At 43.3% G+C, this 144179-nt stretch overlaps 2 protein-coding genes across 3 annotated transcripts in view; both read right to left on the reverse strand.

Moving 5' to 3' along the window:
• Positions 1-46212: 46212 nt before the first annotated feature.
• On the reverse strand, positions 46213-107475 carry LOC148540782 (flavin-containing monooxygenase 5-like). 2 transcript variants are annotated; one of them, XM_088481757.1, is made up of 9 exons: positions 107408-107475; positions 91629-91766; positions 78818-79006; positions 75988-76150; positions 72958-73100; positions 68365-68564; positions 58549-58898; positions 56996-57068; positions 46213-48701 (listed from the first exon to the last, which is right to left on the reverse strand). In XM_088481757.1, exons 2-9 carry the CDS (start codon positions 91758-91760, stop codon positions 48365-48367), a joined length of 1587 nt encoding a protein of 528 aa, XP_088337883.1. In that variant the 5' UTR covers positions 91761-91766; positions 107408-107475; the 3' UTR covers positions 46213-48364. The 2 variants fall into 2 exon arrangements, with proteins under 2 accessions (XP_088337883.1, XP_088337874.1); XM_088481748.1 differs by lacking the exon at positions 107408-107475 and adding an exon at positions 100681-100768.
• Positions 107476-135226: 27751 nt separating this feature from the next.
• LOC148540783 (flavin-containing monooxygenase 5-like) overlaps positions 135227-144179 on the reverse strand; it is a 23280-nt gene continuing 14327 nt past the window's right edge. The window contains exons 5-8 of the mRNA XM_088481770.1: positions 136863-137059; positions 136208-136563; positions 136024-136096; positions 135227-135584 (exon numbers count right to left, since the gene is read on the reverse strand). Of these exons, the coding sequence (XP_088337896.1) occupies positions 135239-135584; positions 136024-136096; positions 136208-136563; positions 136863-137059 (972 nt within the window). The 3' untranslated portion in view covers positions 135227-135238. The remainder of the gene's footprint in view (positions 135585-136023; positions 136097-136207; positions 136564-136862; positions 137060-144179) is intronic.

Here is a 144179-nt window from a genome sequence, read left to right on the forward strand (position 1 = left end):
TGCAAAAGCCTCGTCTGCAACGAAAACGTAATTTAGGCCGTGTTTTGTCTGGTCCAGTGAGGGCAAGTTGAGGGTTTTGTTGGCGAGTCTCTGGTAGAAAGCCGTCTTTTTGAAGGACCCGCCATCCGAAACACGGCCATTCTTGCCGACATCCACAAACAGAAATTCGTAGTTGGCATTCACCACTGCCATGAGAACGATGCTGAAGAATCCTTTGTAGTTGTAGTAGTATGATCCGGTGTTGACAGGTGGGTTGATGCGGATGTGTTTCCCATCGATGGCTCCTTCGCAGTTAGGGAAATTCCAACGTTGTTCAAAATCTTCCGCGATGCTGGTCCACTCCTCCACGGTGTTAGGAAACTGTAAAAATAGTAAAAAAGGGGTTAAAACATGACTATAATTTTTTTTATATCTTTTTTCCCTATATAGACTCCCACCAAAGACCCTGTTTTAGCATCCACACCGGACCTCAGTCTGCTCGGTGGTGACAGTGATCCGGAGAATAGCACACAAGTGGAAACTCCACTTCCACCTGGACCCTCATCTTCTCAACAACCCCCCAAAAAAAAAAAAAAACAAGGGAGAAAGGAGAATCTTACTGAACGTGAGGACCATTTTTTACAAAATGCAGAATGGCTGCTGCAGAAACCACCAGATGCAATAGATGATTTCACAGCTCATGTGAACAGCACATTGAGAAATCTGAATACAGATATCCAAAGAAATTTTTTAAGGTTAACCCAAGACCTGTTGAGTCGCTGTATGAGCAAAAATCTAACAAATTCTACATACATTGCAGATCCAATTTTATTTTCCCCTGCCCCAAATAGGTATGTCCGTCCCCCCCGCCCAGTTAGATATTACTCCCCCACCAAGCACCCCAAGCACCAGCACAACCTTGTATAATGCTCTGCTGGATGCAGCAGATGAGTCGCCCCAATATACAGAGATGTAAATTTTTTCTTGCTTTTAATATCAACAAATTTTATGATTTCTAATAGGTGCTTGCTGCATTGGATAGGGTGGTGATGATGCCATTTGGACAAGGTCACTACGCACATGGCACAAGTACACATTGCTGGAAGCCGGGGCCACAAGGTATACTTGTGCCATATGTGTATTGGCCTGTTCAAACTGGCGTCTGACCCACACTATCACATACAGCCAGCTACCTATTGGGATTCATAAGATTTGGTGATATGTAATTTGGTTGTTTTTTTGTCTTGCTTTTAATGTCACCAAATTTTATGATTTCTAATAGGTGCTTGCTGCATGGGATAGGGTGGTGATGACGCCATTTGGACAAGGTCACTACGCACATGGCACAAGTACACATTGCTGGAAGCCGGGGCCACAATGTATACTTGTGCAATATGTGTATTGGCCTGTTCAAACTGGTGTCTGACCCACCCTATCACATACAGCCGGCTACCTATTGGGATTCATAGAATTTGGTGATAATGTTCTTTTGTAAAATTGTTATAAAAAAAGTATATTGCACACAGTTTAGTGCACACTTTCAGTTGCCTGTACTAAATGAAGGCTATTTTTTGCTTTATGTTGAGTAAAAAATAAAAAAATGTTTTTCTTTAAACAAGAAAACAATGGGCCTGATTCAGACCCACTCGCGAGCGGCTGTCCGCTCGCAAGTGGGTCGATATTATGGACTGAGCATGCGCACGACGGAGGGAGCTCCGTCATGCGCATGCGCCAGACGCGACGAGCGAAGGAAAGTCCTTCGCTCGTTGTGTCCGATCAAAGGGGGCGTGCTGTCAATGTTGATTGACAGCACGCCCCCTTTGGTGGGCGTGCCTCCCTGACGGGGGCGTTCCCACAGGAACGCCTCCCGTCAAAAGCCGGCCCACTGACATCACTAGTGATGTCAGTGGGAGTGATTTTGGCTCTGATAGAGCCAAAATCACTCCGGAGCTTGCGGTTGAAAACCTCAACCGCAGGCTCCGGCTCGCAAATTCGATGGTCGCGATGGTCTCGACCATCGCGATCATCACAATGCACGCTCGTATAGCCTGTGGGTGGTGACCCACAGCTATACGAGCGTCCAGGAGGACGCTCCATGAAAATGGAGTCCGGCCCTCATTCAGGGCGTGCGCTCTGCTCAGAGCGTACGGCTCTGAATGAGGGCCAATGTGTGGTAATTTTTTTTAACTTACCTTGCAATAATGGTACTGTAGCACTTTTACGATGGCTTTGCAGGTCTCCGGAATGATGACGCCCAAGGACTGAGGTGAAATGAGTGTCCCAAACTTTAGGTCTTCCAGTGACCTTCCTGTAGCCAGGTACCTTAGGGTAGCCACCAGTCTGTCTTCAGCAGGGATTGCCCTCCGCCACCTTGTGTCCTGTCTCTGGATGTGGGGGGTCACCAGATGCAGCAATTCTTGGAAGCTGGCGTCATCCATGTGCAGGTAGTTCCGATAGTCATCCGGGTTGTTCTCCTTGATCTCCATCAGCAGGGACATGTGAGAGCGGGTATCCCTTTGTAGCAGCCACTCCTTGGTCCAGCATGCTCTCGTCCTTCTTCGCTGGGCCCTCTTCCTAATCTCCCGGACCCCAGCTTCAGTGACCAACACTGATAGGGACGCATCAGTACAGAATTCAGGAACAGGATTATACAATACAAAGAGCACAGTAGCAATTTACAGGATTCAGCAGGAATACACCTAGCCTCATCTAGTAGCAGAGCAGAATGTACACAGAGTTTAAAGGGTGCCTGCTTTTTATACTCCCTAGATAGCCCCTCCCATTGTTATGGCTATTTAAATTTACCACCAATAGTCAAGAGCCTGTTTTCTTTTTTTTTAAAACTCACGATTTGTTATGGCTAACCTCACGATGCGTACGATCCGATAGATCGTGAGATCGTAAGACATATTGGGTGTCTTTTTTCCAAAATCATGATCACGACGGCAAGGGAGCTCCCGTGAAAGTTCATGAGGAAATTGGCCATAAAATCGTATCGTGAGGACATCGGTATGTGTGTGGGCACCTTTACAACACTCCTTGTGCTTAACAGTCAGCAGTTACAAAATCTGTGGACCCTCCAAATCCTGGCACCCTAATGCTAACCACCACCCTTGGCCTATCGCCTGGCCAGTTTGTTCTGCATCAGGAGCAAGGAGCATCAGGTGTGTGATAGTTTTAAACCCTTCCTGTGCTCCAGTGATTACTCCAGCTGGGTCTGTGTAAACATGAAAACCTGGAATTCTACACCTCCACTGCTAATGCAGAACACACAGGTTTCCCTCCAGCCTCCCTTGGACGGAGCTGATTCCACAAGAAAGTGGGCAATTCAGGTGAGAGACTACCCCTCTCACCACAAATATATATAACGGGTAATAAATTTTTTCACCCTAGGTCAGGCAAATAAGTTTTTGATTAAATATCCATTGACATGCTCCAGTAGATATGTTGTATACTTTATCAGATGCCCATGTGGCAAGTTTTATGTCGGCAAAACTTCCAGACAAATTAAGGAGCGAATGGCTTTACATCGCTCCAACATTAGAGCAGCCATAGAAGATAAAGGTTCGGACCAACCAGTAGCCACACATTTCACAGACCATCATCACAATGTATCCACAATCAAATATAAAATGATTGTTTGGGTTCCTCCCAATCACAGAGGTGGAGACAGAGTCTGAGTTTTACTACAGAAGGAATCCTTTTGGATCTATACTCTACAAACTGTACATCCTCGGGGTTTGAATGAAATGTTGTCCCTAAATTGTTTTTAATGATCCTCATATGACATTGCCTTTTCAGGATGCTTTCCAGCACCTGGCATTCAGTACTTAGATGTCCTGCCCTGTTCGTATCTATATGATCTATTTTTTGTCTTTCTTTTTCAGGTTATTTTGGGATCAGATCCCCACTAGTGACCCTCTATATTTGTTATTTGTTAGCGAGTTAGCGGCTTGTCCTATATCTGCATTATGTGTTGATTATATATCCCGATTTTTGAATGCGGTTGGAGCATATATTGCTCTAGATGTACGCAGTGATTTATGTACAGTTAGACTGCTAATCTTATTTTACGTCATTGTATTTATCTGGGAACGCACATATTGACCTCTTGTGAACTCTATCCCATGTTTTGCTGATTATGCCCAGTCGTTAAATATTTTTACAGTGCTTGATGTATCTCTATGTGTCTCACACAGTTACTATGGTGATGGTTCACACTAGCTACACACCCCCTAGTGAGTCACTGAGTGCCGGCGTGATGCACGCCCATGACATTATTGGGACTCCGGAGGTTCAGAGTTAGACGTGCATGGAGGTGTATGGTCACAGGCATGTATATATGTATGTTTATTCCATTGTATTTCTTTGTATTGTCTTGATAAAAGAGCCTCAGAGCTCTGAAATGTTCACTTATATCGGACACAGTCTGCCTGTAGTCATTTTCAAGCCCCGGAGTGCCATCAATTATCGTTGTACTATATATATATATATATATATATATATATATATATATAATATTATATATATATATTATATATATATATATATATATATAATATTATATATATATATATTATATATATATATATTATATATATATATATATATATATATATATATATATTAGGGGTGTGCACCGGCCACTTTTCGTGTTTTGGTTTTGGATCTGGATCTTTCTTCGTGTTTTGGATCTGGATTGGTTTTGCCAAAACCACCCTTCCGTGTTTTGGGTTCTGGGTTTTGTGTTTTGGATCTGTATTTTTTTGAAAAAAGCATAAAAACAGCTAAAATCACAGAATTTGTGGGTTTTTCTGCTCCTATGCTATTATTAACCTCAATAACCTTAATTTCCACTCATTTCCAGTCTATTCTGAACACCTCACACCTCAAAATAGTGTTTTTATGTCCAAAAGGTTGCACCGAGGTAGCTGGATGACTATGCTAAGCGACACGAGTGGGCGGCACAAACACGTGGCCCATCTAGGAGTGATACTGCAGTGGCAGACAGGATAGTTTGAAAAACTAGGCCCCAAACAGTACATAATGCAAAGAAAAAAAGAGGTGCAAGATGGAATTGTCCTTGGGCCCTCCCATCCACCCTTATGTTGTATAAACAGGACATGCACACTTTAACAAAGCAATCATTTCAGCGCCAGGGTCTGCCACACGACTGTGGCTGAAATGATTGGTTTGTTTGGGCCCCCACAAAACAAGGTGGCAATTAATCTGTCCCTGCACAAACTGGCTCTACGGAGGCAAGATGTCGTCCTCATCCTCCTCATCCACCGATTCCTCACCCTCTTCAGTGTTGTGTACATCCTCATCCTCACAGAGTATTAATTCGTCCCCGCTGGAATCCACCACCACAGGTCCCTCTGTACGTTCTGGAGGCTGGTCTCCCTGGAAGAGTTGATAATTCATTTTAATGAACATCATCTTCTCCACATTTTGTGGAAGCAACCTCCTACACCTTTCGCTGACAAGGTTCCCGACTGCACTAAACACTCTTTCGGAGTACACACTGGAGGGGGGGCAACCCAGGTAAAATAGAGCCAGTTTGTACAGGGGCCTCGAAATTGCCTCTTTTTCCTACCAGTACAGGTACGGACTGTCTGACATGCCTACTTGGATGCTGTCACCGATGTAATCCTCCACCATTCTGTCAATGGTGACAGTGTCATATGCAGTGACAGTAGACATGTCAGAAATGGTTGCCAGGTCCTTCAGTCCGGACCAGATTTTCAAACTTGGTCCTGCCTGCCCTGCATCACCACCTTAGGATACCTAAGTTTTTTCCTGGCAGCCCCAGTTGCAGGAGAAAATGAAGAAGGAGCTGTTGACGTGTCACGTTCTGCTTCAGCTGACAGTGTTTTCACCAGCAGGTCTTTGCACCTCTGCAGGTTTGTGTCAGCCGGAAAGAGAGACACCACATAGGCTTTAAACCTAGAATAGAGCACGGTGGCCAAAATGTAGTGGTCTGATTTCAACAGAATGACCACCCTGGAATCCTGGCAAAGCAAATGAAGGGCTTCATCCACAAGTCACACATGCCAAGCGGAATCGCTCCGCTGTAGCTCATCCTTCACTTTCTCCAGCTGCTTCTGCAAAAGCCTGATGAGGGGAATGACCTGACTGAAGCTGGCAGTGTCTGAACTGACTTCACGTGTGGAAAGTTCGAAGGGCTGGAGAACCTTGCACAACACGGAAATCATTCTCCACTGCGCTTGACTCAGATGCATACCCCCTCCTTTGCCTATGTCATAGGTGGATGTATAGGCTTGAATGGCCTTTTACTGCTCCTCCATTCTCTGAAGCATATAGAGGGTTGAGTTCCACCGCGTCACAACCTCTTGCTTCAGGTGATGGCGGGGCAGGTTCAAGAGTGTTTGCTGGCGCTCCAGTCTTCGGCACGCAGTCGCTGAATGGCGAAAGTGGTCAGAAATTTTTCGGGCCACCCAAATCATCTCCTACACACCCCTGTCGCTTTTCAGAAAATTCTGCACCAAGTTTATTGTGTGAGCAAAACATAGGATGTGCTGGAATTTGCCCAGATGTAATGCCCGCACAATATTGGTGGCATTGTCAGATATCACACATCCCCAGGAGAGTCTAAGTGGGGACAGCTACTAGGCGATGATTTCCCTCAGTTTCTCTAAGAGGTTGTCGGCAGTGTGCCTCTTACTGAAACCGGTGATACACAGTGTAGCCTGCCTTGGAACGAGCTGGCGTTTCTGAGATGCTGCTACTGGTGACGCTGCTGTTGTTGCTGCGTAAGGTGATACATCTACCCAGTGGGCTGTCACAGTCATATAGTCCTTAGTTTGCCCTGTTCCACTTGTCCACATGTCCGTGGTTAAGTGGATATTGGGTACAACCGCATATTTCAGGACAATGAGGATACTTTTTCTGACGTTTCTGTACAGTCTCGGTATCGCCTGCCTAGTGAAGTGGAATCTAGATGGGATTTGGAACCGGGGACACACTACCTCCATCAATTGTCTAAATCCCACTGCACTAATGGCGGATACCGGATGTACATCTAACACCAACACAGCAGTCAAGGCCTCAGTTATACTTTTGCTTCAGGATGACTGCTGTCGTACTTTATCCTTCTGCTAAGGACTGTTGGAGGGTCAATTGTTTAGTAAAAGTAGTGGTGTTCCTACTTCCTCTCTGGGATGATGAACGACTCCCAGCAACAACAGCAGCAGTGGCAGCAGTAGGCGTAGCAATGCAGGATCCTCCGGAGGAATCCTGGATAGGAGAGTCAGTCATGCCAGTGACATCCGATCCTGACGAAGGAGGAAATGGACGAGGAGGGAGTTGACAGTGTGGTTTGCAGGCGCTTGGATAAAACAGGTCAATGGGATTTAGGTGTCCCTGGACTGCTTACGGTCTTAGCCAAAGTTTCTGAACTTGACAGTAACTTTTTATGAACGCGCTGCAGGTGCCGTATAAGGGAGGATGTTCCTAGGTGGTTAACATCCCTACTCCTACTTATTTCACCTTTACATATGGTACATATGGCAAGACAGTTGTTGTCCGGATTTGGATAGAAATATTGCCAGACCAAAGAGGTGGAATGTTTGGTCTTCTGCCTCTAATTGAATATGGGCCTAAGGCGGAAGAGCTAATTTTTAGGGATAATGTCCACTACGAAATTGCAAATAGTTTCTTACTCCTACAGGTTTCATATAGATGGATGCTACAACTACAACATGTTTATCGATGGAGAAGGTAACATCCAAAAAGTCTATGTGCACCAAATCAAAAGTATGAGTGATTTTTAAATGATTAGTATTAGTGTTTAAATAGTTAACAAATTCAAGTGCTAAATCAGGGGCCCCTTTTGACATAATGAATAAATCATCTATATAACGGCCATAGAGGACCAGGTTATCTCCATACGGGCTGCTCCAGATGTGATCTTTTTTGAAGCGACCCACATAGGAGATTTGCATAATTTAGCGTAAACCTGGTCCCCATGGCAATCCCCAGTGCTTTTAAATAATAAGTGGACTCAAAAAGAAAATTATTATCTGTCATCCAGGGTTATAAATTCCCACCCTGGAGTCTTTAATATGATTTAAGATTGGAGACATGGCATTGTAGGTGTATATCCACAAAATGTGACACATTAGAAGTAAGTGACCCAACACAAGAAATAATTGGTCTCCCAGGAGGTGCTATCGGTGACTTGTGAATTTTTAAGAAGGTTATAAAATATAGGTGTAACAGGGTATAAAAGAAATAAAATTGTGCTTTATCTTTCGGTATGCTACCCTACTCCATGGCCGCATCCAGTAAACTCTGAAGTTATGGCTGAAACTTGGGGATGGGATTGCTGTCCAGAGTTATATAAAAATCTTCATCTCTCAGTTGCCTCTAGGCCTCTGTATAATAGTCTTTTCGATTCTGCACTACAATCCCACCCTCCTTGTCAGTAGATTTGATCACAACCGACACATCATCCTTGAGGTTTTTGTGGACACTCCGTTCCCATTTAGTCAGATTATTTCCTTTCTACTTGGTATTTTTAGTCTGGCATAGTGTTTTAAAATCTTCAAGAGTTTTATTATAAAAGATAGTAATGGCAGCACTCGTGTTCTAATGGAAAGAATTGTGTCTTTATTTTAAAGATGTTTTTCTCATTGAAGGCTAGATTATTCTGAACATCATAAATGGGCTCTTCTTTCCTGTGGGTAGTTGTAGACTCTGATTGCAATTCCTCCAGGATTAATAATCTGTCTCCAAAATCAGCATGTAAAAGGATGGGATGATTAGTTACTGTTAGATTTCTGAGAGATTTATTTGCAAAGTAGCATTTTCTACATAGTGTCTTCGTATACTTATTGAGATGCAAAAATAAATCAAATAAATTGGGTTCCTGAATAGGTGCATACTGTAATTTAAACCTTTTTTTAACACTTCAATTTTTAATTTTGTGTGTTTTTTCTTAGATAAATTAAACACACCTGTCGTTATATCTAATTTCTTCTCCTTCTTTGTTTGCCCTTTTTCTATTCTCCCTCTAGGTCTATTTGTCTTTTTGGTGTGTAAGTTTTTAGGGGGGCGAACAGATTTAGATGCTGATGATGTCTTAATCTCTCATCCCTGGATAAAAAAATCCCTTGATCCTGTGGAAGGTGAGCCACTATTGGACCTCCTCCTATGATAAGGTGCTGATATATTATCATGATTGTTGGATTTTAATCTTGGTCTAACTTGATTTCTTTTATAATGAGGTGCACATGTTTTCTGAACTTCTAATAAATATTTATTTTTACCCCTTTACGTCTAGAGTGGAATATAGGGTTCTTCTGAATTTTTGTTGTTGTATGTCCTCACTCATTTTCGTAATCATTGAGATCTCTAGATAATTTGTGGTATTTCATATTTAACAAATCTTTCTCAAATTTAATTACTTTATCATTGGTTAGTGAACATTCATTAAACTTTACTTTGTCTTTAAATTTTATTAGTTCTTCCTTTGTTCGATCCATTTCTTTAAAGATTTACTTTACTTTATTTTCCCTATATTCATTTAATAACTTCATAAGGGACACTGAGGGAAACTGAGCAGGAGTCCAACACTGCATTCCACCACCTACTTAGTTTAGGGTTGTCCGTAATTAGTATATGAAGTATGCATTGCCGGGTCCCAACCGGGTGAAAGTATCACGCACATGTGCAGACTAGCCATTGTGAATGCGCGTGACACAGCGGTAGGCTGCCAGCAGAGTATGCCACAGAGGAGTGTGAAGTTACTGGACATCCTGGAGAGGTAAGTATCGTTAAATACCAGTGAAATATTCATCACTGTGATACTAAAGAAAATATGCCGCTAGTAATATGACTTGTTCTTAAATGGGCCCTTAGAATAAGAGGTCTGTAGAGAGAAAATGGATCAAGCTAGGCAGTGTTAAAATTGTCTTGGAAATATGTGGTAAGTAATAAAATTGGTTTAAGTTTAGACAATGTTTATCTAAAATAATCTTATTTGTTATATACATACTTTTATACATACACAATACATGATTTTATATTTAAGTAAGCATTTTCTAGCTGACATTTCACTTTAGCTACAGTAGACTCTGGGGCATATTTAATTCCAGGTGAAAAGTCCTGTGCTTTTCGCATGCCGGACTTTTCGCCAACATCGCTGGTTTTCAATGCAAAAAAGTATTGCATGCATGCCCCCTTTTCCCCGTATTCAAATAGAAATCGACGAAAACGGGACCCCAGTGAAACTCTATAATGCGAAAAGCACTGTCAGATTTGGGGAAATCAGCCTGACACCCCCCAAAAGATGCACTGATATTGGGGATCACTATAGATACCCCCGAATAGGCCTGCTGAAGGTATTTGGGGTCTTAAATGTTCTCAATAGCTGCTATTTTGTGTCTTTGCATAAGTGGTGAAGAATAGCATTTAGCAGTTTTTTTTGTGAAAATAAGTAGTCCCAGCAATGGGGTACATGAAAATGGGTGCTAGCGTATTATTAAATTGCTAAAGTGAAGTTCTAAAAATCATAAAAAAAACACCTGCCGCAAGCACCTGCAAACTTAAAAACACCTGGGGCATACTTGGGGACTCCCCTGGAGTCTATTTCGTTAGTTTTTACATTTGTCCCCCAACTTTGGACTTTTTTGCCCCCAAAATGAAAGTACTTTTTTGGTGTAATCTAAAGAATTATTTTTACTTTTTTTGACGCAGTTTCCCTTTGGGGGACTCTCCCAAGGGTGCAGGTGGGTTCCCGCAGCTTTACACCCCAAAACCCCAATTCTGCACTTTTTTCTGACACCTATTAATAAGCGAAAGTTTTTAGCAGGTACCATTGCATTGAGTTTCCGCACCAGCGAAAAGTCTTCGGAATTGAATACGGGGGAAACTTTTCGCATGGCAAAGTGACATCACTCGACATTTCCGCTGAAATGGTCTTTTCGCACCTAATTGAATACGGCCCTCTGTTTTAAAGACCTTTATTTTCAGAAAAATATTTTTGCTACAGTACATATCTACATATTTGTCATATTAAAAAGTCTCACTCTATATTACATAACAGTCATAGTTCACCATTGCACTCATCGCCTTATGAATAAACAAAAATGTGCTTTTTGTGTCCCAGTTTCACATTGTAAATGAACAACTCTAGTACAGAAAGGGTTGGGTACGGGATGCCAACGCTAGGGATCCCGGTGGTCAGAATCCCGATGCTGGCATCCCAACAGAGTTAAGACAGGAATGTAGTGTGGATCTACGTGCCCGGCACAAGTACTATCTACGGTGACCCCCACACAGACATACTGACACACATTCACACACTGAACCACTTTTTACTGAGCACATTTAACCCCCCTACTGGGAAAACTTATTTCTCACTCCTAGTGGGCACACTTACCATCACCCCCCACAACTGGACGCACCCGCCCATTACGGTGTAAAGGCACACTTACACCCAGGAGCGTAAAGAGCCGTGACGAGTCTGGGGGTAGGGGGCATTGTCTAATTGGGTGAGACGTGGCCACACCCCCTTACGATAAAAAATTATTGTAAAAAATAATTGGGCGCTGTGAACCCCTTATCCCGGCGCAAAGCAGTGTGATCGCTCCCCCCTCCACAAGCATAAAAGACTGCTGCGGCTGCTGCTCAGCAACCACGAGCAGTCTTCCACTGCAGCCCAGCAAACAGCAGAGTGTGCTGGTCTGCTGTGAGGCAAGAGCCACTGCCTTCTACACGCAATGCAGTAAACCCAGCGGGTTACATCAGGTCAGAGACCTGGCTAGCAGGGGGAGGTGGAAATCAGCAGAAGAGAGGAGGGATCGAGGCGGAGTGGACCAGTAGGTGGAGGGATTGAAGCAGGGGAAGATGGAGTGGACCAGAAGAAGGAAGAACAGAGCCAGGGGGAAGGGGGAGCAGACCAGAAGGAGGAGGGACGGAACCAGGAGGAATGTGAAACAGACTAGAAGGAAGAGGGACAGAGCCAGGGAGAAATTGTCAATGACAGTCAATGTGGGGGAAAAAAATCGGACCCAAATGGCGCCCCTGGTCAGAACAGGCGCAAGGAGCACAAGCTCAGCAGAGCTGTAACTAGACTTTTGGTGCCCTGGGCCAGAAGGCAAGTGGCACATGTTGCACCACCCTAGTTACGGCCCTGTCGCTATGCCCCTGGGTTAGGATACTGATACCTGTCAGTCGGTATCCTAACCCTCCCCCTCTCCCTAAGCCTAACACTCCCCGTTGCCTAAACCTAACCTCCCCCTCCCCGCACCCTAAACCTAACCCTCCTCCTATTGCCTAACCTTAACCCTAACCTTCCCCCTAACCCCTTTGGGATGCCAGCACAGGATTCTTACAGGTGTCGGGATTCCGGCACAGGTATTCTAAGCACTGGTATCCCATGTGTCAGGATATTGACTGTGGGGGTCATTCAGACCCGCTCGCGAGCAAAGGACACTCGCAAGCGGGTCAATGTTGCCCCACTGCGCACGACGGAGGGAGCTCCGTCGTGCGCATGCGCGAGACCCGGATAGCGATGGGCTCTCCGTCGCTCCGGGTCTCGCACCAAAGGGGGCGTGCTGTCGATGTTGAGGCTACCAGTATATGCTGTATGTAGTATATTGTTAATTGTTCAAAACTTGTTAATCGTTGTCAAATCAGTATCTTCTACAGACTTGTGGATTGCACTAGGAAGAACATGCAATAACTTAATACTGAAGCTAAAACAATTGAGTATAAAAAGCCAATTAAATATTTATTTGATATTGTAAGAGAAAACTACTTATCATATTTTTCACAACAAACCATTCCAACATTGGACTTATCAGCTTCAGAATTATTTTTCTGCCATTGTATTACCAGAATGTGAAAACAATGCAGTGTTTTAAAAAGAATGACCACTACCATGTTACTGGAAACTTTGGTAAGTCACCACAATAACTCTCCACTGTCATATTGTAGTTTGAGTCTCTTCTACTATATGGGAACCTGTTACCTGTTACTGTGCTACTGTAGGTGATACATTGCTTGGTTCAAAGCTTCAGGTCTAAAGCTAGTCTGAATACCTGACACATAGGGGTTAATTTACTAATGTGGGAGTTTTTAGAAGTAGAGATGTTGCCCATACCAACCAATAAAATTCTAGCTATAATCTTCTAAAAAGTGCTAGACAAATGTTATGTAGAATCTGATTGGTTGCTATGGGCAACAACTCTAAAAACTCTCACTTTAGTAAACATACCCCATAAAATCTGTTTAATTTACATTCCATCTTACAATTGTCCTGTTTTATTATATCTATAACCTTACATTGAACTTCGCTTTCACTGAGTGTCCCCTAGTGTAACCCACTTTTGTTTCATTTTACATAACTAGGGAGATAATTATCTTTTTGTGTGAGTATATATGTGGCAGTCATAATATCAACGCATGATTGGATTTGCAGTGGAGCAAATATTCCGAACTCCTTCCAAAACAAATACTGTATACTCAGTTTCCACACACTGTTCTCATTATCAAAGTTATTGAGCAATTCCTGTTAGTCTGGACTTGATTGCCCCTCTCTCTTGTGACCAAAACATTATGTTGCTTTACTTAGAACTTTATCAGGAAAATAAAAACAAAATAATGGAGAAGTTTTAAATGGTCAAAACTAGTCAAGCCAGTTCGCAAATGGCACTTCAAGTCTGTAGTCTTTATAACTGCTACATGTAAAAAATACTGTTATTTTTCCCTTTGAGAACGTTAACTTATTATTGCAATGTAATACACTTATTGATTTTACAAACTGCTCGATAGTTAATAAACTCAGCTCAGAGATGGTACACTAAATTAGCTTAATACATCATGCCTGTTGTTTTTACAATATCTGTAGCATTTAACATATGTTTGTTTTTTTGCTTTAAATTATGTTAATGTAACCATTGTAATACTCACATTCTTAGATCTACTGTCAAAATAACAATCTATTGGAAAAAAAGCACCCAGACGTGTAAATATTGGAGTCGTCGGGAAATGGTTTTGCTCACGAGAACTATAGGCAAAGACAGTACGTATTGGGGTAATTTTTCACATACATTCCTTCAAATTAAGCCACTGCCATGTCTTGGCACCACAGACACTTGAGGGCATGGGCACAGCTATAGTGGGTGCAAGGGGTGCCATTGTAATGGGACCCAAAGGCTTAGGGGGCCCCCGGACCCAGCTCATTTAGTTGACTACCAGATTCCCAAATTGCCTACTAATAAATTGGGTCTGACCCTTTGCCCGGTCATAAAAACGGGGACTAATCAGTGGCGATCTCTGTTTCTCCTTCTCAGAAAAGCTCCACACTGATATATTTCCCATACTGTACTCCTGTTTCACATTCACAGACACAGCTGAGCTACAGATGTGTCCCCATACATCTATAGCCTGGATACGCCACGTGGCGCGAGATGCCTAGCGAGAGTGAGATAGATCTGCTAGTGCTGGGCGTCTTTTTTCCATCTTTTTTGCTGAAAATGTGTCAGCTGCAATGTGATGTACTAGGATGCTCCAGGAGTCTGTACTTAATTTGATATGTGACAAGTATATCTGTGTGAGTGACCGGCGGTACTGTAAGTGTGGCATACATCTTGTATGTGATTCTTATTTACAAATCTTTTAAGGATATAAAATTAGGTAGTGAAGGAATTAAATTTCCTGGTTATAACTTTGGGAGTGTATATTAAGTAACTCTTCATTATAATTAGTTATTAAATAGATTATTATAAATGTTTCAATAATACATAAAAATGGAATCAGCATGTAATGCTGGCTGTCAGGATGCCTCCTGTCAAAATACAGACAGAGGCATCCCCATGGTTGGTATCCCGACAGGGGTTGGGTAAGTGTACTTACCCTCCCTTCTTCTCCCCCTAACCCTCCCTTCTTGTAGCCTAACCCTCCTCACCCCACACCCTAACCCTCCTCATTAGAGCCTAAACCTAAGTCTCCCCCCTTCGTCATTAACCTAACCCTCCCCATTTAGTGCCTAACCCTAATCTCCCCCAGTGGTTAACCCTAACCCACCTAGGGGTGCCTAACCCTAACCTCCCCCCCAAAACCTAATGCTAACCCCAGTATGGTACCTAAACTTAACTCTCCTCCCCGCAGCTAACAGCTAAGACGCCGTGGACTTACCTGGTTCAGGCTGGCATCTGTCTGTACACTAGCATATATGCTCAGCACATCATTACATTGCAGTTAAATATACTCACCTCCTAGATACAGAGAGACACATTTATACAGATGATGGGCTGCAGGCTTAAATGCTTTGATCAAATCATGACAAAATCCCCTTTGTTTTATTTGCTGCACACACATAGATTTGCAGTATATTATTATTAGCACCGATAGCAAAAGTTTTTCTGTTTTGTATACATTTATGGCATTAATATTGCCACGCTGCTGGTACCATGTATGATATGGGTAAAACCGAGCGCGGGCATATTTCTTTTCTGTTTTGATTCAAAATGTTGCCTTGTGTTATCATGGCAGCTTTCAATAAAGGCTATAAAAGGCCTAGTTGGGTGTGGCTAACAGCCATCCCCTGTATAGATGTGTCCCTCTGTTTCTGGGAGGTGAGTACATTTAACTGCAATGTAATGATGTGCTAGGCATATATGCTAGTGTAGGGGCCTGTAGAAAAATGGGGTCCCTTGATGCTGAGCTACAGGCTTAAATGTTTTGTTCAAATCATGACAAAATCCCCTTTGTTTTATTTGCTGCACACACATAGATTTGCAGTATATTATTGTTAGCGCCGATAGCAAAAGTTTTTCTGTTTTGGCATCTGTGTGTGTTCTGGCATCGGGATTAAGATATGCCAGATGCCAGCCTGAACCAAGTAAGACCGGGGCGTCTTAGCTGTTAGCTGGAAGGGGGGGGGAGTTAAGTCTAGGACCATATTAAAAAGAATCTGTTAAAACTTAATAACAAATTTTAGAAAGGGAATTTTGAACGTGGATGAATTCAGATTTGCCAGTAGAGAAAATTTAGCCATCCTTCTGTTATGTATTCTTCCAATAATGTATGAAGATTTTAAGAATCCACCAGGAGGCCCATTGTGGCTGAGATATTGCAAACTTGATCATTTCCACCCTGTTTCAGATTATAGACTAAAAAGATACCTCAGACATCTTATGAATGCTTTAAAACATAGAATTCAAAAATGGAGGTTTTATACAAACAGCTAAAGTCAGCTCTCTCCTCACAAGTATTATCACAAGAAAGTTATGTTTTATAAGTTGAATAGAAAGAAGGAGGAAGAAAATTGAAGAGATCTAATAGGACGGCGTCAAATTCACCCTCACTAACAACTATTTCCATTTTGATAGCTACTTTTTACTTACAAGCAGCAAATACAGTGATGGGCACTAATGCTTTTTGAGACACCTTGTGACCTATGATTGGTGTTTGATGATTGGAGGAAAATGAAAAAACCTCCAAACATTTTGACACACACTCGTATTCATTGTATTGCTCTTGAACCCCAAATATATTATTCTTTTTATCATATTAATTATTACTGTTCCTTATTGGGGGTGCTGCCTCTTGACAACTTTAAAGCCCAATAGAAAATAGAGAAAAATAAAAATAGTTGTCTTAAGATGGTGCACTATGTTAACGTAATTTTTACCAATAAATTATAATGCATCAATAAGAACTAGCAAAATACTAAAAACAGAAATATATACTATAGATGTATCCTAAGGATAATGTGTTTAAAAACAAAAGAATGTCCCGCTGTGTGATCCCTCTAAGGGGGAGTTGCGAATAGAGGCCCATAGGCTTTTATCTTTAGATGGCGTTACCCATTCATTCATCACTGCTCATCTATGCAGAGCAGCAGTGTTAGAGTGCCCTCCCCAACTTCCTCCCACCCGCAGGACACTGTGGTCCACGGGTGGGTCAGAAGGACAGTGCCTGTAAAATTAGACAGTTCCGCTGAAATCAGGACAGTTGGGAGGTATGAGGTAGGGGAACATGGAGACATACACACTGCTGGTGGGGAAAGGGGGACATGGAGACATACACACAAACTGGGAGAGACAGGCAGATAATGGAAGTACACAGAACAGGACAAGGACAGAGGTGCAGAGACTGGAAGCATAGAGGGGAGGAGGAGGAGCACCGGTTACTCACTGTAGTGTGTGGCCAGATGGGGTTCTTAATTGGAAGGGCCATCATCTTCCACTGTCACTCCATGCCGGGGGTGGTGGCCATAGGTGATGGATACAATGAATCACTGCACCCGCCCAAACAAAGAACAGCATGAACTGAAACCAACACCTGGCAGCTGTCGAATCAATGCACTGACAGCCTAATGGGGCCCTCCAGTATACAGCCCTGTCAGCAGGCCTCCTGGAACTCGCCAGGCCCTAGACAACTGCTTGTGTTGCCTAGCTGTAAATCTGTTACTGTACCGGTCCCACATCATTTACACCCCTACATACACGTCCCACATCATTTACACCTCTACATACGCGTCCCACATCATTTACACCTCTATATACGCGTCCCACATCATTTAACCCATTATTGAGCTTTTTAGAGACATTCACCTGGAAACTGACCTGTCTTTATTTGCTAAATTATGCTAATTACCAATCCAAGTGCAAGACTAATCATTGGAAAGGGTGTACGAGAGGTTCTGCAGTGTTTCCCAAATTTTTACCTTAAAATAATAATACTAAAATAAAGATTTTCCCTACCTTTTCAGCTGCTTAGGGATGTGTGCACAAAATAAATGCAAATTTCCTCTGAAAAATAAATGTGAGTTTGGAATTGGCTTGCAAATGGAATTTGCAGTGTTAATTCGCCATGAAAACAACTTGCAGGATCATACTAGCACCTTGTATGATTGAGACTAGTGTATTCATCCTACTATTCCCTGTATATACACACACAGCACTACAAATATTCTGAAGTTATAAAAGAAGAAAAAATTCAAAGATGAAAAAAAATATATATATATATATAAAATGCCGCAAATTTTGGGCCATTTAGCGGCCCTATGTACAGACATAAACACGCATGTATAGTGACTATAATGCCATAGTCCACCCAAATATAGACATAGGGACTCCCAATCCCTCCAATACAGTAACAACTAATAATGCAAGTTTAGCACAATAGGTGAAGTTCACATTGCATTCATGCCACACATGGGAATTATCATCAGACACCACTACACACACTATGCTGGGCTGGTTACACCACATGCTCAAACTTCACATTATAATGACCAAAAACCAACAATAAAAAATGTTCTTATAGAAAAAAACGGTACTTGTCTACTTTACGGACTCATTGCAGAGAGTACCCAATTAATTTTTTAAATGGTACTTGTGTACTTTACGTATACAAGTACCGAAAGTTATCCCCGCCTAAAGAAGAAAGTTGTCCCCTCACGGACTCACTGTGCTCGCCATGCTTCGGACTCGGTGGCTCGCTACAAGGTTATGTTCCCCCTCTATGCCCACTTGGATGGTAGGGAATGACGCTGGACAGTGGCTGATGATGCCAGGGTCCTCTCCATTATTATCTAATGTCTAAATCCCCTTCATGGAGAGGACCCTGATGCCATCAGCCAGTGTCCAGCATCTTTCCCTACCATCCAAGTGGGCATAGAGGGGGAATATAACCTTGCCCGAAGCACGGCGAGGCTGCAAGGGTACAACTTAGATGGGGACAACTTTCGGTACTTGTGTACATAAAGTACATAAGTACCATTTAAAACATTCATTGGGTTCTCTCTGCAATGAGTCCGTAAAGTACACAAGTACCGAAAAAATTTCATAATTCAGTAGTATGTAAATAGCTCCACATTTAAGTTGGTTTTGTTTAGTCCTAATACTATAATAGGTGTCAATAGTACATATTGTGAGTTTCCAAATATAGTCATAAATAAACTAATTTTCCCTAAAATGTATCCTCGAATAAGTCACACGTTACATACAGCTCTACATGTGTATTCAACAAAGTAAATACCTCATTGCTTCTGTTCATTAAGGGGGGCTCCTTTGTTCCTCAGCATTCAGAAAATGTTACACAGGTCCTGTAGGCACTGCCTCACTCTGATGAATCCCTCCCATGAGGCTGCTACTGATCTTCTCCATGGGTCAGAAAGCATGTGATGGGCTCCACCAATCAGAGCTCAGCACATGCCTCTCTGACCTTTTGTGCTAAATCTCATGAGACTAACTTTGCCAGTAATGCACTGCACTTGTGCAGTGTACTCAGTGTTCCCCGATTAATTGATAGGCACCTCCCTGAAATGTTGGAGGGGGGGTAAGCCGCCCCCCACCCCTAGTTCCAGCACTTATGCATGATTATGACCTTGAGAATCAGTACCTTATTCAAGCAGATAACATAGCTCCACCCTACTTCCACCCAAGATCAAATATAAACATGCACAATAAAACCCAGGTTGAAGCATTTTGAATTTTGGACAGACATGGGTTTCTAATGAATTGTTCTTTCTGGTAAGCAACCAGCACTATGAGAAAAGGAAGCAAATATTAAAAAACTGAAAACGAGATGAACAAGTTAGTTTTCAGTTTTGAATTTTAATTAATTTATAGTAATGCTCCGAATAGCAGGTGCTATCTACTCACGGAGAGCTATCGGTTGGATTAGATGAAGAAATGGATGACTCTATTGCTTGCTTTCCTAATATTAATTGGACCACTCTGTTGTGTTGACCAACCTTTTTTTCCACACAGCAAAGAGGCAGGTGGTTCCCCAACACAGAGTAAAAGTCACATAAATTTTATTAAACAGGAAGTTTTCAACAGAGTGGGTTAATTTTTTTATCTTTACCTGAATGTATCGAGAAATAACACTTCATATGTTACAACTGTTATGATCCGCGACAGAGGATCATCTTGGTGGCAGGTCCCAGCTGTATTAGGTGACTGGGACACTGCATCATGCCTTAAATCCAGTTTCAGCTCTAGCAGGTAGCTGGAACTCTGTGTCTGTGTGCAGCATAATGCTGCATTCCTGCCTGTCAGTTTGTGTTTAGAGCTCAGCTGCATACTATCCTATCATTAGGGAGGATTTCTGCAGGGATTGTGCTGATTGGTTCCTGCTTCTGATAAATTATAGCCAGCCCTACACTTCCTGCCAGTGATATCATCTGACTTCCAGAGAATGTGTTTGTCCTGTGCTCAGAAGCCTGATTTCTAGCCGGTCTCACCTTGTTTTTCAGTTCGAGCGTGCTGAGAGTCTGCCAGATCAGGAGTCGAGTCATCTGCTGTGGTTCCATCCAGTGGCATCCCTCCCTGCATTGTCACCTGGTGCGGAGAGGGATGCTGACCACCAAGAAGGGATGTTACCTTGCGGGAAGGGGATGTGGCCTCATGGGAAAGGGGCGTGGCATCTCTGCCCGAACCCCGTAATCTCATGCTTTTTACCGGGGGTCCGAGCAAAGGGTGCAGGAGATGCGGACTGCCCTGTCTTGTGTGCAGTGCTGGCTCCCTCACAGTGTCAGGAGCTGAGTGCTGCACTTAATAATACAGTGCAGCACCTGGCTCCTGTCACAAAGGGGAGTCTGCACCCTCGGTGGGTGACACCTGGGTGCGGCCTGCACCCCCCTTGTGACGCCACTGGTTTGATCTGCTCATGTCCTTGCTGCTCACGTCCTTGCTGGTGGAACTTCCCAGAGTAGTGACTTCTGCAGCCTTTGTCTACCTCTCCGTAGTCTGTGGTATTTCCATACCGCAGTCCAGCCTAGCAGCGTCAGTCTGTGACCAGCCGATTCAAGCCAGCAGTGTTCTCTACCTTGATGCCTCCAGCCTGTGTTTCAGACACACCTGTGTTCACCTGTCTGCTCCATCAGTGGCTTGACTTACCTCAGCCCACAGGGCCGCACCTCGGCCTTCAAGGCCGCATCGTGCTGTTTCTGTCACGCCTCGGCCCTCAAAGCTGCACCTCAGCCCTCAAGGCCGCACTGTAATCTTCCTGTTGCACCTCGGCCCTCAAGGTCACACCTTGTTGTTCCTGTCGCACCTCGGCCCTAAAGGATGCACCATTTTGTTCTTGTTGCACCTCGGCCCACAAGGCCGCACCTTGAACCTAGTCTGTTACTTCAGCCAGTGGCCCAGCCCCATTACAGTGCATTTCTTGTCTGTCCTGTCATTGACTTTACTGCGGCCTGTCGCATCTGTTATCTTGCCTTTCTAATCCTTGTCTGTAAATCCTTCAGTATCACTGTCCAGGTCACTCCTGCTCTGCAGCTTGTATTCATTGTGTAGCCACTTCTTGTCTGATGACCTAGCTGCACCATAGTACCAAGACATACCTGAGACCTTCATCATCTGCTGCTGCTAGTGAACCTTGTCCTTTACATCTGTACAAGTAACCATCTGCCTGCAGCCTCATTCCAGCTAGTTCCATTAGTGGAAGGACAGCAACTTCTCAGCTCTGCCTTGTTTCCAGTCAGCAGTCCTGCGGTCTCTTGTCGGTTGTGTAAGCCACTACTGCTGGAGGCTTAAATCCAGGCGGCCACCTAAGTACCGGTGTGAGTATAAATCACTAAGGGAACAGCGGGTGGCTGTTATTGATGGAAGATCCTCTCCTTGGCTCTAGAGGTGTATCATAACCATGTGAGAACCATAACATTATCACCGACCAAACAGACACTACTGGAGTACTTTCAATATGGTCTCAGTCCTGTCTAATCCTGTCTAGGTCTTGTCAGTCAGACCTCAGTTATGAATCCAGATCTGGGACTAGAAAATAAATACTTAACCTTGAGAGTATGCAAATGCTTCTGCTACAGATTGTCATCACATGTGGATGTGCTGCAGCAGCAGATAATTCAAGCCTCCCAGGATTTGTTGCACACAGCTACTCATAGCAACAGTCCCCTCTGGGATAAAAAATTTGATGGCACCCCAACTGTAAACTGTTCAAAAACCCCTTCAATTTTTTTAAATGACTCGTCCTGAGTTGCTGCAGGAATTTCATCGGGAGACCGAACAATTGCAGAAATTGTTGAATAGTACTAATTTGTTAGTACACACATTTTTGGAGAGATTACAAGACTTTGAAAATACTCCATCCTTCCCAGTAGAAACTAAAAAGGTGACAGACTCCATTCCCCCTACTTCTGCAATGCCATCCTCTGTGCAGAAGAAAGGAGGACATCAGGATTACTTACGATCCAGGTTCTCTGAACCCGAGCGGCAGCTGTGTAGGGAAAATCACCTCTGTTTATACTGTGGGAGTGCTGATCATTATATTGGAGACTGTTCCTTATGCAAGTCTAGGAAAGATGACCAGCTTCAAAGTCCTAGGCCTCAGATCAGCAACTCGCCTAGTAAGCTTCATAATGTCTCAGACTCCGTTACTCCCTTAGATGCCGAGGTTCCCCAAAAGGAGACAGTTATTTATAATTCGGGTCCCGTTACTATAGGACCCAATCTCAAATTGTGGAATCAGGTTAGTAAAATCTCTCTTCATACCAGCAAGGGATCAGTTTTTTCTATTGCAGGAAAAACCTCAGATATTGAAATCGATTTCTTGACCTTGACTGTGGTTTCAGTAAGTATGACCAATGTCCAAACCCCAGCAGGGGTTGCTGATGTCTCAGTCATCCAAACTCTGACCAATACCCGGGTCCCAAAAGGGATTCCCGATGTCCAAAGTCTTCCAGACCCCAGGAGGCATATCAGATGTATCAATCTCTGGAGAGATGTCCAATGTACCAACCCCTGAAGGGATTCCTGATGTCCAAATCATCCAGACCTCAGGAGGGGCATCTGATGTACCAATCTCTGGAGAGGTTTCCAAAGTGCCAATTACCGAAGGAGTTCCCGATGTCCAAGTGGTCCAGACCCTAGGAAGGGAATTTGGTGGACCAACCTCAGAAAAGGTGTCTGAAGTACCAACTTACCCCCCAGGCCACACTGTGTTGTTCTTGTCGCACCTTGGCCCTCAAGGCTGCACCTCCACCCTCAAGGCAGCACCATGTTGTTCCTGTTGCACCTTGGCCATCAAGGCCACACCTCAGCACTCAAGGCCACACCGTTTTGTTCTTGTTGCAACTCGACCCATAAGGTCGCACCTTGAACCTAGTCTGTTACTGCAGCCAGTGGCCCAGGCACATTATAGTGCATTTCTTGTCTGTCCTGTCCTGTCATTGTGGATGATCCTCTCCTTGGCACTAGAGGTCTTACACAACTGAGCAAGAATCGTAACAACAACATTGGATTGCAACAAATAGAATATACATGTGTCACCTATTCACTTCTCAGAAGTTGTTTTCACAAATTACTATTTAAGTGGCTATTCTAACTAATGTGATTAGACTTTAAATGAGAGTGCAATGCTCACAGATGAACATGTGTGTTCTAAGGAACAGTAACTGTTTTCCTATATCCTATTCTCTTACATTCCCTTTATATATCACTAGTGTTAACACCACAAAAATCTAACAATATTATTACTTGTGCAGTGTTTAAAACTTTCAATTGTCCACAAAAAATAACCAATAAGTGACAGGCAGTTACTTATTGGCAGGAACCTGGCATGCAATCTGTTACATTAGAGTGCAGAATTGTTCAAAATCCCAGCCAAAGTAGATGGACAGGTGGGCATCAGCCAAACACTCTGAAGGTAGAGTGAATGCTAGAAACTCTGGAGTCTGGATGGTGAACAGACTCACTGAAGACTGAGGAGATGACAGACACATGGGAGGCTGGACAGGAATATCAGATGACCCCGGCTGGGTCTCAATCTTTGATGGCCCTGACTGGCCCGGAGATGCAGATGGCCCCTCTTGGACCTGGACCATGCTGGAAGCTCTGGGTTACTGGGCAGCAAGATGGAACCAATAAGGCAGCACTCAGACTAGCAACCAACATGGCAGCACTCTCCTCATGCCCGTAAGCAAGGGCAGCATTGTGAGGCAATTTAGACCCAGCAATAGTGAAGGGATGGCTTCCTTTCAGATACTGGCAGGCTGGAGTCCTCGATTGGGACTGGCATACAGGAGTCTCCAACTGTGCTTGGCAGACAGGAGTCCTTGACTGGTACTGGCAGACAAGAGTCCATGACTGTGACTGGAAGATAGGAGTCCCTGACTGGGGTAGACAGACAGGAGTTCTTGACAGAGTCTGAAGCACTAGAAACCCTTCCTGGAGCTGGGTCAGTAAGGGACTTCCTGGGGCTGTGGCACTAGAGACCCCTCCTGGGATTGTGGCACTTGAAACCCTGGGGCTGTGGCATCACTGTGAGGTAAGTCAGGCTGGGCAGCAGACTTAGAACCCCTTCCTGGGGTAGCAGACTCAGAACCCATTTCCTGGGGTGGCAGACTCACAACTCCTTGCTGGGGCAGTAGACTCAGAACCCCTTCCTGGGGCAGCAGACTCAGAACCCCTTAATGGGGAAGAACAGTCATAGTCCCTCCTTGGGGCTGGAAAACTAGATCCCCTTCTTTGGACAAAAAACTTGGAGCCCCCTCCTGGAGCTGAAGATACAAGAACTAGAGATTGTGCCTCAACATTTGAGATGTGGAATGCTCACTGGCACTAGGAACTTAGGGTTGCCCCCTGGCACCATTCCTAGGTTTAAAGAAACACCAAGATGAAATTTAATTTGCATTCCAAATTATCTTTAGTATAGATGGCGAAACAAAGTTTCAGCTAACATTGGAAAACTACCTACAATTGTTAAAGTTGGTAATAAAAAGAACCACAAGACTTCTTGAAGCAGTTTACACTGTATTGAGTGACAACTACCTTGATATTCTAAAGAACACCTCCATTTATGATCCATTAACTAACTCAGAAAGAGGATTCTATATGTTATAATTATAGCAAAATTGTCTCTTTGCAAAGTTGAAGCAAGAAGCATATATGACTTGAATACAAAAGTCAAATGGTCAGTGGAGACAGGTCAACTTCAATTTAGAGCTCAATTTTACTGATTAGACATGGAAACAAAACAATGGAAAACAGTGACCAATATCCCAGAGGAAACCTGTCTTACAGGGTGTAGCATTTGCACTGTATACAACTACCTATTCATTGCAGTAGTCATCTAAAAGACTAATGGAGGCTTAGTATGCACCAACAAGCTGATATGTTAGAATCCTCTTACTGGAATCTGGACCCAACTGCCATCAATAAAACAAGTAAGGAACCAGCTGAAGCTCCTACTACTTAATGTCTGCCTTCATGCCACAGGAGGAAAGGGGATGAATATAATGGAATAATATAATCCAAGTTAAAATACAAACCCAGGCATTGTCTTTGAAATGACAGTTAGAAGCTGGTTGGTCGCTTTGGGAAGCTTTCCACTTTATCTCGCTCCAAGACTTGATCTATCACACCCTCACGGTGTAATGCGGCCCTGGCAGCCCATGTGCACAGAAAAAGGGGCATCATAATGGGTCACAGGGTCGTGCCATGACATGTGGGCATGGCCCTGCGGCACACTCTGTGTTAGCATGCCAGGAGAGCAGAGTGCTGGGAAGCAGAACTGCTCAGCCACGCAATCAAGATGGTCCCATCAGGCCATCATTCCTTATGGCATTTGGTAGAAGTGCCATGTGGCCAGTCCAGCCGTGCCTGTAAATTAATATAAAAATATATATAAATATATAGTTTTTCAAAGCATCAAATATTTTATTTTCTTCCAATAAGAGAATAAAGATGAGATGAGTCACTTAAAAGTCATTACTAGGTAAAATCAATTAGCAAAAATGCCACAGAGGTTTAGTGGAAGGCCACAAATTGTCTATGAAAAGCACTATTCTACTATTCTATCAAGGTGTAAGGGTGAAATTAAATGTTATAGAAGAAGCATATTAATTAAAAACATGTTTCCAATATACTTTATAATACCATACCTTCCAACTGTCCCGCATTCAGCGGGACATTCCCATTTTTTTGGGACTGTCCCGCTCTCCCACCCGCGGGCCGCAGTCTCCCGCGGTGGGCGGGGGAGTTGGGAGAAGCATACACCACTGCTCTGCATAGCAGAGCAGAATGTATGCAGAGCGAGAATACGGGACAATGCAATGAATGATGCTGTGCTATTACATTGAGCATGTAACAACACATTGTGCTTTCATACACCGGATCATGCAGGGTATCATTACACACCATTGCACCGACGCTGGATACACACATGGTATAGTGTGTACATATTGAGTATAAGGGGTTTATGTACCAAACAGTGAAAAGCGTGGAGAAGTGGACTAGTGGAAAAGTTGCCCACAGCAACCAATCAGCATGGAAGTAACATTTATCAAGTACAGTCTATAGAATAATAGGTAGCAGCTGATTGGTTGATATGGGCAACTTCTCCACTGGTCAACTTCTACATGCTTTTCACTGCTTGATGCATAAACCCCAATATTCCTTCATATGATGTTTCAATGTTTTTACCAATTGTATTCCAAAATGTGAATTTTTTGTATTGTTTGGCCTACCACTATAAATTAATGGTAATGTCTAAATCCATGGAGCGGACCCTGACGTCATCAGCCAGTGTCCAGCGTCATTCCCTACCATCCAAGTGGGAATAGAGGGGGAATATAACCTTGTGGCGAGCGTAGCGAGCCACCGAGCCTGAAATGTGGCGAGCGCAGCGAGCACACAAGGGGCCAACTTTCTTCATTAAGTGGGGACAACTTACTTCTTTATCTGGTCTTAATGGGCATGAATTGCATGTCCTCCCTCTACTAAAGTCTCTTCCAGGTCCCTAGCATGAACGGGAAATAAGCTCTACCATAAATTAATGCCAGGGAACATAATGCCTTATATAATAAGTAAAACTTGATTTTTTTTCAATCAAAACAAATCAATCTTATCTGATTTAGACACAGTAATACATCCCTTTACTGGTCTACAAAATAAACATCCATGTTGTTTTAGCTCCAGTTTTACATTGTGCAGCTGTTTCCCATGAACTCTCTCTGTTGGCAATTACAGACATTTCTGGAGCCAGATGTTATCCTAGTGAGATCTTTGAAAGCTGGTACAAGATGAAAAAGATGTTTCATATAATATTACAAACAATGATCCTTAATTAGTGTTTCCCGCACACAGGAAGATGAGAAAAACATGTTTGTTCTGTGTTTATGTAGAAAGTACAGACCATACTAAATGTCAGGGAACGCAATTGTACAAAGGTAAAAAATCTCAATTTTCTATCTATAGTCCACTACCTCTGAACACCACAATGCCATGAAATCTGGGTCTAAGGGATAAAATATCTCTCTGCTAAAAAATAATGGTGAGGGACACACTTAACATGTGCGCATCTGATGTGGGATACCACTGTAGGAGCTTCTCAAGTAACCAACTCACTCTCTCACTCACTTATCTATAGGCTATTGTGGAAAGATAATGATAAGGGTGCCATCTCCTGGGATAGACAGGTGTACTTTCACACAACAGTCAATTAGCAGCACACATGTCCAGGGATTTGGTACAAGTATCCACAGCTAGTTTTATCTTGCAAATACATAAAAAAGACCCAGAACTTGAGCATTAACACAATCCCCAACTCAATCTAGCTGGGATAGTCAGTCCCAATGGTGAAAAAGTCAATATGTAAGTAGCACCTAAAGATATGGTGAAAGAAACAAGCAACTTAAGTTCACTAAAGCTTTCATTATACAATTTTAATCATTATGGGAGCTTTGTATTAAAGCTGGGAGAGAGATACAATTGTAACAAATAAATTAGCAACCAATCGGCTACTAACTATAATTTTTTTAAACACAGTGTCACAGCACAGCTGAACCCGGGTGTCTCTTACCGGGTCCAGCGACGCTGGGGTCCAGACGGGCGAAGAACAGTGGATGGGAGATCCCCGGCGCCCGCTGTCAGCTGTTGTCTCTCCTCCGGCGGCTCTGTGTGCAGACAGACGCAGCTCCGATAGGGATTTAAAGAGACAGTTGGTGCTGATTGGGGCTGCTTGAACTCTGACCTATATAAGGAAGTTCCTGAGATTACTCCAGTGCCAGAGTATAGGCTCCATTACCATACTCCAGTGTTCCTCTGCATATCCTGATTATTGGTTCTGACCTTGGCTTGTTTGTGACTCCGATTCTATATGACCCCTGGCACTGTGTTTGATATCTGGTTCTGACCTCGGCTACTCCCTGTAACCCATTTATGCCTGCCTGCTCCCTTGTACCATCTCTTATGTTTGGTTTCGACCTGGCCTGTTGACTACGCTTAAGTCTTTTGCACTCCAACCAAAGTTCACCAGCAGCTGTATAGGGGAACCTAACCTGAGGGCCGCGACCTGTGTGTCGGACGCAGCCTAGTCCATACCTTCTTGCGAGGGTCCCTGGTGAATAGACCCTAGACTCCGCACCTCAGGTGTTGGTTGAGTCAAATCCCTGAATATGGGTCGCTTCCACAATCCGTCTGAAGTTGTGACAGAATACTCTGGCCCAAAAAATGGATGATGCTGGTAATCCCTCGCCACGCGACTTATTGGAGAATTTACTCGGTCAAGTGGAAAAGCAAGAACGAGATCAGGCCCAAATCATGCAGTGCCCGCAAACATTAATGCAACAAGTGGGCAGTCTGCATCATCCTCAAGTACAGTTGGCATCACCGTCTACGGTGTATGTTTCAGCAGCTGGGGCATTCGCACCATTGCAAATTCCAGATCCTTCCAAATATGACGGTGAACTCAAAACTTGCTAGGTTTCTTGAATCAGTGTTTCGATCCAATTCGAAATTCAAGCGGCAAATTTTTCCACCGAGAGAACCAAGGTGTCCTACGTAATTCCTTTGCTGTCTGGGCAGGTTCTGGCCTGGGCTTCACTGTGGGAGAGGAATGATCCCGTGGTCAATGACAGCTCTAAATTTTTAGAAACCTTCAGAAAAGTATTTGATGAGCCCGGCAGTGTATCGTCAGTTTCATCAGCTATCCTGCAATTAAAACAAGGAAGCCAGACTGCAGGTCAGTACGCAGTACAATTCTGAACCCTTGCTTCCGAATTAGGATGGAACAATGAAGCTCTCGTCGCGGCTTTTATGCAAGGACTTTTCGAGCAAATTAAAGATGTCTTAGCATCCAGAGAGTTGCCTACATCCTTGGAGGAATTAATCTCTTTATGCATCAGCATTGACCGTCGTCACAGGGAGAGAACTCGAGAGCGGGAGTAAATTCTGCAGTTCAGTTTCAAACTTGCACCTCGTTTTACTGCCCCAGGTGACTCTTCTGAAGAGCCTATGCAGATTGGAAAATCTCATTTGCCAGTTTTGGAGAGAGAAAGGAGATTTAAAAATAAACTGTGCTTGTACTGCGGAGATCCAGATGATCGTGTCATTCAGTGTCCTAATGTCCGGGAAACGACAAGGCCTAACTGATCGAGGGGTGGTCAGCTTAGGTGCGTTCCAGTACACCCCAACCAAGAAAATATTACCACAGTTTGTGATCGATGTGATCCTGATGCTAGAAACACCCACCAAGACACTTAAGGCCTTCCTGGATTCGGGAGCCGACAGTAAATTTATCACTGCTAAAAAGGTCCAGGAGTTAGGAATCCACAGTGTTCCTTTACAAAGTCCACTCTGTGTCAATGAGGTAGACAGGAATAAACTTCATATGGCCACCATCAGATCCAGGACTCCAGAGGTTACCATGCAAGTAACTCTTCACAAACAGTTAATTTCTTTCTACATAATTCTATCATCTGATAGTCCGATTATTCTAGGTCTTTCATGGTTACAAACAAAAAGTATGGTGGCCACTCATATCAGCTTAATGACATAGCACAGGTGCTTGTAAAGGGCAGAGTTTACACTGAACCACAGAAAAAATAGTTTCCCTCCAGCTCACTGCAGTAATATCAACAAAAAATACTTAAATCCTACATGATAATAGAGATTCAGAGGTATTGGTTACATACATTTGCAAATATATGAATAATCGTCAGGTCATCATCAAGGCTCCTCTATACTGGCGTCCCTAACATTAAGGGGTTCACGTCCGAGAAGCAAGGTACCCCAAAAAATTCCAGCCAAGGACCATTCCCAGGGCATCACACGAAAAGAGGAAAAAAGGTGATAGTGAAGTGTAAAGAATAGATGTGTAAAGATAAATCAATAAGTGTTAATGAAATGAGAAAGAATTAAAATGACATAAATAATAAACAAACAATTAGAAAAGTGATAAAAAATATCTACTTTATGTGAATTAAGTGGTGATGCCCTGAAAAAGGTCCAGCCAGAACAACTTCGGGGGCCCCACTCCCAAATGCTCACCCCAAAATAATTATTGCTACATAATAGTAGCACCCACTTTGGGTCATATAATTACAAATTAGTGTACTGCATAATAACAGCACATGTATAAGCTGAGAGCTGACTCACCTTGGAGGTACCCCAAAAACCTCCACATGGCACTAAAAGGACCAGCACATCCTCCCAATGCTGGCTCCCTTCATGCCTCTCAAGACTGCAAACAAAAAGTATGGTGGTCGCTCATATCAGCTTAATGACATAGCACAGGTGCTTGTAAAGGGCGGAGTTTACACTGAACCACAGAAAGAAAAAAATTCCCTCCAGCTCACTGCAGCAATATCAACAAAAATACTTAAATCCTACATGATAATAGACATTCAGAGGTATTAGTTACATACATTTACAAACAGTACATACATTTTTTTTCTGTCTTCTATGGTTACGCAAGCATGCTCCTACATTAGACTGGAATGAGCCCCACATTTTGTCATGGGGATCCCAGTGTTATCGGAAATGTTTACCCTTAATCCGACTACCACATCGAGTCATCCGGAGTATGGACATTGTCCCAGAAGATTCTCTACCCACAGCATACCAGTCCTTTAGGGACGTATTCAGTAAAAATGCTGCTCCCTATGGGAGTGGGACTGTGCTATAGAGTTATTGCCAGGGAAGATGCCGCCCCGCAGTAAAATGTTTACCCTGTCACTTCCAGTGAACCCAAGCAGTAACTGATTATGTCAAGGAGAATCTTGAACGCAGGTTTATCCAAGAATCCAAGTCCCCAGCAGGTGCCAGTCTTTTCTTTGTCAAGAAGAAAGATGGAGGCTTGAGAGTGTGCATTGACTACTGGGGGTTGAACACCATTACTATCAAAGATCAGTATCCTTTACCTCTAATATTTGAACTCTTTGATCGAATAAAAGGTGCAAAGATCTTTACCAAACTAGATCTTCGTGGGGCATACAATTTGATTAGAATCCAAGCAGGAGATGAGTGGAAAACTGCCTTTAACACTCAAGATGGGCACTACGAGTATTTGGTCATGCCTTTTGGATTAAATAATGCACCAGCAGTTTTACAGAAATTCATGAATCACATCTTTCGAGATCAAATGTACCAATATGCAGTGGTGTACCTCGATGATATCTTGATATTCTCCAAAGATTTGGCAAGTCATCGCAAGCATGTCTGTGAAGTTTTATCCCGACTTTGTGCTAATCAGCTCTACTGTAAATTGGAAAAATGCTCCATTGACCAAATAGAGTTAAAGTTTTGGGGGTATATAATTTTGGGATCAAGTCTCCAGATGGATCCAGAGAAAATTATCACCATCGTCAGTTGGCCTCGTCCATCAGGACTAAAGGCGATACAATGTTTCCTTGGTTTCTGCAATTTCTACCGACAATTTAACAGAAGCTATTCATCTATTGCAGCTCCTATGACTGCACTCGCCAAAGGCCAGGATACCAGGGTTTGGTAACAGGACACAGAGGAAGCGTTTGTCAAATTAAAGCAGTGTTTCACTTTGGCCCCCATTCTGAGACAATCCAATTGTGAGTAACCATTCTTCCTAGAAGTGGATGCCAATATAGTTGGTGTTAGGGTGGTCTTGTCCCAAAAAGGTGAAGGTGGTAAATGGTACTCTTGTGGTTTCTTCTCCCATAAATTCTCAGCACCAGAGAAGAACTATGCAGTTGGGGATAAGGAGTTGTTAGCCATTAAACTGACTTTGCAAGAGTGGAGATATCTGCTGGAGGGGGCAAAATTACCGGTCACGGTTTTTACTAATTACAAGAATCTCACTTATCTCAAAACTGCTCATTGCCTCAATTATCGCCAGTCTAGATGGCAACTGTTTTTTGATAATTTTAATCTGATTATCACCTATCATCCAGGTTGTAAGAACATGAAAGCTGATGCTCTGCCTTGAGCATTTAGTTCTGTCAAGGAGACTGAAGTACGGGAGGACAAGCCAATTCTGAACCCTGCATGTTTTGTTGAAGTTACCAAAATCAAGATTCCTCCAGGGAAGACGTTTATAGCACCTGAACGCCGAACTAAGGCCCTGATTCAGAGCCGGACGCTCTGACCAGAGCACTCACTCTGAATCAGGGCCGTCCTAGTTAAATTTGGAGTGGCCTTTTGGATGCTCGCATAGCTGTGGGTTACCACCCACAGCTTATGCGAGCGTCCATGATGATGATCGGGCTTGCGACAAGACCCTGCAGTAGGGTCTCGCTGCCGGAAGCCCTGGAGTGATTTTGGCTCTATCAGAGCCAAAATCACTCCCACTGACATCACTAGTGATGTCAGTGGGGCCGGACCCAGACGGTAGGCGTTCCCATGGGAACGCCTCTGTCTGGCAGCCATGCCCCAGCACGCCCACCAAAGGGGGCGTGCTGTCACTCACCATCGACAGCACGCCCCCTTTGGTGCGAGACCCGGAGCGACAGCTTGGCTATCGCTATCTGGGTCTCGCGCATTCGCATGATGGAGTTCCCTCCGTTGTGCGCATGCGCATTTGGGTACCATCGACCCGCTTGTGAGCGTCCTGCTCTTGCAAGCGGGTCTGAATGAGACCCTAAGTTAGTTCAATGGGCTCATTATTCACGCTTCTCTGGTCATGCAGGTGTGGGAAAAACTTTGGAGTTGATCCTCAGGAAGTACTGGCGGCCGACTGTACTTCGCAATGTCAAAGATTGTGGCAGGCTGTATCACCTGTGCTCAACACAAGGTGCCTCCTCAACTTCCCTTGGGTTCTTTATGTCTACTTTCTGTACCTGATCATCCTTGGTCTCATAACGGATCTACCTTCCTGTAAGGATTTCAATACAATTTGGGTAGTGGTGGACAGATTCTCCAAAGTTGCTCACTTTGTCCCATTAAAAGGGTTACCATCAGCTCCAAAATTGGCTGATATATTTATAAAATAAATTTTCAAGCTACATGGATTTCCCAAAGACATTGTCTCAGACCTTGGGGTGCAATTTACTTCTAGGTTCTGGAGGTCCTTATGCAAGTGCTTTGATATCAATCTGAGTTTTTCTTCTGCATACCATCCTCAAAGTAATTGTCAAATGGAACATTTGGAAAGAGGTGAAGAGAAAATTGTGAAAAACTTCTGCCAGGTATAAACAGGTGGCGGACAAGAAGAGTAGGAAGGGTCAGTATTGTTCCCTGGTGATAAAGTCTGGTTATCTACTAAATATTTTCCATTGAAAGTTCCCACCATGAAGTTTGCTCCCAGATTCATTGGTCCTTTTCAGATTCTTCAGGTAATCAATCCAGTAGCTGTTCGTTTAAAACTTCCTGGTACCCTCAAGATTCCCAACGTATTTCATATCTCTATTCTCAAACCTCTGGTGCTCAAATTATATTTGAGACATGGCAATTCTCCATCTGCGATTTCAGTAGATCACCAAGAGGAGTATGAAGTTGAACAGATTTTGGACTCCAGAATGTCCCGGGGTACAGTTCAATTTCTGGTGGATTGGAAGGGATATGGTCTGGAAGAACATTGTTGGGTTAAGGCTTCAGATATTCATGCACCTCAACTCCTTAGAAAGTTTCACCAAAAGTTTCCTGGCAACCCATGTGTGGGGTGTTCAGTGCCCACCCCTAGAAGGGGGGGTAATGTCACAGTGCTGCCGAACCCGGGTGTCTGTTACCGGATCCGGTGCAGCTGGGGTCCAGACGGGTAAAGGACAGCAGGCGGGATGTCCCCGACGCTTGTTGTCAGCTGTTGTCTCTCCTTCGGTGGCTCTGTGTGCAGACGGACGCAGCTCCCATAGGGACGCACACGCCGCTCTGTTCTGGATTTAAAGAGACAGGTGCAGGAAGTAGGTGGTGCTGACTGGGAAGTTCCTGAGATTACTTCAGTGCCAGAGTATAGGCTCCATTACCATACTCCAGCATTCCTGTGCATATCCTGATTAGTAGTTCTGACCTTAGTTTGTTTGTGACTCCAATCCATCTGACCCCTGGCACTGATGATATCTGGTTCTGACATTGGTTACTTCCTGTGACTTGTTTACATCTGCTCCCTGGTACCATCTCATCTGGTTTGACCTGGCCTGTCGACTAGGCTTAAGTCTTCTGCACTCCAACCAAAGTTCACCAGCACCTGTATAGGGGAACCTAATTTGAGGGCCGCGACCTGTGTGTCAGACGCAGCCAAGTCCATATCTTCTTGCGAGGGTCCCTGGTGAATAGCACCGGCTAATTAGACTCCGCGCCTCAGGTATTGGTCAAGTCAACTCCCTGAATATGGGTCACATCCACAATCCGTCCAAAGTTGTGACACACAGCCTGCAAAATGTAAATTCGAAGCTGATTGGGTAGTACTTTATCTCTCACAATTTTATCTCTCTCCCAGCTTTGATACATACAGTAAGACTCTTACTCACAAAGCACAGGAAATACAATTGATAAAAACACACAAATTGTGACATTAAGCAAATTGAATAAAATGAAGCCCAATAGCTGTTTATAATGAGCTCAAATAGCATTAAATGTAGTCTATGTTATTAAGAGTTTCCCCTCCGCTGATGCCCCGTATTGATGTAAACAGCAGGTGATATCCACCCAGTACCTGTTAGGTGAAATCCTTTTTTGGATGTGATAATGATAAGCAGCACACACTGAATAACCAGATCCTGCAGATGGTTAACGTCTCTGCTCTACCTATGGTGGGGAGCTTACTAAAAGTTACAGAGACACTGCCTGATGACTCCAGGATGGCCGGTGCTGTTATTGCTGAAAACACTCTCCGATATAGGGGAGAGTGAACAGGATTGCGGAAGGTGGTAAGGAGGGAGACACAATCAGAGCTGATGATATAGCGAGCAGACTGGAGACTCCTTCTGGTTTTCCTGAGCATTGACAGTCCAGAACCCCGGATACAGCAATGTTGATTTAGCAGAGTAGTGGTACAGAATTCTCTTAATTCTCTGCAGCGCTGACAGCCAGGTCTGTTGTGTAAATAAGATCCAAGTAACTACACATTTTTTCAGTGCTTCACTGGCGTCTTTGTCAAGGTGACTTATTTTTCCTATATACTATGATCGGTTTTTCAGCTCAGATATCTATCAAGACTGTATCATGTTTTAAAATATGGTAATTCCTTTCAATTACACATTTATAGCAAAAGAAGAGCTATTATAGGTGGAAATAAAAGCCATATTACCTTCTATATTTTTAGTTTTTAAAGATGGATTTTTAGGTTTCAAAAGATCATCCCTTTCCATATTTTGGACTTCAATATACCCATTTTCCACAAGGAGTTTAGGATAACCCCTTTCTCGGAAATTTTTACATAGTGTCTTAGCTTGTATTTGGAAAGTCTCCAAATCCAAACAATTCTGCCTCAAATGCATTAATTGTCCCTTAGGGATGTTTATTTTCCATAGTAAGTGGTGAGAACTTTTATAATGCAAATAGTTATTTGAATTAACTTCTTTACAATAATAGAAGTGATTATCTGATTTTCTTTAATTATTAATGTCAAATCCAGGAAATGTATCAGATCCTTACTGTAAGTGTATGTGAAACTGAGATTGTTTCTTTCCCCATATCTTTAGTTTTATTTTGCAGCATAAAAATAAGTAAAACATAAAAGAGAAGCCTAGCCTGTCCGGTTCTAACTAAAAAATGAATCTCTAACTAAACAAAACGTCCCTCTCACAAAACAACAGTATTATCATAATACTAACAGCCAGAAATCACAGTGGGCTTTATTTACTACAATCCGCATACTGAATGCAGATTGTAGTGTGATACTATCGATTGAATTCACATTGCGAATTCAGGCAATATCACAAGGATTTACTACAAATCCCTTGCAGGGACAGAGCTTGCGATAAAGCTCTGTCCCTGCGAATCCCCTCCGCACACTAGTCACTGTATTTTCGCAAAAAATACCGTGACAAAGTGTCCGCGCATGCGCTGTCCGGCCGCCACTGCTAGCCCCCCGGCGCTAAGCCCCGGCCCCCGCGATCGTGGACCCCTCGCGACCCCCCTCCCTTAATAGCACTTACCTGCATGATTCAGGCCTCCGGTGATGTCCTCCATCTGTCCAGTCAGGTGATATCCCATACTGCACTGGGACCCAATCACCTGATGACTGGGCCGCAGTGCACTATGGGAGACCAGCTGCCCGGAGGGGAGACATCACTGGAGGCCCGATCACCGGACCCTGGAGTCAGGTAAGTACAAATTTTTTTGGACAATTTTTTTTTCTTTTTTTTTTACAGTAATCAGTTTGCGGTCTGTTTAGACCACACAGCTGATTACTGGGACTGACTCCCGGCTCTGTTCTGCCCGTTAGAGCAGAGTAGGAGGCCGGTAATCGGGGGAGACATTGGATAACGCCACCTGGGTTATTATCACAGGGCTTTCCCCGGTATTATTTCACAATTTATTTTTAGTAACTTTGGTCGGATCACATTTCCCATTACAATTATTGGAAATGCGATCTGCTTACTAAAAATAAGTGATACTTAGGGGTAGGCGTAGAATTTTACGAATTCTACTCCAATTGCCCTGTAATAACTATAGGTGATACTAAAATAATGTGAAAAGGGTGTGAAAACACCCTTTTTCACTTTATTTTAGTAAAAATAATGTTAATAAATAGAGCCCAGTGTCTCTCAACAATCTGCTGCCTGTTCCCCAGGTAGTGAGAGACTGAAACCAGCAACTGACACGCCTTTTATCGACCTTTCACAAGTGCTCTGACAATCAATGTTGCCGTTTAGCTTCAGTCCACCATACATAGCTCCCATTTACCACTTTTCCATGGCTTTTATCACACTATAGATAGCTAATTTACTCCACAAAATAGTTTTCATGTTATAGGACGTAAAGCATCAGTGACTTTCTTGCTATATATGCTTAGTTCAAATCGGAAAGTTATAAACATCTATATGGCTTAATTGAAATTACTGTATCCTTCAATTACTATTTTAAACTTAATGTGGTGAAAATATTCTCTAAATTTGGAAAATTCAATTAAATATTTTTTCCTATTTGGTGTGTTAGCGTGGAATGCTTAATTAGATTATTAAATGCTCTATCTATGTGTATGTCGCTTTAAGAGTGATTTTAAGAGTTACATAAGTTTGAAGTTTCAGAAAAACATGTTGTTCACCATACAGTCTGGAGTAGAGGAGATAAAGTACTATCAGGGGTGAAGACCCTTGGACAGTCTGAAGATAACAAGATAGAAGATGTTGACGAAGATGGCAGGCGAGGAACACGACAAGAATATGCATCATAATGTCATATGTTTATCTTATCTATATGTCCAGCCAGCATTGGGGGGCACAAACAAGTTGTTTGTGCACATGCATAAAGCTGATTCATGGTGACTAACCTTTTCAGACCCCTATAAATAAAGATGCACAAGGGTCCATTCTTCAGAATGGTCTACTCAGTGCCACGTTGAACTTCATCGTTGTGTCTGAGTGGTCTGTTCTCCGATATATCGTAAATGTCTGTCTGTCAGTCTGTTTAATGTTCTGAAGTCTCCAGTGTTCCTGACGACATTGAATGAAGAGTTCTTGTCACAGGCTCAAACATTTGTTAACTTGTTAACCAAGTTCAGTGCAGTAACAGGGAGGCAGCGATAGACCGCATGATGCATCTAGAGCACGCTCCAGGAGGCACTGCCGCAGCTATAGTGGCTGCAACATGGTGCCATTCTAGGCACCCTGCTAGCCAGAAGCAAGGGCCATGGGGCGTGGGATGGTGCTGCCCACAGAGACCCGTGCTTTGTGCAGTGGCACCACTCGCACACCCACAGTTGCGGCACTGATCAAATTACACATAAAGTTGTAAGTAGTTGACATTTCAACAAGGAAACTAGGGCCTGATTCAGAGCTGGACGCTCTTTGAGAGCACTCGCTCTGAATCAGGGCGTCCCTGTTTTTTTTTTTTTAAAGACGGCCTCCTGGCTACTCGCTAGGCTGTGGGTGACCATCGCGACCATCGGGGCGTGTGACGAGACCCTTGTGGTAGGGTCTCGTTCCCGCAAGCCCCAGTGAGCTTTTGGCTCTAATAGAGCCAGAAGCTCGCCCACTGACATCACTCGTGATGTCAGTGGGGCCGCCCCCAAACGGCAGGCGTTCCTTCGGAAACGCCTCCGTTTGGCCAGCCACCCCCCCGCCAGCCTCCAAAAAGCAAGAAAGTCTCAATCACAATCGACCACTGCCCCACTTTGGTGCGAGACCCATAGCGACGGAGCGTCCGTTGCTGGCCGGGTCTCACGCATGCGCATGCCGGAACCATTTCCGGCATGCGCAGTGAGGGACCATCGACCCGCTTGCGAGCGCTGTGCGCTCGCGAGTGGGTCTGAATCAGGCCCCTAGTCAGCAGAATAGGAAAAATGCTGTAAAGGAAGAACTAGTCTAGAAAAAATAGTCTAGATTAGAAGACAAAAGTTTGTCAAACAAATTTATAATACCCAACTTTCTGAGTAAAAAGTGGTGGGTTGTGTTACTAATTAGGAATTATAGTGTTGTAATCGGAGCATGTTAGTAAAAATAATGTATGCAAAGTTGCACTGAACTACAGATTGTCAGCACTTAAGGATCAAGGTCAAAACACATTGGAAGCAAGGCTGCTGTTCTTGTAACAGAGGGCCTGATTCAGAGCCGGACGCTCTGACAGAGCACTCGCTCTGAATCAGGGCCGGCCCTCTGGTTTTGCAGAACGGCCTCCTGGCCGCTCGCATAGCTGTGGGTGACCACCCACAGCTATAGCGAGCGGCCATTATGATGGTCGCGATGGTCAATACCATCACGACCATCGGGCTTGCGACGAGACCCTTGTGGTAGGGTCTCGTTGCTGAAAGCCCAAGAGTGCTTTCGGCTCAAACAGAGCCGAAAGCACTCCCACTGACATCACTTGTGATGTCAGTGGGGCTGCCCCAAACGGTAGGCATTCCCATGGGAACGCCTCCATCTGGGCAGCCATGCCCCCGGCCCGCCCACCAAAGGGGGCGTGCTGTCACTCAACATCGACAGCACGCCCCCTTTGGTACGAGACTCGGAGCGACAGTTTGCCCGTCGCTATCCGGGTCTCGCGCATACGAACGACGGAGCCGGCTCCATCGTGTGCATGCGCACTGAGCCACCATCGACCCACTTGCGAGCGCACAGCGCTCGCAAGCAGGTCTGAATCAGGACCTGAATACAGGTATTAAACTCCTTGTATCCACTGAAACAAGTCCTGTCTAAAGTTATACCTGGCTTTACCATCTGTAATAGCAGACTGTTGAAGGCTTGACAGTGTTTTCTGGTAGGAACTGATTTTGGATTTTAGGATACCACATTATTATTATTATTATTATCCTTTATTTATATGGCGCCACAAGGGTTCCGCAGCACCTTACAAAGTACATAAACAAATGAGCACACAAGAAATAGTTATTAACAGTACAAACTATGCGGGACAAATACATGATTTATAAACATTGCTGCATAACACTTAATTAAGCAGCATGGTGTCAGCAACCAAGTGTTAGGTGCTGTTGTAAATTAAAGTAAATGTAAGGGAAGGAAAAGCACGTGAGGGAAGAGGGCCCTGCTCGTGAGAGCTTACACTCTAAAGGGGAGGGGGCAGACAAACAGGGGTGACACAGATGGGCTGGATTGTGAGGAAGGAACATGGAGTAGTGGGTTAGGAAGAGCGCTGGAAAGCTTTGAGGAAGAAAGGGGTCTTGAGAGCCCATTTGAAGATTAGGAGCCAAGAAGCAAAATTACCAGGGAATTTTGAGCTAAGTCCAGGGGGACGAAGAAAGGCAGCTACTCGAGGGAGTTGGAAGAGGTGAATATCATGAGCATTGAATGGAAAGAATAAAATGGAGAGTTTAGAAGGTAAGAGTTGGTGGGATTGACCAGACGATAGAAGTACCCCAACACCAAGACTGTGTTAACCTCAAGGCCAGGGAGCGTGAAAGAATGTGAGCTCCCCAAAGGAGATCGCTACAGGAAAAGTGGTGTCAGATGGGTAAATCCATGATTTGGTGATGGCTGGGAGATTCAAAGATTTGGAGATGAAGCTGTCATGGATGAGGACCAGTTGATTATAGCCAGAACCGGCTTTCCAGAGGAGACAGGAGAGAGAAACTGAGTTGGGAGGAGGAGGAGATTGTTAGGGTTGCTGTATTGTGGGGTTGAGATTGATTTAGTGCAGGGTGATAAGGAGAGTGTAAGTATGTGGTGGGTTTCTGAATGAGGAAGGGTGACAGCAGGTGGTGGGCAAGGTGGATGTTTAGTGTGGTGTGGGTTGAGAAGAAGAGGTGTAACTTGGAGAAAAGGAAGGGAGCAGTGCTTAGGACTTATGGGAGAGTACTAGATGGGATAAAAAGAGACAGAGGAGAGGAAGGAGGGAGAGGAGACTATAGAGGGAGGAAAAAGATGGGAACTGGTGGTAGAGGAAAGAATTATGTAGTTTCTGAGTGATGGGGGAGCAGAAGAAGAGAGAAACATAGTGTAGATGAGGGAATTGGGATAGAAACAGCAGTAGTAGTGATGAGAGTGAGATACAGGAACAGTAAAGTTAAGATGTCAAAAAATCAGATAAAAGGAAGAAGAGTGTTGGTAGATGTAAAAGCACAACTACAATAGTATATAATAAACAAAATGAGTTTGGAGCTGTTAAAGTTGCTGGACTTTAGATTAAGGATAACGTATTCTTAAAGATGTACAGGTGTTAAACAGTGGTGTATACTACAGTAGTATTGACATAAATTGACAGTGGTACAGGAATGATATAAATAATGTAAAGTTGAAAAACATACATTTAAAAATGTAAATGCAGCAAACTAACTGGTAGTTGCTTGCAATGCTGAAGCAGGGTGTTGGCAAAAGGTGTGTCCAGGTTATATTGAGAGCTGGTGGCTGAGTTGCAGGGTATCCAGAAGCTCAAAATATCCTTTTCAATTGTTTCCAAGTTGTAAAGAGTTCTTATTAAATGTTGTCCACCTGTGTTCCTCCTGTTTATCTCCTGTCTAACTCTTTAAATTCTGCTGTGTATATTATACCACTTCGAAAAAAACATTTTGAAATAAAAACCTATGCAGCCTTGTAACAGGCCTGCAGCCTGTAACGTACTAAGTATATAGTGAAGCATACACGTGCAGTCACTTATTGCACCCCACCCCCCTAATAATAACCTCACCCACACCAGATGCAGGTCATAAAATTCTAATACAAACAAACAGACCCAAAACAGCATCCCATGTATCTAGGAGTTAATATATAGTTAGCCAGACCTAATGTATGTTTATGTCTGATGTATGGATCAGATGTTTAAATGCAATGGTTCTTCCTTTTTGGGTATCACTCGATGGGCATGAAAGAACCAGAACATGGTAAAAACCCAAAAAGATAATTGAGATATGCGTTATAAGCACACTTCTTGTAAGTGTTGTAAAACCAAAGGCAGCTGACATGGTAAAGGTTAATCTCCCTCACATTGGGGGAGATTTACTAAGCCTTGGAGAGAAAGTGGACGGAGATAAAGTACCAATCAACCAGCTCCTAACTGCCATTTTCACACACAGCCTGTAAAGTACCAGTTATGAGCTGACTGGTTGGTACTTTATCTTCATCCACTTTATCACTCTCCAAGGCTTAGTACATCTCACCCTTTGGGACATGCACACCCATATAGTTCTTCATGAGTAGGGAGAGACATATTCCACAATGTACTGACATACTACACCAAATTGTTCATATTTATGTTTATATCCTGATACATATTCCTGGATAAATCTCTTAATGGAAGCACACCTCGATCTATATGGAAGTTCTCACCCCCCCCACACACACACACACACACTGCTGCTGCGTCTTTTATCTAAGTAGGTGGGAGCTAGAGACATGTTGGCTCCTCAGACAGGGATATTGTTTTTTAACTGTGACATCATAGCTAAGCTCCATACTCCCAGCGCAGCTCAAACATGGAGGAGCAGCAGCCAGCAGTTCACATGTAAGAAGCTTTGTCTTTATTACCTTCGTGTCAGCACCAAGCATCGCATGTGGAAGTTCCAAAAGGGGATTAAAGTAATTGGATGAGGAACATTATTTCACTGATTCATTAATGTTTTATGCACTCCCTAACCATTGGGGTCCTAGGCAAAAGCTTAGCTCTGGCAGTAATTACATTATCAGATCACTAAAGCTGGGTACACACTGACAGATATATTGGCTGATCAATTGATCGGCCAATATATCTGCTGCCCGTCGGCCAGTGTGTACCAGCAATGTATCTGAACGACGTCATTCACAGACATATCACATTGGCTGTGCTGCACAGCCAATGGACAGATATATCTGCAGACATATCTGTCCATCAGCAAGCGTGTACGGGCGGTCTGCAGACTGCCGTACACATGCAGCATCAGCCGCTGGGAGGGGGTGGACCAACCCCTGACCCATCCCCCAGCGAGCGGGACCCACCCCCTCCTACACACTGAACACAGATGGTTGTTCAGTGTGTATGAACAACTATCATCTGCAGATATATCTGTTTAGTGTGTACTTAGCCTAAGATTAAAATAAAGCTCATTTTGAAGGCCATGGGGTAAATGTAATAGGATGCAAGTTTGGTGTGAGATTGTGCTCACCTAGGCTCGCTGTGCGTTTGGTGCAGGAATGCATAGCAGCGCTCTGGAGGTATTAGCCTGTGAGTTACAAGGTACCTTCATATCTCAAATTTTTGAAAATGGAAGCACTAAATAAGTTACTTAAAATGATGAAACCAAACTAAACTGTGCTCTGTAATCAAAGTAAACTGGACAGAGACAAACACACATACATACATACATATACGTTTATATCCCCTGTATGAATCTAGTTTGTAAGGGAAATCTCACAACAAATGACATGAGGAATGTAGGCACTACAACTCTCCCTTCCTTTCTCTATTGGCAGCTGCCAGGATCAAATTTGTGTGATATTCTTCTTTAGATTCCCCTTGATGACTCAGTGGGGACTGAAGAGGTGAAGATTGACACAGATCACCTGTGATGCTGGCAGTGACCAGATGCAGCCACAGCCGGTCTCCTAAATTTTCTGTTCTGCAGCGTCTCAGTATAGACCACATGCAGCGTGACGTCAGTGTTACAGAAATGTCAGTCCACGTGCAGGTTTTACCAATGCGTTTTGTCACTCAGTTACTTTGACAAAGCAACCTGATTGGAGTTTTAGGAAATCTTTTAACCCCATGGGGTAAATTTACTGAGGGTCGATTTTCAGTTCCATTCTATTTTGTGGTGATTTTGAGGTGAATTGGTGATTTTGACGATCTTATATTTAATAAAGGCAAAACCAACGCAAAATCCCCTCAAAATCATCGGAAATTCAACTTCACACACAAATAGAACTTCAAATAGACCTTCCCCTTAGTAAATAAGCTTTTTCTATTTGAAAATAGACCAAAAATCGACCCAAAATCACCATTTTCAATAGAACCATCAGAAACAGTTCTATTTGATTTTAAATCATGTAGAATTGTCTGAAAACTTAAAATGATGGAAATAACATGGATGAGAAGCATGTGTGGCACTCTGGTTGTATAAATCAGACATTTAAAGACATAGCAATGACTTAAAAAATCGTGGATATGTAAATTAGCACTGTAATGAAGGTGTTTGTGGGCAATACAGTGCATGTGACATGTTTTGTCCAATAGGAATGCTTTTGTATACTTTTGTGTCGATTTTGGGTTCTATTGAGGGTGAATAGAACACATTTAGAACTTCAAACAGAACTTCAAATAGAAACCAATGCACCATTGAAATCAGAATGGAACCCGAAATGGACTGTTAGTAAATTATCTATTTTGAATAGAAACACTGTGGTCGATTTTGGATGTTGGTTCTATTTTGGTAAATTTTAAATGGAACCAAAATAGACTTTTAGTAAGTTTACCCCCATGTCTCTGTTATGATTGGTTCTACAAGCAAACACCCACAATTATTTTCAGCACTGAATCGCATCAATAGCTCAGTCCCAAAGTGCACTTTAATCAGATTATAATTCTCTCACATATTAGTCTGTCAGCATTCAGATCTGTAGCTCAGTCTATTGTAACTTTTAGGATTACTCAGTAGTTTCAATATTTTCAATGTACTTTCAATAGGCTTTCCTTTATACGTTCAATAGACTTTCAACATGTTCTCAATATGCTCTCCCTTTAACAGCTTTAACTCACGTAGCCTCCACGGATCTCTGCTGCAGTTCCCAGCACTGTTATACCCCTTTTCCACCTATATTCCGGGTCTGACCCGGAGTTGGAACAAAGGCCCTGATTCAGACCCACTCGCAAGCGGCTGTCCGCTCGCAAGTGGGTCGATGGTCTGCACTGAGCATGCGCACGACGGAGGGAGCTCCGTCGTGCGCATGCGCCAGATGCAACGAGCGAAGGAAAGTCCTTCGCTCGTTGTTTCTGATCAAAGGGGGCGTGCTGTCGATGTTGATTGACAGCACGCCCCCTTTGGTGGGCGTGCCTCCCTGACGGGGGCGTTCCCAAGGGAACGCCTCCCGTCAGAAGCCGGCCCACTGACATCACTAGTGATGTCAGTGGGAGTGATTTGGGCTCTGATAGAGCCAAAATCACTCCGGGCCTTGCGGTTGAAAACCTCAACCGCAGGCTCTGGCTCGCAGTTTCGATGGTCGCGATGGTCACGACCATCGCGGCCATCAAACTGCACGCTCGTATAGGCTGTGGGTGGTGACCCACAGCTACACGAGCGTCCAGGAGGACGCTCCATTTTTATGGAGGGCGGCCCTCATTCAGAGCGTGCGCTCTGCTCAGAGCGTACGGCTCTGAATGAGGGCCAAAGTTCCTATCCGGATCAGACCCGGAATTTTGCCGGCGCTGACTTGGGAATATCCGCAGTTGGGTCTGCGGAGTGAAAGTGGTCGCTTGGAGATGACGTCATCTCCAAGCGCCACAGAAGCCGGACCAATCGGCCGGCTAGCAGCGCACTCCAGGTCATCGTGACCTGGAGTGCGCTGTTCTCACAGCAGGGTTTCACGGGCTACTCCCGTGTTAAACCCTGCTAGTTACCTGGGTTGGATTGCCGGGTCACTCGACCTGGCGATCCAACTCCCTCCCCTTTTACACCAGGGAGCTGCCCGGGTTAACCCTTCAAAAACCCGGGTTTTACCTCCGGTGTAAAAGGGGTATTATACTGTCTTCAGATCTCAGACTCACTCTAATGGCGATTCTGCAGTTGTCAGCAGTGCACCATCAGGGGTATTCAGTGGCCCATGGCACTTGGTGCCATGTCAGCATCAGCACTTGCCGAGTCTCTCTCCATATAAAGGAGAGAAATCATCTACCACACCAGGAGTTTCTTTATTAATGTATTGAAATAAGCCCCTATATACTGTGATTTGATCAGGTCAATTGTTTGTTCAAAAATAGGGGGTACTACCCCAGACGAGAGGAATTATTTAAAACATACAAAAATAAAAAGTTTCTGTAAATGGCACACTAGTAAATACAATATAACTTTTAATAACAGATAATTAAAATAATCATTTTTTTTGTACTAGCTATCTTTAAAAACAAGAGGTGAAAATGTTGTTTTCAAAAGTAATAGAAAGTGTGCATAAAGAAATTGGTGATAATAAAAAATGTTTTTCAAGTGATGTTGGCATCACTTGGTTATGCACTGCCAATTTCTTGTTCCCTACTGGTCTCAGAAGCATTTCATACTGTGGATTGTACTGCTGACAGGCAAGATAGTATTTTTATACTTTAAAAAAACTTTACTCTTCCTTTGGAAGAGTGCCAAGCTCATGTTCCAATACTAGATAACTTAAAAGATTAATTATTTAAAAAATAAGTGTACAAAATGACTTATAATATAATAAATATAACTAAAATAGAAATAATAGAAACAATACTTTTTGAATTAAGAATTTTATTGCGCCACAGAATAAGCAAATTAATAAAAGACTGAAGAGCTTTTCGCATGAATCATAAAAATATTTTTTTCCCAAAAAAAAAAAAAAAAAAATCAGAAAATATTTTCACAGTTATATTGTAAAGAAAAAAAAAAAAAGGTTAATGTGGAGTTAAGCACTGTGGTAATTCAGTACAAATTTAGTAATCAGAGTAAGTTACACTACAAATAATTATGAACATTATGGTACAGTGTATTGAAGAAATTCTAGCCAAGAACCTCCTCCAAATATACAAAATCAGTTAACATATTACACATCTGTGACTTAATTATCTTACATTCAATAATACATTCAATCATATTTTATGTCTAAGCTACAGTTCAAGTTATTGTATATGTAGAACACATGAAGTAAGGTATTTAGAGTGACACTGTACAAAACTTGGACTATAATTGAGAAGCTATGATGCACTTTTTTTAGATTCCTACCATCACTACCAAGATATTCATCAAGCTCACACATACTGAACCCAAATAGAATACCTACTGTAGGTAATCAGAGGAACATGTGAGTAGCAAGTAAAGAAGCAGGTAATCAAGGGAAGGTGACACACCATTAAGTTATCATTTACAACTTGCAAAGGAGTTTTGTAAAGCTAAATCTGTGTAATGAGAGCTCATACTAATACATTGGTGGGGATCCACTATTTCTGTAGTAGGAATAGGAAATGACCATTCTGTAGAGGCAAGAATCCTGAGATGAGTTAGAATAAAAGTATTCATTGAATCAAATGAGGAAGTAAAACCATTATTGAGTATTTAGAGAACCACTAATCTCTTACATTGTAATTTTCCAATTTGAACAATGAAGGAAACATATTGCTCAGAGGAAACCTGATATCCCACTACAGGTGTGTAAAGAGTAATGTATTACTTATACACTGATTTACATACAACCAATGCCCCTACCACACTATTGGGAGAGTCCCCCAACTGGATATGAAACATGTCAAAAGGTAAGAATGCAGTAATGTGTGTCACTATGACAATACTGATCCTGTCATTGTGTATGAAGTATCTAAGAGAAAGCAAAGCCAGAAATCTGTCAGTCACTTATGTCTGTTCCAGTTATTTAATATAAATATATTAATGTCAAAAACTACTGTAGCTTTACTTCCTTTTAAAAAGAAACAAAGTGGTCCCTTTAGTTATAGATACACTTAATATTGAACTTACGGTGTACTTAAAATGTATTCAAGTTATGCTGTATAGGGGGTGGGCGGTAATGCAGAGGTGGGCACTGTAATGCCTAGGTGGGCACTGGGAATCTCTTAGCACACATCTTCCGCCCATAAAATGATAGGATGATGAGAAAAGTGAAGCACATTCTACAATAGAAGTTAAAGAAGTCGGTAGTCCATAGGAAGTATGTATGCTTAGTTTTGTACAGTACACAGGTACATGTCACTTTAAACAATGTTAGATTTGTTCCTTTGGGTATGCAGCAATAATGTGGGCATTACAGTTGTGTTAAGCATTATTACGAGTAAAAAGGCTTTTGATTCTGTACATTTAAAATTGACCCGGATGGTCAATTAATTTGAAGTTATAATGATACACTGTACCAACCATTACTTTACTTTTAGACAGTGGGGTGCAGTGAAATGATTCATTATCATTTAGGGTCTGCTGGAGTAGAAAGTTACATTCTATAGGACTGATTCAGAGATGTACACAATGCCGATATTTACACAGTTGAGCAATTATCAGTAAAGCACACATGCGCCTAATTCGCACTGTGCAGGCGTAAAGGTACATTACAGTACTCCTTCGCAGCGACTTTTTACACAGTGTGATTGATAGTCAGGGAGTGTTTGGGGGAAGTAATGTGGAGTGGCGGCAAAAAACGCAGACATGTCGCGACCATTTTTGGGTCTGTGTTCCCGAATGCAATAAAAAGGTCTCTGGGGTCCCAGTGCTCATGGCCATTATGAGTAGCCATAAGGTTACTAAGAACTGCAAAAAACGAATGATCATAGACCGAAGCTGCATCTTTGTACTCAGATGCTCGGATTTGCAAAGCCGCAGGTGGGCGTCACAATACAATCCTCAGTGTCTGATATTTGCATATTACGCACAGCCGCAGAGTACGGGATGACAGCTGCGAAGGCATTAGTGTACATCTCTGAATCAGGTCCTATATTACTAATCAATAGTAAAAAAATATTGCAGACAGAAGGACTATTATCCCTAGGGCAAAGTATACAAGAGAATTGCCTGATTTTCGCTCTACATAGCGAGTTTTCAACGGTTCCAGAGTTCGGTCCCATTGAGTAAGTATGGCTGTCCTGGCTTTGGCCCACTTTCCAGGCCCGGTTAGTCGATACTGATAAGGTGTACAAGGCCCAAAACAGATATTCCAGGCAAGTTTAGGATCAGAGAGAAAGAGATTCAACAAGTTGGGCTTTACACCTAACAATTCAGCAAGTTCATCCATGAACTCCATGTAATCCACTTGTATAGTGTGACGCTGACTGCACACATAGCTGGAATAAAGGCAGATGATAGATTAGTGGAAGCACATTTTTTGAGGTAGAGAATTTATTCATTTCTTTAGCATATAGTCAGTTCTATTACTTATCAGAATACCACATTTTATTTGCAAGCTCTTATGTTGCTGGACAATTATTATTATTTTGTGAGCAGTGTATTTTTTTTTTCTTCAAATTTCAACCCCATTGTACAGTTAAAAAGGAAATTTAGTTTTATAATTTTCAAATGATATTTTGATCACAGTACTCCCTTATAAAATAAAACCCAAATTAAAAAAATATTCAGGCAATGTCCTGTAGCATTTAGACACTTAAAGGCATATTCAATTGGGTGCAGGACTTTGGCTGCAGAAAAGTTTGCGCGCCTTGCTCCCAAATTTGAATCACCGCAGGTATTGCACTCCCGATACCCGCAGTATTACATTTTTAAAACATGGTTGCAAAGTATTTTGTGTCCAAAATCCCACAAGGAAGAAAAAAGTGTCCTGTCAGCCTACTGCCCAGGATTAACGACTACACAGCTCTGCTCCCTGACACCCATCACCTCTCCTCACCTCCCGCAGACTTGTACTCACACGTACCAGCAGCACACCACACACAACACATGGACACCGGCGGCCCCCTCATACGCACCAGCGACTCCCCACACACACACAGACACCAGCACCCCCCAACTCCAGAAGCACACATACCAGAGAGCCGCTGACCGTTCATACATTGCCCTGCACATCAGCGTTGCTATCTTGTAGACAGCAGCACCGATAATGACGAGCACATAGCGTCCTATAACACTGGACCCCTCAATAATACATGGGGGAGAAGTAGTATCAGCGCTGATACCACTCCTCCCCCCATATCGCTAGTTAATACATTTCCCCCCATGTGTGGAGATGATCCTGGAAAATGTCTCTCAATAATTGCAACAGCAGAGGGTTAAGCAGTCTCAGTTTCATAGATGGAAGGACACAGTGGGGAAATAAATAGGGAAATAAAGAATACCAATAAATAGAGTGATTGTATTAACGGGGAAAGTGATAAAGAAGATGATGCACTTCTGATCATCTAGCTATCGGTGTGGTGGAGAAGTAACTTGGAATTGCTCTGCATGTGTTTAGAAGGGGATCGGTATGAAATACCGCCGGACGCATGTCCGGTGGTTCAAATCCCGACGCCGGAAGATCAACAGTGAAGATCCCAACAGGTAAGTATTTAAACTATTACAAACACAAGAAGAGAAAGTACAAGTGCATGGCCATGATTATGCTAAAACCTCTATGTATTGCAAAATTCTATTGCATAATGAATGTATTATATATAATAAGTAATGTTGGAGTTGTGCACTTGTACTTTCTCTTCTTGTGTTTGCAACAATGGGGGGAGATGTATTAACGTCAAAATGCGGTAAAACCCCCGAAAATTCAGTTTTCGGGGGTTTTACCGCATTCCCTGTATGTATTAAGCAGCAGAATGCGCTGCATTCTGCTGCTTCGCGTCGCTAGGTAACGCCACCTTCAGGTGGCGTTACCCAATAGAAGCCTATGGGCTTCTTAGCGCGACGCTCGGGGCTGGGAGGGATCCGATCGGATCCCTCCCATGAGCCCCCGCGGCCCACGTCCTTCTGCGCATGCGCAGAAGGACTTCTGGGTGTTCAACCCGGAAGTCCCTCTGCCCGGCAGCATCACAAAGGACAGCTCTCATCGAGAGAGCTATCCTCTGCAAAATCCTTGGTACATACCGCGGTAATGAACCGCGGTATGTACGCGAAGTCGGGGGGGATGTACCGCAACGGCGATGTCGCCATTAATACATCTCCCCCATAGTCTCCACAGGTAGTACCTCCCATTATATATATTCAGAGTGTGCAGTCTAGGGCCCCCTTTTCTATATACTCTATTTAGTGTGCTCCATGCACAACTGAAGGTTAGAGACACCTTCAGCCTAGATTAGCACCCCTCCCGCATTGGTTTTAAACAGGGATTCTGGCATTTTGACTGCACCTTAGTACAAGGCACAATCCTAGGTAAGTCCTAAAAATGTTTATACTGCAGTGCAGCTATGGGTTGATTTTTGGGGCATGGGTCCCCTGGATTGCTTTGTTTGGGCTGCTTCAGGGCATCACATTATGAACACATTTTCCTTTTTGCACTTTTAGCACCTTTATTGTTTGTTTAATATATATGTATTATTTTTAAACCTCTATTTTTCACCTTCTTATATATGCAGCAGTAGCTGCTCTTATCTATCTTACACTTTCTTACACTTCACCTTCTCTCATTAGTGATGCCCTGAGGTGGCTCAGCTGGGCCTGTTTGGGGGTGTCCTGTGCTCTGGATTTCAACCCTAGTAGGTTAGGGACCTACCCTCAGAGGTTACCTGGGCGCGGTGGGAAGGCCCATAACCATGGCCATGATTATGCTAAAATCTCTATGTATTGCAAAATTCTATTGCATAATGAATGTATTATATATAATTAGTAATGTTGGAGTTGTGCACTTGTACTTTCTCTTCTTGTGTTTGCAACAATAGTCTTCACAGATAGCACCTTCCATTATATATATATTCAGGGTGTGCAGTCTAGGGCCCCCTTTTCTATATTTAAACTATTACTAACCTAACCCCCCCTCCTAACGCTAACCCTCCCTTATGGGTGCTTAACCCTAACCTCCCCCCAAGTGCCTAACCCCCCTGTAAGTGCCTAAACCTAACCCTCCCTTCCCCGCAGCCTAAACTTAAGTCTCCCGGGGGTGTGCCTAACCCTAACCTCCCCACGGGGGTGCCTAACCCTAACCCCCCGTTACCCTAGCCCAGCCCTAACCCTGCCTGGGGGGTGCCTAACACTAAGTCCCCCCTGGGAGCTCCTAACCCCCCCCCCCCACACCAGCTGTATGCGCCCAGCTTACCTTCGATGGGTATGCCGGTCGGGATTTCGACATCTGTCATTAGACCCCTACCGGGATTAGACAGTCGGGAAGCCAGTGGTCGGCATCTCGACCGTCGGCTTCCTGACTGCATCCCATTTAGAAGATATATTACAACTTTACTTTACATCGCTTTGTCCCATTAAAAAAAACAAAAAGGATCACGCAATCTATTGGAAGTTTTTATATTTCCTTCTTTCTCCAGTGTCCTTCATCCACAAATCATTTTTTTAACTTCAAGTCTGATTCAGAGTTCTACGCTAATGCCATAGCTGCTGCAAATCTGTATGCAGATGCTATGCGAATATATGCAAATGTTGTAGCCGTTGGGAGATGTACTGAGCTGTCCACCAGCAGCTTTGCAAAGCCAAGCATCTGCATAATACAGTATCGATCGCAGATCATTCGATTGTCGAAGTCCTGATTAATATCAAAATGGTCGCAACACGCTTACATTCTTTGCCGCCACTCCCTGTTATGCCACAGTATATTCAGTCATAGGGGAAGATGTAACAATTGTTGGAGAGAGATAAAGTGGAGAAGTTGCCAAAAGCAACCAACCAGCTTCTTACTGTCATTTATCTGGCACATTCTTTGAAATTACAGTTAGTAGCTGATTGGTTGCTTTGTGTAACTTCCCCACTTTATCTCTCTCCAAGGCTTGATACATCTCCCCATAAGCTTTTTTTTTTTCAAATAAATGTTATTGTGTGAAGCACCATAAGCATCAACGATACGTAATTCAGTATGCAATACCTGGGGGGGGGGGGGGGTAGGGGCTCGCAGGACAACAAGACCCAACCTCCAGAGTTGTATAATAAAGGGAAAATCTCCCAAAGTCGCCGTTGCCCATACCACATGGTATTTTTCAAAGCCTTCTCGATTCTATGTTGAAGTTCCCCAGGCAAAGTGGAGATGTAGCTTTCCCATCGTGCGGTTAAGCGTTCCTTATTCAATGAGGCTTTCATACAGTCCATATTAAACATATGGAATAACTTATTCTGAAAATTCCACAACGAAGGAGAAGATGAACTCCAATTTTGCTAAATATTTTTTATGGCAGCAGCACTGATTGCTACAAGCAGCTTCTTACATCCCCATGCAGTCCTTTGTGTGGTGGACACCATCCCAAATATAGCCCATTCTGCTGTGAATGGGATATAATTTACTAAATTATCTAAGGAGAAGATCCTGACTGCGAGCCAGAACTGACGTAGTAATGGGCAGGACCAGAAACAATGGAGGAAATCCACTTGTGGAGTCTGACATTGCAAACAGTTATGTGATTCCTGCTAAATATTGCCTATGGAGGTGTGAAGTAAGACCTATGAAAGATATTTAAAAACATTTCTTGATACTGTGCTGTAGGTAATAACTTACATGAGCTACAGATGTAACCACGCTCATCATTGCTGCTATCACGCCATACAGGCAGCCTAGTCGCGCCATAAAAATAGCGCAGGATGGCAAGTTAAGGCACAAGAGAATCCACAGCATGCAATTACATAGCTTCACCGCTGGGTGGTGATTGCTCCATTAATGGAAACTAGTGGTATCGTCGATGATTGCCATACCCTTCCCCAAGGGTTCGGTTCCCACTAAGGTTGCTTTTGTGTACAGTTGTTATATACCATGCAGAATTCTGCTCTGTTACTCATTATACACCTACTGTAGCTGCATTTTACGCTAAAGCGCTATGTAGTAGACATTGTATTGTACACATTACAGGGCCGTCTCTGTGTGTATGGCCACCCAAGTCCCTTCACCACCTCCCCCCACTGTCACGAATTACTAATTAACCACACTAACTCACCACCTTCCCCCATCAACATTTGTTTTGTTTTTTTTAAATAAATAAATAAATTGTCAGGTCTCAAATCCGGGACACCCACTCTGCAAGGCAGAAGGTGGTGAAGGGACTTGGGTGGCCATACACACAGAGACGGCCCTGTAATGTGTACAATACAATGTCTACTTCATAGAGGTAGCGTAAAATGTAGCTACAGGTGGCATACAGTAGCATAGAAATGCCAGGTGGTGGGAAGTTGAGGGCAATGTATTCAGGGCCTGATTCAGAGCCGGACGCTATTTGTGGACGCTCGTTCAGAAAAAGGGGCTGGCTATTTAAATTGCGTGCTCGCTCTTTGCGGTCTGTTGACGCCTCTATGTCTGAGCGAGCGAACGAAACATGCGCTCGCTATTTTGTAAACACGCCACTTGGCCGCTCGCATCATACGTCATCTCCGCTATTTATTAGATTAATCGAGTACATCGAAAGGCGTATGAACTGCACGCTATTCTTGTGGTAGCATTTTCCTACCGCAATCATGCGAGCAGAGACAACCAAGTGACGTGGTCAATGACGCTGCTTTGTTAATTATGCACACCCTTAAAACGCCCGTTTTGACCGTTTGGCACGCCTGCGTTTGGATCTCCACTCCCCGTTTTCAAGCACCTTCCCCTGTTACCACCCACAAACGCCTCATCCTGTCACTCAAATTAGCAGGCATTCGCTATTTTACGAGCACACGATTTCCGACCGCACTGACTGTTTGGCGCATGCGCATTACGACCCATACGCATGCGCAGATGTGCGAACATCGCTCGGAGCGAACGAGCGGCCGATTATGAGCGGCTCTGAAACAGGCCCTCAGTTCAGTAGCCTTGGATAAAAATACTGAAATTGAATTGCTCGGTCTTTATGCAATGCTGGGTGTGCGTCTTCTGGTCAACACAGATACTGTCCCTGTACATGTACTATTTGTATAAATGACACAAGTGTCACACACCAAGTGATTTATTTTCAATCCTGTAGTGAATATTTAAAAAAAAAAAAGTCAAAAATAAATTGTCAGGTCTCGAACCCAGGAGGCTCACTCTGCAAAGCACTCACTAAACCACTGGCCCACACACGCCACCCTTGTCGAGAACCGCACCTGTCGTGTATGTAATGTGACGTGTGGGAATTACAGCAGGATTTTTGTGTACAATGTCAATAGCGGGCTCAGCATGCGGCGGCATTGAATAGAAGAGAATGTTGTTGAGTGATGGTGGTGAGCCATACTGTACAATTAGCTAGTAATCATTAGTAAATCATACTGTAGCGCACAGTGCAGTATAGCTGTAGTGTACAGTATTTCTATGTAGAACTTACGCATGTGCAGTTGTGATTTTCAAAAGCGACATCTGGTAGACGAACACTAGTATTACACTCGCCAGCAACTACATACGCCCCACTACACCTCAAAGTGCCACCTCGCACCACCCCAGGCCAGAATATGCCTCCCTGCGACCAGGCGCAGTGCATCTAGGTCAGTGTTGGCTAACCTTGACACTCCAGCTGTTGTGGAACTATATATCCCAGCATGCCCTGCCACAGTTTTAGCATGCCCTAATAGCAAAACTGTAGCAGTGCATGCTGGGTTATGTAGTTCCATAACAGCTGGAGTGTCAAGGTTAGCCAACACTGGACTAGGTTATCACACTATATGCCATAACGAGGATAGATGAGTGTGGCTACATCTGTACGTAGATTGTCAAGCAAAGCTTCACACGTTGGTAAAGGGAAAGAAGGACCGCCATTGGCTGACCCCTGAGCTAACCTGCTCATGATCTATCTGCTTTCTCAGAATAGTATAATGCAATGATATAGCCCTTCTAGCGGGTGGAGGAGACCAAGGCCGTAGCTAGGGTAGTGCGGCCTGTGCCATCGCACAGGGCACCACAGGTCAGGGGGCGCTGTTTGGGCCTGTCAAATTTCTGTTTATTATCATTCTTGCTTGTACCTTCCTCTTATTTCATCCCCAGCATCTCCTGGCCTCTCCTATCTCTTTCCTGGTCCTTCCCTATGAGGCCCTATTTTGGGTGCATTATGTCCCTTTGAAAAATGAGGAGGGCGCCAATGCTCTTTCTGGCACAGGGCACCAAAAAGTCTAGTTACGGCTCTGGAGGAGACTACAGCATACCATCAATGACATTCCGCCAATCCAAATCAGAAAAACCCTGATTACAGAGCTTGCATAGTGTGTTGTGCCTCAAAGAATGCTAAAGAGAATCTTTTGTGTATCGGGTATTTTTCTCTGGCCTGCTCAACAGTTAGTAGATGTTTATTAAAGATATCTACAACATTACTAACATCTTTCACTTCTTCACTCCTCCATAGTGTGAAAAGAAAGGATGCAAGTCCATTTTGAAAATCAGGATTGGTCAAAAAAAGGCAGAAATAAGGATTTGTGTGCATTTAAATTGTACTAGTGGCATTATATGGCAGTGTATGCCACAATCTCCCCGTGGACCACAACAGGGGGTTTTCCCGTACTTCCTGACTAATTTTTGCCTCATGTTGGTGTAAGAAGCTAATTAAATTGCCATCTGGCAAAAATTGTTTGTCAATGATTGAGTCTGTATATACATAATTACTATTGTGTATCAGATCCCGCATGTAGCGCAAAATAGATGCATGATTGTAATAAGTTAAATGCGGAAAATAGATACTTCCATTGTTAATCATCTGCTGTAGGTTTAAGAGGGCTATTCTAGGGCGTTACCCTTCCAAAGGTATTTCCTAAATAAAGCATTAATCTTTAAGGTGTCCCTATGCGTTAGTAGGAGTGGCAGTGACTGCAATAAATAAAGTAAACATGGGAAAGTCACCATTTTTATTAGGCTTGTCCTGCTTAAATAGGACAACAGAAGATGGCGCCACCCCTCCAGCTCCGCTGCAATGGCCTTGGCGATATTTATCCGAGAAAGAGTAGATGGCGACCTCGGCAATTGGATACCCAGCTATGTAATGTGAGATTTAACCCAAGACAAAGGAATGTGTCTACTCCATAATGGTTGGACCACTCCTGGCGTTAATCATAGATCCACAGATTTAGACATATTTACTTCAAAACCAGAGACCTTCCCAAAATTGCTCAGAATATTTAAAACCGCGGATAGGGAATCCTTAGGATTAGATATATATAATAAGATGTCATCAGCGAATGCCATGATTCAAACCTCTGTTTTACCTATCGGATTCCCTTAAAGAGAGGTGAGGAGTGTAGGATCCCAAGGAGTGAGTCAATTGCTAAATTAAATAATAAGGGCGAAAGGGGGCACCCTTGCCGTGTTCCTTTGTGCATAGTTATTGGAGAGCTAAGTGAACCATTAACGATTCAAGTTGTGGTAGTAAAGGAATAAAAATAGTGGACAAGGTGCATAAATGAAGGGGTCAAAGTCGCGTTTCCCCCATAAGCTTTTAAAATTACCCTTTAAAAAAAATGTCCAAGAGGTAACTATAGTAGCTAATATTGTTAGATGCATTTTTGTTCGAATCAAAGTTTCTTATTTCACATACTTGTTAAAAGAGTAAGAAAAATTTACCGATTTTGCATCTCTTCTTTCTTTTTTAGAATATTCTCTTTCATGGCACTGGCAGAGGGCAGCACGGTATTTCCTAAAACACAGGATATTTTAATCAAGTTTAAATCCTTTCATTCTCAGATTACACAATCAAAATCATTTAGCAAATACCTGTACACTACATAATCAAAGCCATGGGGGTAAATGTAATAGGGTCCAAGTTTGTAAACTGTGTGAGTATATAGCTATACTCGCACATTTTTACAACTCACCCTATGTAATAGGTGCCAGAACACCCGCATGTTTCTCACTCCCCCGCAACTTGCAATGGGCAAAACACGCATCCAGATGTTGGGCCAGTGTTTGCATACATCGGGCAATGTAGTAGGGTGCAAGTATTTAACTCGCACACTATTACTGCCTGAAAACTTGGAAAAAAACAGAACTGCTTGAGGCTAGCATGTCTAGCCCGAGCAGGTCCGAGTTGCACAGAAACATGCACAGATCCATGAGGTCTGTACATGTTTCTGTGTGTTAAAAAAAGTTAACAGTAAAAAAATAAAATGTAATAAAAGACAATCATCAAAAATAGTATGTATCCCATGTCTTTTGGAAACCAGCACCAGGCTCTGTTGAGCATGTCCTGGTTCTTAAGATACAGGGGCAAAATGTGTAGGGTTCACCTGTATTTTAAGAACCAGCACAAGGCTTTGTTGAGCCGGTCCTGGTTGTGGAAATACAGGGGACAAAATGAGTAGGGGTCACCTGTATTTTCCATAACCATCACCGGACTCTTTCTAGCGGGGGTGTAATGCCACAGCCAGGGAACCCGTTCATCGGACAAGTGGACCTGAATGGCTACAGGGATTATAGGAGAGTGTGCATGAGTGTGAATGTGAGTGTGCATGTATGCTTTAATAAAATTTTACTTTCACTGTGCTTGTTTTGTGGTTAATTTAATATTTATTTTGCAGGTGAACTACAGCGGGCCCTTAATGTCACACATGCTGGTACTTGTGGTTCTCCAAGTACCAGCATGTGGGGGAGGCTTGCTGGGACCTCTAGTTCTCCATAAAAAGACAATATTAATAATTCAGTTTTTTACACAAACATTTACACAATGAAACTTGTACCCACCGGCCAGGAGTGCAGAAGATAGCCCTGGGCTAACAGCCCAGACCTGGGGTGCCCTGGAGAGGGTGACCCTCTTTATTGGGGGGTCCCCACCTCCCCATTGATCCCCGACCTGGTCTAACTAGCTGTTAGGTGTAATGTTTTGGCTGGGAGACCTGGTGTAAGTGGTCCCTAGCTGTGGCATTACACCCCCTCTAGAAAGAGTCCAGTGCTGGTTATGGAAAATACAGAGGACCCCTATTCATTTTGTACCCTGTATTACCACAACCAGGACTGTCTCAGCAGAGCCTTGTGTCATTTCTTAAAATACAGTGGAACCCTACACATTGCGCATGCGCACTGGCCGACCATCGACCCGCTTGCAAGCGCTATGAGCTTGCGAGCGCTATGAGCTCGCGAGCAGGTCTAAATCAGGCCCTTTGTCCTCAGAAGTTTCTTACCATTAAAGACACTTGTGGCTAGTCGACACTGAAGTTCCGAGATGGGCATGATGGCCCCAAGTGGTTGTATCAAACCAATGACAGCTAGTGTCTGTTTCTCCAGCTCTGGCAGGAAAGCGTATTTATATAAAGGGATCTTGTTGTATTGTACTTTAAGGTCTTCACAGAAAGGAAAGCTGAATGTGTAACCCGTTGCGAATATAACAGCATCAATGTCCTTTTCCACAGTCTCATCATCAAAAATGGCATCAGTTTCAGTAAACTTTGCCACATTGGACTTCACAATGACAGTGCCGGCAATTATGCGGTTTGGGAGGTCATCATTCACCATTGGATGCTGGCTAAAAATCCTATGAGAAAAATAAAATAACCACTTTTTTTTTTTCTACATTTAAAAATATACAAGCATAGACAATGTAGTTAATGGATAAAAGAACACCTATATTTTTGGCAGTGCCACAGTAAACTACCATGGACCCATTGGAGTACTCACGATGCAGACCCTAGAATATATTCTGTAGCTGTTGTTCATTCACACGTTTTAACAAACATTACATTCAAATGCACTGAAATACACAGCAAGTTTCTCATAGCAAGCCTTTATATAAATAGAGCCTGAGAAACATTCAGGGAAGCTATGGAATTTAGGGCCTCATTTTTCAACAAGTTCTATCATTCACAATGAATGATAGAACTGTCATCTGTTTGAAAAATGACAGTTGGGAGCAGATTGGCTTGTGCACCATTTATCATACATGACAGGTTAAACTCATTGATATGCGAGGACCTTAGAGAGATTTCTACACTGGTTGAGGGTTTTGGATATATAACAAATGCATGATGTTGGTGAAACTAAGCAGAGTCAGAAATGAGATTTGAGCTAGAAGCTGGTGGGCAGAGGAAATAAAAGATAAATTATAACAAGGACATGTTTAAGTAACTGGAAACTTGTGGGGATAAAGAACATCTGAATAAAGACAAAGTAAAATGGTAAATTAAATCTACAGAATTGAGAGGAAAGTGTGAAGTACAGTTGGTACAGCTCTATTTGTAGCTCTGTCCTTCCTCAGTAACTACAGATGTGTCCTCATACATCTAGCCTCAACACGCCATGCAGCACAATATTCCATTGCGTGAATGAGCAGCCAGGTCCCGTGCAACTCAGCTAGTGTCTGGCATCTTTATTTGCCGAAAATGAGTCTAAGTCGCAATGCGATGCGAGTAGTACGCACCAGGAGACTGTGCTGATTAATTTGATATGTGACACTTGTATATCTGTGTGCGACTGAGTCTGCAAATGGACCTTGGTGTGGAAAGAGCTGCGTCCGTTGCATGCTGATTGAGAGACTCAATTGCACACAGATATAGAAGTGTCTCTCCAACTTGCACAAGTGGACACAGCAGCGGCTGAATCAGCTGGACATTGTACTTTACAGCCATCAGTAAATTGTTGCAAAGAAAAAAGTGGGATTGTACAAGGCTCCACATATCTTTAGTCAGATGCTGAGGCGGCACTTAGACTAGATAAAAGCATTGAGCTCCCACAGTCATCACCACATACCACAGAGTGCCCTTTCTTGGATGGTCAATTTTAGGGGTAAGAACCATCTTTGTGTAGACACTTGTCGGTTCCCCATATTTCTGACACCATGGGGAGATTTTATGAAGCAGCGGCTTCTGTAAGCTGCTGCTTCCCAGCGGGTTGCATGTACATATTTAAAACGGCACCCGGAGTCAGTGTAAAGCCTGGCGTGCTACTGTATCCCCACACTTAGTCACGGAGATTGCATGCAGTCGTCTGACACTAGGATTTGAAGTTGTTTGTAGTAACACCCTTTCGCAGACTGAGTATTTCACAACACATCATAACAGTGGGCAACTATATCTGGTAATATTACTGAGATTCATGTGTTTTACATCAACAATATAAGTTTCGACAAACCCCTGATGAAGTCCTTTCAAGGTTGAAATGCGTTGGGTTATTTTACCACTGGAAACTTCGAGGTTTATGGTTATAAACTGTTAACCAAAAAGTGTGGCTGTGGATGCTAGAACCTAACTACAGTTTAATTACTTCATCCTTTCTGAATTTTATGTAAGTTGGTTTAATACTTATTTCTGCTTGTTCCTTTTAGGTGGAATAAATCCTTTTAAAAAAAATATTAATGGTGTCCCTTGGGCCTTATTTGTCTGGGTGATTTTCTGGTGCGAGGGTCTATTACAGCACAATCCAAGGATTGATTGTTCGAAGGGGCTTTTACCTGATCTCTATTTTACCCACAAAGAATATTGAAGCGACCTGTTTCAACCACTGGAAAAATATTCTCATTCTTCATATCATCTATCCAGAATGGATTGGTCTTGAGACTTTATCTACAAATGAAATATTACAGTCTTGATTGAAGTGCTATTTGAAACCAGGAGGTTTTATAATCATACAAACCTTATATTGTTTGTTTTCTAGCACCCTTTCTTTCTTCCTTTTTTTCCATGTTGTTTTAACAGGGGGCCAATAGAGAGGTGCAGCAGACATTATATACTGTCATTTAAATTGGTTTCTTCTCTTAATACCTTAGTGCAGGGGTCTTCAACCCGTGGCCCGCGGAGCCGTTCCTCGTGGACCACCGATGGTTACTGCACTGCAGACCGCAGTGAGTGCAGTCTGCACTAAATACAGAAACAAGCACACCGCCGCCGGCAGTGTGTTTGTCTGACTCTCACTGGCTACTGCGCCCACTGCAGGAGCCGTCTGAAGCTCATGCATGAGCTCCATCTTCCGGCTCCCGCAGTGGGTGATGGGAGAAATATCATGATGTCTCTCCCATAATGCAGAGTGGGTTGGCCTGGGAGGACGAAGGAGCGGACGGCGGCGGGAGCAGGGATTCAGGTAAGGGTTTTTTTTTTCTTTTTTTTACGCATGTGTCTTTGTCTGCACTGCTGGGGGCACTGCATCGGGGGGACTACTACTGGGGGCACTACTGGGGGGACCGCTAATGGGGGCACTGCATCGGGGGGACTACTACTGGGGGCACTGCATAGGGGGGGACTACTACTGGGGGCACTATATAAAAGGCACTACTGGGGGCACTGCATAGGGGGGACTACTACTGGGACGACTGCTACTGGGGGGCACTATATAAAGAGCACTATTGGGGGTACTGCATGGGGGGGCTACTGGGGGCACTATATAAAGGGCACTACTGGGGGCACTGCATAGGTGGGACCTCTACTGGGGGCACTGCATAGATGGGGACTACTAATGGGGGCACTGCATAGGGGGAGGACTACTACTGGGGGCACTGCATAGGGGGGGACTACTACTGGGGGCTCTATATAAAGGGCATTACTGGGGGCACTACATAGGGGGGACCACTACTGGGGGAACTGTATAAGGGGCACTACTGAGATCACTGCAGAGGGGGGCAGTTATGGGACATAATTAAAAATTGTGGAAGGGGGCAGTTATAGGTCATACTGTAATTGTGTGAGGAGGGGGCAGAGTAAAAATATCGCAGTATAGTTTAGTGGCCCTCGGCTTCGTCAAATTTTTTAATGTGGCCCACACGGCATTAAAAGTTGAAGACCCCTGCCTCAGTGCAAACTAAGGGTATTTCTTGTATATATATATGTGTGTGTGTGTGTGCACATGCGTGCGGGTGTGTGATAAAACAAAAAGGCAAGAGGCGCCTCCTAGTGCAATACAATAGTGAATTCTTCTTAACAATACAGATATAGTGACCACACGTACCATATATAAACCCAAATAATTTCCTTTGGGTATAAACACTTGTGATAAATTAATTACAGGGTTACAGGGCGCATTTTCAGCTTCACTGGTTTCCCATAATTCTCCACACTCGAAGTATGAACAAAGAAAAGTGGAAAAAAAATACATAGTGTAATAATTTAAAAAAAGTAAATGTATTAAAAAATAAATTAAAAATATTAAGCATAGAGTGAATAAATGCACAGAATAAATCAGTGCATAATGAGCTTATCTGAGCCAAAAGGACATCAGGATTAGAAGGTCCCAAACAAGGAGCAGACTCTAAACTGTTTACTACACTTACAGGGGTATTCAATATGGGTGTGATAACATCGTTTTTGCGTTAATATCGGAGCTATGACATCATTATCGCAGGTTTTAGTTTTACACTGTATTCAATATCAAAGACTTATCGCAGTTTTGAAAAGTCTTTGATAAAAAACGGGGATAACTTTTCACCATTGAATAGGTGTCGAAAAAAAGTGCAGAATTGGGCTTTAGGGGTGCAGGCTTAAAAAAAATAGCCTGCACCCCTGGGACTGACATTTAAAAAAGAACTGTGTCAAAAAAAGTTTTTAAAAAAAATAGGGACACCCCAAAAAATTAATTTAAAAATTGGGGTGCAAAAAAAATAAAGGGAAAAAATTGTTAAACAATAGGAAAATAGGTTCAGGCTATTCTGCAAGTATGCGGCAGGTGTTTTGAAGAATAGAATTATAGCGGCGGGTGCACAAATGCAGAATTTTTAAAAACTTATTTTAGGGACATCAAAATATGCTAGCACCCATTTTCATGTACCCCAAATTTGATGGGACAACTTAATAAAACGAAAAAAATAACCTAAGTGCTCTTCTGCAACACTTCTTCAAAGTCGTGAAAAAAATACCTGCTGCGGCTATTTAAATCCCCGACTTTCAATTAAAGGCTAAAACGGGGGTACCCATAGTGTTCCCCCATGTTTTTACAACTTTAGGGGGTCTTACAATTATTTTAAGGAAAAATTCGTAACTTTACGCAAATCCAACTTCGGAGTTTCCCGTTTTCGTTAATTTTATATTGAATACAGGGATAAGCGGGAGCGCGCACCATACTTTAACGCAGGTAAAAACTCGACAGTGAAGTTAACGTTTCATATTGAATACCCCTCTACATATAGTTTTCACTTTTCTTTGTTCATACTTCGAGTGTGGAGAATTATGGGAAACCAGTGAAGCTAAAAACGGGCCCTGGTATTCACTTATCACAAGTGTTTACACCCAAAGGAAATTCTTTGGGTTTATATAGGGTATGTGTGGTCACTATATCTGTATATTTAAGAAGAATTCCCTATTGTATGACACTAGGAGGTGCCTCATGCCTTTTTTTAGCACAGAATCTCCACCTACTTGGGATGTATCATTTGGTGTTAGGCAGCCGCTGGAAAACGCAGAGTGCACTAGAAAAAATCCACACCGTATTGGAAAGACACTCTATATTTGTGTTGGTTACCAAATTAAGCGCCATTTACCACTATTTTTTGTACACATATATATATACACACATACATACACATATATACAAAGACGCAGGCGGCAGCACTCCAGGGACTTAGAAGAAATGATGGTCACAGCATACAGCCAGTTAATCCAACATTTCAGATGTTTACTACATCTTTTGTCAAGGGTAAAACAAACATGTAACAACTCACCTTATATACCCACCATCACCCTCATGTGCATCGGCGGCGGCCACATAGCTTCCGGTCGCGGGCATGACGACGTCATGCACAAGACGGGAGACGGGGGCCGAGCCGGTGCCATTAAAACATTACAAATATCGGCAATACAATAATATAACTGACAATACAATCATATATAAAGAAACAGTGCATTAAGTGTCCAGTGCAGCTTTATACTCTAATGCATTTCTCAGTGTATATATAACATGTAACAAACAACAAATAGACAGGCAAGTAAATAGATATATATCTCCCATAACAGATTATAACTGTACATATATTTAGGTGATATGTGCAGCAGAGCACAAAAAAAATAAATTGTATATATCTTTGGTGAGTGGGTTTTTTCAGAAGAAACATCAATACACAATTGGGACTCCATCTCCATCAAAGAAGAGATTGTATTCACATTTACTTCTATGAAGGAACAAATTTACATCTTAAAATCAGTATAAGGACTATGGGCCTGATTCAGACCCGCTCGCAAGCGGGTCCATGGCCGGGCAGTGCATGCACAGCGCGTGCGTGAGCCCCAAAACGAGCGAGAAATCATTAGCTCCGGGACTCGCAACAAAACAGGGCGGCTGTCGATGATGATCGACAGCTCGCCCCGTTTTGTAGGCGGGGAGGGGGGGTGGCTGGACAAACTGAGGCGTTCCCAAAGGAACGCCTGCCGTTTGAGGGCGGCCCTACTGACATCACTCGTGATGTCAGTAGTTGAGCTTCCTGCTCTATTAGAGCAGTAAGCTCACTGGGGCTTGCGGGAACGAGACCCTACCATATGGGTCTCGTCGCAAGCTCAATGGTCGCGACCAGGAGGCCGGAGGCCGGATTAAAAAAAAACAGGCCGCCCAGACTCAGAGCGAGTGCTCACAAAGATCGAAGGGCTAATTGTTTCCAAGTATATTAATAAAAGACACAGCGCCTTCTGGGTTATTTTTTGTATAAATATTATATATATATATATATATATATATATATATATATATATATGGGTTGGGTAAGGAATCCCGGCACTCGAGATGCTGGCTGTCAAAACACTGACATCGGCATCCCGATGCGGAGGTTCCCGACGGGGCATAAGTAAGTTTGCTATCCCTCACCCCTTCACCCCCTAACCCTAACTCTCCTTTTCTCTACCAAAACCCTCCTTGACCAGCACCATAACCCTTCCAGTTAGTGCCTAAACCTAACCCTCCCCCCTTAGTGCCTAAACCGAACCCCTCAATGCCTAACCCTAACCCCCCCAGTGGGCCCTAACCCTAACCTTCCCCCTGGTGGTGCCTAACCCCCCCCTTCACGCAGCCTAACCCCCCTGGGGTGCCTAAATCTAACCCTCTCACCCCCGCACGGCTAACAGCTAAGCTGTACGTACGACCGGTATGCCGGCTGTCAGGATCCCGGCGTCGACATCTCCACTCATGTCGGGTCTCCGTCCCTGGTCTTCTGTCCGCAGTTTGGAATTCTGGCACCTGGATTTCATCAGCTGGCACCCCGATCGTAGTTTTTTTTAACTACATCCCTAATATATATATATATAGGTGGTGCAGAGCAGTGTGTAAACAGCAATGTGTTGCATAGTGCTCTGATATTGCTAAATGAAAATGGGTTTAGATTAATTAATGTAATTTGCCAATGTGTGTGTTTATGTGAGTTTGTTTTGAAGCCATAACTCAATGCTGAGCCCAGAGGGACCCAGAGGGACCTTTATGCACCTTTATGTATCTGACTGTTTACAAAAGTGTAAACTGAATTTTGCCTTTTTTCGGCTGCAAGTTAAATATATTTGTGCGTATGTACATCTTTTCACAGCCGTATGCCTGACTCATGATTGTGTACAACTAGGTGGCCGGGCAAGGAGTGGGTGTGTATGTGAGGGGTTGGGCGGAGGGTATTGGGAGAGCAAGGGCAATATTGTGTAGCTTTGCCTAGGGCTCCTAGAAACCTTGCACCGGCCCTGTATGTAATAATTTATCAGGTGAATGCAAATAATTAAAAAAATGAATTGCTTATTAGAAAAGTGGACAATGCTGTTACTTTAACAGGTGTTCTTTGTGCGGAAGACAGATACAGGTATGAGCAGAAAGTCGATCACAGTGCTCAAATATATAATTTGAATGCACAAATGTTACCAAATGAAAAAAAATAAACAGTTTGGGTAAACTATGCAAGTATTTACTAACCGTAACCTACTCAATGTATACCTTCTTATCGGCATGTAATGTCTGTGTAGCTTATATCATTGTAAATGTATATGACCTTAGTACTGTACCTGGCAGTACGTGAAAGTTTAGATATAGTCTAGATTGTATACTTATCAGCTGCAGGCATTAATAGCTCAGTTATTTTACATTCAATTGCTAGAACAGTGTGTACAAGACACAAGTACTGTAATTTAGATGATGCAGTATTACTGTACTTATCGTATAAGGAACTAAGAATTCCTTAAAGAAATATCTCTAACTGTAAGCCCTTATAAAAAAAATGCTACTAAGGTTTATACAGTACATATATTGATTTCAATTGTGTATTACACACTGTAATGTCTATTATCTTTTAATGAAGAAAGCTAAAATATCATCTAAATACATTGTGTGACAAGAAAACTGGAATAGTGTATGATGGCAGTATATTTGTCCCAGGATTTTGACCTGCATGTTTTAAAGCCCCAGAAAAAGGTTTGTTGTTGTTTAAATGTAGGCTTACCATACTATTCCATTAAACTGGGACACTCATGAATTATACAGGTTCTGTGAGAAATGCAGGATTGAAGTTAGCCAGCCACAGAAACTGTGTAATTCATGAGTGTCCCAGCGTGGGATAGTATGGTAAGCCAATTGAAATGGCTTGCTGAGAGCTTTTGGGCTTTGGTAAAAGGGTTCCTGTGGTTATGGATACAGAGTGAGGACGGGATCTATCCATTAGGTCCATTTCGGGTATTTAAAGCTTCTAGCCTAAGAGCAGACTGATTAGCACTTACACCTGTGTGAGTATGTAAAAAAAAAGCCTTTTAGCAAGTGTAAAAGGCACACATCCACTCAAAGACGTCAAAATGACTGCACGATTACAACATTGTAATCGTACAGTCATTTGTCAGTCTGTGATGTGCCTACACTGACCGAGCAGGCATCAATCATCTGCAAACATGCTGAACCTGACGTTATCGTCATGTTGTCCAGCATGTTTGCCCGATGATAGATTTGTAAACGACCAGCGGGAGCGCGCATCGCTGGTCGTTTTAGACATTTTTCTAAACGATTTGCAAACGATGTAAATGTTCAATTTAATCATCTAGTGTAGTGGTTCCCAAACTGTGCGCCGGGGCACCCTGGGGTGCCTCAAGACACTTGCGGGGTGCCTCAGGTTGGTGGTCCAGCACCAAATCAAATTAATTAAGGTCATGGTAATGTAAATATGTGGATAAACAGAAGAGCAAACCTGTCCAGCACCACATAACTGAGCCTAAGGATGACAGGTAAGCACAATTCACGATTCCAAAAAGTTTGGGAACCACTGGTCTAGTGGATGGGCACCTTAACTCTAGCAACTGCTGCAATGATATGCATTGATAATGATGATTTTCAACAGCACTATCCAGCTGCTTCTGATTGGCTGATTGCATACTATCCTCTCCAGCTAATAGTACTTAGTAGTACAGGTTGAGTCTCCCATATCCAAATATTCCAAAATACGGAATCATTTTGGCATGACTGAGATAATGAAACCTTTGATTTTTGATGGTTCAATGTACACAAGCTTTGTCTAAGGTACGAATTATTAAAAATATTGTATAAAATTACCTTCAGGCTGTGTGTATAAGGTGTATATGAAACACAAATGAATGTCATTTCTGTACACAAACTTTGCTTGAGCCGTAAAATAACTTAATACATTGGCATCCATACATTTTAGTAATTTATAGACATTACCATTTGGAAACATTTTATAATAAAAATGCGACTTCTGCATTTACTAATACTTGTCAAGACAATATTCTGTATACAATAATACTGGATGTCAGGGCACATGCAGCCTGGGGAAAGGGTGGGGCCTAAAGAGTGGTGCCTAAAGGGGGTACCTAAAGGGGGGGTCTTGGTAGAAAAAAGCAGCCACACAGGGATTCATAGCAGCTATCCTACATAGCTTCAGGCACTTCAATCCATTCATGTCATGTGGCTCATACATTTCTATTTTACTGCATCCAGTCAATGAAGATAAGGAATCTGAGAACACAGACTTTCATTTGTAAGGAAGCTATTTTGCTATCATCACAGGTAGTGTAAGTACAGTAGGTATACATTCAGTAGTATTCTTGTCTTTTGTTAGAGCTTACCTGTGAGTAGGCTTTAAGCCATAATTTGCATGGTCAAACCGCATATTCATCTTGGTCTCAGCAATGTAGTTTACAAAGGACGAAGGGACAGCGTTTTTTAGTGTATTCAAGAAGCGACTAAGAGCTACCATGTCCATAGGATAACCATAGTCTGAGACTCTGTTTAGAATCCAGGCACCCCTTCTGGTACTGAGGAACACCTATAAGTAAAACATTCTTTATAAAGGCTACATTTTGTACCGTTCTGTATATAAATCTCAATTGTCTACCAGCATCCAGTAAAATCACAATAAAGGGCCGTATTCAATTAGAGGGGAAAAGTCAGAATCCGCGGAAAAGTATCAAGGATAACGTCATTTCGCCAGGCGAAAACTTATCCCCGTATTCAATTCCAAAGACTTTTCGCGTAAGCGAATGCAATGTAATCGGCGGAGAAGTTTTGCCTATGAATAGCAGGCAGAAAAAAGTGCACAATTGCGGTTTTGGGGTGCAAACTTCGGCAAATCCCCCCGCACCCTTGGGACAGTCCCCAAAAGATAAACTGTATCAAAAAAATTAAAAATGACTTTAGAACACCCCAAAAAAATACTTTCGTTTTGGGGGTGAAAAAGTGCAAAGTTGGGGGACAAACTTAAAAACTATCGAAATTGACTTCTGGGGGGTCCCCAAGTATGGGGCAGGTGTTTTTATGATTGAAGGTGCTTGCGGCAGGTGGATTTTTTACGTTATTTAAAACCTCACTTTAGCAACTTAAAAATATGCTAGCACCCATTTTCATGTACCCCAAATTTGCTGGGAGTAGTTATTTCCTAAAAATAAATACTGATTAATGCTATTCTTCACCACTTGTGTTAAGGAGCTAATTGGAACCATTTGTCACAATTTAAATACCCCAAATACCTTCATTAGGGCTATAGTGATCCCCAATGTTAGTGCATCTTTTGGGGGGTGTCAGGTCAAGTTCCCCATATTTGACAGGACTTTTCGTCTGTTTCAGTTTCGCCCAGTGCCGTTTTCACGTCCTTTCTAATTGAATATAGGGAATAGCGGGAACGCGCCCGATGCTGTTTCGCATGCAAAATACGTGATGTAGACGATAAGTCCGGCAGGCGAAAAAGTATCGCGGGTGCAAAACTAATTGAATACGGGCCAAAAAGTTCTCTGCTAGAGATTTTAAAAGTGCACTGGTTTAGAAGTGCTCTATAGAAATGGTGTGGTGACTCTTACATGGCTTTCTATAGGGGGGCAATTAATTTCTTGTCAATATTTTTGGTGAGTACAGTAATATTGCAGATGTTCCTACGTACCTCTATGGGCTACAAAGGTAAACCTGCAATGGTGGTTCAAATATCGGCAACTCGCAGTCATATCCGCCAGGTGTTATCTTCAAGTTTATAAAAACACTATTATGGGAATTCCATTCATGGAAACGAACTTTGGGAGGAGTGTTTTATGAGTATTCTGAACCATAAAATCACTTCAATTACTCTTCATAAATGTCTGTCTGCACGTAACAATACTGTAAACTGTTTCTCAAATGATGAACATAGTATCTTAAGCTGCAAACACATGGTACGATCTGCACAAGCAACGATATCGCTGAAAGATTTCCCTTAAACTTTCTGTAGTGCAGGACAAACGATATTGGGTGTGCAAACTGATAGATATCTATGATAGATATCTTTCAGTGAAGTCATCCTGACACATCTCTGAACAGGCAATTCTTGACGATATCGTCCAGGTTGGCCTGCATGTACAGACGACCATAGATATCGTTATCGTCCACGCGGGAATGCGCATCGTTGGTCGTTCGCTGTTTGCTGCATAAACTGAACGATATGAACGATTTATCGTTGAACAATATTGTTATCGTTCAAAGATATTGTACCATGTGTACGCACCTTAAAACTTGTGTGATTGTTGTAGAAGAAACAATATACTTCTGAGGCACTTTTTGCTTTAACTGTTTTTTTTCTTCTTTTGGCCCTGAAAGCTGCTTGCAACTCTTGTAACACCTGTGCAAGCAAACAATCTACTCATGGGACATAGGGCTTTATTCAGACCGCCTCGATGTTTGTCTAGTGCACATGCGCACGAGGGAGCCGGCTCCTTCGTGCGCAAGCGTGAGACCCGCTACAACCGACAGCACCGGTCGTAGCGGGTCTCTTTCCAAAGGGGGCGAGTTGTCGATGTTGATTGACAGCTCGCCCCGTTTGGAAGGCGGGCCGGGGGGTGGCAGCCCAAACGGAGGCGTTCCCATGGGAACGCCTGCCATTTGGGGGAGGCCCCACTGACATCACTAGTGATGTCAGTGGAGAGCTTCCGGCTCTTACAGAGCCAGAAGCTCTCCGGGGCTTACGACAAGTGAGACCCTACCCTAGGGTCTCGTCGTAAGCCCCGATGGTCGCGATGGTCAATGACCATCGCGACCATCACCCTAGCAGTCGTTAGAGCTGTGGGTGTTAACCCACAGCCTAACGACCGAAACAGAGGCGGGCGGTCAGGATGCAAGCGGCTGCCCAGTTTCTGAGTGACCGCTTGCATCCTCCGACCGCCTCTGAATGAGGGCCATTATGTAGGCAAATCCCATTATTTTCAGTGGGATGTAGTCAGCGTCCCGCCGTGCGGGATGCCGATGGTCAAAATACCGGAGCCAGAATCCCGACAGCATTGGGATCCCAGCTCCAGAATCCCAGCCACAGGCATCCCGAAGATAAATATCGAGGGTCAGGGTTTAGGGTTAGGTTTAGGGTGCGGGGAGGGGGAAGTTAGGTTTAGGCACTAGGGGGAGTTTAGCTGCAGACACCTGGGAGGGACGGTTAGGGGTAGAGAAAAGGGTTTAGGGTAGGATACTTACCTAAAGGTGTCGGGATTCTGACTGCGGGATGCCACTGTCGGTATTCTGACTAGCGTCATCCCGACCGCCAGGGATCCCATACCCAACCAATTTTCAGCACCTGAAATCATGTGGAGAACGTAGCAAAAAAAGTCTTGTATACTGTCACCATTAGTTTAACATCTAAATATGTTTTTCTTTTCAACATATCAACATACAGTCATTTGTGTCCATTGGATCAAAACACACAAATATAAGTAGTATGGGCTGGGTACGGGATGCTAGCGCTCAGGATCCCGTCGGTCAGAATCCCGATGCCTGCATCCCGATTGGGTTACAATACAAGGAGGTAAGTATACTACCCTTCCTCTACCCCTAAACCTAACCGTCTCCACAGCAGCCTAAACCTAACCTTCCCCCTAGTGCCTAACCCTAGCCCCTAACTCTCCCCATAACCTCAATATTTACCATCGAGATGCTGACGCGTGGATTCTGACTGGCGTCGGGATTCCGGTGCTGACATTCTAAGCGCCAGCATCCCAACTTCGGGATATAAACTACATCTCGGTAATATATATATGATGTATACGTCAATGCCATGGAAAATGGCCATCTATTCTCTCCAGGTAAACTCTCTAATAACCCTCTCATATAAAAAAAATACCGACTTCAACCAGGCTCAGACCCAGGACACTGAGCACAGGTTGAAGCTCGGCTACCACTTTCACACAAGGGTGACGACCCGGGTTATTCCTGGATCATCACACTTCACACCAGACCTGGGCCTTACAGTGACCTGGATCTTCCGGTATTCAATGGGCGCATGGAAATGATGTAATTTCCAAGTGTTACTGTCCCTGGTCAATTAATTTCTTTTGGGCGTGGGGGTTGCACCTTTTAGACTTGAGCCGGGTCATTGACCCGGGTTGCAAGTCCTGGGAAAAACCCTGATAGCGACTGCCAACCCGGGTCAAACCTTTCACAAATATGTCAGACCCAGGTCTTTAGCTTATGTGTGAAAGACACACAGGTTTTTGGCTACTGTGTGAAAGGCGTATAAATGTCAGGTTTATACGATTCAGTAAAATGTATTATATGAGCCATGTAATTGTGTGGTTACTAGCATGACACCATAAAGCAGTAGACTATGTTTTTCAAAGATTTAAGGTTAACCATTGTGGAGATATGGCTTTGTTTAACACGGATAACTATGTAGCAACTACTGTACACAACTCTATATCTTATGCTGGCCATACACGCTGCAATTATCGGGACGATCCGCCCGATCGCCGCGATAATTGTAGCGTGGGGGGAGGCGACCGAGGGTTAAATATTGCTCGGTCGGGCATGCTGGATTGTCCAGCATGCCCGTCCGGTGCGATATTTACCCGGTAACTGTCGGACGCATCGGGCAGTGTATGCCCAGCGCGGCCGACAGACAGACATTTTCTGTGTTCCTTCCTATGGAAGGAACAGGGAAATGTCTCCTCCCCCGGGGGCGGAGCGCAGATGTCGGGCTATACACTGTGAGATTTCTCTCACAGTGTATGCCGCGGACATCTGCGGCTGGCAGCCGGCCAGATAAAATGTCTGTCGGTCTGACAGGCATTTTATCTTGCCGTGTATGCCCAGCATTAGGGAAGTGTTTTGTCTGTCATGCCACAAGTCTAGGAACACAGCAAAAGAGCATTTTTCTGATTTCATGTAAAATCTGAACAATGAGCTATGTTTTATTCTACGTATTCTCATGACTGAACCTGAGATGCCGTCCTGCTAACTTCCACAGCAATGTCCCCACCGGAGTTTCCAATCCCGATTACAATAACTCTTTTCCCCTGAAATTCTTCTGGGCTCTTATAATCTCGGCTGTGAAGATAGTGCCCTTTAAACTTCTCAATACCTATAATAAATGAGGATAGATAAATTATACTACTTATATTGCTGTTATCTCTTTATAGCTTAATGTAAAACCAAAATATGCCTTTGTTGAATTGCTCTTCAGGTACAGTTTATCTGTATCATCAATGGAAGGTATGAGATATGGACACAGTGACACATGACAAAACTATGTTGTTTGAAAGCAATCTAGTGCTTAATCCCACTAGTGCACGCAAGAGGGGTTTCTGAGTACCCAGAAACCCCCCCCTGACAGACTGGAGAGCAGGATCTCAATTTCTTAAGCCCTGTCCCCTCGTGGCTAAATGTGTGGGTCAATTGGGAGGAGGCGGAGCCAATATGACTTGATTCCATTAGAAATGCATAATATGGCTCTGCCTCCTCCTGATTGACCCACGAGGGGCCTAATGACATGTTGCCAGTCCTCATCATAGGTCTACAACCCGCAGCTGCTGCAAGGTAAGTGTGTGTGTAATAGTAGGTGTGTGTGTGTGTGTGAAACCCCCCTGTAAAAATCCTGCGTTTGCCCCGGAATCCTGTTGTTTGACCAAGCAGGGATCAACACAACAGGTGGTAGAGTCTCTACCTAACTCCTGATACTCATACAGTTAATTGATCAGGTTAGCCAAAATGACTAGCAGCAAATATAGGAAGTAAAGTACAAACTTCATCAAGGATACGCAAAAAAGAAAAGATATACACTGCGCTTGGTCAATAGCTTAAAATAAATCAAAGTCCGGCTCTGTGAGCATAAAGCTCTGTTCTCCGGGTATAGTGTTAAAGTTCCTCTGGGAGTTCTCCGGGTGACAGGTAACACGTTGCTGATACATAGAAGACACAGCTGGTAATGACGTCAACGCGTTTCGTCTTGAAAAAGTCTCTACAGCTAAAGAGATGAAACGCCTTGATGTCTTTACCAGCTGTATCTTCTATGTAGCAGCAACGTGTTACCTGTCAACCAGAGAACTCCCAGAGAAACTTTAACACTATACCCAGAGAGCAGAGATTTATGCTCACGGAGCCACACTTATTATTAACCAGCAGCGGCACAAGGAAGGAGAGTGAGCATTACCCCAGCCGGTAGCCGATAACATCGGCATCCCTCCTTCCCTCCACTCCATCTTTGTGGACGAATATATATACAGGAGCTCAACACCCAGGAAGCCTGTTTCCCGAGGACCCGTGTGGTACAATAAGGGAGTGCGATTACTATCCCAGCCGCTAGGCGCTAATACCGACATCCCCTCCTTAGATCACCACATACACGGGGGCTACAATACCCGAGAAGCCCGTCCCGAGGATCCGTGCTTTACAAGGTGTGGCTCAACGAGGCAGCTATTATCTGTGCTGGGACGCCAGAACAGATATTTGGACTCACCTTATTAAACAGGTATCTACATGAATGACTGCTACATTTTTATATATTTTTATGCCTACCTGGATATCCAGTTAATGTGCTAAATAGAAATTGAGCACACTTTAAAACTTTGGAATCTCTTTTGGATACAAACACATTTATTTATAAATATTGTCTCTAATCATACTAGCAACATTGTGTCACTTATGTGATTTTTTATTACTTCTATTATGTCTGTGTCTATTTTTAGTAAAAGTATATATTGTTCATCACAAAATTGATTTAGTATTATAATTTTTTTACACACTTTGATTAATTTTAAGCTATTGACCAAGCGCAGTGTATATCTTTAATTTTTTGCAAGTGGGGATCAAGCAAAACTTTCTTCCCTCTGTTTATTCATATACAGACCCTCTATTTCCCCATTATACACCTCCCCTACACCGAATCCTCTTTCTCCATACTAAATATTTCTGCACCATCTCCCCTTGCCCCCATTGTATATGTTTAGACATAAATCCCCTTTTGTCCACGCTTTATATTAAAATATACAATAATATACAACTATACAAATAGATCCTCCTTTCTCCTCATTACACAGCTCCCATTTTTCCCACTATCATCCATAGGCAGCACGGATGGTGTAATGGTTAGCATTACTGCCTCACAGCACTGAGGTTGTGGGTCAACTTCTATCACAGCCCTAACTGTGTGGAGTTTGCCCAATCTCCACGTGCTTGCGTGGGTTTCCTCCAGGTACTCCGGTTTCCTCTCACAAACCAAAAATATACTGGTAGGTTAATTGGCACCCAAAAAAACATTAACCCTAGTATGTGTGTGTGTGTGCATGTGGTAGGGAATGTAGATTGTAAGCTCCACTGAGCCAGGAATTAAAGAGGGAAAACAATGTACCAATTGATAAAGTGTAATTGTTATACATGAAAAATTGCTAGTAAAGGACACTATAAAAATGCAACTTTGAGGAAAAATACATCATATATGTATCACTATATACCCATGAATCAGCCCAGCAGTCAATAAAGAAGCCTAGTGACTCTTCTGAATGGTAATGGATTGTGGCTGATAGTACACCGCATGAAGCAACTCCAGCATACAGTCGGTGGACCTATTCTGTCTCCAGTCCACTGGAGGATATAAGGAGCCAGTATACAGTTTGCAGAGTGGTGCATCAGATGTGGAGGAAAATATGAACTATACAAAAAACATGCTTAAACCAGGATGTAGTTAGCTTATCGATGGTTAAAATGTCGACAAACAGAAGATAGACAGCAAACGGTATGTTGCACCCAACATGACGGCATGCTGGTAATGCGATGTACAGCATTGTGACCGTGACAGCTTTAGAAGTTTAAAATTATATTTTAACTGGATAATATTTTTACATTTCAGTGCCAGGATTATGACAGGTGTCAGGATTCCGGTGCCGGCATTCTGATCGCCAGAATCCCCGTGGTCGGTACTATGACTGCACCCCCCCCTAAAACACTTGACAGAATTAATAAAACCAGCTGACCTGGAAATGATTCCAGTGGTAAATGGGCATCTGTGTGGTGCCCACTGCATACAAGAACTGCATCAAAGATGGCTGCCTGCTGCTTGCCATCCTTTTCAGTGATAAGATCCCATTGTCCACTTTTGGCAAAGTCTGGCCGCTTCTTAATACTACACACTGTGGTCTGAAATAAAAATGCATAATTTTAGTAAAAAATACTTACAGTACAGATTAATAAAATAATTAATAAGACAATATTTATGTTATGACTATTATTTGGCACCCATCGCTAATATCATAAATATAAATATACACTTATGCTGTACTTATTTTAGTATATACAAGTAGAATCCCATTTCCCATTATGTATATGTATTAAATGTGCTACATTGTCCCATTTCAGCTTTCACTCTACAGAAAGATCATCTGACAACTTTGTTTGACCAATTTTTGGTAAACTTGCTGCTATTCCATTATGTTTTTACATGTAAAAGACCATGGTCCTTATTTAAAAGTCTGTGAGGTACAGTAAAGGCATGGGTGTGATTCTGGCGAGTTAGCCCATTATTTAAAAGCGACAATCATTTAAAAGGCAAAACCAACCTACTGTAGTTTAGCTTATTAAATTATTAGCACTTTAAAAATGCAAGCTGACCTGCAGGAATCGCACCGATGCCTGTAACTCACAGGCTATTACATAAGGGCCCATAATATTACAAATATTGGGCTTGACTCTAATGCTGCCCATACAGGGTGTGATATGCACCTTGCGATGTGACGGGGGATCCAACGGCCTACATATCGGGCGGTACCCACACACGGAGCAATCGGGTGGCTGAACGCCCGATATGCTGGCACCCCCTCCCCCCGCATAGCGCTGCATGAGATCGCACATCGCATCCCCAGATCAACTGAACCTGCAATAAGATCAGGGGGTGCGATGTAAGACCCCATGGGTGCACGCACTGGCTGATATCATGCCCATACACGGTATGCTACAGCATCAATATCGTACCAATCCGTCAGATCGGCTGCTATATCGCACCGTGTATGGGCACCTTGAGTCGCACATAATGCAGCTACAATTCTGTCTGCTTGCAGCTAATGGAAATCATATGCAAACATCCTGATCTATGCTGCTGGCTCACAATCACTCCTAGTAGTGCATACAGGCCATAACCCGTTTGCTAAAAATCAAAATTGCCTGACCATTGTACTAAGCTCTGGAAAGTGATAAACTACCAACCAATCCACTCCTAACTGTCATTTCTCAAACACAGCCTGTAAGATGACAGTTAATAGCTGAGTGGCTGGTAGTTTATCACTTTCCAGAGCTTAGTACATCGCCCCATAATACTGAGCGCAGGTAGAGGCGCAGAGAGAGGAGGGGGCAGTAAGTACTAATTACCCAGCCAGGCTTGTTGGATGTGCCTGGGTCAGGAGGACTTTAGGGTATATGTACTAAGCCTTGAGGCAAGATAAAGTGGAGAGAAATAAATACCAAGCTTTCAGCTCCTAACTGTCATTTCTCAAACATAGTGGTCTATGTACTAAGCATTGGAGAAAGAAAAAGTGGATGAAGATAAAGTACCAACCAATAAGCGTCTAACTGCCATGTTACAGGCTGTGTTTGAAAAATGACAGTTAGGAGCCAATTGGTTGGTACTTTATCTCTCATCATGCTTACTACCCCCCTCTTTTTTTAAATAGGGACATACGATAGTACACCTGAACAATGGCCATGGCCTCATGGGGAAGGGCCAGGGAAGAGATAGGGGAAGTCAGGAGATGCTTGGGATAAAAGAAGAGGAAGCTACAAGTGAGAATGATAATAAACAGGAAAATTGACAGGCCCAAACAGCGCCCCCTGCCCTGCGGTGTCCTACACCACGGCACAGGTCGCACCACCCTAGTTACGGCCCTGCTTACTACATCTACCCCATTGGCCCCTTTTGCAGTGCTGATGAAGAGGGCAAAAGTCCCCTTGTGCAGTCGCCAGTGCCCAGACCCTCCTCGCAGCAGACTTATACGAAGACCAACAGGTAGAAGCAGCGCAGCAGTTAGTTAGTCTCAGGATGTGGAAAGTACCTCTGCAGCTTGGCAGGGTACAGGAGCAGGTGGGGAAGCTTCACCTCGGGTCTGACAGCTGACTTAAGTATGTGGCCAGCTGGCTGCAGCTTACAGCCGCCTGCTCGGAGCTGCACTGCTGCAGCATCACTACATGGGCGTGGATGTTATTGTGTTATGGGGTCGATCGCCCTGATCGCACCCTCCTGGATCCATTCCTTTCCAACCACCTGTGCCCTCTGTGCAACTGCCGGCACACCCTCAGCAGTGCATGCATAGTATTTTTCATTTCAACATTTTTGAGGTGGCATGGTCTCATTTCCCCGGATTTGGTCACGACTCTGTATCTAGGCCAATAGTCGGCCCTGAGCACATGCTATTATTTTTTCCCTTATTTGAAAGGGTTAATTGTATGTTTTATGTATATTATGTATATTTGTATGTTAAGTCCTTCTTCTTTTAGAAGTAATTTTTTAAAAGTTAAATTTTAAAGCGTTCATTAATCATAGAAAGCAGTGCTCCCAACAAAAAAGTCTTCTTTGTCTCCTTCGTCCTATTTTGATTTTTCTCTGACTCTGGGGAGCACCACCAACATATTTAACTTTGGTCCACAGTGTGGCATTTAAATTATCTAAGTTGGGCTTAGCAAATGTAATAAAATATCTACCCACCCTGGTCCAGCAGACCCGTGGGTGGGGTTATAATACCAGTCTTGTGCGACTCTCACCCCCTTGTATCTCTCACAGATATTATTTTTTCAGCTCAGGATACCTTAACTTCTTACCTTGAAGTGGATATATTGAAGCAACTGAAAATGATCGGCATACATTTTGAAATACTTCAAAATCTTAGAGTTGTGCATGAAATTTGGGAACTCAGCCGGAATAGGAAAGTCACTATAACACATCATCTCTTTGGCAGTGTTGATAATAACCGATTTGTAAATACTTGCTCTTCCTTTTTCAGGATTTTCCTGCAAAAGTAAACATTTGTGAGAACATGTTGTTTAGTACATCAGAAGAAAACTGCTGCAACAATATATACAACAATAAAACTATGGAATACAGTTGTATGCACAAGTTTGAACACCCTTTGTCAATTTGTCTATGTCGCTGAATGTACAAGTGAAAATAGGTTAAAACAGGGATGTCAAACTCAAAATACCAACCGGGTCGAATTTTCAAGGTCTAATAGTGTGTGGGCCACAAGAAAGAAAAAAAGTCTAAAATGCAATTTTGAAAGGCTTATTACTAATAAAATTAATGCAGTGCCCCCTGTAGTAGTGCCCCTTATCAATGCCCCTGTATTAGAGCCCCTTATGCAATGCCACTGTAGTTGTGCCCCTTATGCAATGCCCCCTGTATAAGAGCCCCTTATGCAATGCCCCCTGTATTAGAGCCCCTTATGCAGTGACCCCAGTAGTGCCCATTATGCAGTGCCCCCAGTAGTTTTCATTATGCAGTGCCCATTATGTAGTGCCCTCAGTAGTGCCCATTATGTTGTGCCTCCTAGAACAGGTCCCACTCAGTACTTACCTCTCTCTTACTTACCTCTCATCACACTGGCCGATGGGCACTGCTCCCGCGTAGACGCTGCCGCTGACTGCACGCAGGCTCCTCTCATCGCGGGTGACGTCACTCGTGAACTGCATCACTGGGAACACTGGCCTCTGAAGCGATCAGAGGCTTCTTTCGTCTGTGATAGCTTCAGAGATCAGCGTTCCCAGTTTTAAATGCAATAAACACTGCCCAATCGGAGCTTAGCTCCGATCGAGGCAAGGGTTTGGGCTGCATGGTAACTGTATTTGGGCCCACACAGTCGGGCCGCATAAAATGTTTATTTGGGCCGCATGCGGGCCGCATGTTTGACATGCCTGGGTTAAAACAATATCTGTAGGGAACAATTTCAAACATGACATATTGCTGCACATTTTAATGCACAGTTACTATTTATTTCTACATTTTATCAAATTAAACTAAAATACCACAGGCAATGGGAATAGTACAAATGTTTGGGCACCCTTGCATCTGATTCATTCATACATTTTTTTAAGGCCTGAAAACTTGATTGGTTCATCAGGCCTTAAAGCAAGCCAGGTAGGGACAATTCCATAGCTGAATAAATACTCTGAACTTTCCAATCTCTAAAAGGTATATTTACTAGTGCTGGGTTTTAGAAGTGGAGATGTTGCCCATAGCAACCAATCAGATTCTATCTACTATCTTCAATAAGGTGCTAGAAAAAATGTTAAGTAGAGTGTGATTGGTTGCTATGGGCAACATCTTTACTTCTAAAAACCCACACTTTAGTAAATATACCCTTAAGTTTGTTGTGCTTATTCTCATCAACATTGGGCTCATCTAAGCAGTTGTCTGAGGACTTGGAAATAAAGATAGAAGCCTGTTACAAAGCAGGGAAAGTTTTATAGGAACACATACAGTACTATATATTCCCTTCCAGATTGGAATGTCCCTGGACAGAAGCATCATTGGGGAAGAAAGTTAAGGAATACTTTTGAAGTCATGGCAAGGTTTGGAGGCATCCCACAAGGCCCTACTCCACACTGGCCGCTCAATTACCAGGGAGGCATCCCAGCTGCTGGGTGAGTAGTTTCAACCTTGACGTTAAATCACCCGATCGCTTATATCGAAGGGGCTAAGATCCTCATGTAACATTATGTTTGGCTGCCTTCACCAACATTAGTGCAAGCAGTTGTGCAATGATAGCTGTAGTGCACAGGTTCTCAAACTCGGTCCTCAGGAACCCAAACAGTGCATGTTTTCCAGGTCTCCTCACAGAATCACAAATGAAATACTTAGCTCCACCTGTGGCTCTTTTATAATATGTCGTTGAGTAATGAATACACCTGTGTACCTGCTGGGTGACCTGAAAAAATTAAGGCACATAGAAGTTTTAATAGTCAAATCTAGCCAATAAAAACATTCTATTTTTTAGGTGTTCTTCTACATAAAGCTGAATTATGGGCTTAATGATGTGGGACAGGTATGTAGGGGCTATGTATAGAGTAGACAGGACATTTTGAATTTGCAGCTGGGAGTTTGTTTTCAAACTGGCTTAAAATTACATGAAAATCACTTTACAGTCATTTTATCACAAATTCATTCGAATTTTCTAATAATACGAATAGGACTCAAAGTGCTTTACATTTGCATTCAAAATACAAAATAAGATTAACAGCAAAGAGACATTAGTGAAGTGAGTAAACAGGTGAGTCCTGAGCCTGTTTGTGAAGGATTCTAGAGTGAAGGTCTCAAGAACTGTGCGGGGAAGCAAGTTCCATAGTCGGAGCTGCAAAGCTAAAAGCTTGACTCTCAGATGCATTTAGGATGATTATAGGTACTGCTAATAGTCCTTCATCTACAGATCGCAGTAATCATGTGGGACAGTAAGGAATCAGAAGCTGCTTCAGGTATCTTGGACCCTGGTTATTATGTAGGGCTATGAAAGACAGTAAGCCAATCTTGAAACAGATCCACCATCTTATAGACAGCCAGTGATGGGAGTAGAGTGGGTGTTATGTGGCTGGAACTGGGCTGGTTGGTAATAGCCTATCAGCTGCATTTTGTATCAGCTGCAAGCGGTGCAATTCTTTTGCACGGAGACCAAGGTAGAGAGGGCATTGCAGTAGTCTAAGCATGATGATACAGATACATGTATGACAAATACTTTTTCAATATTATTTACCCACTATTACTAAAAAAATCAACCTTTGGACACATTAACCATGCAGACTTACAGTGCGGCTTCCACGATAAGCATTTTGTAATTGAATTAAGGGTTGTGGGAGCGCGCATGCTAAAAATAGCTCGAAGTGTGTGTTAATGTAACCTATGGTAAAATCTCCACTTAGCATGGCTAACTGAATTGGCCTCTATATCTGTTACAGAAGATGTTTTTTTTTTAACTTCTTCTAGTTAAATCCTCATGTAACATTATGTTTGGCTGCCTTCACCAACATTAGTGCAAGCAGTTGTGCAATGATAGCTGTAGTGCACAGGTTCTCAAACTCGGTCCTCAGGAACCCAAACAGTGCATGTTTTCCAGGTCTCCTCACAGAATCACAAATGAAATACTTAGCTCCACCTGTGGCTCTTTTATAATATGTCGTTGAGTAATGAATACACCTGTGTACCTGCTGGGTGACCTGAAAAACGTGACCTGTGTGGGGTACTGGGAACTGCTGCTGTAGTCTATTTGTTTTAAGCAGTGTCTGAGTTCAGACTATTAATATCCCTGACCTCAGTCTGAATACTCTGTTGTTCACTGCTTGGCCTATCCTTTGCCTGGACTTTGGACCTAGTTTTGTTGTGTGCCAACTGTATTGACCTCTGCTTGGACCTTTGCATCTTGCTTGTAAGTGTTTATTACACTGCGTGATCAGCCATTAGTGCATGATTTATTAGGTACTATTATAGTGTCTCCTATACTCTGTGCTGTCATCCTAAGAATAAACCTCCAATACTGTATGCATGAGACTTGAGAACAATTGAGTGCCAGTGAGTATATTGTGAGGCTAAACACTGGACTCGTCCTATAAATAACTAGAACGAGGATAGTCATGGTCTTCACTTTTAGTAGCTCTCTTTCCCCTAGAGCAAAAAGTGCTCACCTGTACTTGGTTGCCCCTAAACCTTACATATGCTGTAGTAGAGTCTTATCCTAAGAAGATGTTAGCGCAGGAAATATGGGAGACACAATGCTGTAACTGATTACTGCAAAAAGTTAAAACATGCCATAAAGGCTTTGCAACTAAATAATATGATCACATGTCCAGGCAGAGGGCAGGGTAGGAAGCAAACAATAGACTACAGTATCTTGGTCAAAGTAGAGGATCAAGCAGAGGTAAGGCTAGACAGCTAAAGATATAACAGTCCGGGTCCATGTAGAGGTCAGAGCAGGCAGCAAACAAAGGCATGGTCTGGATCTCACTTCATGAAAATCTAAAGGCAGAAAATGTCAAGTGCCAAGGATAAAATTCTCAAACAGTCCACTGCACCTATGAGGAGCAGCACAGTGAACAACTGCCTGCAATAATGTAGGTGTTACCAGTCAGAGTGCTCCAATTAAGTCAAACTCCCATTACCATATGCGGCTGTGGAATGGTCATTTGACTGATCATTTAACTACTCCCGGGTCACTTGGAAACATCTGTAGTATCCCGGTAACCCATCTAACCAATGAAGTCAGTTAAGAAACTGAAACTGAAAAGAAGATGTTTCAAACATACAGCAATTCATTCTGTATTTCAAAATTAACCATAGAGGACTGGAATAGCCGTCCTCAGGATTGAATATCATTGAAAATCTGCATGATGTTTTCAAACATCTATTTTATTTATGAAGACCTAAGTATGTTTATCACTGCTCTTTTTGCAGAGTCAGCTTTTCGGAATGGTGATACTTTTCCCCTTTATCTAGGCTGTCTCCCGCTCAGCCTGCAGCCTCTGCCCCATGTCACCCCTCTTCCTACCTGCAGCCTCTGCCTCGTGTCTACCCTCTACCTACCCACAGCCTCTGCCTCTATCCTCTCCCCTGTTTTCTCCTCTCCCCGCGCTCCCCTGCCGGCTGCCTGTCCCAGGTGTCCCATCTCCCTGTGCTCCCCTTCCCGGAGCCTGTTCCTAGTGTCCCTCTCCCTGCACTCCTCTGCCAGTGCCATAGCCTGTCTCTGGTGTCATTGGAGAGCTGCCAGCAGTGTTTCTAGATGGGGACAGGGAGCAGTGATAAGCCGCCGGAGGCAGGGAAGATAGGCTGCAGGTGCTGTGGAGGGGACGAGGGAGGGAGCTGTAGCTCCCAGCCTGCAGTCTGCCTCTATCTTCTCCCCCGGTGTGCCCTCTCCCTGCGCTCTCCTACCTGCAGCCAGTACCTAGTGTCCCCTTCCTCTGTTCCCCTTCCCGCAGCCTCAAATGATGAATAGGCCCCTGAGTCTGTCACTTAATTTATACAAAAGTAGGAAAATTATATTTTCACCTGATTTTGTAGAAATTAAGTGATGATGAATAGACCCCTTAGCAGGCTTAAGTAACCATTTAGAAGCCATAATTTCTACCAAAGCAGGTGTTACTGAGCACTGGCTGACAGGGTGTCTTAGGGTCAATGTACTAATAATTGCGGCACTGCCGAGATTATAATGAATCTATCTCGCCGGGGATATTTAATTTTTAACTAAAATATTACCAAGTGGAACTCGCAGGGACAGCGGTTGCAGTTACTGCGAGTTATATCCCCGGCATTTGGGAGAAGTCTATCATAGAAGTGAAAGACTTCCCCGGGAGAAGCTGACACTGCGAATGTGCATAGAGCTGGCTTGGGGCTGCGGGGGAGAGATTGAAAGATCTCTCTCCTGCACCTGCAGCCTCCATAGGTTTACAGTAGTTTACACCAACTGAAGATGTTGTAAACTACTGGGCTAAACTCAGAAAAGCTTTGCTTATTACATAAGGGTGAAATCGTAGTCCCCATTGACAATAATGGGGACTGCAATCTGAAGTGCTAATTAGCACTTTGCCGGGGATTTCTGTGAAATTATGCAGTTTCTGCATAATTTTATGTAAAAATCAGCTTGATACATATGCCCCTTAATCTCTTTATTTCATTAATACATATATGTAATGTTTAAGATTGTACCAAGAGTACTTGACACCAGGGGCGTAGAGAGCGCCGCCGGGCCCCAGTAAAGAGGGGGCATGGCCTAATTGTGGGAGGCGTGGCCACGTAATTTGTATAAATTATCAAAATATTCATGAAGTGTTTTAAGCATTTTTGAAAGTCTCTGCCGTGAGAATGTTACATGTGGCAAGGCACACAATGGCACAGTGACAGCAGATTAGGAATTAAGGGTCATGTTCTGCAGTAAGGGTTTACTATTCAGCCGCAATCCAACACTGCCATCCAAAGGGTAAAGTGAGATGTGCATGCAATATCATTTGACCTAGTGGGTCTCTCCGGGTCCCCATTGCTGGCTATCAAAGAATGGCAGTAGCTAGATTCTCACAGCTTAATAAATTGCTTACAGTCACTGTCCCTGAGTGACGTCAGAGAAATCTCAGATATTTCCGGCAGTAGCCCTATGTTAGATATGAAAAAAAGGTGAGTCTCTTGTCAGCTCTTTGCCACTTCTTAAAAAGATCACTTAGTCAACAACACTGCAGTTATCAGCAACTACTGCATTACATTGGTAGGCATATCCATTTATTGACTGTCCTAGGGAGTTTAGGGAAAAAAAATGTTCCTTTACCATTTAAATATTTACTTATTGAAGTTTTGTGTTTATTTCGGTTTATGGAGCCCAGTATCAATATTTGGTGACTATTGGTAATGTTTCAAACCTGTTATATTTTAAAATATCTTCTTGACACTCTGGGGTCTAATTATTCTAACCTTGCATTACAAAACATTATCTATGGCTGCATATCACAGCGATTCATAATGTACACTGCAAATTACTAAGCTGCAAGGAGTTTGTGAATGCGTAGTAAAACTTGACCTGGATGGGATGCTGTAAAGCCCAAAAAAAGGGATTATCGTTGTTTCATAAATATCCCTATTTAAAGCAAAAAATGTCAGGACTTGCTTTCAAGCCTCTGGTACACCCCCCCTCCCCCTCCTAAAAATTAAGGCACATAGAAGTTTTAATAGTCAAATCTAGCCAATAAAAACATTCTATTTTTTAGGTGTTCTTCTACATAAAGCTGAATTATGGGCTTAATGATGTGGGACAGGTATGTAGGGGCTATGTATAGAGTAGACAGGACATTTTGAATTTGCAGCTGGGAGTTTGTTTTCAAACTGGCTTAAAATGACATGAAAATCACTTTACAGTCATTTTATCACAAATTCATTCGAATTTTCTAATAATACGAATAGGACTCAAAGTGCTTTACATTTGCATTCAAAATACAAAATAAGATTAACAGCAAAGAGACATTAGTGAAGTGAGTAAACAGGTGAGTCCTGAGCCTGTTTGTGAAGGATTCTAGAGTGAAGGTCTCAAGAACTGTGCGGGGAAGCAAGTTCCATAGTCGGAGCTGCAAAGCTAAAAGCTTGACTCTCAGATGCATTTAGGATGATTATAGGTACTGCTAATAGTCCTTCATCTACAGATCGCAGTAATCATGTGGGACAGTAAGGAATCAGAAGCTGCTTCAGGTATCTTGGACCCTGGTTATTATGTAGGGCTATGAAAGACAGTAAGCCAATCTTGAAACAGATCCACCATCTTATAGACAGCCAGTGATGGGAGTAGAGTGGGTGTTATGTGGCTGGAACTGGGCTGGTTGGTAATAGCCTATCAGCTGCATTTTGTATCAGCTGCAAGCGGTGCAATTCTAATGCACGGAGACCAAGGTAGAGAGGGCATTGCAGTAGTCTAAGCATGATGATACAGATACATGTATGACAAATACTTTTTCAATATTATTTACCCACTATTACTAAAAAAATCAACCTTTGGACACATTAACCATGCAGACTTACAGTGCGGCTTCCACGATAAGCATTTTGTAATTGAATTAAGGGTTGTGGGAGCGCGCATGCTAAAAATAGCTCGAAGTGTGTGTTAATGTAACCTATGGTAAAATCTCCACTTAGCATGGCTAACTGAATTGGCCTCTATATCTGTTACAGAAGATGTTTTTTTTTTAACTTCTTCTAGTTAAATCCTCATGTAACATTATGTTTGGCTGCCTTCACCAACATTAGTGCAAGCAGTTGTGCAATGATAGCTGTAGTGCACAGGTTCTCAAACTCGGTCCTCAGGAACCCAAACAGTGCATGTTTTCCAGGTCTCCTCACAGAATCACAAATGAAATACTTAGCTCCACCTGTGGCTCTTTTATAATATGTCGTTGAGTAATGAATACACCTGTGTACCTGCTGGGTGACCTGAAAAACGTGACCTGTGTGGGGTACTGGGAACTGCTGCTGTAGTCTATTTGTTTTAAGCAGTGTCTGAGTTCAGACTATTAATATCCCTGACCTCAGTCTGAATACTCTGTTGTTCACTGCTTGGCCTATCCTTTGCCTGGACTTTGGACCTAGTTTTGTTGTGTGCCAACTGTATTGACCTCTGCTTGGACCTTTGCATCTTGCTTGTAAGTGTTTATTACACTGCGTGATCAGCCATTAGTGCATGATTTATTAGGTACTATTATAGTGTCTCCTATACTCTGTGCTGTCATCCTAAGAATAAACCTCCAATACTGTATGCATGAGACTTGAGAACAATTGAGTGCCAGTGAGTATATTGTGAGGCTAAACACTGGACTCGTCCTATAAATAACTAGAACGAGGATAGTCATGGTCTTCACTTTTAGTAGCTCTCTTTCCCCTAGAGCAAAAAGTGCTCACCTGTACTTGGTTGCCCCTAAACCTTACATATGCTGTAGTAGAGTCTTATCCTAAGAAGATGTTAGCGCAGGAAATATGGGAGACACAATGCTGTAACTGATTACTGCAAAAAGTTAAAACATGCCATAAAGGCTTTGCAACTAAATAATATGATCACATGTCCAGGCAGAGGGCAGGGTAGGAAGCAAACAATAGACTACAGTATCTTGGTCAAAGTAGAGGATCAAGCAGAGGTAAGGCTAGACAGCTAAAGATATAACAGTCCGGGTCCATGTAGAGGTCAGAGCAGGCAGCAAACAAAGGCATGGTCTGGATCTCACTTCATGAAAATCTAAAGGCAGAAAATGTCAAGTGCCAAGGATAAAATTCTCAAACAGTCCACTGCACCTATGAGGAGCAGCACAGTGAACAACTGCCTGCAATAATGTAGGTGTTACCAGTCAGAGTGCTCCAATTAAGTCAAACTCCCATTACCATATGCGGCTGTGGAATGGTCATTTGACTGATCATTTAACTACTCCCGGGTCACTTGGAAACATCTGTAGTATCCCGGTAACCCATCTAACCAATGAAGTCAGTTAAGAAACTGAAACTGAAAAGAAGATGTTTCAAACATACAGCAATTCATTCTGTATTTCAAAATTAACCATAGAGGACTGGAATAGCCGTCCTCAGGATTGAATATCATTGAAAATCTGCATGATGTTTTCAAACATCTATTTTATTTATGAAGACCTAAGTATGTTTATCACTGCTCTTTTTGCAGAGTCAGCTTTTCGGAATGGTGATACTTTTCCCCTTTATCTAGGCTGTCTCCCGCTCAGCCTGCAGCCTCTGCCCCATGTCACCCCTCTTCCTACCTGCAGCCTCTGCCTCGTGTCTACCCTCTACCTACCCACAGCCTCTGCCTCTATCCTCTCCCCTGTTTTCTCCTCTCCCCGCGCTCCCCTGCCGGCTGCCTGTCCCAGGTGTCCCATCTCCCTGTGCTCCCCTTCCCGGAGCCTGTTCCTAGTGTCCCTCTCCCTGCACTCCTCTGCCAGTGCCATAGCCTGTCTCTGGTGTCATTGGAGAGCTGCCAGCAGTGTTTCTAGATGGGGACAGGGAGCAGTGATAAGCCGCCGGAGGCAGGGAAGATAGGCTGCAGGTGCTGTGGAGGGGACGAGGGAGGGAGCTGTAGCTCCCAGCCTGCAGTCTGCCTCTATCTTCTCCCCCGGTGTGCCCTCTCCCTGCGCTCTCCTACCTGCAGCCAGTACCTAGTGTCCCCTTCCTCTGTTCCCCTTCCCGCAGCCTCAAATGATGAATAGGCCCCTGAGTCTGTCACTTAATTTATACAAAAGTAGGAAAATTATATTTTCACCTGATTTTGTAGAAATTAAGTGATGATGAATAGACCCCTTAGCAGGCTTAAGTAACCATTTAGAAGCCATAATTTCTACCAAAGCAGGTGTTACTGAGCACTGGCTGACAGGGTGTCTTAGGGTCAATGTACTAATAATTGCGGCACTGCCGAGATTATAATGAATCTATCTCGCCGGGGATATTTAATTTTTAACTAAAATATTACCAAGTGGAACTCGCAGGGACAGCGGTTGCAGTTACTGCGAGTTATATCCCCGGCATTTGGGAGAAGTCTATCATAGAAGTGAAAGACTTCCCCGGGAGAAGCTGACACTGCGAATGTGCATAGAGCTGGCTTGGGGCTGCGGGGGAGAGATTGAAAGATCTCTCTCCTGCACCTGCAGCCTCCATAGGTTTACAGTAGTTTACACCAACTGAAGATGTTGTAAACTACTGGGCTAAACTCAGAAAAGCTTTGCTTATTACATAAGGGTGAAATCGTAGTCCCCATTGACAATAATGGGGACTGCAATCTGAAGTGCTAATTAGCACTTTGCCGGGGATTTCTGTGAAATTATGCAGTTTCTGCATAATTTTATGTAAAAATCAGCTTGATACATATGCCCCTTAATCTCTTTATTTCATTAATACATATATGTAATGTTTAAGATTGTACCAAGAGTACTTGACACCAGGGGCGTAGAGAGCGCCGCCGGGCCCCAGTAAAGAGGGGGCATGGCCTAATTGTGGGAGGCGTGGCCACGTAATTTGTATAAATTATCAAAATATTCATGAAGTGTTTTAAGCATTTTTGAAAGTCTCTGCCGTGAGAATGTTACATGTGGCAAGGCACACAATGGCACAGTGACAGCAGATTAGGAATTAAGGGTCATGTTCTGCAGTAAGGGTTTACTATTCAGCCGCAATCCAACACTGCCATCCAAAGGGTAAAGTGAGATGTGCATGCAATATCATTTGACCTAGTGGGTCTCTCCGGGTCCCCATTGCTGGCTATCAAAGAATGGCAGTAGCTAGATTCTCACAGCTTAATAAATTGCTTACAGTCACTGTCCCTGAGTGACGTCAGAGAAATCTCAGATATTTCCGGCAGTAGCCCTATGTTAGATATGAAAAAAAGGTGAGTCTCTTGTCAGCTCTTTGCCACTTCTTAAAAAGATCACTTAGTCAACAACACTGCAGTTATCAGCAACTACTGCATTACATTGGTAGGCATATCCATTTATTGACTGTCCTAGGGAGTTTAGGGAAAAAAAATGTTCCTTTACCATTTAAATATTTACTTATTGAAGTTTTGTGTTTATTTCGGTTTATGGAGCCCAGTATCAATATTTGGTGACTATTGGTAATGTTTCAAACCTGTTATATTTTAAAATATCTTCTTGACACTCTGGGGTCTAATTATTCTAACCTTGCATTACAAAACATTATCTATGGCTGCATATCACAGCGATTCATAATGTACACTGCAAATTACTAAGCTGCAAGGAGTTTGTGAATGCGTAGTAAAACTTGACCTGGATGGGATGCTGTAAAGCCCAAAAAAAGGGATTATCGTTGTTTCATAAATATCCCTATTTAAAGCAAAAAATGTCAGGACTTGCTTTCAAGCCTCTGGTACACCCCCCCTCCCCCTCCTAAAAATTAAGGCACATAGAAGTTTTAATAGTCAAATCTAGCCAATAAAAACATTCTATTTTTTAGGTGTTCTTCTACATAAAGCTGAATTATGGGCTTAATGATGTGGGACAGGTATGTAGGGGCTATGTATAGAGTAGACAGGACATTTTGAATTTGCAGCTGGGAGTTTGTTTTCAAACTGGCTTAAAATGACATGAAAATCACTTTACAGTCATTTTATCACAAATTCATTCGAATTTTCTAATAATACGAATAGGACTCAAAGTGCTTTACATTTGCATTCAAAATACAAAATAAGATTAACAGCAAAGAGACATTAGTGAAGTGAGTAAACAGGTGAGTCCTGAGCCTGTTTGTGAAGGATTCTAGAGTGAAGGTCTCAAGAACTGTGCGGGGAAGCAAGTTCCATAGTCGGAGCTGCAAAGCTAAAAGCTTGACTCTCAGATGCATTTAGGATGATTATAGGTACTGCTAATAGTCCTTCATCTACAGATCGCAGTAATCATGTGGGACAGTAAGGAATCAGAAGCTGCTTCAGGTATCTTGGACCCTGGTTATTATGTAGGGCTATGAAAGACAGTAAGCCAATCTTGAAACAGATCCACCATCTTATAGACAGCCAGTGATGGGAGTAGAGTGGGTGTTATGTGGCTGGAACTGGGCTGGTTGGTAATAGCCTATCAGCTGCATTTTGTATCAGCTGCAAGCGGTGCAATTCTAATGCACGGAGACCAAGGTAGAGAGGGCATTGCAGTAGTCTAAGCATGATGATACAGATACATGTATGACAAATACTTTTTCAATATTATTTACCCACTATTACTAAAAAAATCAACCTTTGGACACATTAACCATGCAGACTTACAGTGCGGCTTCCACGATAAGCATTTTGTAATTGAATTAAGGGTTGTGGGAGCGCGCATGCTAAAAATAGCTCGAAGTGTGTGGTAATGTAACCTATGGTAAAATCTCCACTTAGCATGGCTAACTGAATTGGCCTCTATATCTGTTACAGAAGATGTTTTTTTTTTAACTTCTTCTAGTTAGATCCAAAGAACTGAGCACTTCTTGTAGTCCGACCTATCACTACGGATAACATAAATGTGCAGGAGGACTTTGGGACATGGCAGCTACCATGATTGATTGTAAGTGAGAAGACATAACAACAGATGAACCAGCATTGGTCATTTTCACAATGTACGTAAACGTTGGTAAGGAGAAATTGTAACTAACATTGAATCTCCATAGTCCACCAATGTCCCCAGATCTCTCAAAACAGGTAGGCTCTAAACCTTCCTCCAAGCAACATTTAATTGCAACCAGACCACTTGCTCCAGCTCCTATCACAGCAACCTTTTTGCCCATGGTGACCTAGAAAATAAAACAAATAAACAATAAAAATTTGAGCAGAATAGTAAATTGTGTATTTATTTAATTATACAGAATTAGATTGATTGATTGTAATATAATCATCCCTTCCATCCCTGTCCCACAACTAGAGTGAAATATGTTTTTTCCAAAGTGCAAAACCGTATTATTGCACTGCAGTTGTGGGGCAAATAAAAAAAAAAAAACATTTGTACCCCCAGCATCTTAATATGGTTAGACCAGGTGTAAATTTGCACCCTTTACTCCTAACTTGGAATGACACCTTCCAGGGGAGCAGGTAAGTAAGCATTTAGCTGAGGGGCATATATATTAATTATCAAGTTTTAGAACCAATAATTATAATTTCTAACACCACTATTTGCTGCAATAAGACCAGGCATGTGCTGCGGCTATTACCGGGAACCCTCACCCATTAATTTGGGTGGAATGTAGCCCATAGGCTACAGTGGCTAACGCCATCTTCAGATGGCGTTAGCTGTTGGGGCCAAACTCCACAATGCAAAGCATTCCAGCGCTTGGTAAATGTAGCAGCTTTGCAGCCCCCATAGATGGCATTAGCTGCCGGGGCCAAACGAACTTGGTCAATTTTACTGCTTAGAAACATATGGGGGCTGCGGCTGCTGTTGGAAAATGGAGGAACCACAGCAGATATGGAGATATCTGCTACAGTCCCTCCTTCATACATTGGGAGGATCTTTAATATTCCCGGGTACCCCCTGAAAACACCCGTTTTTCGATATATGCTGCAAATTTTATTTGCTAAATAGTCCCCATAGTCTTATACCTAATTAGGTTTTGTTATAGTGCACGTTAATAAATTGATATATATGTTATTTTGGCTGATAATACATAGTAACGGATTACATTTATATGTGAGTGTGGGATATATCTCAGAATATTTTGACAATATGCTTCTGCTGCCTTCTGTTCTGACCCATGGCCTGATCCTGACCTGTGCCATATCCAATGTCTGTAGGTACTCTGATCCTGGTGTGTGCTATATCCCATGTCTCTAGGTACTCTGATCCTGGCGTGTGCTATATCCCATGTCTCTAGGTACACTGATCCTGGCGTGTGCTATATCCCATGTCTCTAGGTATTCTGATCCTGGCGTGTGCTATATCCCATGTCTCTAGGTAGCCTGATCCTGGCGTGCCATATCCCATGTTTCTAGGTACTCTGATTCTGGCGTGTGCTATATCCCATGTCTCTAGGTAGTCTGATCCTGGCGTGCCATATCCCATGTCTCTAGGTACTCTGATTCTGGCGTGTGCTATATCCAATGTCTGTAGGTACCCTGATCCTGGCGTGTGCTGTATCCCATGTCTCTAGGTACTCTGATCCTGGCGTGTGCTATATCCCATGTCTCTAGGTATTCTGATCCTGGCGTGTGCCATATCCAATGTCTCTAGGTACTCTGATCCTGGTGTGTGCAGGGCCGTAGAGAGCCCTGGCGGGCCCAGGTACAGAGGGGGCGTGGCCTAATCGCAGGAGGCGTGGCCACGCCACCTTGAGCAAAAAATAAATACAGCACTTATGCAGCGCCGCGAGCTGGGGAGAGGGGCGCTGTAAGCCCCTCAGTCCGATGCAAAGCCAGGGAGGCACGATCAGTGTGATCGCTACCCTCCCACAGGCAAAGGAGACTGCTGTGGCTGCTGCTCAGCAGCCATGAGCAGTCTCCCACTGCAGCTCAGCACACACTGTGTGCTGGGCTGCTGTGAGAGTGAGAGAAGGGAGGGGGTGCGGTGCCGGACCCGGGCCCCTCAGGAAGCCTGGGCCCGGGTAAACAGTACCCACTCCCCCCTCGGTGCCCCTGGGTGTGTGATCTTTTTTTTACTGACAAAATACAACATAGTCTTTACCAACTGTATATTTGTAAACTGTTAGCAGCCATAATACAAATATAAGCTGTATAGACTAGTGTTGGATGTATTACATGTGTCTGTACTGCACATCTAGACCAGAAATATGTAATATGAAGAAAATCTAATTAACTACAATATCTAGCATTGCTTCTTTAAGCAGCCCATGGGATGAGACACAATGGGGGAGATGTATTATAGTGGCACCGAATGTGCCGCTATAGCTCTTTCTGCTTTGCAGTACTGACGAGATGTGTTAACATCACATCTGCCAGAGTGGGGGGGGGGGTCAAAACTCCCTCTCCGGCAATCCCTGCGGGACCCCACAGCACATCAGCCTAGTGGTGCTGTGCAGTCTCACCTCCCGGCCGGCTCCATTGGGCATGCGTGAGATCACGTAAGAATCGTGAGATTTCCAATGAACAGCCGAGAGCCCAGCAGCCGCCACAGCCAGGGACAGTGCTGTGCATGCGGCAACAACAGCTGCAGCTTTCGAAATCAATAGCTGCAGCTGTCGGACTGGTCAGTGCCACTGACTGTTCATACATTACCTTACACATCAGCACACTATCATGTAGATAGGAGCACTGAAAATGACAAGGGCACATAGTGCCCCTGTCATTTCAGAAACATCTCCTCATTAATACATGGGGGAGAAGTGGTATCAGCGCACATAACGTGCGCTGATACCACTAAGCCCCATAATGCCCATTCATACATCTGCCCCAATGTGTATCATTTTCACTACATACCGTACATATACTATGATATAAACCTTTAGGACAGATATTTGTGCTCACATTCTTATAAAAAGTATGTCAAGTGGTCACTCAGGAAAGGTCTAAATATACTTACACAAGTTGCTCTTACTCTGCTGCGGAGCCTGATAGTAAAGGAGTGACTGTCCTTGTCATGCAAAATAGTGCAGCACTGTCTTTACAGTGCAAAGTGATATCAGCAGTAACAGTCACCAGAGTTCTGCAGAGAGGATCTGATTCGGAGATGGACGCTAATGCTGCCTCAGCTGTGAATATGTACGCAGCACCTGTGTGATAATATGCAAATGTCGCAGCTGCCGGAATTTGTATCAAGACACTGACAAGCGGCTTTGGAAATCCAAGCGACTGCGTACAAAGACACAGCATCGGTCACAGATCAGTCAATTATTGAGTAACCCAATGATCGGGCAGGAGCCTTTTTCACTATGCACGGGATCACAGTTGCAGGCAGAGATACACCTGAAAACAATCAAGCCTGTGTTTAAGTTGCCACCTCCACATTGCTGCCCACAAAGGGTCTCTGCCTGTCAATCACTTTGCGAATAATTCCTCTCTGAGAGCGGCAATGAAAATTAAACCTGACTCAGACACATGCAGATTACCGATAATCACTCAAACTGCATAAGCATTGCCATTGTGTCTCAATTTCTGAATCAAGCCCAGAGTGTCTTCTCAAATGGAGTTGGAGAGGGGGAAGCTGGGCTGTATGTAGCGGGCGGAGGATTGGGGGGGCACTCACCTTATATGCTTCCTGGCCTTTCCACCTTCTCATATATCAGGGGAACAAACTCTGGACCTCATTCAGAGTCGGTTGAAGCGGCCACACGGGAAAAGGGGCCGGATATGCAAATGATTCACTCCCAAGTTGTGTCCCTAAGTTCGGATCGGTAGCTGGCCGACCAAGGGGAGGAAGCGGCCGGAATTCAAAAAAATATGCCGCCCCCTTCATCTCCGGGCATATAAGGATTAATCGAGACCATCGAGAACCATCGGCACTGGTCGTACAGCTTAAGGTTGACCATATCCTCTCTTAATCTCTACGATCATGTCAGTGTAAAAACCTCCCATGTCACATGTGCCATGACGCTACTTTGTTAATTATGCACTCCCATAAAACGCTGTTCGCATAATTAGTCACGCCTGCTTTCGGATCTCCACTCCCCCATTTTCAAGCACCTTCCCCTGTTACCATCCACAAACGCCTCAATCTGTCACTCAAACTACCGATCTGGCTGTGTTCAAGGAGAGAGAAATTTCTGATCATAGCGGCTAGTTTGCGCACGCGCATTGCGAACTTTATGCATGCGCAGTATAGCGAACATCGGTGGCGTACGACCGTGCGGCCACTTTGACCGACTCTGAATGAGGTCCTCTATTCTTCCAGACAGAAACATTACATTCATAAAATGCCCCTGGTGGTTTGATGATGAAAGCTTGGTAATAAATACCAGGGTAGGGAGAGTTATAAAGAGAATTGGTGAATAACAGGTGTGGCATAATGATATTGTTATGAATATCAGAAGGAGTGTGAGGGTGATGAAGAGAGAGGCAGGCGTGCCTGTCCTTTTGAACGCTGTTGCATGGGCGTGCATAAATTAGCCAATATGCGATTGCATATTCAGCTTGAGTACTTACTGCGTGCAATGAGGTTAGCAATTTCTAAGTAAGGTCAGGGCTGCTGCAATTCTGCGTGAGAGGCCGATGGTACTCGATGTTACCGATGTTTATGGAGGTTTGCAAGGTATTACGGATGTAAGATAGTTGTATTGGGAGGAAGTGAGTGTCTCTATGCGGCAGTGCGACGGCACTGTGGTTGCAATCATTAGCATATTTTCGCAGCAAACCTGCGTGCATATACGGAGCTGCGATCACAATAGCAAACCTTAATGAATCAGGCCCATAGGCAATAACACCCTTTTTTATATGAAAATTTACCATATGTACATTTGAGCTCATGTATGGATATACAAATGCCTGTCATACAAGTCATAGGGGGAAATGTAATAGCTTGCCCCTTGCAGGCATCGGTTATAGTCTTTTGATAAAACCCCTGTGAGAGGGGAGAAACGCGTCAAGGGAAAGTATTGGAATCTGCATTTGAGAACACCCATACAGCCGCGATTTATCATCTCACCGAACACATCCTGTCTCACCGCTGGACCTAGGTGAAACGCACGTCCTCTTTATCTATCTGCTGAACAATTTTAGGAGGCTCAGTTAGTGCACGGACTGGACCCCTAAGACTGACACACTGGTATCGTATTACAGCTGACAGACCTAGTGCCTGTCTAGCGTCTATTATTACAAACCATTCAAATAGCCTGTGCCCATTTCATTTTGCTTTAATAGCCCTTAGAGCATGTAGAAGACTCTGTACAACTACTAGGGGCAATAGGCTTTAATTATGCACGCACACACTAAGATTGAATAATCATTTTTTCTTCTTGTCAGAATGCTCATTTGCTACTAATAAGGACCACATATGCAGATATAGACATATTGTTATATTTTGCTTGACATTTATTTTTTGAGAGAGCTAGATGTTGTTCTACTAGGTCATTTGACAGACAGATAATTGAGATATCAGCTGATGGTTGATCTTATGACATTTAGCACTAGGAGGGGTATTCAATATGAAACGTAAACTTCGCTGTCTATGCGTGTCGGAGTTTTCCCCGCCCATCGGAGCTTTTGCCGGCGAAATAGTACTGTGGCACCCCGCTTATACCCGTATTCAATATGAAATCATCGAAAACGGCACCCGGCGAAAGTGAAAACTTCGCTGATTTTTGGGGAAATCACCTTAACACCCTCAAAAAGATGGTCTGACATGCGGGATCACTCTGGATACCCCCGATTAGCCCTGCTGATGGTTTTTGGGATCTTTAAACGGGCTCGATAGCTGCTATTTTGGTGATTTGGGAAGGTGGTGAAGAATAGTATTTAGAAGGTTTTTTTGCAGAAAATAAGTAGTCCCAGCAAATTTTGGGTACTTGAAAATGGGGGTGAGCATATTTAAAAGTTGCTAAAGTGAAGATTTAAAAAACGTGAAAAATCCACCTGCCGCAAACACCTGCAGTGAAAAAAACACCTGGGGCATACTTGGGGACCCCCCTAGATTGTTGTTCGCTAGTTTTTAACTTTGCACCCCCAAATTTTTTTTGTCCCCAAAATGAAAGTGGTGTTTTGGGGGTCTTCTGAGGTATTTTTTTTTTTTAATCTTTGACACAGTTTACCTTTAGGGGACTGTCTGAAGGTTGCAGGGTGGTTTCCGAAATGTTGCACCCCAAAACCCCAATTCTGCACTTTTTTTCTCCACCCATTCCTTGATGATACTTTTTCGCAGGATCGAATGCAATATACTTTTCGCACCGGCGAAAAGTTTTCAAATTGAATACGGTATGAAAGTAAAAGCGGTGAAAATGACGTAATCCGAGTGAAAACATTGCAAAAACAGAGTTTTCGCTCCATAATGAATACCCCTATAGGAGTGATTAAGCAATCTCTCATTATGTAGAAAATTAAATGTTGTCCTTGTTGCAATGTTTCCTATAATGTGCATTTTCTAGGTTAATGAATGTTTTAGATTGCTCTAAATTGTGATCACATAGGAGTTGAGCGTTAACATTGTGCGAAAGCCTGATCAATTTAATAGGAGTTGGCTGTGATATGACTTCAGGCTGTTGGTGATGTATCTACATAATAATTTTATGATACAAGTCAGTACTAGGAAGATTCTCTGGTTGATATACTATTCTCAAACACTGAATTTGTGATGCATTAACCCCTTGTATTACAAGGATTACTGTGGAATATATAATGAAGTCATTTTACCATGGTTATGTGTGAACAACTAAATCAGTGTGTTTATACCTTATGATCAAAGTATGCTTGTGCATAACTTTCTTAATCTGTTTTCATTAAATATTGGACTTTCCTCTCTGTGACAGTCCTACATTTTTACAATTCTGTGTAGTCCATGTGCAAATGAACATTTACCTCCGCTATATGAATTGAACCTACAGTCTTACTTTACTGGATCTGCCCAATCTCGTCTGATCTTGGAAGCGATACAGCAATAGCCTGGTCAGTACTTGGATGGGAGACCACCTAGGAATACCAGGTGCCGTAGGTTAACCTACACTGGAAGAGGATCGAGACAGCACAAGGGACAATAACTAACGAATTGTATACATTTATACACCATCATTCTATGGAATGGAGATAGTATGATACCTATACCATGTGTGTTTTGTGGAATGCAGAATGTTTGTAACATTTTTCGCCGCCTAGCTTGGTTATATATTAAAATCCGAGTATTGTATTAGTACGATTATAATTTCTCAACTTGATCAATGTCCAATTTTTACTAAAATATGCATAAGGGTACCTCACAATTTTATATGAACATAATAAAAGTTACATTTTAAACGTTTTTTCTATACGAAATTTTTTTCCAAGTGTACCCCAGCTAAGAGCCTTTCTTTTTTCTGTGTGTCACCCGCATACAGCCAAGGACCAGTTGAACATCCGGATCCCCTGTGGGTTACATATACGGCGAGCGGCACTTCAGTATGTGGAACCAGCATCACCCTACAATTTCAATATTGCCGGAGGGGTATCACGCTGTGCCATTTTCCACTCCGCCACCACAGGAGGTACACTGCGGTTAAACCAGTGTTCATTGCCTTAATTAACATTCCAGGATTTCTGGATTATCATTGTTCGTAGACGGTGGAGCGGTGAGTGTTATGTGCATATGAGTAACTTTATGCCGGCTTTTCCCCTGGATATTGGGAAGAGATATTATCACCTTCTATATGCGGATTGTGACATTTCCAGACAGGAGTGCTCATAGGCATCTCTATTTAAACTAGCAGGATTCAACCACTTGTGCGTATGCTGGATTTTATAACATTTTTTTCAGCTGGGACTATCAATATATATATTTTTCTTTTCACATCGGTGCACTGATGAATATAATCCTATTCGCTGACAAGTTACACGTGTGTGTGTGTATATTTATTTATATATATATATTTATATATATATATATTATATATATATATAGGAACTGCAGTTCTATTTTAATGTGTATTATATTTTGTTATTAATAAAAACTGAGATTGACAGCTCTGAAGTTAATATTTGTGCATTAGGTGGGCACAAGCGCAGACATATATACATTTCTATTTTGTTCTTTTTGAGAGCATTTATGGCAGTTTCCTCTGTATGTCAGCAGCTGTGAGTCCACTAATGATCCTTGATTGAAAGAGCGCACCATTGTGTTGGTTTCATCGCTCAGATTCCGGCTAGACTGCCCGATGTTTTATAGTGGCAATCATATAAATGGCAGAACCAGGTTGTTTTTACCTTTTAAAAGATTGCCACTTTAAAACATAGGGCAGACTCGTCGGAATCTCACCAATGCCTGCAAGTGGCAAGCTATTACATTTCCCCCCTAATCTACTATAGCAGTGGTTCCCAAACTTTATCCTCAAGGCACCATAAAGGTCCAGATGCTTGAGCACAGATAGTTAAATCAAATTGACTGAGGTACTAATTAAGTGTAGCCATATTTACTGTGTGGCTATTATATGGGAAGGGGTATATGTGTATATATATATATAATATATATATATATATATATGTATATGTGTATGTGTATATATATATATGTATGTATATATATATATATATATATATATATATGTATATATATATATATATATATATATATATGTGTATTTCTATAGCGACTGATTACTCTACTTATGATTATAGGAGGGTGTGGGAACTATTTATTTAGTTGTATGAGCACTTTTATTCTTTATAATATGAAAGGTGTTATTTAATCAGTTTATGTAGTAAAATGTTACATTAGAGCAATGTATGTACTATATATAATATATGAGCGTTTGTATTTGTACTCATAAGATGGAAGCCATAGCAGGATTAGTGAGCATCCAGGGTATGGGGTGAGTTAGCTTAGAAGTGGACAAATAGCATGTTAGGAGCCTGGAGAACTTGCTAGAAACAGCACGAGCCAGCTAAGCAAGGCTCGTGCTCTGAGCGGGAAGGAGAGGAGCTCGTGGCCCCTAGGGAGGGGGTATATAATGAGTGAACACTGGAGCTTAGTCCAGTCTGCAGTTTCCCCATGAGTGCTCACACCGGGATCCTCGGGCTCTGCCTAGCCATAGAGGGTTGATAGCAGTAGCCAGGAGCCCCAGTGATTGAAGCCAGTGTGGGCAGTACCTGAGGGACGAGGCAGCGCTGAGCTGGTCGGAGTTCTAGCTCAGCTGTTGCAGTGTCCTGGCAGGGGAAGCTATGGAGCCCGGCAATCAGTCAGTAACAGGCTGACAGCTGGGGAGAGATAAGAGCAGGCTGGCTGAAGGGAGAGAGCTGTTGCAGCGACGGGGGTGTGGCCATCCTCAGTCTCCTCTGATTAACTGCTTGAGTGCCAGAGAAAGCACAAGGCTTGTCAAGGCAGCCACAAAGAGCCTATTAGGAACCGGCACCTATTGCTGATGAGCTGCCATAACGCTGACTACCTCTCTGCCAGGCATCATTGATCTGCAGCTGCTGTGACTAGTATAACTCCACACAAAACACACAGAGGATACAAGTCTTAGATCAGATCTCCAGACTATATAGAGTTAAACCAGTGAGGAGAGTTTACCCTTTATGTACTGGAATAGCTGCTCCTGGTATTTGGGTATTAACCCCAGGTTTTATAGCTCTGCAAGGAAGGAGTTGGGGGAGTGGATCTATAAAATTACAGGAGCTCATACATTAGTTGTAGGAAAGTCTTGCCAGCAGCACTGTGCTCATTTTAAGGGTAAATCTCCTGAAGAGATATTAGTACTTGTTATAGGAGAGTCATACTGTACATCACTAGGAAGAAGCATTAAACTACAGAGCCTACAATATCCTAAGCGAGGGTCTGGGAAAACATAAATAAACCAATACATATCAAGTCCCACTCTGGCTTCTACTTGTGACTATTAGTTTAATACCTGTAGTAATACCTGCAGCATTAAGTCTATTTATAACTTAAAGCCTGTTAACAATTGACATAAAAATTATGATGTACAGCTTGAAGGATTCCCATGACATTTAATTGCTTATTTAACTAAACCAGTCCAAGAGGAAAGCTTCAGTCCAGGATATTCAATAAAGGGACATATATTGCTAACTACATATATTAAATACCACTAAGCTCCGTATACTATATCAAAGCCAGTCTAGAGATATAAAGGACTTGGACTTATTAGATAAAAGACTCTTTACTGGCCATCTATGAGTTTTGGACTATAACCAGTACTGCAAAGGAGGATAGGAGCAACATTGTGACTATATACTAGAGATATTGCATGTAAAGTAACAAAGTTGTACTGAATAGTTTTATGTGGAAGGATATGTAAACTATTGAAAATTGTTCTTGATAAAAGTAAGAAAAGTATATCTCTGTGTATGTGAGCTTTCTTACTAGGAGGAGCCGTGACAAGAATCCAGAATCTTCGGAAACCAGTAAAGAGAAGAAGAGAAATTGGTATAAGTAATAAAGTGTAATTTATTGGGGACACAAAGGATTGTGCTAGATAACAACTTAGACTTATGTGATATACTACTACATATAATAGGTACATAATTATTTATAGGCTTTCCCAAGCAAGCCTAGCAAAACAGATTACATTGTATATCAGCTTGGGTGGAGGCACTAATATTCAACATTAACATAACCCAGAACCAGGGGTTACATATTTGGAGCTCACTGCTGAGATACTCAGGAAGAATATGGCGCAAATAAATGGGAGCGACATTTTGGAGTGGTGTAGAAAGGTGGGGGTGTCGCCGACAAATAGTGTAGCCATACTGGGATATCTGCAAGATACACGTAGTACTGAAATTGAGCTGGCTTTAGGACAACTATATGGGGTCAAAGAACCTAGAATAGTGGACCAATGGAAGGAAGAGTCCGGGGAGGTCTATGCTGTATTGGTGGTCACTAAGGAACCACTTGAACGGGAAATGATTCCATCCATGATACCAGCTGCAGATGCTCCGGGAAGGAAATGGAGCATATTGTGGCCAAATATAGAACCTGAAGGAATAGGAGGAAGTGGTGCTTCTGGGGATGGAATCACTGGCGTAACTACCATGGGTGCAGGGGGTGCGGCTGCTATGGGGCCCGGCCCGCCTCCGGGGCCCGGCCCTCCCCTTGCACCTACGCTGCCATGCCAGCCGTGGTTGCACCGAACCGCCGCCGCCAGGGTTCCTGATGCGTCCTGCTCCTCCCGCACTGTACCTGCAGCCTTTCAGCCCCATCACGCCGCCGCAGCCATGGCCCAGGTAGACGTCAGGATGGCCGCCTTCCCCGCCAAGCTGCCATGGGTCCCCAGCTGCACCACAGAGAAGGAGATCCTGGTAGACACACTCACCCGGTGCCACTACCTACGCACCCGCTTCCTCTGCAAGGGATGCTTCACCAAATGCTATGAGAATTCATGGACCTGGGCAGCCGGGTGGTGTTCGCCGGGAAGATCGTGCCGACTTCATGTACGTGGTACTGGAGCTCTGCCTGCGGAGGGTATTTAGGCAAGGTGGGTCCATAAGCTGGGGAGCCTGAGCCATTGGAGTCATTGGACTACAAGTCCCAGTGTGCCTGCCACTCCTTGATTGTCCTGCTGGCAGTTGTGGTTCTTCAGCAGCTCAGGGGCCATAGGTTGATTACTGTGGAAGATATCATGTGTACTAGGGGAAGCGTGTCATCTCTTGGGCCCATACACAGCAGCTCTAGTAGCCACAGGTCTCTTACTGGGGAAGGTATCTTGTGTAATGGGATGGAGTGTTAGCTCTTGGGTCTATATACAGTAGACTAGGGGTCACAGGATGTTTATATTGAAGGGTATCTGTACTGGGGATGGAATGTTAGCTCTTGGATCCATACACAGTAGCTTATAGCAGAAGCTTGTTCAGTCGAGGATGGGGAGGGAGAAGTGCGGAGAGGGGGGCGGGGACCTTGGGGGGCCTGTGAAATTTTTGCTATGGAGCCCCCCTAGTGCTAGTTACGCCCCTGGATGGAATATTAAATAATGACAATATGCCACATCATGAAAATAGGGAGCCAGAGGCCGCTTCAAATCTAAATCAGAATTCAGTCCTAATATCCGCAGTAGATAAAATTGTGGGTGAATTCGGGAGAATTCACTATGAGGGAGGATATAGAAGGCTGAGGCCCTTTTCAGGAATAAAACCAGTTCCCACTGGGGAGGATGGATATGAAGTTTGGAGGGAGACCACCATCCAGCAATCTGATGAATGGCATTGCCCAGATTCTGTAAAAAAACTAAGGTTGGCAGAGTGTTTGAGGGGTGCTGCAATGGAAGTAGTTCAGGCTGCACGTCGATGTGACCCAAATGCTAGTTTCCGGGATTATATGGCAGCCCTAGAGTTGGAGTTTGGTTCGCCTCAGGAGGTTGATGACCTTATGTATATATTTCGTCATGCCTACCAGGAGCATGGGGAGAAGCTTGCATCTTACATTTACCGGTTAGACAAGTTAATTCATAGGATAGTAGAGAAGGGTGGGATGACCCCTGAGAATGTGGATAGAATCAGGATGCAGCACTTATTGGAAGGGGCTATGACAACTGATCCGATTGCACAGAGGTTGCGCTACACTACAGTTAGGCGACAGCCACCCTCTTTTATGCAGTTAATGAGAGGTAAAGCATGAGGAGGCATTGGTGGAGTCTCGGGAGAAAAATGTAAAAAAAGTTAAGATAGCTATTCCAACTGTCAAGGAAAATTCCACTAGTATGGAGGAGCTAGGAAGGTCAGTAAAGGAAGTACTACTAATTTATAGTGTGGTGATCTAATTCCACCTAAATACTATAGATCACCAGGGGGAGAATGTAGCCATGTTTACTGTGTGGCTATTAAATGGGAAGGGGTATATGTGTGTGTATGTATATATATATATATATATATATATATATATGTGTATGTATATATATGTATGTATATATATGTGTATATATGTATTTCTATAGCAATTGATTACTCTACTTATGATTATAGGAGGGTGTGGGAACTATTTATTTAGTTGTATGAGCACTTTTATTCTTTATAATATGAAAGGTGTTATTTAATCAGTTTATGTAGTAAAATGTTACATTAGAGCAATGTATGTACTATATATAATATATGAGCGTTTGTATTTGTACTCATAAGATGGAAGCCATAGCAGGATTAGTGAGCATCCAGGGTATGGGGTGAGTTAGCTTAGAAGTGGACAAATAGCATGTTAGGAGCCTGGAGAACTTGCTAGAAACAGCACGAGCCAGCTAAGCAAGGCTCGTGCTCTGAGCGGGAAGGAGAGGAGCTCGTGGCCCCTAGGGAGGGGGTATATAATGAGTGAACACTGGAGCTTAGTCCAGTCTGCAGTTCCCCCATGAGTGCTCACACCGGGATCCTCGGGCTCTGCCTAGCCATAGAGGGTTGATAGCAGTAGCCAGGAGCCCCGGTGATTGAAGCCAGTGTGGGCAGTACCTGAGGGACGAGGCAGCGCTGAGCTGGTCGGAGTTCTAGCTCAGCTGTTGCAGTGTCCTGGCAGGGGAAGCTATGGAGCCCGGCAATCAGTCAGTAACAGGCTGACAGCTGGGGAGAGATAAGAGCAGGCTGGCTGAAGGGAGAGAGCTGTTGCAGCGACGGGGGTGTGGCCATCCTCAGTCTCCTCTGATTAACTGCTTGAGTGCCAGAGAAAGCACAAGGCTTGTCAAGGCAGCCACAAAGAGCCTATTAGGAACCGGCACCTATTGCTGATGAGCTGCCATAACGCTGACTACCTCTCTGCCAGGCATCATTGATCTGCAGCTGCTGTGACTAGTATAACTCCACACAAAACACACAGAGGATACAAGTCTTAGATCAGATCTCCAGACTATATAGAGTTAAACCAGTGAGGAGAGTTTACCCTTTATGTACTGGAATAGCTGCTCCTGGTATTTGGGTATTAACCCCAGATTTTATAGCTCTGCAAGGAAGGAGTTGGGGGAGTGGATCTATAAAATTACAGGAGCTCATACATTAGTTGTAGGAAAGTCTTGCCAGCAGCACTGTGCTCATTTTAAGGGTAAATCTCCTGAAGAGATATTAGTACTTGTTATAGGAGAGTCATACTGTACATCACTAGGAAGAAGCATTAAACTACAGAGCCTACAATATCCTAAGCGAGGGTCTGGGAAAACAAACCAATACATATCAAGTCCCACTCTGGCTTCTACTTGTGACTATTAGTTTAATACCTGTAGTAATACCTGCAGCATTAAGTCTATAACTTAAAGCCTGTTAACAATTGACATAAAAATTATGATGTACAGCTTGAAGGATTCCCATGACATTTAATTGCTTATTTAACTAAACCAGTCCAAGAGGAAAGCTTCAGTCCAGGATATTCAATAAAGGGACATAAATTGCTAACTACATATATTAAATACCACTAAGCTCCGTATACTATATCAAAGCCAGTCTAGAGATATAAAGGACTTGGACTTATTAGATAAAAGACTCTTTACTGGCCATCTATGAGTTTTGGACTATAACCAGTACTGCAAAGGAGGATAGGAGCAACATTGTGACTATATACTAGAGATATTGCATGTAAAGTAACAAAGTTGTACTGAATAGTTTTATGTGGAAGGATATGTAAACTATTGAAAATTGTTCTTGATAAAAGTAAGAAAAGTATATCTCTGTGTATGTGAGCTTTCTTACTAGGAGGAGCCGTGACAAGAATCCAGAATCTTCGGAAACCAGTACAGAGAAGAAGAGAAATTGGTATAAGTAATAAAGTGTAATTTATTGGGGACACAAAGGATTGTGCTAGATAACAACTTAGACTTATGTGATATACTACTACATATAATAGGTACATAATTATTTATAGGCTTACCCAAGCAAGCCTAGCAAAACAGATTACATTGTATATCAGCTTGGGTGGAGGCACTAATATTCAACATTAACATAACCCAGAACCAGGGCTTACATAAGCCACCTTAAAATCTGGACTGTTAAGGTGCCTTGAGGACTGGGGGCTGATGGTTTGCGCACAACACTGATTGTGAGTGACCTACACATGTGCAAGTCTCCCTCTGTGAGATAGCTCACAGTTACACCAAGCAACAGCATGATTGGCATTTGGGGAGCGAATTAGAGGTGACGATCAGGGCCGTTCGGCAAAATGGCTGTTTGTTGCTCGGTTTTGTAGTTGTGGCCAGGCCAGGGTCTTCGTCGTCCCATGCAGACTTACTGGCCCTGGCTAAGCAGTTCTGCCGGTCATTCTGAGTAAGCTAAGGTTTAATCAGATGTGTGATGGCTGCGACTATCGTGACCAATAATCATATGATACTGCGTCTTAGGACGCAGCAGTGATGCTCTTACCGTACAACTCTGAATCACCTCCTGAGTTTGGGAACTACTGTGATAAGGATAAAAGCTCAGAGTCAAATAATTTAATTCATTAAACCCCAGGTGATATAAAACTATGGTGTGGTACAAAAGGCCGATAGTAGGGTGTCTGTAGCAGCACTCTACTAATCCTAAGTGTGCAGATGTGTATGTGTATAATGTTTTATGGTTTTGTAATTTCTGCAGATCTAAACCTCTGTATTATGGTCATAATTTCGGTAAAATGAGTCATTCTAGAGAAAGCACTATAACTAAAATTATTTGTATATTAATAATCTCTCAGCTCTACTCCCAAGACTCAAATGTACACATGCTACTTGTTATGGAAGCATACAGATAGCAGAGGCGGATTCACCCTGCATGACAATCCAGTGCTTGTAATTCATTTTTCCCAATCATACAACTTAATTTATTTTTACCTTTGCACTAAACATAAGACAATAACATGCAGGGTACATATAATAATATGTAATGGAAAGACATGCTGCATAGTCACAACAAACACTCTTACTTGTCTGGATTCTTTATATTAACTGGAATGGCTACCGAGCTGCTACTTCCTGCTTCAGGCACAGCTGCCAGCCCTGTACAGTGGATGATGCCCTTTTCTTTCCTTCTTTAACCCTGAACAAACGGAGCTGCACATTAATGATTGTTGGTACATGTGCTTACTATGCAGCCAGGATGTAGTTAAGAGTTTGTTACTGACAGAAAGGGAGTGTGATCCTGACAGGCTACACCTCCCAGAGCTCTGTACAGGAGGAGCCCTCTACTTCAGTGGCAAACGCAGGATTTCTAGAGGGGGGGTTTCCAAATGCTTGATTTTAGAGTGAGTGTGGCCAGTCCATGAAGAGGGTAGAATTAGCACTTAACCAGCTATAATATGCATCATACAAAGTATATTGTGTGTCATAATTCCAGCATATACAGGACCAGCGATCACAGTAAAATGTGGCAGTAGGGCCATCCTGCCTGAGCTGAATATTTTTATCTTAGATGTGCTCACCATTCCAGAGCATGGGAGCAAGTCTGGGAGCAGCAGCAGAACCTAGCACTGCCCTGGACATATATGGACATATTGGGCTCTATAGCAGCACATCCCTAACAGTGCATGTTTTCCAGATCTCCTAGTTGGTGCACAAGTTATTTATTACTGGCTGATACATGTTAAAAGATCCACAGGTAGTGCTAATTATTTCATTTGTGATACCGAGAAGAACATGCAGAACTAGTAAAATTCTATTACATTACTATTTCTATTGTGGTCATGGTGTGGGCTGGGGAGGGGGGTTTCCAGGCAGACGGAATCCTCCCCTGCGTTTGCCTATGTACTTTGCCATCTGCACATCAGAACAAATTAGAATAAACATTTCACATTCAAACACAGGGCCCCAGGCTGTTTTTTTACATAAAATTATGCAGAAACTGCAGTTTCTGTATAATTTTATGTATTGTTCCTATGTACTAATAGCACAATGCAGGAGATTTCACAGAAATCTCCGGCAGAGTGCTAACTAGCACTTCAGATCGCAGTTCCCATTATTATCAAGGGGGACCACAATCTGACCCCTATGTGCTAAACACCAAAAAGCAAAGCTTTTCAAAGTTTAGCCCCGGTAGTTTACACCATCTTCAGATGGTGTAAACTGCTGTTAAAGACTACAATTTGCTGGGGATATAATTAGCTGGGACAGCGGTTACCACAACTACAGGGACAGTGGTTACTGCAACTGCTGTCCCTGCGAGTTCCCCTTTGTACATAGTGGGGACATTTTCATTGTAAATGAAAATATTCCCGGCAATATGGATAGATAATAATCGCAGCTGGTCCGCAATTATTAGAAAATAGACCCCTTATTCATTGTTTTATTTCCCTGTTTTATTTTGTAATACATGTTCATATTTGTTTTAATAAAATTTAATAAAAGGTATTTCTTTAATAATCAAACTGTGTACCTGGTATAGACACTCTTTTTTTTCTGTCGTTCTCTATGATCTCTCATTGATCTCTGCTTTTACTTCCATCTTACTAGTATTATCACTTGTACAGATAGTATACCAACACCTTTATCTCCAGTTTATGACCACTTCTACTTCCACCTTAATAATACTACCACTTGTACTTACAGTTTAACTCCCAGGGCCGTTAAGAGGTCGGAGCAGCCTGCGCTGGCTCTTTACAGTGCGCTCCAACATGACCGAAAATGGGGGCGTGACCTAATTACCATAGGCCACGCCCCCTATGTGACGTTATTTGGAGGCGTGCCCTCACTAGCTGGGCTTCCACCATCCCTCTCCCGTCACTGAATGGATGCAGCGCTCATGCGCGCAGCATCCATTCAGACTCTGGGGTCTGGCACCGCTGCACAGATGCATCGGTGAGGGTCCCCAACCTCCCGATTTGACCACCCACGGGCCACTTCGGCCCACGGGTGGAACAGCGGGGGTACGCCCTCTATGGGGTGGCAGGGGCTGGCTGGCAACTTTCAGCCTAGGGGGCAAACAAGAGCAAGTGGCCCAGTTTTCTACCAGCTAATGGAATTTTAAAAATGGGCGTGGCAATAATGTTGGAGGTATGGTTTGCATAATGAGGGTATGGTTTAAATAGCAAATGAACTATGAAAAATTGTTATGACAAAGAGCTATAAACAAATATATCATGTACCAGCCCCATATGACTAATGCTGGGTGCACACTGACATACTGTATATCGCCTGTTCTATTGAACGGGCAATATATTTGTAGAGCATGATCGGTGAGTGTGTAAAAATTAAATGTCTATTAACTGAGTCATTCACAGACATATTGCATCTGCCCTGCAGCACAGCTGATGCCGATCTATCTGAATGCTTTGATACCAATACCATCCCAAAGCATTCAGTCTGCTCCATATCCTTCAGGTAAAATCATGTGCTGTCCCAACTCTGGTGTCTCGCAATCACAGGGGGAAGCTGTACAGTATGTCTAAGTGTCCCTCTCCAGCTTGTGTGGACTGGGCTGCTGGAGACATGTTGTGGGAGCCCTGGGTACCACACTCTATTGTGTGTGCCTCCCAGGGGCTGGGTTGAGCAGCTGCGCCCGGCCTTTTGTTCCACCTCCCCTTTTTGCTTTGTGTGTGTCTGCTGTGGAAAAGGCAGGGGGGAAATCATCTATTACATAACGGGCAGAGTGCATTTCATGATTAACAAAATGGACAGTGGGAACACACACATATATATATGTGGCAGTGAGTACTCCAGCCTTGGCACCCAGCACATTTGTTTGTGAACTGCATCATCAAGTTTTTGCTCCAGTGATTTTATTGGAGACATTGTTTTTATATTTTTTCACTTGGTCAAGTCTAGCAACTATATAAGATTATAGTTTGGGAAATATTTGCATTGACATTCTTGTTTGAAGATGGCCAGTGGAACGCAAGATCCATTATGTTTCATTAAATACCCGATAGGAGATACTCTATCCTTCACGGATTCTGAAGCTGAAAACATAGTGTATAATAAAGGTCTTAAGGATGAAATGGAATCGATATCCATCGATATGATTTTTAAAGACCTGATACGCCTTAAGAAAAAAGAAACTGACTTTTATCTCCATGCAGTTTCTCTAAGTGATTATTTTAAATTAAAAAAGATACCCAGGGGATTCCGAGTACGTAACTGTCCCACTATTGGGCGAAATGATTCAGAATTCTGTAAGCGTTGGATTGCGATTTTGAACAAATGCTCGTTTGACTTATTATTACTTGTCATCGAGCAATCAACAAAAGAATTAAATAAGGTTAAAGAAAAAATAGCTGCATTTGAAGCAATCCACATGTCATCATTGCTAGCTGATCAGGAGCAAAACTGGGAGGAGAAATTAAAAGTCCAGATGGCTCAGTATAAACGGGATCTTATAAAATTTAAATCTGAGAAACTGCAAAAAGTAGAACATGACTATGAAACTCATGCAGTCTATAGATGGACAACAGGACAACGTCCACAGGATGCCAGATTTCCATTTTTCAGACGGAGACAGCAGATCAGTAGATTCGAGACTGATTCATCACAGGACAATTCTAGTTCTAATAGTGAAGTGGAAGGAGGTGACCAAGCGACTGGCCCTTTAGGGGTTACTACAAGGTCCGAAAAAAACGCCCCAAAAGGTGCTACACGAGAAGAAGTAAACAAAACCAAAGGCAGAGGACGGGCAGCAAAGCCACCGCGACCCAGAAGGATTTAGTTTTCAATTTATCCTCGTATGAGCTAACAGATAGCGAGTATCAATTACTCAATAAAGGATTGTCATTTGTTCCAACAGTTGTTTTCGATGAATTCCAATGGAGCATTGAGAAACATGCACTGCATAGGAAATTAAAACTAAAAGAATTTTTCAAGAAGGATGTCGATACTCCCATGGAAATAATCCCTGCGCAAATTAGAAAATTACATCCAACATCGTCATTTGAACCTCAATCTATCAATCCCAGTATTAAAACATACATGAGAATTTTAGATCAGGAGGTTACTAAATTAAATCTAACCAGTACCCCTTCTCACCCAAATTTGTCATTATTAGAACGAGAGGCATTGTTTTCCCTCTCTAACAATAAAAATTTAATTATACGGCCAGCAGACAAAGGGGGTTCCATTGTCCTTCAGGACCTGGGGGACTATAAAAAAGAAATCGAAAAGCAGCTGGCAGATAAAGAAGTGTATACTCTACTTACCTTTGATCCAACATCGATGTGTAATAAAAAACTATGTAACATTTTACAGCAGGCTGTGGATTTACAGCTTATCTCAGTCAAAATTATGGAATCGTTAATTCCTAAATTCCCTATCATGCCATTACTTTATATGCTACCAAAAATCCACAAGGGGATTAACCCGCCACCAGGTCGCCCGATTGTGTCAGCACGGGGATCACTCCTGCAACCGACAGCAATATTTTTGGATTTTTTGTTACAGCCATTGGTACAAAATGAAGCCTCTTTTCTGCTTGATACAACTATGTTGCTTAACAAGCTTGATACATTGCAATATATCCCTGATAACTGTTGGCTTATTGGAATTGATGTGACAAGCTTATATACTTCGATACCCCATGACTTTGGCCTTGCATGTGTGAAAACGTTCTTGGGGAAAAAAGCTGTTTTTGGGGAAGCGATGATTGACTGCATATTGCGATTATTTGAACTGGTATTGACAAGTAAATTTTTTTCTATACGATAAATCATTCTATTTGCAGCACAGGGGCTGCGCAATGGGCTCTAGCGCAGCTCCTGTGTATGCAAACATTGTGATGTTTGAGGTTGAAAGTGATTTGTTTTTTTCTAATTCTAGTATTGCATCTCAAATTATGTTATACTCACGCTTCATTGATGATCTCCTAGTGTTTTGGTGTGGCGAAGCGGTAGAATTTCAATCACTTATGGTAGCTCATAACCAGAGCAGCTCTCCTATTAAATTTACCTACGGCATGAGCTTGACAGAGGTGAATTTTTTGGATGTAAAGATATTGGTTAGAAATAATGCCATCGAGACCACAATGTATTCTAAACCTACAGATAGAAATCTGTTATTACAAGCCCAGAGTTGCCACCCGAGGAAACTTATTCAGGGTTTACCATATAGCCAAATGATTAGGGTCAGACGAATTAACAGTGACTCAAATGTGGCTATTTCTCAAATTGATGAGCTAATTGAGCGCTTTTGTGCCCGGAGGTATTCATTCAAGTCCCTACAATTGACCAAAGCTAAAGTATTAGCATTGGATCGTAAACATCTATTAGTTAAAAAGGATAAACGCAAATCCCTTAATTATAGACTTCCCTGGGTCAACAGATTCAATACATCATCTTCTAAGATTACCAATATTGCTAAATCTAATTGGTCTTTAATCGAATCTGACAGTACATTAAATCTGCATGAGAGCCAGCTGATGCCCAGCTATTCGAGAGTACGTAACTTACGCGACCTCTTAGTCAAAACAGATGTATCAAAATTGGGTAATAAGTTACAACCTTTTCTTAAAAAGAAATTTGGTTGTATTAAATGTACATGTGTAACTTGCCAATTCTTGATAGGAGGAGACACATTTTTACACCCTCATAGCGGAAAAAAATTCTTTATTAGACACCAATTGAATTGTAATACTTGTTTTGTGGTATACCAGGTTATCTGTCCCTGTGGACTATCTTATATCGGTAAGACCGAGCGCAAATTTAAAGAACGAATGGCAGCGCACCGTTCAGCCATTCGTAATGCATTGGCGAGTGGTACCAGTGAACAGCCGGTGGCGCGCCATTTTGCAGAATTTAGCCACCCAGTTTCTAGCATTAGGTACAGAATGATCGACCACATTCCTCCTTTAATGAGAGGTGGTGACCGCGCCACCAAATTATTACAATGCGAGGCACGTTGGATAGTCCGGTTAGATGTCATCTCTCCTAAGGGACTTAACGAGAATATTTCATATAATAGTTTTCTATAATCTTTACAATCTGTTTCTGACTGACATGTATGTCGGTTGACATGCTAGGAGAATGTAAAATCAATTTCTGATTCTTGATATATATGTTTTTTGTTGTTTTGCTTGGGGACCATCAACATTGAAATAATGTTCATTATAAGATAATATATGAACATTAGTATGAGCTAAAGCTGTTTATCTCCTTGAAAGTTGCTCTATACTTGTGCCGCTTGATTTTAGATTTAAAAAAATTTTTTGGTTTATATGGTAGCTATGGTGATGGTGACACAATTGAGGGAAGCCGAGCCTGGACGCCTAGGCGTCATGACGTCATCTTATGGTGCCGCAGGACGGATGGGTGGTCCCGGCCCTGGCTCCCGGCATTACACGTGGTGCTGTTCATGTATAAAGGTATGTTTGTTATATGTATTTGTTATCTTGAAAAAAGTTCAGTAAAGAACTGAAACGTTGACTAATTGTGTGTCACGTATCGTTTATCCATTGAGATTATGCCGCGAGTGCCGCACCTTGGCTATCTGTATATATATATATATATATATATATATATATATATAACAAACTGTACAGGCAGCACTCCCAATCTGTATGCAGATAAGGTAGTCCGGTGCCCTCCTAGGTATCCACAAGCAGATGATCCACAATATAGAGAACGATAGGTGGCACTCAGAAAATAAACTCCAAGACAGCTGGATACAAAGATTCAATATTTCGAGACTTTATTGTCTCGTCATCAGGATAAGAAACATACAAAATAACTAATCTTATATACCTCCACCATCACCGCGTGCAACGTCTGCAGCCAGGAGTCATGAGAGACGCATCTTAATGACATCGCACGCAGCCATGGAAACAGTAAACACCAGCTGTAAACAGCGTCCATAGTGTGCACACATACATGAATTCATATACAAACAGTCAACAAGGCACATGCAACATGGTCTATAATATAATATAATGCATCCCCATATTCCAGGTAATACACCAAAAGCAGCAAAAAAAAAATATACATAATACATTACATACACTAAGGACTCGTTAGATACTACAACAGGGATAGCGATAGTTTAAACAGTGGTCATCTCACCACACATGCATGAAATATTCACATGAAACAATGAAGTCCCATACTTTCATTCAGTCCCTTCGAGGACATAGGCCCTCATTCAGAGGCGGTCGCAAGAAGCGAGCGCTCTCTCTAAATGAGGGCGGCCGCTTCACGATTCAAGTGCGGCCTCCTGGTCGATAGCTAAGCTGTGGGTTAATACCCACAGCTTTAGCGACCGACTAGGGTGATGGTCGCGATGGTCAAGACCATCGCGACCATCGGGGCTTGCGACGAGACCCTAAGGTTGGGTCTCGGGAACCGCAAGTCCCAGGGAGCTTCCTGCTCTGATCAAGCAGGAAGCTCCCCACTGACATCACTGTCAGTACGGCCGCCCACAAAACGGCAGGCGTTCCATCAGGAACGCCTCCGTTTGTGTAGCCACCCCCCCGCCCCGCCTACAAAACAGGGCGAGCTGTCGATCAACATCGACAGCCACCCCTTTTGTAGTGAGCTCCGGAGCAAGAAAATTTCTCTTGCGCGCCGGGGCTTGCGCACACGCAGTGCGGCCACTGCGTGTGCGCAGGGCCTTAACATCAACCCGGTTGCGAGCGCTCAGCGCTTGCGACCTGGTCTGAATGAGGGCCATAGTTCCAATTCTGTGAATCCATTGTGATTCACATTGTAACATCTTGTAACATCACCCCAGCATACAGATCAAGTGGAAACACAAATTCTTTGTCAAATCAGACGTTTACAGGAGAGGAGTACTTGTGATCCCATGTCTCAGAATGCATCTATAAAAACTTTTTCTCGCTTGTTGGATAATAGGGTGAATGCAGTGTTTGAATAAAACTGAACGTGATGCATTAAGAGATTTGTCCAGATATACTGATATTATAACACGGGGCGTCTCCCGGCTGCAGACGTTGCACGCATATAGACAGACACACACGCATACAGACACACGCATACAGACAGACACACGCATACATACAGAAACACACATACATTACAGACACACACAGATACAGGCAGACAGATACACACACAGACAGGCACACATACATACAGACATTTACATACAGGCACACACATACAAACACACACACTTAGTCAGCACACACATAGTTGAAATAACAAAATAACACCCCCCAAAAAAAAAAGGGGGACGGTGCGGCTGCTATTCAGCAGCCACGGGTAGTCTCCTACTGCAGCACACAGCAGTGTGTGCTGGGCTTCTCATACATAGGAAGGGGAGGAGCAACATCTGACCCGGGCACCTCCAGCAAGACCGGGCCTGGGTAATTAGCACCCCCCCCCCCTCGGCGCCCCTTCATCTCCACTGTTACCTCATTTTACTAGTAATACTGATTCCCATCCATTTACTATTACTTATGCATACCTTCCAACATTACCCATTCCATCAGGTACAAAATGCTCTGATCCTATACTTCAATCTTAATGTATGATTGCCATCATCTGTGGTGAAACACCTTTCTTATCAATTAGTTCAGCACAGGTGATGGGAAACATAAGTTAAGATTGAAGTATAGGAGCAGAGCATTTTGTACCTAATGGAATGGGTCATGTTGGAGGGTTTGCTTATGCTCCATTTCCATTTTTTACCAATAGCTTACCACGGCTCTTACATCGAATTCACTACCACTTTTACGGTACCTCCAATCTAGCACTACTTGTACTTCCAGTTTGTCACACTGCGAGTACTCAGACCATTTTACCTTACCTGGCACTGCTGGCATTTTGGTTGGTATATGTAAGCTGGCCAGTCATTTCAATATTTCCCTGTTGCTGCAGTCCAGCATGGTATGGATGCTACTATCTTGTCTGAGATTAGCTGATACTATAGCAGCCATTTACAGGAGGATTACTTCTCATATGATTCCAGGATCCAATCCTTATCCAGAGTGTCCTATAAACCATTCCCAGACACATGTGCTTTGCCAGTTCAATTGTTTGGCACCTGTATCTGCAGCTTCACTATATCTTGCAGGTTCCACACTGCGAGCATCCACAGTTCCAACCTGCAGTCTCTTGCAGTTTCCATACTGCAAGCATCAACAGCTCTATTCTGCAAAACATCTGCAGTTCCTAACCAGAAACCAGCTAGCTTAACAGTGCTTCACAGCTACAGCTTACCAGGTGCATATCAGCTAGCAGTCTCAACCACATCTTCCAAGTGCACATCATTATTACTCTGCAGTATAATACCCCTTTTACACTGGAGCTAAAACCCGGGTTATTGCAGGGTTAACCCGGGCAGCTACTTGGTGTAAAAGGGGTGAGGGTTGGATCGCCGGGTCGAGTGACCCGGCAATCCAACCCAGGAAAATAGCAGGGTTTAACACGGGAGTAACCCGTGAAACCCTGCTGTGTGTACGGCGCACTCCGGGTCTTGATGACCTGCAGTGCGCCGCAAGCTGGCCGATTGGTCCGGCTTCAGTGGCGCTTGGAGATGAAGTCATCTCCAAGTGTCCACTTTCACGCCGGAAAAAAAGCAAGGTCTATGCAGACCCGACTGCGGTGTGAGCGGCGCCGACTCGGGAATATCCCGAGTCGGCATCGGCTAAATTCCGGTTCTGATACGGATAGGAACCCTGTTCCAACTCTGGGTCAGACCCGGAATTTTGGTGGAAAAGGGGTATAAGTTACACCAGTGTTTCCCAATCTCAGTCTTCAAGGCACACCAACAGTCAAGGTTTTAGTTATATCCGTGCTTCAGCACAGATGGTTAAATCAAAATAACTGAGGTACTAATTAAGACACCTGTGGTCAAGTATGGCTATCCATAAAACTTGGACTATTAAGCTGGCCACACACTAGACCAACTTTCATCCAACCATCCAACTAGTTGATTGGTTGGATTGAAAATCTGGTAACATATGGGAGTATATGACGATCAGCAATTTTCTCCTAAATGCCAGAAAACAGATGAAAATGGTCGTCAGACAAGTTTGTTAAATGTTTGATCTAAATCACAGGTTCTCAAACTCGGTCCTCAGGACCCCACACAGTACATGTTTTCCAGGTCTTTTCATAGAATCAAAAGGGAAATAATTATAACCACCTGTGGACCTTTTAAAATGTGCCAGGGAGTAATGACTACACCTGTGCACCTGCTGAGTGACCTGGAAAACGTGAGCTGCGTGGGGTCCTGTGGACCAAGTTTGAGAACCACTGCTCTAAACAATTTGTTCAAACAACAGTTTTGTCCATTTTCTGGTGATGGGAGCAAATTACTGATCATCATTTACTCCCATACCTTACCAGATTTTCATTCCAACCAATCAACTAGTTGGATGGTTGGATGTAAGTTGGTCTAGTGCAGCGGCGGGCTGGGCCGGGGGGCAGGGTGCCATCTGCCCCCCGGGCTGGTACAACTGTGCAGCATTAGGGCCGGCCGGTCCTCTGCCGGGCTGCCTGTCTGGCCGGCTCACATCAGCCGGCTGTGCGTGCGCTTATAGGACAGGTGTGCCAGAAGCTTTCCTCTGCGCCGAATAGCGGCACTTCCGGGTGCTAGAAGGAATCGCCGGGGACAGCTGCAGCGGCGGCCGGGTGGCACAAGCGGTAGTCGGACTGGTGGTTGCTACATGCCCTAATCCGGAGGAGTATCCTCAGTGCCGGTAACTGTGTCTCTCTCTGGGAGGGGGAGGAGGAGTGATTGCTGCCCAAAACTGCTGGGACACAGTGTACTCACCTCCCACCTCAGTGCCTCACACGAAAACCCTGCTCACTGCACCTACTGTAGGAGCCTATTCATTCACCCACACTGCCTTTACTTGTATATATAATATATATATATATATATATATATATATGTGGAAAATGTGTAGGGACAGCGCACAGTAATCGTTTTATCTCCTCAAACTTCAAGTTAGATATTGTGATGGTGTATTGATGAATATGCTGTTTAAGTCACTGATCCTTAATTAAAAGGAGGCAGCAGTCTTCTTGGGGTCTGTTTGGCTTACAGATGGAGTAGTTTTGAAAAAGAAGTTTAAGAAGACATGCGCCTAATAGTTTAGTATTTAAATACTACACTATTAGGCGCATGTCTTTTTACACTTCTTTTTCATATATATATATATATATATATATATATATATATATATATATGCATATACACATACAATATATATTATATATGTACACATACATATATATATATGTGTGTATATTTATATATTATGTAAATGTGTATATATATGCATACATATAACTGTGTATATATATATATATATATATATATGTGTGTGTGTCTATATGCATATACACCTCACACCTGATTGCCTCACAGCTAACCCCCTGCTCACAGTACCTAGGTGCCTATTTATTCACCCACACTACCTGTACCTGTTTATATACAGTATGTATATGTATATACAGTCAGGTCCATAAATATTGGGACATTGACAGAATTTTCAGATTTTGGCCTCTATTCACCACCACAATGGTTTTGAAATGAAACAAACAAGATGTGCTTTAACTGCAGACTTTCAGATTTAATTTGAGGGTGATTACATCCAAATCAGGTGAACGGTGTAGGAATCACAACGGTTTCTATATGTGCCTCCCACTTTTTAAGGGGCCAAAAGTAATGGGACAAACTAAACAATCCTAAATCTAAAAATAAATAAATAATAAATAATAAATTATGTCTGCAGTAACTGGCTCTGCCTCCCTCAATGCTGGCGGAAGTGGTGGCAGAAGTGGGGAATGTACAGCACCTTCCATAGATGGCTCAGCTTCATTGGACTAAAGCAATACCCGGGACTAAAGTGGTGGCCTGTGTCCAGGATTGGGATATGCTCCTTGAACTCCATCTTCTACCCAGAGGCATGGCATATCAGGAGGTGATTATGCTACGCTAACACAGACAATGCAGTAATTAGTTTAGCTCAAATGCCATGTCTTCTAAGCAGATTTGGAATGCTGCATTTGTAGCGTATATAAGAAACTATGTATATTTGTTGTAATGTTTTCTAAATAAAACAGCTAGGCCTGACATGCACACAGGTTATTAAACTAATATGCTTGCCTATTTGTATAACTGGTCCTTGTTCCTATCTGATTACCTATTTGTATTTTCGGCTTCCTATTACACTGAGAAGCTGCTTTTGTATGACCTGGCTCACTTGTGATTGCCTGCTCTGTGTAGCAACCTGGCTTCCATCTGACTACTGGCTGTTGTGTATGACCAGGCTTCCATCTGACTACTGGTTGTTGTGTATTACCAGACTTCCATCTGACTACTGTCTGTTGTGTATGACCAGGCTTCCATCTGACTACTGGCTGTTGTGTATGACCTGGCTTCCATCTGACTACAGGCTGTTGTGTATGGCCTGGCTTCCATCTGACTACTGGCTGTTGTGTATGACCTGGCTTCCATCTGACTACTGGCTGTGTATGACCTGGCTTCCATCTGACTACTGGCTGTTGTGTATGACCTGGTCTCCTTCTGACTACTGGCTGTGTATGACCTGACTTCCATCTGACTACTGGCTGTTGTGTATAACCAGGCTTTCATCTGACTACTGGCTGTTGTGTATGACCTGGCTTCCATCGGACTACTGGCTGTTGTGTTTGACCAGGCTTCCATGTGACTACAGGCTGTTGTGTATGGCCTGGCTTCCATCTGACTACTGGCTGTTGTGTATGACCAGGCTTCCATCTGACTACAGGCTGTTGTGTATGGCCTGGCTTCCATCTGACTACTGGCTGTTGTGTATGACCTGGCTTCCATCTGACTACTGGCTGTTGTGTACCTGGCTTCCATCTGACTACTGGCTGTTGTGTATGACCTGGTTTCCTTCTGACTACTGGCTTTTGTGTATGACATGGCTTCCATCTGGCTACTGGCTGTTGTGTATGATCTGACCAGGGCAGCCATCAGGGGGGGACTGCCGGGCCTGTATTCCCTGGCCTGGCGAGAGAGGGGGCCTGGATGTCAGCGGTGTGGATTAATAATTAATATACCGGCAGCTAGGGAGAAGAAATAGCGCAGGTAGCATTCCAAATAAGTTGCCAGCCGCGAGACAATTAGAGCTTGCAGGAATGAAAGTCAATCAGCAGCGGCCACTCGACTGGGCCACATGATTGGCTTGTGGCCGACACCATATTCAAAATGCCGATGGCACTGTTTCTTCTCCCTGGCTGCCGGTGCAATCCACACTTCTGACATCCGGACCCGGTTTTTTCCATGCCTGACTGATTGCCAGTGTCCGGTAAGTATACTGACCCTTCCCTGCATCCCCTTTCAGTCCAGCCAGCCTTCTTTTCGCTTCTCCTCCAGTCCAGCAAGCTAGCCTTCCCCACGCATCCCTCCCAGTCCAGCCATCCTTGCCTGTCCTGTCACCCCCTCTAGTCCAGTCATCCTTGCCTGTCCTGTGTCCTCCGTAGTCCAGCCACCCAGCCCAGTGCCCCCCCCAGTCCAGCCAGCTTTCCCTGCCATGTGCCCACTCTAATCCAGCCACCCTTCTCAGCCATGTGCCCCCCTAGTCCAGCCAGCCTTCCCAGCACTGTGCCCCCATAATCCAGCCAGCCTTCCCAGTCCTGTGCCCCCCCTTGTCCAGCCAGCCTTCCTAGTCCTGTGCCCACACCAGTCCAGCCTTCCAAGCTGTGTGCCCCCCATGTCCAGCCTTCTCTATCCTGTGCCCCCCAATAAGGTCCAGCCTTCCCTGCCCCTGTGCCACCCCTCCCCTACAATGTCTAGCAATCTCTCACTGTCCTGCACTTTCCCTTCCTTCTGACTTTTTATTTGGATTCTTGTATTTCAATGTATTTTATGTGGATCCAGTTATTACAATATATTTTATGTGGTTCTGGCAATATAAAAAAAAATATACAATTTGACGTTGCTTTCCCTATAAATTTAGTAAAGATTCTGGTTTTCTCTGTGTGTGAATTTACAGCAGTTTGCTCTCCGACACTGCTTTATTTGTGTAGTTTCATATATTATGATTGTCATGTTATAAGAACCACCCCAATAGCCCAAACTTTGAGAATGTTTAAACTCGTTTACGCACCAATTGATGCCCTACCCAGGGCCGCAACTAGGGGGGGGCTAGAGGTGCACATGCACCTGGTGCCGGAATGCAGGGGGTGAAAAATGACTGACTCACGGCGGCTTTGGGGCTGCAGATTCAGAAAACAGCCATCCAAAAATGGCCGCCGCCAAGGAGGAGACAGATGCTAGAGGTCCTTACTGGACCTCTAGTGTCTATCTCCTCCTTGGCGGTGGCCATTTTTGGATGGCCATTTTCAGCAGATTCCATGTGAACTAGCCGCCCGCATGGACTCTGCTGAAAACGGCCATCCAAAAATGGCCACCACCAAGGAGCAGACAGACACTAGAGGTCCTACTGGACCTCTAATGTCTGTTAGGCAAGCGCAAGTACCGGGAGAAGATGCTGAAAGCTGCATCTTCTCCCGTGAAACCCCCTGGCAAAGAGCATAAACCCCATGGCAACAAGCAGGTAATTTTAGAGTAATTAGAAGCCTTACTGTGGGGCATAAAATGGTGTCGGGCAAATATGTAATTGGCACTTTGGTAATAGGCATTACAATGTGTGGCATAATGTGTAAATACCAGGGACGTTTGACTAGTGCACTGCCTTATGGAGGATCAAGGACAAAATCCAGGTATAAAAAAGGAGGGAGTGCAAAATTGCTGCCTTGCACCGGGTGACAGATATCCTAGTTTCGGCCCTGCCCTACCCCCAATGTAGCTCCACCCATATTATGCACAGCTCTGCCTACCTGTGCCCCATCCCCCGGGGAGGGAGGCCCTGCCTATTTTGTCAGTATCGGATCCCACAATTTTGGATGGCAGCCCTGGACCTGATTTCATCTGACTTCTAGCTGCTGTGTATGACCTGGCTCACTTGCAATTGCCTACTCTGTGCAACAACCTGGCTTCCATCTGACTACTGGCTGTTGTGTATGACCTGGTTTTCATCTACTTGCTGCTGTGTATGACCTGACTTCCATCTGACTACTTGCTGCTGCGTATGACCTAGCCTACATCTGACTACCCATGAGGTGCATATAGTCCAGTTCCTGAAGTCAATGCCCTTGCTGGAAATTAAACCAATGTACTTGTGAAACGTCAACCCTGTTGGAACAGGCTTTCAAAACAAAATCTATCCTGTACTGTTATTTATAACTCATTCTAGATATGTTACCTATACTGATATCCACAGTATATACATTTTTAGTGTTAAAAAACTAAAAAACACTTCATCAAGCTTATCTCTCAGGAACAAAGAAAGCATATTTTCCCGGGAGAAACAGGTGCTTGTCTAAAGTGTAAATGTTTACAGACTTCCTTTTTTCAGAACGTGGAAATGTCGGAAGATCAGAAAATTTTGGGATAAAGTGATGATATATATTAATGATGTTTGTAAACTGCGGCTTTCCAAAGACTCTTTAGCTATGCTATGTGCAAATTCTCTAATTTGAATATACAGGGTCGCAAGATACAACTTCTCCCATTTCTAACAGTGACGGTAACTGCAGCTAAAAAAGTTATACTGCGCTGTTGAACAGTTTCTACACCTCTTTTGTCAGCAGTAATATCCACATTGCTGCAACTTCTATACTTTGATAGGAAAGCAACTTTAATGCAAATTGAGACTGGGGCTGTATGCTTTTACTAAAAGTGGGGTGTATTTATAGACTCATTATTTATGATTACTGCTGTCACTACATGGTTTTCACATCACTGTAATTAGATTTACTCCAGTATCTGCAATGTTATCTAATTCAGTTGACCAATTTCCAATATTCCATTTCCTGATATGTGTGTACTACTGTTTTGGAATTTATTTACTATGGAAATGTTTGATATATTTGCCACATAAAATAAAAATGTGTATATATATATATATATTATATATATATAATATATGTGTGTGTGTTAAATATATAGTGGCTTACCCAGCTTTAGCAAGATATTTAATTTTAACTTGCTTGTGTGCAAGTTTTTAAAAGCAACCACCGATGTTTTCCTTATTAAAAGGTTTGATGATATATGTGGACAGGAAACATGTTTTAGGGATTTCAGAGTTAGGAAAACAACCACATAAGTATACAACGCTCTGCACTTTCTATCACTATGTATGTGTCATACAGAACAATGTACAGTACTGCAGAGGTTACTAATGTTTACACGTTATAAATTACTGAGTAAAATGAGTATAATAGTGCAAATGGGGTAATAGAACTCAAAATTTACATTTAATTCAGTTATTTTAAGTTTAAAGTCCTACAAAATTAAGTCATTTATTCATACCATTTTACTAATAGTTTATAAACCATAAAATGCGCGCATACAATATATGCCTTACCTGCTATGTTGTCTCTTCTGTCTGACTCTGGTGTGAAGCAGTTTGTTGAACTGTTTATATCCCTATATGAAGTTTTCTCTATCTCCAATGTCTAAAGTCTAAAACAAACAGCATTTACCAGCTGAGATTATCAGGACGTTATCTATGGCTGGCTAGTATTTATCTAGGTAACTTTTCAGATGGGTTCATGAAAATGAACCCAGTTTCTTGGCCTACCATAACCTCAGATGTAAGGAGGATGACTCTTGCATTGCAGTTTCCTGGGAATATAGAGCAAAGCTTATAGGAGAATACTCAGAAAAATAATCATGTAACCACCCATTTCTTATATGCATTGGTGAACTGCAGTAGAGGAAAGATCAGAGGAAATGTGCTTTTAATATGTTACTCTGTGCTTGATTTTCCTCTTTTCTAAGTCATCTTTTGGTTACTATCATTTATTTAAGGATCCAGCAATGACAACTTGATGATCTTATTATGATGGAGCAGCCACGTGACTACTTCCCTTGTTAAACCGAAGGAAAACAGATGAAAAAAACCACTGCAAGCCAACACTAACACTGATGGACTACACTTAAGCTACACAGTGAGTCGCCAAAATCATCAAAACAAACTTCAGCAGTCTGCATAACCTGCGCACGCTACACTGATCTCCCTGGTTTGGACACTGCAAAACCTTTCTCCTCAGCTGCACCTTCTTGCATTGAAATTTCAGTTTTTGAAAAACCTATGAATGCACATCCCAAATAATGTCATTTGCTTTATATACACATGAATACCCTGTCTAAATGTACTTCTTACCAGTGTATTATTTCCTACTCATCATTTGACTTTAATTCCTCCAACACTATTTACCTAGTCTCTTCCACTACCTCACCGCCATATCACTCTTCCTAATTGTCTGCCTCCCCTCTAATTAACTGCATCCTCTGCTGTGCTTTTCTGCCCACCTCCTACTTGCTCTCCTGTCAACCTTCACTCTCCCTCCACCCTGAGTCAGCCACCATGCCTCCTCGCTCCTGTCCCATACCAACCATACCCACTGGCTTACACCTTCCCCTTAGATCTAGCCCATACGCCCTCACCCACAACTCAGACAATCTCATCCACATATCCTCCATCCCCTCCCTCCCATTCTCCTGTGCTCTCTGGAACACCAGATCTGTGAAATAAACTGCCTGCTATCCACAACCTTTTTATTTCACACTCTCTAAATCTTCTCGCCATCACCAAAACCTGGCTCTCCTCCTATGACACTGCCTCCCCCACTGCGCTTTCCTATGGGGGCCTCGCCTTCACCCACTCTGTCAGACCTGAAAACCGCCAGTCATCTACTGTCCCCCAGGTTCCCCCACCCAATTCCTTGACAACTTTGCTGCCTGGCTTCCCCACTTCCTCTCTGCTGACCTTCCCTCTATAATCCTTGGTGACTTTAACATCCCTATTGACATCACTAATCCTGCATCCACCACGCTTCTTGCCCTCTCCTCTTCCTTTGGACTTTCTCAATGGACCTCCACCTCTCTCAACTCCTCCACTCCTCCCCTCACCCAAAGCCACCATCACCAGATGCAATCTTGAGACTCTTGACCCTGCTGTCCTGTCCTTATCATTTGATACTCTACTCTCTCCTCTATCAACCATGGCCTGCCCTAATCAGACAGCCTCCTTCTACAATATCACCCTCACTTCTGCACTTGACTCTGTTGCCCCCACCTCCTCTGTCCCCCTCCATCAGTCAAAACCCCAACCCTGGCACTCCAAACTGACCCGGTTTCTCCAAAAGTGCTCGCGCACAGCCGAGCGCCTCTGGAGGAAATCTCGCTCTCTGGCGGACTTCCTTCACTTCAAGTTTGTCCTCTTCATACAGCTCAGCCCTCTCCCTCGCCAACAATCCTTCTTAAAGTCGCTCATCACCTCTCAGTCCTCCAATCCCCGCCGCCTTTTGGCACTTTCAATACTCTCCTTCGTCCACCCCCTCCACCCCTCCATCATCCCTCACTGCATTTGACTTTGCCTCCTTCTTCTCTTCCAAAATTGAGGCAATTCGTCACAGTATTTCCTTCAATCTCTTTGCTGCAACCCTACCTCCCCCACCATCCATACCTCCCGGCCATCCCACCTTGTGCTCCTTCAGCCCCACCATGGACAATGAGGGCCACTCCCTCATCTTGTCCTCTCTCCCTTCCACCTGCCCCCTTGACCCCCTCCCTTCTCGGCTTCTACGCTCCCTTTTCTCCACTGCCTGCTCCCACCTTGCTCACCTTTTCAACTTATCTCTCTCCACTGGCATCTTTCCCTCCTCATTCAAACATGCTCTTGGCACACCTATTCTTAAAAAACCCAACCTCGACTCGTCCTCACCTGCCAATTACCGCCCCATTTCTCTTCTCCCTTTTGCCTCCAAACTACTTGAGCGGCTTGTCTACAGCCGCACCACCAGCTATTTATCTGACAACTCAATCCTTGATCCTCTTCAATCTGGCTTTTGCCCACTTCGCTCCACTGAAACTGCCCTGGCCAAAGTCACCAATGACCTGCTTGCAGCCAAGTCCAGGGGCCACTTCTCTCTGCTCATCCTCCTGGACCTCTCTGCAGCCTTCGACACCATGGATCATACTCTCCGCCTCCGCACCCTTCAGACCTTTGGCATCTCTAACACCATCCTTGCCTGGTTCACCTCTTACCTCATCAACCACTCCTTCTATGTGTCTGCCTCTGGCTCCACCTCCCCCCCTTCCCACTGGTGTCCCACAGGGTTCTGTCCTGGGCCGCTGCTCTTCTCCCTGTACACCTCTACACTAGGAGAACTCATCAGCTCCTTCGGCCTCCAATACCACCTCTATGCCGATGACACGCAACTATACCTCTCCTCTCCTGAGCTCTCCCCTTCTGTCCTCTCTCAGGTATCCAGCTGCCTCTCTGTCATATCTTCCTGGATGTCTGAGCGCTCTCTGAAGCTCAACATGGAAAAAACCGAACTCATCATCTTTCCCCCTAATAGAGTCTCAACTCCATCCAATCTCGCTATCACTGTTAACAACACCATCATTTCCCCTGTCCCCCAACTTTGCTGTTTGGGAGTCACTCTTGACTCCACACTCTCCTTCACCCCCCACATTCAATCTCTGGCACAATCCTGTCAGTTCCAGCTACGCAACATCGCTCGCATTAGGTCTTTCCTCTCCCAGAATGCTACCAAATTGATTATTCATTCATTAGTCATTTCTCGGCTTGACTACTGCAACCTTCTCCTTACTGGCTTCCCACATTGCCATCTTGCCCCCCTCCAGTCTGTTCTCTATGCTGCAGCTAGACTTACCTGTATCTTCCTCTCCCGCCGTTCCACTTCTGCTGCTACCCTCTGCCAAAACCTTCACTGGCTCCCATTCCCCTACAGAATCCTCTTCAAACCCCTCACCTTCACATACAAGGCCCTCTCTAACTCTACTGCTCTATACATCTCCAACCTCATCTCCCTACACACTCCCTCCTGCTCACTCCGGTCTGCCAATTACTGTTACCTCTCCTCCACCCTGGTAACTTCATCTCATGCTCGTGTCCAAGATTTTGCCCGTGCAGCCCCCCCTCCACTGAAATGAGCTTCCTCACTTGATCAGGCTCTCCCCGACCTTGCAGAGTTTAAAATTTGCACTGAAAACCCACCTGTTCACCAAAGCATACCCTTCCACCACCTAACCATGTTACCAGGTCTCTGTCCCTCCCTAATTGTTACTTATGTTCTGTTTATATTTTGGTTATATTTTGGTTACTGTATTGTAATGTTCTGTGTACCCTTTACTGTATGTACGGCGCTGCGGACCACTTGTGGCGCCCTATAAATAAAATTTAATAATAATATGAGGAAAATAGATTAGCTTAACATGCATACATGTGAAACGGCTACCACAATGTGAAAATAAAGAAAATGCCAATATTGTGGACACCCATAGAATTTAAGGTTCTCCTCCAAACATAGAGGGTTAATGTACTAACATTCTCAGCGCGATGCAGGCTGTCTTAATGCTGACATGTACTAAAAAGAGACACCAAAGTAGTGTTACAATAATTCACATTACCAGCAATCTTGGCTTTACCTGAATTGCATCCACCTAATGCTGATGCGATATGGAATGGGTCCGTGCAAGCAAGGTGCGCATGTACGAGATCTTGCAAAAATGCAAGATCTCATTCTGGTCCAACATTCAGGCGCTATTTGCTACTGGGCATGCACTGAACAGCTCTGCTTTTCATCACTTAGTAAGTGTCTATAACGCTTTACCGCCATAGCATGGCCCATAATCACCTAAATCTCACAATCTGTACACCTCTGCCTACATCACAGCCCTCTGACCTCAGTAGGTTTAGTCAATTTCAGGAGCAATGCACATTATGTACATAACTGAATACCTGTTGGCTAAACATCTTTGTCCTCTTTGTCACTGCTGAGTGCAGAAAACACCTGAGAAGAGGTAGAGCTCAGTTACATCTTGTGTCATCACAATGTTAAACGTACTTTCGGTGCCAGATTTCACACCAAGGTCAGTAGGGTTTGGTACATTAGGTCAACATTCATCACGTCGACATTCAGAACGTCAATATTATAACAACACTCAGCATGTCAGCACTGATGAAAAGTTGACGTGGTCAGAATGTCGACAACATGGTTTTAAGTAAGTCTATCACTAATGCTTACCCTACCCCAATGTCAACATTTTGACAATGTTGACAGTTTCCAGGTGTCAACATTTAACAATGTTGAAATCATAAATGTGCGACATCCTGTGTATACATTGTGTATGCTGACATTGTCACCATCTACAATCTGACTGCATACCAGTCAGTTACAGGAGTGAGAGTCTATTAGGATGCATATGCAGGTCAGTTACAGGAGTGAGAGACTATTAGGATGCATATGCAGGTAAGTTACAGGAGTGAGAGTCTATTAGGATGCATATGCAGGTCAGTTACAGGAGTGAGAGACTATTAGGATGCATATGCAGGTCAGTTACAGGAGTGAGAGTCTATTAGGAGGATGCATATGCAGGTAAGTTACAAGAGTGAGAGACTATTAGGATGCATATGCAGGTTAGTTACAGGAGTGAGAGTCTATTAGGATGCATATGCAGGTTAGTTACAGGAGTGAGAGTCTATTAGGATGCATATGCAGGTTAGTTACAGGAGTGAGAGTCTATTAGGATGCATATGCAGGTTAGTTACAGGAGTGAGAGTCTATTAGGATGCATATGCAGGTAAGTTACAGGAGTGAGAGTCTATTAGGATGCATATGCAGGTTAGTTACAGGTGTGAGAGTCTATTAGGATGCATATGCAGGTTAGTTACAGGTGTGAGAGTCTATTAGGATGCATATGCAGGTTAGTTACAGGAGTGAGAGTCTATTAGGATGCATATGCAGGTTAGTTACAGGAGTGAGAGTCTATTAGGATGCATATGCAGGTTAGTTACAGGAGTGAGAGTCTATTAGGATGCATATGCAGGTTAGTTACAGGAGTGAGAGTCTATTAGGATGCATATGCAGGTTAGTTACAGGAGTGAGAGACTATTAGGATGCATATGCAGGTTAGTTACAGGAGTGAGAGTCTATTAGGATGCATATGCAGGTCAGTTACAGGAGTGAGAGACTATTAGGATGCATACCAGTCAGTTACAGGAGTGAGAGACTATTAGGATGCATATGCAGGTTAGTTACAGGAGTGAGAGTCTATTAGGATGCATATGCAGTTCAGTTACAGGAGTGAGAGTCTATTAGGATGCATACCAGTCAGTTACAGGAGTGAGAGACTATTAGGATGCATATGCAGGTTAGTTACAGGAGTGAGAGACTATTAGGATGCATATGCAGGTTAGCTACAGGAGTGAGAGTCTATTAGGATGCATATGCAGGTTAGTTACAGGAGTGAGAGTCTATTAGGATGCATATGCAGGTTAGTAATACTGAAGCTGCAATGGGAAGTGTGTGATTGCCAGTAACTTAGAAAGTTCACTTTTAAGGATTCAGACTTCTGAACATGAACACTGGAATGCATTATAGAACCATTTTATTGTTAAGATTCAAAGCTAAGCATAAAGTATATGTTAGGGGCTCGTTATAAGATATGAGAGGGATTCTCTCATTTTCACCGGTAATAATAAAGGAAGGTCGCCTGGTCGGTCCATCTAAGACATTTCTATCTCCATTCAAAATGGATTTTTCTCCTATCGCAAGATTTTCTATTCTATCTGCTTTCCTGAAGTTAATGGAGATAATGCCATTAAAAAAATTATAGAACACAGCTACTCAGTAACAATATATGTTTTATTCAGGTAAAGAGCATCTACAATATCATGTAGAACAGGAGTACACTTGCTTGGCATTGTAATGGCATTTGAACAAAGCATTTAATTCAGGTCGAAATCACACACTTACTAACAAATGATTTTGACATTTTTTTTAAGCAATGTCAAAAATCATCTGTTAGTAAATGTGTGATTTAGGGGAATATTTACAGAAAGTTGTTTTGGGTTGATTTGTGTTTCATGGGCTAAATCACATATTGGGCCTGCTGCTTCACAAAGGGCAGCTCTTATCGCAGGAGCTGTCCGTTGCGATACTAATTGCATATGTTAGTACACATGCGATTAGTAAGGTTGCGATGACTGGCGGAATGGTCACCGCAACCTTAGTACATCTCGCCCATTTACTTATAGATGATTTTTTTACATCGTTTAAAAAAATAATGAAAAAAAATCATCTGTTAATGTGTAATTTAGCCCATGAAACACAATCAACCAAACATCGATCAAAAAATCGACCAAAATCGACTTTTAGTAAATTTACTCCCTAGCTGTAATTTCCGGACTACAAAATGAAAGATATCATCTAACTACTGTAGTTGCAATAGGTTGCAGCTTATTTGTGCACATTGCATTATCATCTAACAAGGACACTGCGGAATCCTTCCATAAACTGCTATTTCATAGATATATGCATTTTTACTACATCAACATTGTTAAGGTTTGTACTGTACGGTAGCTGATTGCAACTGTTATAGAACCTATGGTGCAGGATTTTCTCTACCAACAGCAGCCGCCTTTCCCAGAACTACAGAGGTCACTTGTACTCAGACGTCCCCTGGTTGAGCCCAGTACAGGTTGAATCTCCCATATCCAAAATGCTTGGGACCAGGGGTACTTTGGATATCGTAATATTCCGTATTTTGGAATATTTGCATATCATAATGAAAATGAATTCTGTTTCTATGGTTGAGGTTACCAAAAGGTAAAAAAAAGGGCAGACTAGAGTAGGTGGGCCAAGTGGTTGTTATCTGCAGTCAAATTCTATGTTTCTAAATATCATGGGAATGGGACCCAAATCTAAACACAGAATGCATTTATGAATTATATACACCTTATACACACAGCCTGCAGGTAATTTTATACAATATTTCAATAATTTTATGGCTCAAACACAATTTGTGTACATATATGAAATTAATTTATGTTTCATATGCACCTTATACACAAAATCTGAAGGTAATTTTATTTCAATATTTTTTAATAATTTTGTGTCTTAAATAAAGTATGTGTACTTTGAACCATAAAAGCCAAAGGTTTCACCATCTAGTCATGCTAAAAAAAAATCCATCTTTCAGAATATTCTGTATTTTGGAACAGAGGCGGTTCTAGGGACGGGCTAACAGGGCCGTCGCCTGGAGCACCGGCCCCTAGAGGGCACCACTGAGTCCCCAGGAGAGAGGAAGAGAGCACTATGGGAGGGACGTCATGACGTCTCTCCCATAGATGCGAGGAGCCGGAGCTCACTCCTGAGCTCCTGCTCCCACAGAGAGCACTATGGGAGGGACATCATAACGTAATGACGTCTCTTCCATAGATACGTGGTGGAGCCGCGGTAGGACGGACGGCAGCGGACGCAGGAGCGGGGCTTATTGTAAGTATGGTGTTTGTATTTTAATTGTTTTTTTTCAGAAGCACCAGCACTGGGGGCATGGCTATAGGGGGCATGGCTATAGGGGGGCATTACTACTGTGTGCATGGCTATAGGGAGGCATTACTACTGGGGGCATTACAACAGGGGGCATTACTACTGGAGGCACATCTATAGGGGGGCACTACTATAGGGGTCATTAACACTGTGGGCATTACCACTGCAGACAACGCTAATGGGGGCACTGCATGGGGGGCACCACTACTGGGGTCATTGTGTAAGGGGCACTACTACTGTGGGCCTTGTGTATAAGGGGCACTAATTTGGGCATTGTGTAAAAGGGGCACCTCTGTGTGTCATAACATGAATAAGGGACTTCTGTGTGGTGTAATTCGAATTAGGGATAATGTATTATACAGGACATTACTGTGTGTGGCATAATGTATTATACAGGGCATTACTGCGTGTGGCATAATGTGTTATACAGATTATTACTGCGTGTGGCATAATGTGTTATACAGGGCATTACTGCGTGGTGCATAATGTGTTATACAGGGCATTACTGTGTGTGGCATAATGTATTATACAGGGCATTACTGTGTGTGGCATAATGTGTTATACAGGTTATTACTGCGTGTGGCATAATGTGTTATACAGGGCATTACTGCGTGTGGCATAATGTGTTATACAGGACATTACTGTGTGTGGCATAATGTATTATACATGGCATTACTGTGTGGCATAATGTGTTATACAGGGCATTACTGCATGTGGCATAATGTGTTATACAGGGCATTACTGCGTGTGGCATAATGTGTTATACAGGGCATTACTGAATGTGGCATAATGTGTTATAAAGGCCATTACTGCTTGTGGCATAATGTGTTATACAGGGCATTACTACATGTGGCATAATGTGTTATAAAGGCCATTACTGTGTGTGGCATAATGTGTTATAAAGGCCATTACTGCGTGTGGCATAATGTGTTATAAAGGGCATTACTGCGTGTGGCATAATGTGTTAAAGGGCATTACTGTGTGTGGCATAATGTGTTATAAAGGGCATTACTGCGTGTGACATAATGTGTTATAAAGGGCATTACTGTGTGTGGCATTATGTGTTATAAAGGCCATTACTGCATGCGACATAATGTGTTATAAAGGGCATTACTGCCTGTGGCATAATGTATTATAAAGGGCATTACTGCCTGTGGCATAATGTGTTATAAAGGCCATTACTGCGTGTGGCATAATGTGTTATAAAGGGCATTACTGCATGCGACATAGGCCCTCATTCAGAGCCGTACGCTCTGAGCAGAGCGCACGCTCTGAATGAGGGCTGGCCTCCATGATAATGGAGCGTCCTCCTGGACGCTCGTATAGCTGTGGGTCACCACCCACAGCCTATACGAGCGTGCATTTTGATGGCCGCGATGGTCGTGACCATCGCGACCATCGAAACTGCGAGCCGGAGCCTGCGGTTGAGGTTTTCAACCGCAAGCTCCGGAGTGATTTTGGCTCTATCAGAGCCAAAATCACTCCCACTGACATCACTAGTGGGCATTACTGCATGCGACATAGGCCCTCATTCAGAGCCGTACGCTCTGAGCAGAGCGCACGCTCTGAATGAGGGCTGGCCTCCATGAAAATGGAGCGTCCTCCTGGACGCTCGTATAGCTGTGGGTCACCACCCACAGCCTATACGAGCGTGCATTTTGATGGCCGCGATGGTCGTGACCATCGCGACCATCGAAACTGCGAGCCGGAGCCTGCGGTTGAGGTTTTCAACCGCAAGCTCCGGAGTGATTTTGGCTCTATCAGAGCCAAAATCACTCCCACTGACATCACTAGTGATGTCAGTGGGCCGGCTTCTGACGGGAGGCGTTCCCGTGGGAGGCACGCCCCCGGCACGCCTACCAAAGGGGGCGTGCTGTCAATCAACATCGACAGCACGCCCCCTTTGATCAGACACAACGAGCGAAGGACTTTCCTTCGCTCGTCGCGTCTGGCGCATGCGCACGACGGAGCTCCCTCCGTCGTGCGCATGCTCAGTCCAGAACATCGACCCACTTGCGAGCGGACAGCCGCTCGCGAGTGGGTCTGAATCAGGCCCATAATGTGTTATAAAGGGCATTACTGCGTGTGACATAATGTTTTATAAAGGGCATTACTGCATGTGGCAAAATGTGTTATAAAGGGCATTACTGTGTAAGTCATACTGTGTAAGGTGCATTACTGCACATGGCAATTATTCGCCACGAGGGGAGAGCTTGGGGGAAGCCCAGCACCTACGTAAGTGCTGGGCACGCCCCACAGTGTGATGAATTGGGTGTGTTCCGCAAGGACATGCCCCCTTTCCAGAAGTGCAGAGGAACGCCATCTAAAAAAAGTATTTTTTTTTATTTTTTTGGGGGAGGGGGCGCAACAGGGAACTTTCGCCCTGAGCTCCACAATGTCTAAAACCGGTCCTCTTTTTGGAATATTTGGATATGGGACTCAACCTGTAGTATAGCATTGCTAACAGCACCAGTGCAAACAGTAGCAGGAGACGGAGCACAAATGAAAATACACAGACCAACGAGTCAGAACAAAAGTTGAGAAGAGTGAGGAGCAGGCCAAAAGAAAATTAGATTGGAGAATGGTCAAACTGCAGGCTCAGGTCTGGGTAGGCTGAAGACTAGATCAATGATCGAAAATACAGGTATCAAAAGGCAGGTAGACGTTAAAAGGTTAATCCAAAACATGAGCAAGAGGGTCCAAATAAATTCCAAACTACAAGTACAAGGCTGACTAAGTACAACCTAACACCAGCAAGGTTAGAATGGCACTGAAGTTATTTATGTGAGTCCTGGCCAATTAGCTCCTGGTTTGAAATCATGTGAGCAACAGATGACTGCAAGTGCTGCTGACCAGCTGTGATAACAGTAATGAGGGATGGCCATTGGTGGGGTGTCCATCAATGGTTGCATCTGTGGTTACTGTCGATTGCACAAAAACCATTGCATCCCCTCAATGGCCACTGCTGCTAAGGATACGGCGGGCTGCAGGCCAATCAGAGATGGAGTCGGGGCCAAGCTCCGTCCCATCACAAAAAAATACAATCATCTGGTCCCACTCATCCATCGATGGCAGCGGACCATTGGCTCTCTGCCATCGATGACAAATCCATCATCTGTTAACCATCAATGTTTGCTAACTATTGATGGTCAATGGCCATCCCTAAGCAAGGCTAATGAATCAGCTGCATAAGAATTCCTGTCAGCTCAAAAGGCAAGGTGATTATGGTTGCCTAGCAACTGCAGCGCACAAAAGCAAAACTACCGAGAGTCCACTATATGCTGCTGATAAAAAGGACAGAACATAACCAATATTTTGTACACTGACTTGCATTAACATTTATCCAAATTTGAGTTAGTCTATCAAATAATGTGGAACACATGTTCCAGATTCAAGAAAGCATTCCTCTATATTTACTCTGCTCTAAAAATTTAATCTCTGTCTTAGTTGCCCAATTTACATATAGATATATATGGCAGCAAAAAGAATCAGCATTCCAAAGAACTTCAAAGCAAAAGGGAAGAAGCTGTGAGCAGAGTCATTATTCAGGACACGGGTCTTTGTGGGCTTGATGATACGGTCTCGCTGAGTTAAAATGGCTTTCTTGGCATCCTTCCACTGCCCTGGTCCGCACAGGCGGTACTGGTAAGGGGAACATGGACCAAACAACATCTGCCAGGCCAGCTTAGGATCTGACAGAAAGAATTGCATAACACTAGGCTTGCAGCCTAGGTCCACTGCAAGTTCATCCATGTATGGCACATAATCCACTTGTATGGTATGACGATCACTTTTGACATACCTGGAGGAAGGTGGAATGGAAATCATTAGGAGTAGCATGTTTAAAATATAGGGATCTATGTACTAAGCCTGGGAGAGAGGTAAAGTGGATGGAGATAAAGTACCACCCAATCAGCTCCTGTCACTTTACAGGCTGTGTTTGAAAAATGACAGTTAGGAGCTGATTGGTTGGTACTTTATCTCCGTCTATTTTATATCTCTCCAAGGCTTAGTACATAGACCCCATACTATTTTTCCTTCAAATGGTCAGATAAACATCAAACAAAAAGCTGTACTCTAGTCTATTCAAACCATGAAAACTAAGAATAATACTTCAGGGAGTAGCACTTGGTTTGGTGAATTTATTCTTGCTACTTACAAAGAAACCTGAGACCTCCTAGGCCCAGCAAAAGTTGTTATTTTAAATAAGGGACTTGTTAGTTATATTCAGAGAGACCAACCTTTTCTGATTGTCTTCTTTTCTCTTGTTTATTTCCATCTTCATTTCATTCATGGGTGGTAACTGAATCAGACCTGGAATCAAGGTGCAAATACGCAAAAAATATAGTATATCCATGATGAGATGTGTTATGGAGCTAACATTACAAAGAATAAAAAATGTATTAAAATTAAACAAATCTATACCTTTAAAGATTCTTGTTGCCCAGCGGACTTGCATCTCAGAAACAGGCATTATAGCACCAACAGGTTGGATGTAGCCAATGCAAGCTACTGTATGTTTTTCCAGATGTGGAGGAATTACCATTTTATACAAGGGCACTTCATTGTTTTCCACCTTTATGACAGAATCATCAAAGAAGGGTAATGAAAAACGATATCCTGTGGCCAAAATGACAACGTCAATGTCTTTCTCCACCGTACCATCTTCAAATATGACATCGGTCTCTGTAAACCGTTTCACGTTAGTCTTCAAAAGAACTTTGCCAGAGATAATACGATTGGGGAGATCGTCACTAATTGTAGGATGCTGGCTGAGGAACCTGTATGATTGTATGAGCAGAGACATATACTGTATAAATAGTCGATAAGGAAAAAATAATCAATAACCAAATCAAAATTGTAGACTATCATAATTGTAATCTATCACTGTGTGGGGGGACTTTTTATATCTTGTCCTCTTAAATATTGCTCAATAGACTTATAATTTACAAAATTGGGGTACAATTTAGAATGACTAGAATGTTTGCATGTGATGTTTGGCAGCATTACTAATTTTCTTTTAGAACAAAAAGGCAAATGCGGCTTAATTCCAAATTCAGTAGAAAGGAAACATCTGTACCTGTGCTGTGGTTTTAGACCAAAGTTGTCATGATCAACCCTATAGTTGGTTTTGCGTTCCATATAGTTGTTTGCTAGAGTTGGAAATGCAAGTTGAATTATGCTGAGGAAACGAGTGAAGAGGACTGTATCCATTGGATAGCCATGATCAGAAACACGATTTATTAGCCATGCTCCTCTCCTGGTGCTTAGGAAAACCTGAAAAAAAACAGCAGCAGACAAGACTAGTGGTGATTTTTTGACACATTTTTGCTTTCTGTAAATTCTCTAATTCATCAGCGGGAGATTTATCAAACCTTCTAAATAATACAATGGGAGTGTTGTCCATAGAAACCAATTAGATTCTACCAATTATTTATGTAGAACATTTTACAAAATGATAGCTAGGATCTGATTGGTTGCTATGGGGCAACACCTCCACTTGTCATCTTTAGAAGGTTTGATACTGTATATCTCCCCCCTCAGACCCTGAATGGCTTTGTTTGTTCTAAAGTATTTGCAGACCCTAAACATGACTCCATTGACTGTGATCATAAGCTAATGCTGGGTACACAGTGGCAGATATATTGGCCAATATATCTTGTGTGCGTCGGCCAGTGTGAACCAGCGATATGTCTGTTAACAACGTAATTCACAGACATATCATGATGGCTGTGCTGCTCCGCCAATGTCTAATATATCTGCATACTGTTTATGTTGGGGCATCTTGCTGTGTGGGCGGTCGTCCTTGCAGCAGAGGCTGTAGGGAGGGGGGTGGAGCGGGACCCTGCAGCCAGATGACAGATGATGGTTGTTCAGTGTGTATGAACAACCATCATCTGCAGATATGGCTGGTGTGTACCCAGCATAAGAAGTAAGTCCAGGAGTAGAGCATGTTGTACCTGGTGGAAGGGGTCATGTTGGAGAGAATGCATTTTATATAATATCAATTATATTTGTTTTTATGTGGTAAATGTACTTTGAGGTGTGTTTTGCTATAATGAATGACCTTTTTGCACTCATACAAGATTCTGTTCTTATTTATCTCTGATGACTATGACAACTTCCCATGCAGCTCAGCTCTGAATGTGCAATATGCTGTCAGAACGGGATGCAGTCAGGTACCCAATGGTCAAAATGCCGACCGCCGGCTTCCCGATTGTCTAATCCCAGCAGGGATCTAATGATAGGCGTCGAAATCCTGATGCCTATCATTATCCCTACGCCGGGAGCCTGACGCCTGGCATACCGAACAAAGGTAAGCTGGGCGGCGGGCGCGGACAGCCGCGGGGGGAGGGGGGTGGTTTAGGTTAGGGGCTCCCGGGGGGGAACTTAGGGAAAGGCACCCCCAGGAGAGGGTTAGGGTTAGGCTAGGGTAAGGGGGGGGTTAGGGTTAGGCACCCCTGGGGGAGGTTTGGGTTAGGCACCCCTCCATGAGACTTTAGGCTGTGGGGAAGGGGGGGTTAGGTTTAGGCACTTGGGGGAGAGGTTAGGGTTAGGCATCCCTAAGGGAGGGTTAGGGTTGGGGGGGTAGGGTTAGTAATAGTAAAAATACCTGTAGGGATCTTCTCTTGCCGGTCTTCTGGCGCTGGGATTTCAATCGCCGGACATGTATTACTATCATATTTACTTTGTGTGTTCAAATGTGAACAGATAGGATACAGGGCCTGATTCAGAGGCGCTCGCAAATAGCGAGCGCTCTCTCTGAATCAGGATGGCCTGTTTTGTTTTTTATTTGGCCGGCCTCCAGGTGGCTCGCTAAGCTTTAGTGGGTGGCCAGGTGATTGTCGCGATTATCGAGACCATCAGGCTTGCGAGGAGACCCTTGTGGTAGGGTCTCAGGTCTTGGGAGCCCGAGTGGACTCCCTGCTCTAATAGAGCAGGAAGTCCACTACTGACATCACTACTGACATCAAACGGCAGGCGTTCCTTCGGGTATGCCCCCGTTTGTCCAGCCACCCCCCCTACCCGCCTACAAAACGGGGCGAGCTGTCGATCAACATCGACAGCCGCCCCGTCTTGTAGCAAGCCCCGGAGCGAGTGAAGTTCTCACTCGCTCCGGGGCTCGCGTGTGCATTGCCCAACCATCGACCCGCTTGCGAGCGCTATGAATCAGGCACACACTATTACTCTCTATTACAACCTTCTATCAGTCAGTAATATATGAGAATCACATTGTTAAACAGCATTCTATTTTAGGGCTTTATTACCTGCTGTAAATAAGTTTTTTTTCTATAGTTTACTCTGGGGCATATACATCAATCACTGCATATAAAATACGGCTGTGGCATGAAAATTGTGCCACAACTTGCTTAAGGGCATGAAATAGACTGCATACATTTACCAAAGTTTGTTTGCCAGGGCAGAGCTTACGAAAAAATCCCTCTTTGTTTTATCCTGGGGAGGCTTAGATTTTGATCCCCCAAAATTGCTGTTGTTGGGGGATTTCCCATAAAACAACTTCTAAATAAATATGTCTATATGTGAACAACAGATCAGTTTATCTGTTTTTAACCCTTTCACACACCTGTGCCGAGGCCAATTGCTGATTTATTTATGCAATACTAACACAAATTCTACCTTGTTTTGTTTCAGGACAATTTGTATTTTCAGTAAATACTTTTAGTATTTTTGCAGATTTTAACACATTAGATAAAATTTATCCAAAATGAACAAAAAAAAGTTTTGTTTTTTTTAATTGAAATTTCAAGAAAGTGAACCAAAAGCAAATGTGATTTTATTTTCCCTATCATACTGTATAAACATCACAAAAATACATTTTGGTCCTTGTTTCACAAATAATTAATTTCTCCAAAATAGTAAAAAACAGGATACTATGGGGTAAATTTACTAAAGTGAGTGTTTTTAGAAATTAGTTTTAAAAGTGATGTTGCCTATAGCAACCAATCAGATTCTAGCTATTATATTCTAGAAGGTGCTAGTTATATGTTAAGTAGAATCTGATTGGTTGCTATGGGAAACATCACTTTTAATACTCACTTCTAAAACCTCTTAGTTTAGTAAATGTACCCCTATGTGTAGGTTTTGAATAAAAACGAAATAGGATTTTTTTCTTTACATTTTTGCCTTATTGATGTAAACTCTTACTATGTGTAGGAAGAATATGGTAGCCCAACAAGGCCTACCATTTTGTAAACTAGACAATCTATCGCATTAAATGAGGGACAACTTTTATTTATTTGACATAAGATGGAGGAGATATCGGTTTTAGATCCCCATCTGTGAAAGAAAAAAAAAAAATGTGTGTTGTTTCAGTCATAACTACTAAGGGGGCTCATTAATATAAAGCTATTCCAGCATCCCTGCACCACTACCTGTAAGCAGCGTACATTCACCGGTTGGTGAGCTGTATGAAACTCTGCTCCGTCACCAGTGTACATGTAACAGTAAAGGTGCGTACACACGCAGCAATATTTTGGACGACGGAACGATAACGATGTCGTTATCGTTCAGTCATCCAAAATATCGTTCAGATTCTGCCCCAAAACCATGAACGATAACAACCAATGCGCACTCCCGCTGGTCGTTGGTCCTTGTCGTTCATCGCCCGAACCTCCTGTCTAACCTGACGGTATTGTCAGGTTGTAGCATGTTCGGGGATGACAGAGGGAGCCCGGCACTGAACAATATATCGTTCTTGATATCGTTCAGTGTTTCTGCTCAATGTCGTTAACGACACTGAGCACACCCCTGCCTGGGACTCACTGGATGATGTCGCTCATGGACCGAATCGTCAGCATTAGTATGGCTGTACCTTTTACCTATCAATAAACCAACACCACTGGTTAAGTCACTGGGCTGTTCATAGTTTGAGTCATCTGCTAGTGTTTGCCTACACAACTCTACACACTGTATACAATCAGGAAGCAAGCTTCCTTAATACCAACAGCCGGCTTCCCGACTATCATATCCCGGCGAGGGTGAAATGCCGGGCATCTAGATGTAGACGCCTGACATTACCCAATGCTGGGAGACCGGCACCCGGCATCCTGATCGAAGGGATGCCGGGCGCAGCGAGCGGACAGCCGCGGTGGGGAGGATTAGGTTTAGGGCACCCGGGGGGGACTTAGGGTTAGGCACCCCCCCGGGAGGGTTAGGATTAGGCTAGGGGGAGGGAGGGTTAGGCACCCCTGGGGGGCACTTAGGGTTAGGCACCCCCCCGGGGGACTTAGGTTTAGGCAGCGGGGAAGGGGGGGTTAGGGTTAGGCACTTATAGGGGGGATTAGGGTTAGGCACTTGGGGGGGAGGTTAGGGGAATCGAACTGCCGGCTATGCAGCCGGCGGTATTTCATACCAATTCCCTACACCCACATCATTTCCAACAACTCCATCCCTGGACTCCAAGATTTTTCTCTAGTGCAGAGGTTTTTGACTGATGGAGGACAGTTATTAGCCACCGTGCTGCTGGCAGCGGCTCACACTGCCAGCCAGGTACTGGCAGCTACTAGGCAACTGGGATGCCGGTTGGCTACATCATGTCGGCTGCATGGCATGCTAGTCCTGGCTGTTGCCCAGCAGATGGGCAGTCACCAGGGTAAAAGGCAGTGAGTTATTAGCCTTCCTGCTGGTTACAGCTTTTTGCCCAGCATTAAGCTACTGGCCTTGCTTCTATTATCCTGTGGAATCTGTTCATCAGTTTCCTGCTCCCTGTTCCTGCCTTGGATACTCAGCCTGCACCTAGCCTAGCCCAGACATGTACCTTTGTGTCTCTTAGTTATTCTTATATTATCAGTTCCCCACTCCAACCCACTCCTGTGCTCACCTAATTTTCCACACTGTCTCCTTGTCCCTGGCAGCATCCCGGTACTTCCCCCAGGAAAAGCGGCTGTAGGTAGAGTCCATTATATTCAATCAGGAGCAGTGTGGCTACCTAGGTGAGCATAACAAGTACAGAGTACAGGGACTCCCCTCTTTCAAGCAAGGTTGTCTCCATCGTTCTAGGTGGTGGGGTTGGGGAGTTTGAAGGACTTAAATTCCCTCCCCCTATACTTTTCATTAATTTATTTTGTGTTGTTTACTTTGCAAAAGTGACGTCGGAGCGTGTGCATGCGCTAACATCCCTTCCCGATCTGGTCTGGTGGCTGCCAGGAGTTGGTAGGACCAGGGGGAAAAGGTAAACAATGTTTTCCTTTAGTCCCTTGTTATAGGTTACGTATTGAGGGGTTAAGTATCAAATCATCATGGAAATCCTATATAGCCCAAAGATTCCCAGCAATCCTTTTGGCATCTAAGGGCAGTATTCAATTAGTTTTGTATCGGCGAATAAGTTCCGCCTACCCGACTTTTCGCCTACATCGCATGTTTTGGACGCGAAAACTTATCATGCATATCCCCGCTTTTCGCCCTATTCAATTACTAACCAGGCGAAAACAGCAAGCGGGTAATGCAGAACAGGTGGAAAGTACTGTCAGAATGGGGGAAATCAGTCTGAACACCCAAAAAGATGCACTAACATTGGGGATCAATGTAGAAGTGTTCCAATAGCCCTAATAAAACTATTTGGGGTACTGAAGTTGTTTAAAATCCTTGTTATTAGCTTCCTTGTAAAAGTGGTGGAGAATGGCATTAAGCAGTATTTTTTGGTTAAAATAAGTAGTCCTGTCACATTTGGGGTACATGAAAATGGGTGCTAGCATCTTTTAAAGTTTCTAAAGTGAAGCTTAACAAAACGAGAAAAACGCACCTGTTGCACCTGCAATCCCAAAAACACCTGACCCATCCTTGCAGACCACTAAGAAGGCAATTTTGCTAGTTTTTATGCTTTTCCCCCCACTTTGTACTTTTTCACACCCAAAATGAAAGTACTTTTTTGGGGTGTTCTTATGTTTTTCCCTGGATTTTTTGACACAGTTGTCCTTTGGGGGGCTATCCCAAGGGTACTGAGTGGTTTCCCCATGTTTGTACGCCAAAATAAAAATGTTGCACTTCTTTTCTCCTGCTATTCAGAGGCAAATCTTTTTCACCTATTACATTGCATTGACTCTCCGCGTAGGCGAAAACAGTCTGGAATTGAATTTGGAGATAAGTTCCAAACACGCGAAAAGCCGCGATCGGCGATACTTTTTCGTGGAAAACAGCTTTTCGCTTCTAATTGAATATGGCCCTAAATTGCTTGTACATATTTTATGCTTTCTTTTATCAAATGTTTAGTCCATTTGGAAAATATTATTTACTTTTTATTTTGCCTAAAAATATTGAACTGGTCACCTTCTAAAAGTGGAAAGTTACATTTATAAAAACGACCATAAAGATAAGGCTATGTGAATGAAAGTGCCTGTTAAACACTAGAGGGAGATATAATAAACCTTCTAAAGAGGGCAAATAGAGGTGTTATCCATACCAACCAATCAGATTATAGCTTTTATTAATCTTGTACAGTTTACAAAATGATAGCTAGATTAGATTGGCTGCTTTGGTCAACACCTCTGCTTGTCCTCTGTATAAGGTTTGATAAATATCCCCCTCAGTTACCAGAAACATTGGATCACAAATAGTTTTAAGAGTACACAGAAAATGCCAGCCCACAAATTTCTAAAAATAAATTGTTACAGAAACTTGTTTTGAACACATAGAATAATTAAGGATAAGCTGCATACAGTGTGCAGGTATTGGTATACGGTAGTACGAGTGAATCTTGGTTGCATAATGATTTGTGAATTGCACAGATATGTCAGCATACATCATGTCAACATATTTAACATTAAGATATAGACCATGTCAAAATTCATCATGTCTACATGGATGACATGTCGACATGATAGAATGTCTACAAAATATCCCTGGTGGCCCAGTGGTCACTCACCTGCCGGCAGCAGCATCTCCAGTGTCCCAGGGGTCGTGTGATGAGCAGTTCCGGTGCAGACGCCTGACGAGCAGTGCTCCGGAGAGTACACCCTCCCTATCCCTGATCCTAATCCCTAACCCTCCCCCCTAGTGACTAACCATAACCCCCCCCTCCAGCATTCTGAGAATGTTGACAATTGACAATTCACATGGCGACATTTCAGAGGTTGACATTGTGAACTTGGCGACATTTGGAGGATACAGATATAATAAAACAGAGCTCTGTATTGTGAGTTAGACATGTATATGGTAATAATTGATATAAAAATTTCATTACTAATGGATCCCACTTTGTGGTTGTTTATAGCACTTTTGTGGTATTGTGGATAACCGGAAGCGTAATACTCCAATATGCCTAGGACTGATAATGGCAATATCTGAGAGTCTCTGATGGATATCTAGCCTGTTATTCAGTGTCAGCAGTATATCCTCTCCTCGCTTTGGTCACTAGGATCTGGAGCGATGAGTGTAGCTG

This window comes from Taudactylus pleione, unplaced genomic scaffold (genome assembly GCF_031769625.1).
Source record: "Taudactylus pleione unplaced genomic scaffold, aTauple2 ptg000017l, whole genome shotgun sequence".
NCBI lineage: Eukaryota > Metazoa > Chordata > Amphibia > Anura > Myobatrachidae > Taudactylus > Taudactylus pleione.

Excerpts from the sequence above, each read along its gene's own strand:
- LOC148540782 (XM_088481757.1), bottom strand. The coding sequence starts at position 91,760 with ATGGGCAAAAAGGTTGCTGTGATAGGAGCTGGAGCAAGTGGTCTGGTT. Across the intron at positions 76,151-78,817 it reads TTCAATATATCCACTTCAAG|ACCACAGTGTGTAGTATTAA; the intron begins GTAAGAAGTTAA and ends TTTTTATTTCAG. Across the intron at positions 48,702-56,995 it reads AAAGAAGAGATGCAAAATCG|CTATGTGTGCAGTCAGCGTC; the intron begins GTAAATTTTTCT and ends CCTTTATTCCAG.